The sequence below is a fragment of the Saccoglossus kowalevskii genome, chromosome 20, assembly GCF_978046115.1.
Source record: "Saccoglossus kowalevskii chromosome 20, keSacKowa6.1, whole genome shotgun sequence".
Lineage (NCBI taxonomy): Eukaryota > Metazoa > Hemichordata > Enteropneusta > Harrimaniidae > Saccoglossus > Saccoglossus kowalevskii.
Genome location: NC_140660.1, coordinates 26,173,089 through 26,317,267, shown reverse-complemented (window position 1 = coordinate 26,317,267; position 144,179 = coordinate 26,173,089). Strand labels below are relative to the sequence as shown.

The 144,179-nt window shown below is 35.7% G+C and overlaps 2 protein-coding genes and 1 pseudogene across 4 annotated transcripts; 2 read left to right on the top strand and 1 right to left on the bottom strand.

Moving 5' to 3' along the window:
* The first annotated feature begins 3,213 nt into the window (after positions 1 to 3,213).
* Positions 3,214 to 22,981, top strand: LOC102807225 (bifunctional purine biosynthesis protein ATIC-like). 2 transcript variants are annotated; one of them, XM_085494617.1, is made up of 8 exons: positions 3,214 to 3,254; positions 5,515 to 5,581; positions 12,304 to 12,432; positions 13,363 to 13,529; positions 13,986 to 14,094; positions 15,738 to 15,797; positions 16,254 to 16,349; positions 21,618 to 22,981. In XM_085494617.1, exons 3-8 carry the CDS (start codon positions 12,304 to 12,306, stop codon positions 21,735 to 21,737), a joined length of 681 nt encoding a protein of 226 aa, XP_085350743.1. In that variant the 5' UTR covers positions 3,214 to 3,254; positions 5,515 to 5,581; the 3' UTR covers positions 21,738 to 22,981. The 2 variants fall into 2 exon arrangements, with proteins under 2 accessions (XP_085350743.1, XP_085350744.1); XM_085494618.1 differs by lacking the exons at positions 3,214 to 3,254; positions 5,515 to 5,581 and having other exon boundaries at positions 12,218 to 12,432.
* Positions 22,982 to 28,051: 5,070 nt separating this feature from the next.
* Positions 28,052 to 51,135, bottom strand: LOC146730177 (fas apoptotic inhibitory molecule 1-like; annotated as a pseudogene).
* A 13,247-nt stretch (positions 51,136 to 64,382) lies between these two features.
* Positions 64,383 to 104,706, top strand: LOC144353770 (bifunctional purine biosynthesis protein ATIC-like). 2 transcript variants are annotated; one of them, XM_085494180.1, is made up of 17 exons: positions 64,383 to 64,435; positions 65,650 to 65,776; positions 68,773 to 68,849; positions 71,331 to 71,397; positions 72,109 to 72,197; positions 80,494 to 80,572; positions 81,150 to 81,222; positions 81,596 to 81,878; positions 83,457 to 83,564; positions 87,296 to 87,381; positions 87,545 to 87,634; positions 91,658 to 91,786; positions 92,713 to 92,879; positions 93,098 to 93,206; positions 94,848 to 94,907; positions 95,327 to 95,422; positions 103,314 to 104,706. In XM_085494180.1, the coding sequence occupies exons 1-17, from the start codon at positions 64,417 to 64,419 to the stop codon at positions 103,431 to 103,433; spliced, it is 1,779 nt and encodes a 592-aa protein (XP_085350306.1). In that variant the 5' UTR covers positions 64,383 to 64,416; the 3' UTR covers positions 103,434 to 104,706. The 2 variants fall into 2 exon arrangements, with proteins under 2 accessions (XP_085350306.1, XP_085350307.1); XM_085494181.1 differs by lacking the exon at positions 83,457 to 83,564.
* Positions 104,707 to 144,179: the final 39,473 nt, after the last annotated feature.

Here is a 144,179-nt window from a genome sequence, read left to right as displayed (position 1 = left end):
TCGGTTTTTCCACTGATATCTCAAGTACTAATCATCACATTTCAATGAAACTTGGTACATAGATGTCATATGACACTGTACAGACCTGATAGTTTTTATGGTAATATCAATACATATTAATTACCTAATTTGCATAATTAATTAATTTTCAGCATTTGATATAAGTAGTGAGCATTACATTTCAATGAAACTTGGTACTTACATACTCAAGGACTATGCAGAGATTGATTGTTTCCGATAAATATTTGTGCATATTAATCACCTAATTTGCATAATTAGTTAATTTTCAGCTTTTCCACGGGTATCTCAAGTACTAGTCATTGCATTTCAATGAAACTTGGTACATAGATCCTTTAGGACTATGCAGAGACCTGATTAGTTTTAGGGCAAATAATTGTGCATATTAATTAACTAATTTGCATAATTAATTTTCAGCTTTTCTACTGATATCTAAAGTACTAATCATCACATTTCAATGAATCTAGAATTATACAGACCCAATTAATTTCCGGTAAATATTTGTGCATATTAATCACCTAATTTGCATAATTAACCAACTTTCACACTGATATCTCAGGTACTAAACATCACATATCAATGAATGTACATGGATGCTGTAGGACAATAGACAGACCTGGATAATTGTGGGTTAAAATCTGTACATATTAATTACCTAAATGCGTTGTACCCTGGCTTCGAGGTCACTTTCGCACAACATATAATTTATGCAAGTACCGCCCCCTGTTTGTTCATGCATTGATTATGTCAATATAACGGGTACATTCAGAGTGCCGCTAAATGATACTTCTCGGAACGCACTTTCAAGTGCGATTATTCTCATATTATCCGTACATTTATCTAATTTGTCAGTTATCCTTCATAATGTCATAGTTATCATGTGAGCTGGTAAATATTGTAACAGCGACTGTGAAAGTGACCGCAATTTGGCATGTTCCCACAACGACGTGCCGATTATGCAAACCGGCCATTATCTCAGTTTCATTTGAAGCACTTTTTTGAAACTTCAATTTGAAATAGCGTCTGAACCGCATGTGGGATAGTTCTAAAATTTCACACAGTGTTGTTAGTACTTTGAACATCAAAACGGGGTCGGTTCGTTCAGACACCGCTATGTATTAAACGAAACCAAGATGAAATTAGGCATACTACTGGGTTTTACATTGATTATATCCGCAAATGTGTATGAAAATAATTTATTATGAATATTTCCCAATGAAATTCGTACGGGAAGTTAGTTAACGAGTTCACAATGAAAGTAAATGCCCGATATTGGGTGAATTCGTGTATCATTGGCGTCATAGGAACATTCCGGGGTCTTCGTTTTCCAGGGTCTTCGTTTTCCAGGGTCTAAGGTCTTCGTTTTCCAGGGTCTTCGGTCTTCGTTTTCCATACACCCTGCAGAACCTGCCATTCTCAATTTTCAGTTAAAATGTCAACTGCGCATGCTTCGTCATTGTCATGTGATCAGGTCACATGACAGAGGTCATCTTGAAATCGGTCGTTCAATCGATTAAATTACGTTCCGTCTAATTATACACAGAAATATATACTTTTCAAGAAGAAATAGTCCTTCATTTTCGGTCAGTAGATACCTAAGATGTTTGTGTTTGCAAGGATAACTTTTATTTGTTTTAAATTTCATTGAAATCGTTCGATAAATAGCGTGTGCCCCGGGATCCCGGGGCGGCGAACTGTGCGGTTCTCAATGGACGCGATCTGCAGCTCTATGGCTGCAACGTAATATCAAAATAACTTAAGCGGCCAATAAGAGCTGCTAAACTGCTGCAACGTGCATACAATTACCTGTGGGCTGTGGCTAGCTTAGTGTATATCAGGATTCCCATCACGTTGTAGAGTAGGCATTGATTACATTCAATCATCGACTGCCCAATCAAACACTGTCATGGATTAAAAGTATTTGTAATCATACTGGTAAATATTTAAAATGATTTTCAACAATGTTTCAATTTTAAACCATTACAAAACCAATTCCTTTCACTAATTCCTAATTTTTACTTTATTAGATGATCATCTATACATGTTCCAAATGCCAAAAAATTGTATTTTATGCTGTAATTGTTAAAATCTGACTGATTCATTCCTAGTGATTGACCATGGTAGACACACATCTACACATGTGGTATTAATAGAGTAAAAACAGTATTGTATGTTGTAATCATAATCTTTATTGTTGTCATATCCTCTATGGGACTTTGATTATAAATTACAATAAAGGTAAAGCAATGAAAAAAATTAAATGAAATTAAAAGAGTAGAAAACAAAGTTATTAATAAAATATAATAAATTAAAATAGATAGTTTTTATTGATTTTGAGGCAGCTGGTAGTACTATTTTCAAGTACTTCTCTCAGATTTTAAAACAATCACATATGTACTTTGCAATTTGAGGAATCAATTTTATAATACCATTGTTTAGTATTGCAACTATTTTTTATTTGTCAGAAAATTTTGAGAAGCTCATTTCGTTCTTTTTTTATAAAGACCGCTTTTAAGAAGGAAGTGCTCTTCATTTTCTATTTCGTTGTATGTGTTCAGTTATGGTGCTGTTGGTGTAGGGGGTGTCATTATTGTTTAACTAGATCATTACATTATGAGGTACATGTACTGTTGCCATGGACACCTCTGCACATTTCTACTAATCAATATCATGTTATAATAATATGACACAAATACTTTCTATTTATAGCTTTACTGAGTGTGTCTGACAAGACAGGATTGGTGTCGTTTGCTGAGAAGCTGCACAACCTGGGACTAAAGTTGATTGGATCCGGTGGTACAGCGAAAGCCATCAGAGATGCTGGTATTCCAATCAGGTGATGTCTTATTTTTTGACAAAATAATATCTTGTCACATTCTATTAATACTGACAAGCATTATAAATTGAGACTTTAGGGAATTTAGTTTTAACTTTCACAATCAACAGAACGAAAATTGTAATGAGAATCTCCTTAAAAAATGTTTACAGCGGATCCAAGATATTTAAATACTCCCGCACCCAGTAGGCAATTACTGAGGGACTTAGCAACATTCTCAGACACTTTCCTAGACACTCCAATTACCGTTGTAGACGCAATAAAGTTACATACCCGCTCAATAATAATAACTTTTCATTATATTTCTTGTTCTTGTATTGTAGTGATGTGTCTGATGTAACTGGTGCACCTGAAATGTTGGGAGGTAGAGTTAAGACGTTACATCCAGCTGTACATGGAGGTATGACAGTAAATGATAATTTCATTAGATTTTGTGATAACAGAAAACAGCAGCTGTCATTGTGATGTCTGTGTGTTGTACTCAAATGTCAGGTGATTATGGGGTAAACCACATCACCAATATTAAATTCATTATGTCACATTAGTTGCGTTCACGCACAGCTCCTTAGCACGGGCTAAGAGGTCAAATTCCTTAGCCCGTGCTAAGAAAACGTGCGTGAACGCTTAGCACGGGCTAAGAAATGCTAAGTACGGGTTAAATCTGATCTGAATTTAAGACATGGTCTAGACCCTTAGCACGGGCTAATGAAGTATGCGCGAACGCTTAGCCCAGGGCTAAGCGTCCTCTGCGGCAACCTTTGGGTGTGAAAATTGTCCCATGTTCGTATAACGACTCTATTCCATTCCATTCCATTCTATTCCATTGGTTCCCGGCGTGCTTTGCGAATGGCTTGGTACGCAATGACACTTGAGGCGGGAACCAGCCAACTCTATTCCACTGCACTAGTCATTACTCCGCGCTCGCTTCCACATTGATCGGGTCGCTGTAGTAGAGCGTACAACAGCTCCAATTATAGACAACATAAATTTGGTTCGCTGTCTATGACGTGCATTAATAAAACTCTGTATTCTGTTATGCTCGTTGTATACTGTTTCTGTGCATCTAAATAAGTTGGGTTCGTCTTCTCCTCACGTTCCTGTGCACGTCGCTTCAAAATTAGAATGAAACATGCCAGCAGCAGAAATAGAACTTTGCGCGTGTCATCCATTTTTCGTTCGTAAATAGCGGCTTACCAAAGGTCACCAACTAATGGCACACCTTAGCCCGTGCTAACGACTGGCCCTCCCTGTGTGTGGACGCAATTGGGTCTAGCCGAAATGCAAATATGCTAGATAAGCCTAAATCAGCTTAAATCTTAGCCCATACACAACTATAAGAAAACTTTCCTGTGTTTACATTGGACACAGAAATGTATACATGTAAACCACATCACCAATATTAAATATGTTATGTCTCATTAGAACACTTTCCTGTGTTTACATTGGACACAGAAATGTATACATGTAAACCACATCACCAATATTAAATATGTTATGTCTCATTAGAACACTTTCCTGTGTTTACATTGGACACAGAAATGTATACATGTAAACCACATCACCAATATTAAATATGTTATGTCTCATTAGAACACTTTCCTGTGTTTACATTGGACACAGAAATGTATACATGTAAACCACATCACCAATATTAAATATGTTACGTCACATTAGAACACTTTCCTGTGTTTACATTGGACACAGAAATGTATACATGTAAACCACATCACCAATATTAAATATGTTATGTCACATTAGAACACTTTCCTGTGTTTACATTGGACATAGAAATGTATACATGTAAACCACATCACCAATATTAAATACGTTATGTCACATTAGAACACTTTCCTGTGTTTACATTGGACACAGAAATGTATACATGTAAACCACATCACCAATATTAAATATGTTATGTCACATTAGAACACTTTCCTGTGTTTACATTGGACACAGAAATGTATACATGTAAACCACATCACCAATATTAAATATGTTATGTCACATTAGAACACTTTCCTGTGTTTACATTGAACACAGAAATGTATACATGTAAACCACATCACCAATATTAAATATGTTATGTCACATTAGAACACTTTCCTGTGTTTACATTGGACACAGAAATGTATACATGTAAATCACATCACCAATATTAAATATGTTATGTCACATTAGAACACTTTCCTGTGTTTACATTGGACACAGAAATGTATACATGTAAACCACATCACCAATATTAAATATGTTATGTCACATTAGAACACTTTCCTGTGTTTACATTGGACACAGAAATGTATACATGTAAACCACATCACCAATATTAAATATGTTATGTCACATTAGAACACTTTCCTGTGTTTACATTGGACACAGAAATGTATACATGTAACTCGTAATAAAACCATAATCCTGTCACTGATCACAAATGTTCGCAAAGTATGGACTGGAGCAGTACTGACTCGCAACGATCTCTGCTGTGTGTTGGTCGATAAACGTGCTTTGTTGTATTCACATAACCTCATGAATATTCATAGTTTATATTTTTATGGCATAACATATGTAGGAATCAGAGAACACTATCGGCTTTAGTTAACATGGAATGTAAAATTTCTCATAATTTATGTTTTGTTCTACAATTATGTGTTATGTTTTTGCAGGCATTTTGGCACGTAATTCAGAAAGTGACCGTGCTGACATGGAAAAACAAGATTTTAAATACATCAAGTAAGTTATGACAGAATGCCAAACGCTTATACAAAAATGCATCTCATTGGTCATTCAATCCTTCACACCTACCAGCTAACCAATTACAGAACACCTTTCTGTTTGCTCTCATTGGTCATTCAATCCTTCATACCTACCAGCTAACCAATTACAGAACACCTTTCTATTTGCTCTCATTGGTCATTCAATTTTTCATACCTACCAGCTAACCAATTATAGCTATCCATTGATACATATTTTAGGTAGGTTGGCTATAGCTATCCAGTGATACATACTTTAGGTATGTTGGCTATAGCTATCCAGTGATACATACTTTAGGTATGTTGGCTATAGCTATCCAGTGATACATTCTTTAGGTAGGTTGGCTATAGCTATCCATTGATACATATTTTAGGTAGGTTGGCTATAGCTATCCAGTGATACATACTTTAGGTATGTTGGCTATAGCTATCCAGTGATACATACTTTAGGTAGGTTGGCTATAGCTATCCAGTGATACATACATTAGGTAGGTTGGCTATAGCTATCCAGTGATACATTCTTTAGGTAGGTTGGCTATAGCTATCCAGTGATACATACTTTAGGTGGGTTGGCTATAGCTATCCATTGATACATACTTTAGGTAGGTTGGCTATATCTATCCAGTGATACATTCTTTAGGTAGGTTGGCTATAGCTATCCAGTGATACATACTTTAGGTAGGTTGGCTATAGCTATCCAGTGATACATACTTTAGGTAGGTTGGCTATAGCTATCCAGTGATACATACATTAGGTAGGTTGGCTATAGCTATCCAGTGATACATACTTTAGGTAGGTTGGCTATAGCTATCCAGTGATACATACTTTAGGTAGGTTGGCTATAGCTATCCAGTGATACATACTTTAGGTAGGTTGGCTATAGCTATCCAGTGATACATACTTTAGGTATGTTGGCTATAGCTATCCAGTGATACATACTTTAGGTAGGTTGGCTATAGCTATCCAGTGATACATACATTAGGTAGGTTGGCTATAGCTATCCAGTGATACATTCTTTAGGTAGGTTGGCTATAGCTATCCAGTGATACATACTTTAGGTAGGTTGGCTATAGCTATCCAGTGATACATACTTTAAGTATGTTGGCTATAGCTATCCAGTGATACATACTTTAGGTATGTTGGCTATAGCTATCCAGTGATACATACTTTAGGTATGTTGGCTATAGCTATCCAGTGATACATACTTTAGGTAGGTTGGCTATAGCTATCCAATGTTGCATACTTTAGGTAGGTTGGCTATAGCTATCCAGTGATACATACTTTAGGTAGGTTGGCTATAGCTATCCAGTGATACATACTTTAGGCATGTTGGCTATAGCTATCCAGTGATACATACTTTAGGTAGGTTGGCTATAGCTATCCAGTGATACATACATTAGGTAGGTTGGCTATAGCTATCCAGTGATACATTCTTTAGGTAGGTTGGCTATAGCTATCCAGTGATACATACATTAGGTAGGTTAGCTATAGCTATCCAGTGATACATTCTTTAGGTAGGTTGGCTATAGCTATCCAATGATACATACTTTAGGTATGTTGGCTACAGTTATCCAGTGATACATACTTTAGGTATGTTGGCTATAGCTATCCAGTGATACATACTTTAGGTAGGTTGGCTATAGCTATCCAGTGATACATACATTAGGTAGGTTGGCTATAGCTATCCAGTGATACATTCTTTAGGTAGGTTGGCTATAGCTATCCAGTGATACATACATTAGGTAGGTTGGCTATAGCTATCCAGTGATACATTCTTTAGGTAGGTTGGCTATAGCTATCCAGTGATACATACATTTGGTAGGTTGGCTATAGCTATCCAGTGATACATACTTTAGGTAGGTTGGCTATAGCTATCCAGTGATACATTCTTTAGGTAGGTTGGCTATAGCTATCCAGTGATACATACATTAGGTAGGTTGGCTATAGCTATCCAGTGATACATACTTTAGGTAGGTTGGCTATAGCTATCCAGTAATACATACTTTAGGTAGGTTGGCTATAGCTATCCAATGATACATACTTTAGGTAGGTTGGCTATAGCTATCCAGTGATACATACTTTAGGTAGGTTGGCTATAGCTATCCAGTAATACATACTTTAGGTAGGTTGGCTATAGCTATCCAGTGATACATACTTTAGGTAGGTTGGCTATAGCCATCCATTGATACATACTTTAGGTAGGTTGGCTATAGCTATCCAGTGATACATACTTTAGGTAGGTTGGCTATAGCTATCCAGTGATACATACTTTAGGTAGGTTGGCTATAGCTATCCAGTAATACATACTTTAGGTAGGTTGGCTATAGCTATCCAGTGATACATACTTTAGGTAGGTTGGCTATAGCTATCCAGTGATACATACTTTAGGTAGGTTGGCTATAGCTATCCAGTAATACATACTTTAGGTAGGTTGGCTATAGCTATCCAGTGATACATACTTTAGGTATGTTGGCTATAGCTATCCAGTGATACATACTTTAGGTATGTTGGCTATAGCTATCCAGTGATACATACTTTAGGTAGGTTGGCTATAGCTATCCAGTGATACATACTTTATGTATGTTGGCTATAGCTGTCCAGTGATACATACTTTAGGTATGTTGGCTATAACTATCCAGTGATACATACTTTAGGTAGGTTGGCTATAGCTATCCAGTGATACATACTTTAGGTAGGTTGGCTATAGCTATCCAGTGATACATACTTTAGGTAGGTTGGCTATAGCTATCCAGTGATACATACTTTAGGTAGGTTGGCTATAGCTATCCAGTGATACATACTTTAGGTATGTTGGCTATAGCTATCCAGTGATACATACTTTAGGTAGGTTGGCTATAGCTATCCAGTGATACATACTTTAGGTAGGTTGGCTATAGCTATCCAGTGATACATATTTTAGGTAGGTTGGCTATAGCTATCCAGTGATACATACTTTAGGTAGGTTGGTCATAGCTATCCAGTGATACATACTTTAGGTATGTTGGCTATAGCTATCCAATGATACATACTTTAGGTATGTTGGCTATAGCTATCCAGTGATACATACTTTAGGTAGGTTGGCTATAGCTATCCAGTGATACATATTTTAGGTAGGTTGGCTATAGCTATCCAGTGATACATACTTTAGGTAGGTTGGTTATAGCTATCCAGTGATACATACTTTAGGTAGGTTGGCTATAGCTATCCAGTGATACATACTTTAGGTATGTTGGCTATAGCTATCCAGTGATACATACTTTATGTATGTTGGCTATAGCTATCCAGTGATACATACTTTAGGTATGTTGGCTATAGCTATCCAGTGATACATACTTTAGGTATGTTGGCTATAGCTATCCAGTGATACATACTTTATGTATGTTGGCTATAGCTATCCAGTGATACATACTTTAGGTAGGTTGGCTATAGCTATCCAGTGATACATACTTTAGGTATGTTGGCTATAGCTATCCAGTGATACATACTTTATGTATGTTGGCTATAGCTATCCAGTGATACATACTTTATGTATGTTGGCTATAGCTATCCAGTGATACATACTTTAGGTAGGTTGGCTATAGCTATCCAGTGATACATACTTTAGGTAGATTGGCTATAGCTATCCAGTGATACATACTTTAGGTATGTTGGCTATAGCTATCCAGTGATACATACTTTAGGTATGTTGGCTATAGCTATCCAGTGATACATACTTAAGGTAGGTTGGCTATAGCTATCCAGTGATACATACTTTAGGTAGGTTGGCTATAGCTATCCAGTGATACATACTTTAGATAGATTGTCTATAGCTATCCAGTGATACATACTTTAGGTATGTTGGCTATAGCTATCCAGTGATACATACTTTAGGTATGTTGGCTATAGCTATCCAGTGATACATACTTTAGGTATGTTGGCTATAGCTATCCAGTGATACAGACTTTAGGTATGTTGGCTATAGCTATCCAGTGATACATACTTTAGGTATGTTGGCTATAGCTATCCAGTGATACATACTTTAGGTATGTTGGCTATAGCTATCCAGTGATACATACTTTAGGTATGTTGGCTATAGCTATCCAGTGATACATACTTTAGGTATGTTGGCTATAGCTATCCAGTGATACATACTTTAGGTAGGTTGGCTATAGCTATCCAGTGATACATACTTTAGGTAGGTTGGCTATAGCTATCCAGTGATACATACTTTAGGTAGGTTGGCTATAGCTATCCAGTAATACATACTTTAGGTAGGTTGGCTATAGCTATCCAGTGATACATACTTTAGGTAGGTTGGCTATAGCTATCCAGTGATACATACTTTAGGTAGGTTGGCTATAGCTATCCAGTGATACATACTTTAGGTAGGTTGGCTATAGCTATCCAGTAATACATACTTTAGGTAGGTTGGCTATAGCTATCCAGTGATACATACTTTAGGTAGGTTGGCTATAGCTATCGAGTGATACATACTTTAGGTATGTTGGCTATAGCTATCCAGTGATACATACTATAGGTAGGTTGGCTATAGCTATCCAGTAATACATACTTTAGGTAGGTTGGCTATAGCTATCCAGTGATACATACTTTAGGTAGGTTGGCTATAGCTATCCAGTGATACATACTTTAGGTAGGTTGGCTATAGCTATCCAGTAATACATACTTTAGGTAGGTTGGCTATAGCTATCCAATGATACATACTTTAGGTAGGTTGGCTATAGCCATCCATTGATACATACTTTAGGTAGGTTGGCTATAGCTATCCAGTGATACATACTTTAGGTAGGTTGGCTATAGCTATCCAGTGATACATACATTAGGTTGGTTGGCTATAGCTATCCAGTGATACATACTTTAGGTATGTTGGCTATAGCTATCCAGTGATACATACTTTAGGTATGTTGGCTATATCTATCCAGTGATACATACTTTAGGTATGTTGGCTATAGCTATCCAGTGATACATACTTTAGGTATGTTGGCTATAGCTATCCAGTGATACATACTTTAGGTAGGTTGGCTATAGCTATCCAGTGATACATTCTTTAGGTGTGTTGGTTATAGCTATCCAGTGATACATATTTTAGGTAGGTTGGCTATAGCTATCCAGTGATACATACTTTAGGTAGGTTGGCTATAGCTATCCAGTGATACATACTTTAGGTATGTTGGCTATAGCTATCCAGTGATACATACATTAGGTAGGTTGGCTATAGCTATCCAGTGATACATACTTTAGGTAGGTTGGCTATAGCTATCCAGTGATACATACTTTAGGTATGTTGGCTATAGCTATCCAGTGATACATACTTTAGGTATGTTGGCTATAGCTATCCAGTGATACATACTTTAGGTATGTTGGCTATAGCTATCCAGTGATACATACTTTAGGTATGTTGGCTATAGCTATCCAGTGATACATACTTTAGATATGTTGGCTATAGCTATCCAGTGATACATACTTTAGGTATGTTGGCTATAGCTATCCAGTGATACATACTTTAGGTATGTTGGCTATAGCTATCCAGTGATACATACTGTAGGTAGGTTGGCTATAGCTATCCAGTGATACATACTTTAGGTATGTTGGCTATAGCCATCCAGTGATACATACTTTAGGTAGGTTGGCTATAACAATCCAGTGATACATACTTTAGGTAGGTTGGCTATAGCTATCCAGTGATACATACATTAGGTTGGTTGGCTATAGCTATCCAGTGATACATACTTTAGGTATGTTGGCTATAGCTATCCAGTAATACATACTTTAGGTATGTTGGCTATATCTATCCAGTGATACATACTTTAGGTATGTTGGCTATAGCTATCCAGTGATACATACTTTAGGTATGTTGGCTATAGCTATCCAGTGATACATACTTTAGATATGTTGGATATAGCTATCCAGTGATACATACATTAGGTAGGTTGGCTATAGCTATCCAGTGATACATACTTTAGGTATGTTGGCTATAGCCATCCAGTGATACATACTTTAGGTAGGTTGGCTATAACAATCCAGTGATACATACTTTAGGTAGGTTGGCTATAGCTATCCAGTGATACATACTTTAGGTATGTTGGCTATAGCTATCCAGTGATACATACTTTAGGTATGTTGGCTATAGCTATCCAGTGATACATACTTTAGATAGGTTGGCTATAGCTATCCAGTGATACATACTTTAGGTATGTTGGCTATAGCTATCCATTGATACATACTTTAGGTAGGTTGGCTATAGGTATCCAGTGATACATACTTTAGGTAGGTTGGCTATAGCTATCCAGTGATACATACTTTAGGTAGGTTGGCTATAGCTATCCAGTGATACATACTTTAGGTAGGTTGGCTATAGCTATCCAGTGATACATACTTTAGGTATGTTGGCTATAGGTATCCAGTGATACATACTTTAGATATGTTGGCTATAGCTATCCAGTGATACATATTTTAGGTAGGTTGGCTATAGCTATCCAGTGATACATACTTTAGGTAGGTTGGCTATAGCTATCCAGTGATACATACTTTAGGTAGGTTGGCTATAGCTATCCAGTGATACATACTTTAGGTAGGTTGGCTATAGCTATCCAGTGATACATGCTTTAAATAGGTTGGCTATAGCTATCCATAACAAATAATCCAACCTCCATCTACTCTAAAAATAGTATTCTTATGTGCAGATTTGATTTTGTGTAATTGTAGATGGATCCTGATTACAACCCAGTAACCATGGAAACTAGAACATTGTTTGGATTACAAATGGAACAGAAAAGAAATGATGCTGTTATTGATAAAAATATGTTCACAAATATTGTGAGCAAGAACAAAGATGTAAGTATAGATGTGTACCTTCTAACAAAACTGATTTTGTAGAAATCTTAAATCAAAAAAGAATAAATTCAGTTGGGTCAGCTTGTTGACTGCATGGTAACAAAGTACTTTGAAAAAATGAATGGTTGTTGGTGACTTCTGAAGGCAAAAACTAAAATGTTATGTGTTCCCTGCTTTGCTATGATTTTTACACTTATTTTGTTCATAAAATATAAATTTCATTTTACCAAATTTGTTTTTTTGATTCAGTGACATGTTAGCACGTCATCAGAAAAAATCCTTCTGCATCAATGACTTGTCATATCAGATAAGAGGATGTACTGATGAAAATATTGTGAAATCTAAACAAAACAGTATGATTATTGAATGTCTGCCGTGTTTTCACATGAAGTGTTGACATCGCTTGACCTTTGTTAGCGGAGCTCATCATATGCGTGATTGTCCGTCGTCGTCCGTGTCAACTTTTTACTTGTTTGACTTCTTCTTGAAAACTACACTTCTTATTGCTTAGATACTTGGTGTATCTGTACCTTGGGCAGGCCCCTCTTAGATTTGTTCATTTCGTGATGATATCTTTAATTCTCCAATTTTGATGAATATTTTTGTCATTTTTGGTAAAAAGTGATATTTGCATCTTGTTAAAACCCACAAGTCAGATTTCTTTGATACTACAATGTGTACATACCTTTGATGAACCTCTCTCAGATTTGCTCATTTTCATGTCTTCAGTTCTTTAATTGAAATGTGCATTGCTAACAGCGGAGCTCTCTCAGCCAAGAGGCTGCTTGTTTGTCCTGTGTTTATGGTTGATTTCACACATAACAGGTAACTTCAGAGAAAATTAGTCTATTGGAATCAATTTTGAGTCTGTCCTGCGATGTGTTAGTTGATACAATTGCTGAAATTCATTTTTATCATATTTTTTTCAAGCTTCCTGAGGCAGCTGTACGTGATCTGATAGTTGCTAGCATTGCATTGAAGTATACACAGTCAAACTCGGTATGTTATGCTAGAGATGGTCAAGTTATTGGTATGGGTGCTGGACAACAGTCACGTATTCATTGTACTAGACTAGCTGGTGATAAAACTAATAACTGGTAAGTTAACTTTAGTTATCAACTACCTACTGTAAAAAAACTTTCTATATTATGTTGCTAGGTGGTTACGTCAACATCCCAAAATACTTGGAATGCATTGACTTGAACAAAGCTTTGATAATTTCTTCTATATTCTGTTGCTAGGTGGTTACGTCAACATCCCAAAGTACTTGGAATGCATTGACTTGAAGAAAGCTTTGATAATTTTTTCTATATTCTGTTGCTAGGTGGTTACATCAACATGCCAAAATACTTGGAATGCATTGACTTGAAGAAAGTTTTTCTATATTCTGTTGCTAGGTGGTTACGTCAACATCCCAAAGTACTTGGAATGCATTGACTTGAAGAAAGCTTTGATAATTTTTTCTATATTCTGTTGCTAGGTGGTTACATCAACATGCCAAAATACTTGGAATGCATTGACTTGAAGAAAGTTTTTCTATATTCTGTTGCTAGGTGGTTACGTCAACATCCCAAAGTACTTGGAATGCATTTTAAGAAAGGAGTAAAGAGAGCTGAGAAATCTAATGCAATTGACAATTATGTAAATGGAACAGTTGGACAGGTGAGACTGGATTCTATTGAGTGCTCCTGTGTGGCTGGCTGGCTATTATTGTGCATTATTGTCAGACCCATGTACTTTAAATTGACTTGATCAAATATAAACCACACTGTAATGTAATTTAGAAATTAACATAAATATAATTGTTACACTCCAGACTGTGCACACAAAAAAGATTTAAATAAACAATAAGCTTTATCGTCGTACTTCCTTGATTCGGTATAATTCTGTTGTCTGGACTTGAGAACAGTTGCGACCATATAGGGCGCTGTAATCCTAATGATAATAATTATAAAAATATAACATGCAAGGACACATCAAATACATTGACCAAAAGCCCCGAGAAGTCAGGACGTGTCGTTTATTCGTTATTTGACACTGTCATCAATGAGCACATAGTAAATCACACAATGAAATAATAATTCCTATAGCAGCTGATACGTCTCAGATATTCAATGCTATTCGTCTCTATAGCAACAGTCAAATGGAGTATATATCCACTGAACAATATAGGTACAATGGAGAACATAAAATGAAATAGTTCAGGACTAGTTCCGTCACTAACAACTCGTAATAACGTGGACACACGGTAAAACTGACTTCACCTATTTTGCTTAGTTACCGTATCCAAGGTCACTCAGTGTCACTGACCTCTCCAGGACTAAATGATCTACTGCATAAAAATACAACACAGTTCAACAGTATTCATGTAAATCGTATAAAAGCAAAATACTGAATAAATCTGAGTAAAACATATCACTGAAAGGATGACTATATATCGGTATACTTGGTCAATCGAACGCAAATACTCCAATTATAACGGCGCGGGGAATTGTCCGTTTTGTGGAATTCAAAAATAGCCAACAACTAAATTGCAATACAATTCCTGATGCAACGTTATAAATCCATACTCATGCTAAACTCATCCAATGTGATAGTGTAACACAGGGGGAAAATCATATGATATAATATACTAAATAACCCACGCTCGTCGGTTGTGATTGTTTACAGTTATCGTTGAATTCAAACTACATGGAGCGGGAACACACGATGGTTAGCAGTTCGTCTCGGCAAATGTCTGTGAAACTTGAAGCTGGGCGACAATTTCCATGGAAGGGGGTAGAAAGTTCATCAGCGACTCTCATCTCCGGGTGTGCTTCAGCTGTTCAATCAGGTTTCTTGCAGTTGCTCTGGTGTTCGGCGCTTCCTGCAATACGGTCTTGCACTGATTGGATAGTTAATTCAGGCAGAAATTGAAATGTTTCTTGAACGCCCGGGTAAGAAAGTTTCTACCAATGGCGGTCTCGTGGCATCCAACTGCGTGTGCGCAGTACAAAGTCTCAACAATTTGAATTCCCGCAGTTTATCGTGATGACGCGTTGGGTACAACTATGTGATTATGAAATATGAAATAAAATACACAATCATCCAAACCTCGCATACTTATCGAGTGACCTAGTAAACTCTGTACTAAAACCCTGTAAACATGGGACAAAATACAATGTTCCAGGATAAAACAAAAGGAACAAATCTCCTAATCTGTAAAATATTAGCTAATTAAATTGGGCGTGAAAACAAGGTGTGACATAATTAAAACTTCTCGTTATGATTTCTGTGAATATTTTAATAATTATTTTTTTTTGTAGGATATGGAGACATCTGCATGGGAGAGTATGCTAGAGAAACCACCTGAACAGTTAACACAGGTACTAACTGTATTTATGCCACTCTTGGTCATGTGACACAATGTCCTGATTGAGTGTCACTCTATACTTTGTCTCTTTGTTAATTTTCTGTGTCAAGCACTTCTGAACTTTAGTGATTGACCAATTGTCAAGGTTTGGAATTTTAGAAGTAAATGAGAGTTCTTCTGCAACAATTGGAAAGTTGGCCAAGCAAGGTTTGAACCATGACTTTTGGTATTGGTTGGAATGGTGATACAAATAACGAAAATGTTTGAAATTACATGTACTTTGATTCCCATGCATGTTACCTTCAATTTACTCTAGGAGAGTTCACTCATCTTCTTCAGAATACATTGTAGTTATTTACAAATTATTTATTTATTTATTTTAAATTATTTATTTATTATTTATTTATTTATTTGTAGTTATTTATAAATGACAGGTATATCAATTATTGCTTTGTTATTCTTTCTGCAGTCTGAGCGTGAGCAGTGGTTATCAAAACTGAAAGGTGTAGCACTGAGTTCTGATGCATTCTTTCCATTCCGTGATAATATTGACAGAGCGTTTCAGGTGAGTCTTTGATATGTCTACCAATACTGTGCAGAAATGTTTTTTTTTTTTCGAGGGTTAGACCAATTCATATCAGCTTAGACATGTTGCTAGTTTATATAGGGTTAGACTGGTTTAGACTGGTTGCTAGTGTATACAGGGTTATACTGGTTTAGACAGATTGAAAGTTTATACAGGGTTAGATCAGTTGCTAGTGTATACAGGGTTAGACCGGTTTAGACAGATTGAAAGTTTATACAGGGTTAGATTAGTTGCTAGTGTATACAGGGTTAGACCGGTTTAGACAGATTGAAAGTTTATACAGGGTTAGATCAGTTGCTAGTGTATACAGGGTTAAACTGGTTTAGACAGATTGAAAGTTTATACAGGGTTCGATCAGTTGCTAGTGTATACAGGGTTAGACTGGTTTAGACAGATTGAAAGTTTATACAGGGTTAGATCAGTTGCTAGTGTAATCAGGGTTAGAGTGGTTTAGACAGATTGAAAGTTTATACAGGTTTAGAATGGTTGCGAGTGTATACAGGGTTAGACTGGTTTAGACAGATTGAAAGTTTATACAGGGTTAGATCAGTTGCTAGTGTAATCAGGGTTAGAGTGGTTTAGACAGATTGAAAGTTTATACAGGTTTAGAATGGTTGCGAGTGTATACAGGGTTAGACTGGTTTAGACAGATTGAAAGTTTATACAGGGTTAGATTAGTTGCTTGTGTATACAGGGTTAGACTGGTTTAGACAGATTGAAAGTTTATACAGGGTTAGATCAGTTGCTAGTGTATACAGGGTTAGAGTGGTTTAGACAGATTGAAAGTTTATACAGGTTTAGAATGGTTGCGAGTGTATACAGGGTTAGACTGGTTTAGACAGATTGAAAGTTTATACAGGGTTAGATTAGTTGCTAGTGTATACAGGGTTAGAGTGGTTTAGACAGATTGAAAGTTTATACAGGTTTAGAATGGTTGCGAGTGTATACAGGGTTAGACTGGTTTAGACAGATTGAAAGTTTATACAGGGTTAGATCAGTTGCTAGTGTATACAGGGTTAGAGTGGTTTAGACAGATTGAAAGTTTATACAGGTTTAGAATGGTTGCGAGTGTATACAGGGTTAGACTGGTTTAGACAGATTGAAAGTTTATACAGGGTTAGATTAGTTGCTAGTGTATACAGGGTTAGAGTGGTTTAGACAGATTGAAAGTTTATACAGGTTTAGAATGGTTGCGAGTGTATACAGGGTTAGACTGGTTTAGACAGATTGAAAGTTTATACAGGGTTAGATCAGTTGCTAGTGTATACAGGGTTAGACTGGTTTAGACAGATTGAAAGTTTATACAGGGTTAGACTGGTTTAGACAGATTAAAAGTTTATACAGGGTTAGATCAGTTGCAAGTGTATACAGGGTTAGACTGGTTTAGACAGATTGAAAGTTTATACAGGGTTAGATCAGTTGCTTGTGTATACAGGGTTAGACTGGTTTAGACAGATTGAAAGTTTATACAGGGTTAGACTGGTTTAGACAGATTAAAAGTTTATACAGGGTTAGATCAGTTGCAAGTGTATACAGGGTTAGACTGGTTTAGACAGATTGAAAGTTTATACAGGGTTAGATCAGTTGCTTGTGTATACAGGGTTAGACTGGTTTAGACAGATTGAAAGTTTATACAGGGTTAGACTGGTTTAGACAGATTAAAAGTTTATACAGGGTTAGATCAGTTGCAAGTGTATACAGGGTTAGACTGGTTTAGACAGATTGAAAGTTTATACAGGGTTAGATCAGTTGCTTGTGTATACAGGGTTAGACTGGTTTAGACAGATTGAAAGTTTATACAGGGTTAGACTGGTTTAGACAGATTAAAAGTTTATACAGGGTTAGATCAGTTGCTTGTGTATACAGGGTTAGACTGGTTTAGACAGATTGAAAGTTTATACAGGGTTAGACTGGTTTAGACAGATTAAAAGTTTATACAGGGTTAGATCAGTTGCAAGTGTATACAGGGTTAGACTGGTTTAGACAGATTGAAAGTTTATACAGGGTTAGATCAGTTGCTTGTGTATACAGGGTTAGACTGGTTTAGACAGATTGAAAGTTTATACAGGGTTAGACTGGTTTAGACAGATTAAAAGTTTATACAGGGTTAGATCAGTTGCAAGTGTATACAGGGTTAGACTGGTTTAGACAGATTGAAAGTTTATACAGGGTTAGACAGGTTTAGACAGTTTGAAAGTTTATACAGGGTTAGATCAGTTGCTAGTGTATACAGGGTTAGACTGGTTTAGACAGATTGAAAGTTTATATAGGGTTAGATCAGTTGCTAGTGTATACAGGGTTAGACTGGTTTAGACAGTTTGAAAGTTTAGACAGGGTTAGACAGGTTTAGACAGTTTGAAAGTTTATACAGGGTTAGATCAGTTGCTAGTGTATACAGGGTTAGAGTGGTTTAGACAGATTGAAAGTTTATACAGGTTTAGAATGGTTGCGAGTGTATACAGGGTTAGACTGGTTTAGACAGATTGAAAGTTTATACAGGGTTAGATCAGTTGCTAGTGTATACAGGGTTAGACTGGTTTAGACAGATTGAAAGTTTATACAGGGTTAGACTGGTTTAGACAGATTAAAAGTTTATACAGGGTTAGATCAGTTGCAAGTGTATACAGGGTTAGACTGGTTTAGACAGATTGAAAGTTTATACAGGGTTAGATCAGTTGCTTGTGTATACAGGGTTAGACTGGTTTAGACAGATTGAAAGTTTATACAGGGTTAGACTGGTTTAGACAGATTAAAAGTTTATACAGGGTTAGATCAGTTGCAAGTGTATACAGGGTTAGACTGGTTTAGACAGATTGAAAGTTTATACAGGGTTAGATCAGTTGCTTGTGTATACAGGGTTAGACTGGTTTAGACAGATTGAAAGTTTATACAGGGTTAGACTGGTTTAGACAGATTAAAAGTTTATACAGGGTTAGATCAGTTGCTTGTGTATACAGGGTTAGACTGGTTTAGACAGATTGAAAGTTTATACAGGGTTAGACTGGTTTAGACAGATTAAAAGTTTATACAGGGTTAGATCAGTTGCAAGTGTATACAGGGTTAGACTGGTTTAGACAGATTGAAAGTTTATACAGGGTTAGATCAGTTGCTTGTGTATACAGGGTTAGACTGGTTTAGACAGATTGAAAGTTTATACAGGGTTAGACTGGTTTAGACAGATTAAAAGTTTATACAGGGTTAGATCAGTTGCAAGTGTATACAGGGTTAGACTGGTTTAGACAGATTGAAAGTTTATACAGGGTTAGACAGGTTTAGACAGTTTGAAAGTTTATACAGGGTTAGATCAGTTGCTAGTGTATACAGGGTTAGACTGGTTTAGACAGATTGAAAGTTTATATAGGGTTAGATCAGTTGCTAGTGTATACAGGGTTAGACTGGTTTAGACAGTTTGAAAGTTTAGACAGGGTTAGACAGGTTTAGACAGTTTGAAAGTTTATACAGGGTTAGATCAGTTGCTAGTGTATACAGGGTTAGACTGGTTTAGACAGATTAAAAGTTTATACAGGGTTAGATCAGTTGCAAGTGTATACAGGGTTAGACTGGTTTAGACAGATTGAAAGTTTATACAGGGTTAGATCAGTTGCTAGCGTATACAGGGTTAGACTGGTTTAGACAGATTGAAAGTTTATACAGGGTTAGACTGGTTTAGACAGATTAAAAGTTTATACAGGGTTAGATCAGTTGCAAGTGTATACAGGGTTAGACTGGTTTAGACAGATTGAAAGTTTATACAGGGTTAGATCAGTTGCTTGTGTATACAGGGTTAGACTGGTTTAGACAGATTGAAAGTTTATACAGGGTTAGACTGGTTTAGACAGATTAAAAGTTTATACAGGGTTAGATCAGTTGCAAGTGTATACAGGGTTAGACTGGTTTAGACAGATTGAAAGTTTATACAGGGTTAGATCAGTTGCTTGTGTATACAGGGTTAGACTGGTTTAGACAGATTGAAAGTTTATACAGGGTTAGACTGGTTTAGACAGATTAAAAGTTTATACAGGGTTAGATCAGTTGCTTGTGTATACAGGGTTAGACTGGTTTAGACAGATTGAAAGTTTATACAGGGTTAGACTGGTTTAGACAGATTAAAAGTTTATACAGGGTTAGATCAGTTGCAAGTGTATACAGGGTTAGACTGGTTTAGACAGATTGAAAGTTTATACAGGGTTAGATCAGTTGCTTGTGTATACAGGGTTAGACTGGTTTAGACAGATTGAAAGTTTATACAGGGTTAGACTGGTTTAGACAGATTAAAAGTTTATACAGGGTTAGATCAGTTGCAAGTGTATACAGGGTTAGACTGGTTTAGACAGATTGAAAGTTTATACAGGGTTAGACAGGTTTAGACAGTTTGAAAGTTTATACAGGGTTAGATCAGTTGCTAGTGTATACAGGGTTAGACTGGTTTAGACAGATTGAAAGTTTATATAGGGTTAGATCAGTTGCTAGTGTATACAGGGTTAGACTGGTTTAGACAGTTTGAAAGTTTAGACAGGGTTAGACAGGTTTAGACAGTTTGAAAGTTTATACAGGGTTAGATCAGTTGCTAGTGTATACAGGGTTAGACTGGTTTAGACAGATTGAAAGTTTATACAAGGTTAGAATGGTTGCTAGTGTATACAGGGTTAGACTGGTTTAGACAGATTGAAAGTTTATACAGGGTTAGAATGGTTACTAGTATATACAGGGTTAGACTGGTTTAGACAGATTGAAAGTTTATACAGGGTTAAACCGAGACAGTTTGCTAGTTGATATAGGTTTAGACAGGTTGTTAGTTTATACAGGGCTAGACTGGTTTAGACACTAGACAGGCTGCTAATTTCTATGGGGTTAGACAGGTTGCTAGTTCATACAAGGTTCGACTGGTTTAAACAGGTTGCTAGTTTATTCAGTTTTAGACTGGTTCAGACAGGTTACCAGTTAATACAGGGTTAGACCGGTTTTGACTGGTTGCTAGTTTATACAGGGCTATACCGGTTTAGTCATTGCCAGTTTATACATGGTTAGACTGGTTTAGACATTGCCATTTTATTATACAGGGTGAGACTGGTTTAGACTAGTTGCTGGTTTAGACAAGATTATACCAATTTCTAGTTTATACAGGGTTATATTGGTTCAGACAAATTGCTAGTTTACACAGGACTAGACTAGTTTAGGCAAATTTCAAACAGAATTAGACTGATCTAGAACTGGTTTAACTGAGTGGAATTTTTTTTATATTTTCAGAGTGGTGTTCAATACATTGCTTCACCATCGGGATCAACTCAAGACCAGGTTATAACTGAAGCCTGTGACGACCATTCCATTGCATTAGTATTCACAAATACCAGACTATTCCATCACTAGATATGACATCATGTGATGTCATACAACACTGGATTGAGATAAATGCATGCAACTGAATGAAATAGACCCTGTGAATCCAACAACTACTGTAGAATACTTTATTTTCACTGGGAATTAATTTTCGCTATTTTTGCTGAAAAAATGGTTCAGTGAAAATAAAATTCAGCAAATATACTGTTGTTCCTGTATTTTACATTCAACTCGTCAAAAATCAGTGAAAGTAAATTCCACACAAAACACCCAACAAGCTTATTCAGCGAAAATTAGTTCCTGCTAAAATAAAGTATTTTACAGTAAGATACAACAAAACCATGATACACTGATCTACAAGTGACAACTGTTGTTAACACATGTTGATCTATATATCACGCGATGGTTCAAGTTTACTGCCTTCAACAATCTGCAACATTTTTGTTTCAAGGAATAGAATGAGTCAACAATTTGATTAAAGTATGTCAATATTGCAGATAAACATTAGTTGTCAACAAAATCTGACCATAACATTTGTAATCACTTCTGTAACGTAGAATGTTTTAACGCTGCTTTTCAAACAAAAAGCTATATGATGCACATGTTGTCATTCTCTTTTTATTTGGACTTGAATCACAATCCTTGATTTAAAAAAATGTTATCAGTTAGATTTTTAGTATATTTCTTCTTAGTCAATCATTGTGTCACTATGACAAGATATGTATACAGAAGAATGTATTCAATTTGAAGACACAATGAGATCTCACTGCATTTCAACCTTGTAAGTTGCATGCCCTTATTTTTATCCACCCTTGAATCACATTATACATTGTATTTTGTGAGTCTTATATCTGAGGCTGTCCTGACTATGGTTTCAATGCAAAGCTATGACGAGTAAAATACAGTAGTAATAAATAGATGCTGAGGACGATAAATATGATATAGAGTGGGCATTATTTGGTAATCATTGTTCTCAATAACTACTTGGAATACCTTGATGTTTCAGGCAGTAGCCCTTCTGTAGCATACTTGCAATAATAGTTATAATTAGATTAAAACATGTGGAGATTTATACCAATCCATATTACAGGAATAGAAATTCCACTTGATATGTGCTGACAATAATATCAATGCATTGTAACCATGGTTACTGGTTGAGAAACCAAAAATGTAATTTAGTGAACTTTAATTGCTTTATGTCACTGCCAACCTGCTTCTGTTATTTAACTTTGTTAAATTTTGATCTGAATTCTCATTAAATACTAAAAAGCACAGACTGCTGTATGGTTGTTATTGTTACCCACAATGCATCACTGATGAGACTTGGCCTAGTTTTCATTGCACTACTATACTCACCAATGTGCAATGAATCCTGTGTCAAGATGAATGTTGTATATGTGACTATGTGAAGTGAAGTTTTGATCTGGATAGGGTACGATGTGCACTGGATAACAACTTTATCCCTTGGAATATTCTTCAGTAACTAATTAATAATTAATACTTTATATTGTCTTTTTTTTAAATGTGTAAAACTAAAGTCGCCATATATAGACACCCGAGATGACATTCTTACACGTGGGGGACAATACGTTGCGATTTTTATGGAATATAACGAAAATTAGTATGCAAAATTATCTGTTACACAAAGGGGGGGGGGGTAATACAAATCTTGTTTATTCAAAATTGAGTGACTTCATCGGCAAGTGAGAGGTCCCGGGAAAGGCACAGTGTTTGTATTGTAACAATTTGATCAACTACGGTTCTCGGACCCCGGCTACTTTGCTTTCAGTTGAAAATTAAAATTCTCATTCTCATCCCTTGATATACATCGATAAATTCTTGGCCGTGTGATCTTGTCCAAATATGACTAATTATCCACCAGTTTGTTATAAAGCAACTGAGATAATCTTGCTCGTATCCACTGAACTTTTGGTGCTCATGAAAATGTGCAGTAACTTTGCACTGATGTAAGGCCCCAAAAAAAAATATATATGTTGCCGTCAAGTAGGAAAATTGGGTCGGTCGGATTTTTTTTTTTAAACTCTTGAAAACTAAGGGTATCGTAAATAGCCGAAGTATATGGGAATCAATCAAACACATGTTAGATATTAAACACAAAAATCAAAGTGTTTCTTTCAGTCTTCTGTATTTAAATACAGATCAACCCGAGGTTCAAAGTCACCACTTATCCCCCAGGGACCCTGGGGATCAAACAACGGTCCGGAATCGTTATTCTTTAGAGGAAAAATTTTTTTACTGCTTAAAATGGTGAGTTTTTAATAATTGTGCCTATTAAAAAAAAAAAAAACGCGACCCAATATTTAATATTTTTCGATCGGTCGCTGAGGGCAACAAAACAATTTTTTTTTTTGACCTAATCAAGGAACATATATTGTGTACTTGAAAACCACAAATCTTGTATTTGTAGGTGTGTAATCATTTTTAGAGTCTGCCTTACTAAAACATGAAATGTTGGTTTAGAAAGCAGTGTGATGATTGGTTGCTGATCCTCCAAAAGGTTTTTCCATACAAGCTATGTCCACAGGCAGCAATAAACAGATAACCGTATACAAGAATCTAATTGGTGCTTTCATACTGAGATAATTTGCATTAAACAAGCAGCCTGTCGGCTGAGATAGCTCCGCTGTTAGCAATGCACATTGCAATTAAAGAACAGAAGATATCATTAGAAAATGAACAATATGTTGCCTTGCTGTTTTCAACAAGAATTCAAAAATATGACTTTTCACCAAAAATATTCATCAAAATTAGATAATTGAAGATATCACCACGAAATAAACAAATCTGAGAGGTCTACATATAGTACCTATAGATTTAATATCAAAGCAATTGGACTTGCGGTTTTTAACAAGAAGTCGAAAATATCACTTTTTCCCAAAAATGTTCACCAAAATTAGAGAATTGAAGATATGAAATGAACAAATCTGAGAGAAGACCACAAGTAGTACTTGTATATGTAATATCAAAGCAATTGGACTTGCGGTTTTTAACAAGAAGTCGAAAATATCACTTTTTACCATAAATGACAAAAATATTCATCAAAATTAGAGAATTAAAGATATCATTACGAAATGTACAAATTTAGGAGAGGTCTACCTAAGGTACATATACACCTAGTATCAAAGTATTCAGGCTTGTAGTTTTCAAAAAGTCGAAAAAGTAAAACATTGACATGCACGCCGATGCACAATCACTCGTATGATAAGCTCCGCTCGACAAAGTCGACAGCGGAGCTAAAAAGATGAACTCAAATACAATGTAATCAATGGCAACCTGTGTTTATTTAAAAAATAATATATTTTACACAGCCACAATTAATTAGAAAACTATATTCACTGCAATCAGTATAGAAACAAACATATACAAAGTAACAATCTCACTCAATGCATATATGGTATTGCAGAAATTAATCTGAATTGACCAATCAACACTAAGTAGATCAATCTAATTTGAATATCCAAGAAACATAAAAATTAAATACCAAATAAGTCATGCTTATTTAAATATGCAATACCAAATATGGATATATACAGTCTGTCTCATTAGCATAAAATCTTTTCTGTCCAATCACAACTACTGCTGTAACCCATATTTGAAGACTTCCATATTCTAATTAATGGTTCATCACATCCAGTTATGGTTTATAAAATATCCTAAAACAAACATAAACAACACCAAATGATGTTGATGCTAAATGGACAGCTTTAAAAACAAATCTTCTCAAATAAAATATCCTAAAACAAACATAAACAACACCAAATGATGTTGATGCTAAATGGACAGCTTTAAAAACAAATCTTCTCAAATAAAATATCCTAAAACAAACATAAACAACACCAAATGATGTTGATGCTAAATGGACAGCTTTAAAAACAAATCTTCTCCAAGAATGTATCACTAAGTACATGTAACTTGTGAAATTAGGAAAAATAAAATTGAGATACTATTACTGTAAAGGGGGTAATTATTTACTGGGTTTTAATTTAGCTTATTTCGCTGACTGGAAAAATGCGCTAAATTAAAACACAGTGAATATGTACAATTTAGCATAGAACACATTATCTAAATGCCAAAACCCTGAATTTAAAACCCACTGAATATGCCTGAAATGGTAAATCAGTGAAATTTAAACCCAGTGAAAATTAGTCATTTTACAGTATTATTTTCAAGATGGGCATATGCATACTAATTTGTTATCTTTGGGGGATGGAAGGAAACCTGTCCTCAACCCACATAAAATTTATACATTTATTATTTAAGATGCAAATTTTAGTTTCTATTTGACGATGCAAACATTTTGTAGGTTTATTAATTTCTCAAATGAGGGCGCTGTCTACTAGCGAAATAAGTGAAAAAAAAATAGAACTCGCACTTTTCAGGTGATGCACGTACAGATCAGCAATTGCTATGACAACGTTTTAGTAAACAGAACACATGCATGTATATTTAATAACTGCAACAAGCAATGTCATAATTTTATCTTTGGGTGAGAATTACTGATTTTTGTCAACAAGTTACTGCGTACTTGAAACATGAACAAATGCACACGCCTATAAAAGCCCTAATAAAAGTAAAGCAGTTTGAAAGTAAATGGTATTTGTGATAGGACATGTCATCTTTAAATCTGTACAGAAGAGAAACCCCCCCCCCCCCACCAAAAAAAAAAACACAATCGGCTTGGGTTTGACCAGTTGTACATATTATTCCACTACATTGCAATGGATCTTATCGAAAGAAATTACACTTTTAAAATGTGAAGAATAATTTACAGATATAGATAATAAATAATTTCATTTCATAATTTTAATTGAATGTTGTGTGGACTAGCTATAATAACCATAGTGGTTGAATTGAAACAAATTAACGCTATTATACTATAATCAAATAAAGCTTAAAAAAGAATGAATTCTTTAAGAAATCACATTATCATTGTATAACAACAAATGAAATATTCAGAGCTAGACATGTGTTCATTCTATTATTCTTTAATTGGTCTACACGTGTCATGCAAGCTGTGCTATTAACAGTTCATTTAAATGTAACATGGCTGGAATATGACCAAATTGTAGACTATGATGTAAATAGGGGTTGTCAGACTGATTCTTCAGAGCTAGACATGTGTTCATTCTATTATTCTTTAATTGGTCTACACGTGTCATGCAAGCTGTGCTATTAACAGTTCATTTAAATGTAACATGGCTGGAATATGACCAAATTGTAGACTATGATGTAAATAGGGGTGGTCAGACTGATTCTTCAGAGCTAGACATGTGTTCATTCTATTATTCTTTAATTGGTCTACACGTGTCATGCAAGCTGTGCTATTAACAGTTCATTTAAATGTAACATGGCTGGAATACGACCAAATTGTAGACTATGATGTAAATAGGGGTGGTCAGACTGATTCTTCAGAGCTAGACATGTGTTCATTCTATTATTCTTTAATTGGTCTACACGTGTCATGCAAGCTGTGCTATTAACAGTTCATTTAAATGTAACATGGCTGGAATATGACCAAATTGTAGACTATGATGTAAATAGGGGTGGTCAGACTGATTCTTCAGAGCTAGACATGTGTTCATTCTATTATTCTTTAATTGGTCTACACGTGTCATGCAAGCTGTGCTATTAACAGTTCATTTAAATGTAACATGGCTGGAATACGACCAAACAAAAATGGCAATTTTGGTTTTCAGACTAGACAAAAACAAATCTTGTGTAACAGACCTGTTCATACCTTCCAGATAACATTTTTAGATTTTTTTTTTTTTTGTGCCAAATAATCACAGGAATAAATCACATTCATAGCAGTTGTTGACTACTGATTAAAAACTGTCTGAAATATGTTTGCAATATTGTTTTTTTTTACATTTGAAAGACATTTATGATGAGTATAAACATTTAAACATTTAAAAATAAAGTATTTCACAGTACACTAGTTGTCCCAAGCTTTTCACAAGAAAAATCAGATGAACAAGATAATTTTTTAGTGTGGCCTTGCAAGCTTTCCCCCAAATACACACCAGGCTTTTAGCAACTCTCTAAAAATATGTTTTGCTAATCACCATGACAATGTGGCAAGTCATGAAGATGAATTCACATTTCACACTGCTAAGGGGTGAACCATTAGAAATTCTGGGAGGGGGAAACTGCAATTTGTTTTTCCCTCATTTTTTTCCAATGATGAACATGCAGTATTTTTTACACAATGTGGAATATTCTTTCTTTAAGATTTAGGTTTTTTTATTCTTTTATTGATCTTGGCAGATTTTTTCATATGCAAATTATTCCAATTCTCCCCCTAAATTCTAATGGTCAACCCCTTAACAACTCTTGGTTATAACCTATTTAAATATGCAAGTCACAAAATGCCAGGATGTTGGAGGTTAAAGGTCATGCATCTCATCAATTCAGGTATAAGGATATGTATTATAATCAACAGGAAATAGAATTCTTGGACTAGACTATGATGTAAATAGGGGTGGTCAGCCTGATTCTTCCCTTGTTTCATCTATTTCGTTGCCATCTACAAAGAGTGCGTGTACGATCCGATCCCATCACGTCTTTTACCGCTACTAACCGCTTTTATATAACACGCGTGATCACGTACTTCGAAATGAGTTTCTGTTCCGTCGTCCACAAATTCACCCTAAAAATAAAGAAATGAGAGATTAATTTCCCCTTTGTTTCATGGAGAATATGAGCCTATGATGTTACTCGTATCAGCCTATGATGTCACTTGTATCAACCTATGATGTCACTTGTATCAACCTATGATATCACTCATATCAACCTATGATGTCATTCGTATCAACCTATGATGTCACTCATATCAACCTATGATGTCATTCGTATCAACCTATGATGTCACTCGTATCAGCCTATGATGTCACTCGTATCAGCCTATGATGTCACTCGTATCAATGACAGGCAACTGTCTAAAATGACAGGCAGACGGGTGGCTGGCTAAAATGACACGTCGACAGGTGGCGGGCTAAAATGACAAGTCGACAGGTGGCTGGCTAAAATGGCAGGCAGACAGCTGGCTGGCTAAAATAACACGTCAACAGGTGGCTGGCTAAAATGACAAGTCGACAGGTGGCTGGCTAAAATGACAGGCAGACAGGTGGATGGCTAAAATGACAGGCAGACAGGTGGTTGGCTAAAATGACAGGTAGACAGGTGGCTGGCTAAAATGACAGACAGACAGGTGGCTGGCTAAAATGACAGACAGACAGGTGGTTGGCTAAAATGATAGGCAGACAGGTGGTTGTCTAAAATGACAGGCAGACAGGTGGCTGGCTAAAATGAAAGGCAGACAGATGAGGTGGTTGGCTAAAATGACAGGTAGACAGGTAGTTGGCTAAAATGACAGACAGGTGGCTGGCTAAGATGACAGGTAGACAGGTGGCTGGCTAAAATGACAGACAGACAGGTGGTTGGCTAAAATGATAGGCAGACAGGTGGTTGGCTAAAATGATAGGCAGACAGGTGGCTGGCTAAAATGACAAGTCGACAGGCGGCTGGCTAAAATGACAGACAGACAGGTGGTTGGCTAAAATGATAGGCAGACAGGTGGTTGTCTAAAATGACAGGCAGACAGGTGGCTGGCTAAAATGAAAGGCAGACAGATGGGGTGGTTGGCTAAAATGACAGGTAGACAGGTAGTTGGCTAAAATGACAGACAGGTGGCTGGCTAAGATGACAGACAGACAGGTGGTTGGCTAAAATGACAGGTAGACAGGTGGTTGGCTAAAATGACAGGTAGACAGGTGGTTGGCTAAAATGACAGACAGACAGGTGGTTGGCTAAAATGATAGGCAGACAGGTGGCTGGCTAAAATGACAAGTCGACAGGTGGCTGGCTAAAATGACAGGTAGACAGGTGGCTGGCTAAAATGACAGGTAGACAGGTGGCTGGCTAAAATGACAGGTAGACAGGTGGCTGGCTAAAATGACAGACAGACAGGTGGCTGGCTAAAATGACAGACAGACAGGTGACTGGCTAAAATGACAGACAGACAGGTGGCTGGCTAAAATGACAGACAGACAGGTGGCTGGCTAAAATGACAGACAGACAGGTGGTTGGCTAAAATGATAGGCAGACAGGTGGCTGGCTAAAATGACAAGTCGACAGGTGGCTGGCTAAAATGACAGACAGACAGGTGGTTGGCTAAAATGACAGGCAGACAGGTGGCTGGCTAAAATGAAAAGCAGACAGATGAGGTGGTTGGCTAAAATGACAGGTAGACAGGTAGTTGGCTAAAATGACAGACAGGTGGCTGGCTAAGATGACAGACAGACAGGTGGTTGGCTAAAATGACAGGCAGACAGGTGGCTGGCTAAAATGAAAAGCAGACAGATGAGGTGGTTGGCTAAAATGACAGGTAGACAGGTAGTTGGCTAAAATGACAGACAGGTGGCTGGCTAAGATGACAGACAGACAGGTGGTTGGCTAAAATGACAGGTAGACAGGTGGCTGGCTAAAATGACAGACAGACAGGTGGTTGGCTAAAATGATAGGCAGACAGGTGGCTGGCTAAAATGACAAGTCGACAGGTGGCTTGCTAAAATGACAGGTAGACAGGTGGCTGGCTAAAATGACAGACAGACAGGTGGCTGGCTAAAATGACAGACAGACAGGTGGCTGGCTAAAATGACAGACAGACAGGTGGTTGGCTAAAATGGTAGGCAGACAGGTGGCTGGCTAAAATGACAAGTCGACAGGTGGCTGGCTAAAATGGCAGACAGACAGGTGGTTGGCTAAAATGACAGTCAGACAGGTGGCTGGCTAAAATAACAGGTATACAGGGGCTGGCTAAAATGAGAGGCAGACAGGTGGCTGGCTAAAATGAGAGGCAGACAGGTGGCTGGCTAAAATGAGAGGCAGACAGGTGGCTGGCTAAAATGAGAGGCAGACAGGTGGCTGGCCAAAATGACAGGCAGACATGTGGCTGGTTAAAATGGCAGGCAGACAGGTGGCTGGCTAAAATGACAGGTATACAGGGGGCTGGCTAAAATGACAGGTATACAGGGGGCTGGCTAAAATGACAGGTATACAGGGGCTGGCTGAAATGACAAGCAGACAGAGGGCTGTCTAAAATGACAGGCAGACAGGGGCTGGCAAAAATGATGAGCAGATAGATGGTTGGTTAAAATGACAGGCAGACAGGTGGCTGGCTAAAATGACAGGCAGACAGGTGGCTGGCTAAAATGATAGGCAGACAGGTTGCTGGCTAAAATGAAATACCTGTGGATAAGGCCTTGTAAAATAAAAAAACTTTTTGGTCTAATTATTTTTTCAAAAGTAAGGCAAACAGTAGCTAGTTGTACAGTTTAACTATTAGAACTGACTTGATTATTGAATACAAGTTAATTAAATTATTGAACAGCCATAAAATAAAATTGATTCAGTCCACTTTAAATGACTATTGAACCAAGGAAGTAAACTGTGCAAACATTAGGAGATGGGGATGGGGGGTTATTGGTTGACTAGTAACATATTAATTACACTACTATACTACCCACATGCTAGAACAGTATGACTGGGTACCAGAGAAATTCAATTTTTGTAATGGGAATATTGTACACACTGTTTCACTGAAACTTTTAAAAGCAAAAACAAAATATAATTATCTATTTTCACTGACAGACAGACAGGTGGTTGGCTAAAATGACAGGTAGACAGGTGGCTGGCTAAAATGACAGGTGGACAGGTGGCTGGCTAAAATGACAGGCAAACAGGTGGCTGGCTAAAATGACAGGCAAACAGGTGGCTGGCTAAAATGACAGGCAGACAGACGGATGGCTAAAATGACAGACAGACAGGTGGTTGGCTAAAATGACAGGTAGACAGGTGGCTGGCTAAAATGACAGGTGGACAGGTGGCAGGCTAAAATGACAGGTGGTCAGGTGGCTGGCTAAAATGACAGGCAAACAGGTGGCTGGCTAAAATGACAGGTAGACAGGTGGCTGGCTAAAATGACAGGTGGACAGGTGGCTGGCTAAAATGATAGGTAGACAGGTGGCTGGCTAAAATGACAGGTGGATGGCTAAAATGATAGGCAGACAGGTGGATGGCTAAAATGATAGGCAGACAGGTGGCTGGCTAAAATGACAGGTCGACAGGTGGTTGGCTAAAATGACAGGCAAACAGGTGGCTGGCTAAAATGACAGGTAGACAGGTGGCTGGCTAAAATGACAGGTGGACAGGTGGCTGGCTAAAATGATAGGTAAACAGGTGGCTGGCTAAAATGACAGGTGGATGGCTAAAATGATAGGCAGACAGGTAAATGGCTAAAATGATAGGCAGACAGGTGGCTGGCTAAAATGACAGGTAGACAGGTGGTTGGCTAAAATGACAGGTAGACAGGTGGCTGGCTAAAATGACAGGTAGACAGGTGGCTGGCTAAAATGACAGGTGGACAGGTGGCTGGCTAAAATGATAGGTAGACAGGTGGCTGGCTAAAATGACAGGTGGATGGCTAAAATGATAGGCAGACAGGTGGATGGCTAAAATGATAGGCAGACAGGTGGCTGGCTAAAATGACAGGCAGACAGGTGACAGGCTGGCTAAAATGACAGGCAGGTGGCAAAAATGACAGGCAGACAGGTTGGCTAAAAATTTTTAAAACTTTTAAAAGCAAAAAACAAAATATAATTATCTATTTTCACTGATTCAAGTTTTCATTGAAAGTAAATCAAAGTGAGTATTTTCATGGAGGTATATGTTTATACCTCCATGGTATTTTACAGTATTAGTGTAATTAATTTGACCTTTGACCTTGATTGTCTAAATAGATCACATGATCACTCAAATTAATATAACATATCAAATTAATCAGCTAATGGGATACACATAATTATATCTTAATATTTATTAAATCTTTATGGAATGTAAATGGTTTCCATAGTTACAATTATAATGGCTTTCATTAATATAATAGAAATTTGTGACCAATGAATGAATTCAAACAATAAAAAGACCTTGTATATGCTGCAGAATATTTAGCTTAATAATTTTTAGAACTGACACATATGTAAATTGTGTGTAATAATCTGCCTAAACATATCTCATATCAATAACATAGGCAAATACTACAAAGAATAATTTGAACTTATTGATTACAATAATACTGACTGAATTATAGCCAGCCAGCTTAGAAGTTACACCTGCATTGTGATATTAGTACGTTGAAGCAGACGGTCACCTGTGCACACGCAGGAATTGAGGCCCAATCGACGGAAACAACACACGGTAAAAAGGCTCGTGACACACTATGGCCATCTGACGCATGCGCAGGTGACGTCTCCCCGCTTTAAAAATTAAAATTGTTTCGCTGCTTCTGGTAATTTTTGTTTCATTTCATTTCACCTGACTGTCAAAACTGCAAAATAGTTTGTTTTGTTTTTAATTCTTTGTTAATGGTCTAAGTTGTAGAGTTTATTATTAAACAAGTCATTGAAAATGACACAGTCCCCGTTAAGTTCTCTTTGTGCTCGCCATATTAAAGCGGAGGGGTTGTCGCGAGTGTGTCCTTGAAACTCGAGTTCCAAATACTGTATACAACAGATTGTTTATTTACATCAAAACACATGTTCCATGTAGTAGTAATATGGCCAAAATAAAAACAGCCATTATTCGGCCATCTTTGATCTGATTATGAAACACACTGATATGTATGATGTATGAGCCAAATATGAGTGAAAATGGTACATAAATTGTGGAAATATAGTAGTAAGGCCAAAAAGTCAGATGGCTGTCAATCTGCCATCCTTGACCAGATTTTGAAACAAATTGTCATGGACATGCATCCTAACATGTATAAAGTACATGTATGTGCCAAATTTGAATGAAAACTGACAGAGCACATCCAAGATACCGCATAAAAAAACAAAAACAAGATTCCTGCCAGTCGACCATCTTTGATCGAATTGCGAAATAAATCGTCATAGACATGTATCCTAACATGTATAATCTATGTACCAAGTTTGAATGACAACTGACAAAGCATGTCCAAAATACAACATTTTCAAACAACTAGATGGCTGCCAGTCTGCCATTTTGAATCGAATCGCTAAACCACTACATGTGCATATGTCCCACATAAGGTACTAGGCACATGCAAAGAATGAACGGAATCGGTCCACAGGATTCTGAAATATGACGTTGGACAGACTGACGCACGGACACACGAACGGTCGGACAGACTCAGAAACTCACGGACGGTCGGGGACATGTATCCTAATATGTATGATCTATGTACTAAATTTGAATGAAAACTGACAAAGCATGTCCAAAATACGACATTTTCAAAAAACAAGATGGCTGCCAGTCGGCCATCTTTGATCCAATTGTGAAATAAATCATCATGGACATGTATCCTAACATGTATAATCTATGTACCAAGTTTGAATGAAAACTGACAAAGCATGTCCAAAATACAACATTTTCAAAAAACAAGATGGCTGCCAGTCGGCCATTTTGAATCGAATCGCTAAACCACTGCATGTGCATATGTCCCACATAAAGTACTAGGCACATGCAAAGAATGAACAGAATCGATCCAAGGGATTCTGAGATATGACTCCGGACGGACGGATGCACGGACGCACAGACGCACGGACGCACAGACGGACGGAGACGGAATTATAAGTCCCCGTTTTCGGACTTTGTCCGAACGGGGACTAATAAAAAATACCATTATATGTTTGTATAGTATAGTATATTTTATTTGACACATAATAATGCATGGAAAATACATCATTTATGGCCAATTATGTATGTTTTTTGTATTTCTTTGTATTTATGTTCCTTACCATACAAGTAGTGTAATAAAGTTATTATTATTATTATACTTCCCCGGTCATAGGCACAGGGGCTTCAACATAAAAATCATGGAAATTAAAGCCCCATACCCAAGGACCATCCAAGAAAAGATGAAGAATCTTTTTTTTAACATTGTAACTATGTTAACCTCTCTAAAATTATCCAAATGACAATTTTTACCAATCGTGTGAGGAAATTAAGGGGATGTTGCATGATTGTGAAAAGAATAAAATTGCAAAATGAGTTAAATTGAGTTATTGATTTCTAAATAAAACAAAACAACCAAAAAGAATCCATTTTTTCCACAAACTCACTTTAACATTAACATTTAGTATTCCTAGAAATGCATGTTTGTTTGGTAATTTGGTAATCATCTCACAATTCACATGACTTCATACTGGATGAATGCCCTTATCTTATAAACCCTTGAATGTAACAGAGACTTGGAATTCAAATTAATGCCTTCTTTCAAGATTTCTAGTTTGCTATTCACATCTTGCAAGTACCGGGGTAATGTAAATATCACATATTTTCACATGTACTTGGAATTCTGATATTTGATGAGGTTGATCTTGCCTATTAAAAGTATGTCTCTAGTAAAAACGCATATAAATTGAAAATTACATTTAATATTGTACATTTTATTTAGAACAAGTCATTGTCAATGACACGTCCCCGTTCCGTTCATATTTGAGTGGCATATACATTCAAAGCAGATCATGACCGAAATGCACCTGCATATGTACAACACATTGTACTAAATCTGAACAAAATCCATGCATGCATGACTGAGATCCGGTTCTGGAATTGTGAAAATACGTGATTTTAATGCATTTTCGGCCTTAAAATGGCCATCATTCAGCTATTGCTAAGCGGATCATGAAACAAATGCACATATCTATTTGTGACATGATGCACCATGTGTGTGTGAAGTTTGAACTTGATAAATCCAGACATGTCTTGGATACGGATCCAGAACTGAATTCTTTAAGAAAATGGCCGCCAGTCGGCCATTTCGAACTTGATCCGAAAAAAAAAATGACGTGCATCAAGGTCCTATTATGTTTAATGTAAGTACCGAATTTGAACAAAATCCGTCCATGCATAACTGAGATCCGGGTTCGGAATGGTGAAAATGTGCGATTTCAATGCATTTTCGGCCTTAAAGCGGCCGCCATTTGGCTATCGTTAATGGGACCATGAAACAAATGCACATACATATTTGTGACATGATGTACCTTGTGTGTGTGAAGTTTGAACTTGATCAATCCAGACATGTCTCGGATACGGATCCAGAACTGAATTCCTTAAAACAAAATGGCCGCCAGTCGGCCATTTCGAACTTGATCTGAAAAAAAAAATGACGTGCATCAAGGTCCTATTATGTTTAATGTATGTACCAAATTTGAATGAAATCCGTCCATGCATAACTGAGATCTGGGTCCGGAATGGTGAAAATGTGTGATTTCAATGCATTTTCGGCCTTAAAGCGGCCACCATTTGGCTATCGTTAATGGGATCATGAAACAAATGCACATACATATTTGTGACATGATGTACCTTGTGTGTGTGAAGTTTGAACTTGATCAATCCAGACATGTCTCAGATACGGATCCAGAACTGAATTCTTTAAAACAAAATGGCCGCCAGTCGGCCATTTCGAACTTGATCTGAAAAAAAAAATGACGTGCATCAAGGTCCTATTATGTTTAATGTATGTACCAAATTTGAATGAAATCCGTCCATGCATAACTGAGATCTGGGTCCGGAATGGTGAAAATGTGCGATTTCAATGCATTTTCGGCCTTAAAGCAGCCGCCATTTGGCTATCGTTAATGGGATCATGAAACAAATGCACATACATATTTGTGACATGATGTACCTTGTGTGTGTGAAGTTTGAACTTGATCAATCCAGACATGTCTCTGATACGGATCCAGAACTGAATTCTTTAAAACAAAATGGCCGCCAGTCGGCCATTTCGAACTTGATCCGAAAAAAAAAATGACGTGCATCAAGGTCCTATTATGTTCAATGTATGTACCAAATTTGAACGAAATCCGTCCATGCATAACTGAGATCCGGGTCCGGAATGGTGAAAATGTGCCATTTTGATGCATTTTCGGCCTATAAATGGCCGCTATTCGGCTATCGTTAATCGGATCATGAAAAAAATGCATGTGCATATGTCCCATATAATGTGTGATGTATGAGTGAAGTTTGAACATAATCGGTCCATGCATGTTCGAGATACAGGTGATCACGGACGCACGGACGCACACAGGGCAAAACATAAGTCCCCGTTTTCGGACTCCGTCCGAACGGGGACTAATAATTAAAATATGACTTATTATGACCATAGAAACACCTCTGTTATTTATATGAACATATGTACTACTAATAGAGTGACCAATGTATAATTGTATTCTGGATTATTAAAATATGACTTATTATAACCATAGAAACACCTCTGTTATTTATACGAGTATGTGTATTACTAAAAGAGAACATACTGTGTGGGTAAATAACATACAGATAACTCAATTTAAATCTCACTGGTTTGGGTGATACACAATGAATGAAGGTGACATAATGGAAACAAGATGAAAAAGCCTTGGGCATATTACTATGGTAACCACACCTGTGTATTGACAACAGAGCAAGTTACCATGGTAACAGCAGGTTTGTGATTACAAAATGACAGACAGATTCTGTAAGCTTTAGTAGATTATTACATAAATGTAATCTACAAATTCACAGACGCTTGATTAAACATTTTCTAATTCCACTTTTGCAGAATAAATCTGAATATTTGTGTGTGGTAACTAGGTTACTATGTCAGTCAAAATAATGGTAGAATCTTGCTTTTTGAGCTACTGCTTGAAAGTGTACTGTTAGAATTGTTTTCACTTATAATATGATGTTACAGCACAGGGAGTTGGACAAACTTATGTAAATAATAAAATGTTATATAACTTTTCTTTTACCCCCCCCCTTCATGATATCGATTTCAAGTACTGTGGAATACTTTATTTTTGCTGGAATTAATTTTCGCTGAAAATGCTTTTTGGACTTTTTGTGTGCAATATATTTTCACTGATTTTTTTAAGTTTAATGTAAAATATAGAAAAAAAAAGTATATTCGCTAGATTTTATTTTCACGGAATCATCCTTTCAGCAAAAATTGCGAAAATAAATTCCAAGTGAATATAAAGTATTCTACAGTAATCACTGATTTTTGTTTATACCACAGTCCTGGCGCATTTCAACCCTTGGGATATTTTGCTATAATAGGATGTGTCTACATCGTGCGTTAAAATTTGCATATAAAATTAGCACGATTGTGATAAAGGAAAGAGTGGTATAAACAAAGATCAGAGAGTACTTGAAATCAATAAACTTCCAAGCTGGCTGACTTTTCCTTATGATAAAAACCTGCAATTTTTAATACAGGAGCGTTGTCATCAATAATTATAACTTATTTGTTGTGGTTTTTACCAATGTTTTGTATGTTACCGGTACATACATACTCTGCACAATTTCCGTGTGTCATTTTTAAAATCAAGGTACAGTCTGAATGTAACTTAACATTTAGCTAGCTTTAAGTAGAAACAAGCAGCCTCTCGGCTGAGATAGCTCCGCTGTTAGCAATGCACATTTCAATTAAAGAACTGAAGATATCATTAGAAAATGAACAATATGTATAGTATCAAAGCAATCGGAATTGCTGTTTTCAACAAGAATTCAAAAATATCACTTTTCACCAAAAATGGCAAAAATAATCATCAAAATTAGATAATTGAAGATATCACGAGGAAATTAAGAAATCTGAAAGAGGTCCACATGTAGTACCTATATATGTAATATAAAAGCAATCAGACTTGTGGTTTTTAACAAGAAGTCGAAAATATCACTTTTTACCAAAAATGTCAAAAATATTCACCAAAATTAGAGAATTAAAGATATCATTACAAAATGACCAAATCTGAGAGAAGCCCACATGTTGTCCTATATATGTAATATAAAAGCAATCGGACTTGTGGTTTTTAACAAGAAGTCAAAAATATCACATTTTACCAAAAATCACAAAAATATTCATCAAAATTAGAGAATTGAAGATATCATCATGAAATGAACACATCTGAGAGAGGTCCACATGTAGTACCTATATATGTAATATCAAAGCAATTGAACTTGAGGTTTTCAACAAGAAGTCGAAAATATCATTTTTTACCAAAAATTACAAAAACATTCAACAAAATTAGAGAATTGAAGATATCATTACAAAATAAACATGAGAGAGATCCACATGTAGTACCTGTATATGTAATATCAAGCAATTGGACTTGCGGTTTTTAACAAGAAGTCGCAAAATATCACTTTTTACCAAAAATGACAAAAATATTCACCAAAATTAGAGAATTGAAGATATCATCACAAAATGAACAAATCTGAGAGAGGTCTACCCAAGGTACATATACACCAAGTATCAAAGCATTCATTTTTAACAAGAAGTCGAAAATATCACTTTTTACCAAAAATGTCAAAAATATTCACCAAAATTAGAGAATTAAAGATATCATTACAAAATGACCAAATCTGAGAGAGGTCCACATGTAGTACCTATATATGTAATATAAAAGCAATCAGACTTGTGGTTTTTAACAAGAAGTCAAAAATATCACATTTTACCAAAAATCACAAAAATATTCATCAAAATTAGAGAATTGAAGATATCATCACAAAATGAACACATCTGAGAGAGGTCCACATGTAGTAACTGTATATGTAATATCAAGCAATTGGACTTGCGGTTTTTAACAAGAAGTCGCAAAATATCACTTTTTACCAAAAATGACAAAAATATTCACCAAAATTAGAGAATTGAAGATATCATCACAAAATGAACAAATCTGAGAGAGGTCTACCCAAGGTACATATACACCAAGTATCAAAGCATTCATTTTTAACAAGAAGTCGAAAATATCACTTTTTACCAAAAATGTCAAAAATATTCACCAAAATTAGAGAATTAAAGATATCATTACAAAATGACCAAATCTGAGAGAGGTCCACATGTAGTACCTATATATGTAATATAAAAGCAATCAGACTTGTGGTTTTTAACAAGAAGTCAAAAATATCACATTTTACCAAAAATCACAAAAATATTCATCAAAATTAGAGAATTGAAGATATCATCACAAAATGAACACATCTGAGAGAGGTCCACATGTAGTAACTGTATATGTAATATCAAGCAATTGGACTTGCGGTTTTTAACAAGAAGTCAAAAATATCACATTTTACCAAAAATCACAAAAATATTCATCAAAATTAGAGAATTGAAGATATCATCACGAAATGAACACATCTGAGAGAGGTCCACATGTAGTACCTGTATATGTAATATCAAGCAATTGGACTTGCAGTTTTCAACAAGGAGTCGAAAATATCACTTTTTACCAAAAATCACAAAAATATTCATCAAAATTAGAGAATTGAAGATATCATTACAAAATGAACAAATCTAAGAGAGGTCCACCTAAGGTACATATACACCAAGTATAAAAGCATTCAGGCTGTCATTGCAGTACTTAACATTTTGATTTGAGAAATGTTTCACCCATATGTAATATCAAAGCAATATCAAAACAATCAGACTTGTGGTTTTCAAGAAGAAGTCGAAAAAGTAAAACACTGACACGGACAACGACGGACAATCACTCATATGATTAGCTACGCTTGACAAAGTCACCAGCGAAGCTAAAAATTAATTTATATAAATCTGAGTGCATCAGAAAAGATCAGTTAATATTGTATTTCTAAGGGCGATGAAGTTGTGAGATTCAGTCAGCATTTTTCAAAATTCGAGCCGCAGACATAATTTATTTAAATGGTCACTGGTAGTACAGTAGTTGTTGCATCTGACTTATGACCGGTAGATCAGAGTTCAAATCCTGTCTGGAGTTGAACATTATAAAGGGTCAACTCCTACCCTGGGTGAGTGTGTCACAGACTGAGAGGAAAGACTAAATCAACTGGCTTAGTTTCATTCACTGAAAGATGTGACTTTGGGGAAATCTTAGCTCAGGTATGCAGGTGATTGTGTTTGACCAGGCCTGGTTGACACCAGGATAGCACATTAAACTACCCGGTACGACAGACGACGGACACCGGACGCCGCCGGACAATCACTCATATGATAAGCTCCGCTTGACAAAGTCGACAGCTGAGCTAAAAATGTCACGAAAGACTACAGTGCCATGTCCGAAACTTTGTCCTGATACAAAAATATTAAAAAAAAAAAAGTTTCAGTTTAGTTTTTGATCAAACAATTTGTCAAATTTGTATCAAAATTTCATGTGGGGGAGGGGGGGCAGACTAGTGCCAAAAATTGACAATAGCACTCAAAGGGTTGAAGCAATTTTTACCAGAAATATTTATAAATTAAATGAATTATTTAAAAATGACAAAAATGAATAATGATAACATTCATGTCTTATAATTATTGACTTTCATCAAAGCCATGTTATAAAAGATTTTAATTATCTTAGACCTATTGAACTCAGATAGACTAATTGACACTACATGTCTTGTATAGGACAGTATTAAATAATAATCATTATATGTGTATAAAATTAGCATTTGGTGATTGCTATGACAACCAATTCCCAAATTAAAGATGAGAGGGATAGATAGCTTTAAACCTCTACAATTGTGTTTTAAATGTATAGTATACTTACAGCTGTCTGTAATGTATGTAAATACACTGTCTAGTTATATTCACAGCTATATGTAATATATGTAAATTACACTACTTATACTTACAGCTGTCTGTAATGTATGTAAATACACCAGTTATATTCACAGCTATATATATATATGTAAATTACACTACTTATACTTACAGCTGTCTGTAATGTATGTAAATACACTAGTTATATTCACAGCTATATGTAATATATGTAAATTACACTACTTATACTTGCAGCTGACCATAGTATATGAAAATTGCACTAGTTTTATTTACAGTTGTCTGTAGTGTATGTGAATTATACTAGTTATATTCACAGCTATATGTAATATATGTAAATTACACTACTTATACTTACATCTGTCTGTAATGTATGTAAATACACTAGTTATATTCACAGCTATATGTAATATATGTAAATTACACTACTTATACTTGCAGCTGACCATAGTATATGAAAATTGCACTAGTTTTATTTACAGTTGTCTGTAGTGTATGTGAATTATACTAGTTATATTCACAGCTATATGTAATATATGTAAATTACACTACTTATACTTGCAACTGTCTGTAGTGTATGTAAATTACACTAGTTATATTCACAGCTATATGTAATATATGTAAATTACACTACTTATACTTGCAACTGTCTGTAGTGTATGTAAATTACACTAGTTATATTCACAGCTATATGTAGTATATGTAAATTACACTATTTATACTTGCAGCTGACCATAGTATATGAAAATTGCACTAGTTTTATTTACAGTTGTCTGTAGTGTATGTGAATTATACTACCGTAGTTATGCGTACAACAGTCTGTAGTGTATGTAAATTACACTAGTTATATTCACAGCTATATGTAATATATGTAAATTACACTACTTATACTTACAGCTGTCTGTAATGTATGTAAATACACCAGTTATATTCACAGCTATATGTAATATATGTAAATTACACTACTTATACTTACAGCTGTCTGTAATGTATGTAAATACACCAGTTATATTCACAGCTATATGTAGTATATGTAAATTACACTACTTATACTTACAGCTGTCTGTAATGTATGTAAATACACCAGTTATATTCACAGCTATATGTAGTATATGTAAATTACACTACTTATACTTACAGCTGTCTGTAATGTATGTAAATTACACCAGTTATATTCACAGCTATATGTAATATATGTAAATTACACTACTTATACTTGCAGCTGTCTGTAGTGTATGTAAATACGCCAGTTATATTCACAGCTATATATATATATATATGTAAATTACACTACTTATACTTACAGCTGTCTGTAATGTATGTAAATACACCAGTTATATTCACAGCTATATGTAATATATGTAAATTACACTACTTATACTTGCAGCTAGCCATAGTATATGAAAATTGCACTAGTTTTATTTACAGTTGTCTGTAATGTATGTGAATTATACTACCGTAGTTATACTTACAACAGTCTGTAGTGTATGTAAATACACTAGTTATATTCACAGCTATATGTAATATATGTAAATTACACTACTTATACTTGCAGCTGGCCATAGTATATGAAAATTGCACTAGTTTTATTTACAGTTGTCTGTAGTGTATGTGAATTATACTACCGTAGTTATGCGTACAACAGTCTGTAGTGTATGTAAATTACACTAGTTATATTCACAGCTGGCCATAGTATATGAAAATTGCACTAGTTTCACTTACAGTTATATGTAGTGTATTTAAGGTAAACTAGTTTGTCTGTAGTGTATGTGAATTATACTAGTTATATTTATGGCTGCCTGAAGTGCATGTGACTTACACTACAAATATAGCTGTCTTTAATGTATGTAAATTACACTAGTATCACATATAACTGACTGTAGTGTATGTGAATTAAACTTGTCTGTAGTGTACATAAATTACACTACAGTTATATTTACTGGTGTCATAAAAACACTAGGTATACTTACAGCTGTCTGTAGTGTACATAAATTACACCACAGTTATATTTACTGGTGTCATAAAAACACTAGGTATACTTACAGCTGTCTGTAGTGTACATAAATTACACAACAGTTATATTTACTGGTGTCATAAAAACACTCGGTATACTTACAGCTGTTTGTAGTGTACATAAATTACACCACAGTTGATTTACTGGTGTCATAAAAACACTAGGTATACTTACAGCTGTTTGTAGTGTATGTGAATTACAGTTTGTAGTGTATGTGAATTACACTACAGTTATATTTACTGGTGTCATAAAAACACTAGGTATACTTACAGCTGTTTGTAGTGTGCATAAATTACACCACAGTTGATTTACTGGTGTCATAAAAACACTAGGTATACTTACAGCTGTTTGTAGTGTATGTGAATTACAGTTTGTAGTGTATGCGAATTACACTACCGTTATATTTACTGGTGTCATAAAAACACTAGGTATACTTACAGCTGTTTGTAGTGTATGTGAATTACACTACAGTTATATTTACTGGTGTCATAAAAACACTAGGTATACTTACAGCTGTTTGTAATGTATGTGAATTACAGTTTGTAGTGTATGTAAATTACACTACTGTTATATTTACTGGTGTCATAAAAACACTAGGTATACTTACAGCTGTTTGTAGTGTATGTGAATTACAGTTTGTAGTGTATGCGAATTACACTACCGTTATATTTACTGGTGTCATAAAAACACTAGGTATACTTACAGCTGTTTGTAGTGTATGTGAATTACAGTTTGTAGTGTATGTAAATTACACTACAGTTAAATTTACTGGTGTCATAAAAACACGAGGAATACTTACAGCTGTTTGTAGTGTACATAAATTACACCACAGTTGTATTTACTGGTGTCATAAAAACACTAGGTATACTTACAGCTGTTTGTAGTGTATGTGAATTACAGTTTGTAGTGTATGTAAATTACACTACAGTTATATTTACTGGTGTCATAAAAACACTAGGTATACTTACAGCTGTTTGTAGTGTACATAAATTACACCACAGTTATATTTACTGGCGTCATAAAAACACGAGGTATACTTACAGCTGTCTGTAGTGTACATAAATTACACCACAGTTGTATTTACTGGTGTCATAAAAACACTAAGTATACTTACAGCTGTTTGTAGTGTATGTGAATTACAGTTTGTAGTGTATGTAAATTACACTACAGTTAAATTTACTGGTGTCATAAAAACACGTAGTATACTTACAGCTGTTTGTAGTGTACATAAATTGCACCACAGTTGTATTTACTGGTGTCATAAAAACACTAGGTATACTTACAGCTGTTTGTAGTGTATATGAATTACAGTTTGTAGTGTATGTAAATTACACTACAGTTGTATTTACTGGTGTCATAAAAACACTAGGTATACTTACAGCTATTTGTAGTGTACATAAATTACACCACAGTTGTAAGTACTGGTGTCATAAAAACAATAGGTATACTTACAGCTGTCTGTAGTGTATGCAAATTACAGTTTGTAGTGTATGTGAATTATACTACAGTTATATTTACTGGTGTCATAAAAACACTAGGTATACTTACAGCTATTTGTAGTGTACATAAATTACACCACAGTTGTATTTACTGGTGTCATAAAAACACTAGGTATACTTACAGCTGTTTGTAGTGTATGTGAATTACAGTTTTTAGTGTATGTGAATTACACTACAGTTATATTTACTGGTGTCATAAAAACACTAGGTATACTTACAGCTGTTTGTAGTGTACATAAATTACACCACAGTTGATTTACTGGTGTCATAAAAACACTTATACTTACAGCTGTTTGTAGTGTATGTGAATTACAGTTTGTAGTGTATGCGAATTACACTACCGTTATATTTACTGGTGTCATAAAAACACTAGGTATACTTACAGCTGTTTGTAGTGTATGTGAATTACAGTTTGTAGTGTATGTAAATTACACTACAGTTGTATTTACTGGTGTCATAAAAACACTAGGTATACTTACAGCTATTTGTAGTGTACATAAATTACACCACAGTTGTAAGTACTGGTGTCATAAAAACAATAGGTATACTTACAGCTGTCTAGTGTATGAGAATTACAGTTTGTAGTGTATGTGAATTATACTACAGTTATATTTACTGGTGTCATAAAAACACTAGGTATACTTACAGCTATTTGTAGTGTACATAAATTACATCACAGTTGTATTTACTGGTGTCATAAAAACACTAGGTATACTTACAGCTGTTTGTAGTGTATGTGAATTACAGTTTGTAGTGTATGTAAATTACACTACAGTTAAATTTACTGGTGTCATAAAAACACGAGGAATACTTACAGCTGTTTGTAGTGTACATAAATTACACCACAGTTGTATTTACTGCTGTCATAAAAACACTAGGTATACTTACAGCTGTTTGTAGTGTATGTGAATTACAGTTTGTAGTGTTGTGTAAATTACACTACAGTTATATTTACTGGTGTCATAAAAACACTAGGTATACTTACAGCTGTTTGTAGTGTACATAAATTACACCACAGTTATATTTACTGGTGTCATAAAAACACGTAGTATACTTACAGCTGTTTGTAGTGTACATAAATTGCACCACAGTTGTATTTACTGGTGTCATAAAAACACTAGGTATACTTACAGCTGTTTGTAGTGTATGTGAATTACAGTTTGTAGTGTATGTAAATTACACTACAGTTGTATTTACTGGTGTCATAAAAACACTAGGTATACTTACAGCTATTTGTAGTGTACATAAATTACACCACAGTTGTAAGTACTGGTGTCATAAAAACAATAGGTATACTTACAGCTGTCTGTAGTGTATGAAAATTACAGTTTGTAGTGTATGTGAATTATACTACAGTTATATTTACTGGTGTCATAAAAACACTAGGTATACTTACAGCTATTTGTAGTGTACATAAATTACACCACAGTTGTATTTACTGGTGTCATAAAAACACTAGGTATACTTACAGCTGTTTGTAGTGTATGTGAATTACAGTTTTTAGTGTATGTGAATTACACAACAGTTATATTTACTGGTGTCATAAAAACACTAGGTATACTTACAGCTGTTTGTAGTGTACATAAATTACACCACAGTTGATTTACTGGTGTCATAAAAACACTTATACTTACAGCTGTTTGTAGTGTATGCGAATTACAGTTTGTAGTGTATGTGAATTACACTACCGTTATATTTACTGGTGTCATAAAAACACTAGGTATACTTACAGCTGTTTGTAGTGTATGTGAATTACAGTTTGTAGTGTATGTAAATTACACTACAGTTGTATTTACTGGTGTCATAAAAACACTAGGTATACTTACAGCTATTTGTAGTGTACATAAATTACACCACAGTTGTAAGTACTGGTGTCATAAAAACAATAGGTATACTTACAGCTGTCTGTAGTGTATGAGAATTACAGTTTGTAGTGTATGTGAATTATACTACAGTTATATTTACTGGTGTCATAAAAACACTAGGTATACTTACAGCTATTTGTAGTGTACATAAATTACATCAGTTGTATTTACTGGTGTCATAAAAACACTAGGTATACTTACAGCTGTTTGTAGTGTATGTGAATTACAGTTTTTAGTGTATGTGAATTACACAACAGTTATATTTACTGGTGTCATAAAAACACTAGGTATACTTACAGCTGTTTGTAGTGTACATAAATTACACCACAGTTGATTTACTGGTGTCATAAAAACACTTATACTTACAGCTGTTTGTAGTGTATGTGAATTACAGTTTGTAGTGTATGCGAATTACACTACCGTTATATTTACTGGTGTCATAAAAACACTAGGTATACTTACAGCTGTTTGTAGTGTATGTGAATTACAGTTTGTAGTGTATGTAAATTACACTACAGTTGTATTTACTGGTGTCATAAAAACACTAGGTATACTTACAGCTATTTGTAGTGTACATAAATTACACCACAGTTGTAAGTACTGGTGTCATAAAAACAATAGGTATACTTACAGCTGTCTAGTGTATGAGAATTACAGTTTGTAGTGTATGTGAATTATACTACAGTTATATTTACTGGTGTCATAAAAACACTAGGTATACTTACAGCTATTTGTAGTGTACATAAATTACATCACAGTTGTATTTACTGGTGTCATAAAAACACTAGGTATACTTACAGCTGTTTGTAGTGTATGTGAATTACAGTTTGTAGTGTATGTAAATTACACTACAGTTAAATTTACTGGTGTCATAAAAACACTAGGTATACTTACAGCTGTTTGTAGTGTACATAAATTACACCACAGTTGATTTACTGGTGTCATAAAAACACTTATACTTACAGCTGTTTGTAGTGTATGCGAATTACAGTTTGTAGTGTATGCGAATTACACTACCGTTATATTTACTGGTGTCATAAAAACACTAGGTATACTTACAGCTGTTTGTAGTGTACATAAATTACACCACAGTTATATTTACTGGTGTCATAAAAACACGTAGTATACTTACAGCTGTTTGTAGTGTACATAAATTGCACCACAGTTGTATTTACTGGTGTCATAAAAACACTAGGTATACTTACAGCTGTTTGTAGTGTATGTGAATTACAGTTTGTAGTGTATGTAAATTACACTACAGTTGTATTTACTGGTGTCATAAAAACACTAGGTATACTTACAGCTATTTGTAGTGTACATAAATTACACCACAGTTGTAAGTACTGGTGTCATAAAAACAATAGGTATACTTACAGCTGTCTGTAGTGTATGAAAATTACAGTTTGTAGTGTATGTGAATTATACTACAGTTATATTTACTGGTGTCATAAAAACACTAGGTATACTTACAGCTATTTGTAGTGTACATAAATTACACCACAGTTGTATTTACTGGTGTCATAAAAACACTAGGTATACTTACAGCTGTTTGTAGTGTATGTGAATTACAGTTTTTAGTGTATGTGAATTACACAACAGTTATATTTACTGGTGTCATAAAAACACTAGGTATACTTACAGCTGTTTGTAGTGTACATAAATTACACCACAGTTGATTTACTGGTGTCATAAAAACACTTATACTTACAGCTGTTTGTAGTGTATGCGAATTACAGTTTGTAGTGTATGCGAATTACACTACCGTTATATTTACTGGTGTCATAAAAACACTAGGTATACTTACAGCTGTTTGTAGTGTATGTGAATTACAGTTTGTAGTGTATGTAAATTACACTACAGTTGTATTTACTGGTGTCATAAAAACACTAGGTATACTTACAGCTATTTGTAGTGTACATAAATTACACCACAGTTGTAAGTACTGGTGTCATAAAAACAATAGGTATACTTACAGCTGTCTGTAGTGTATGAGAATTACAGTTTGTAGTGTATGTGAATTATACTACAGTTATATTTACTGGTGTCATAAAAACACTAGGTATACTTACAGCTATTTGTAGTGTACATAAATTACATCACAGTTGTATTTACTGGTGTCATAAAAACACTAGATATACTTACAGCTGTTTGTAGTGTATGTGAATTACAGTTTGTAGTGTATGTGAATTACACTACAGTTATATTTACTGGTGTCATAAAAACACTGGGTATACTTACAGCTGTTTGTAGTGTACATAAATTACACCACAGTTGATTTACTGGTGTCATAAAAACACTTATACTTACAGCTGTTTGTAGTGTATGTGAATTACAGTTTGTAGTGTATGCGAATTACACTACCGTTATATTTACTGGTGTCATAAAAACACTAGGTATACTTACAGCTGTTTGTAGTGTACATAAATTGCACTACAGTTATATTTACTGGTGTCATAAAAACACTAGGTATACATACAGCTGTTTGTAGTGTACATAAATTACACCACAGTTATATTTACTGGCATCATAAAAACACGAGGTATACTTACAGCTGTCTGTAGTGTATGTGAATTACAGTTTGTAGTGTATGTAAATTACACTACAGTTAAATTTACTGGTTTCATAAAAACACGAGGTATACTTACAGCTGTTTGTAGTGTACATAAATTGCACCACAGTTGTATTTACTGGTGTCATAAAAACACTAGGTATACTTACAGCTATTTGTAGTGTACATAAATTACACCACAATTGTATTTACTGGTGTCATAAAAACACTAGGTATACTTACAGCTATTTGTAGTGTATATAAATTGCACCACAGTTGTATTTACTGGTGTCATAAAAACACTAGGAATACTTACAGCTGTTTGTAGTGTACATAAATTACACCACAGTTGTATTTACTGGTGTCATAAAAACACTAGGTATACTTACAGCTGTCTGTAGTGTATGAGAATTACAGTTTGTAGTGTATGTGAATTACACTACAGTTATATTTACTGGTGTCATAAAAACACTAGGTATACTTACAGCTGTCTGTAGTGTTTCACCATTACACCATACATCCATTGTGTCTTTTTCTAGAAGTACAAAAAACACATGTTTTAAAATACTACAATGTAATAAAGTATATTGGTAATTTAATGGATTTGTAATTATGAAAATAAGAAGGAAAAAAATCAAAGTAACATCAACTGATCTAAGGATGTTTTACCCACATGGAGTTGTTGCGAATGACCTTCATACAAGCGTTGTTTTTTTACTAGATGGTACGAATTATAGAACAAAAGAAAAACAAAAAAAAATAAAATCTGAGTATCTCATTACCTAATACAATCCTCGTGTCTATGCCGTCTAATAGTAATGACCACGTCTTCGCCGTCTTTGATCTTTGTTCTGTAAATTTTTTAAGACTTTTACCTTTGACCTCTAATGTGTATTCGTATGCAAATCCACTGACAGCATCAATGTTAATCGCAGCCTTGACTTTTGCTTTACCAATGTTAAAAATCTCACGACCCACTAGCTTAAACATCCAGTTTTTCCTGATTATTTCCTGTGAACAACATTGCATCATGGGAAGTCAGCAAACGACATGAATCACAGTATATTAAACCAAACCGATGACTTTCAATATTACATTGCATCATGGGAAGTCAGCACACAACAAGAATCACAGTATAATAACCTTTTCACCACCAGACTTCTCTTGCCCAAATTTTTCTGCATTTTTTTCTTATATTCTTCAATATTTCTGGAAATGAACCCTATTTTTTGAGCCAACAGACAAAATTTTAGTCAATTTTCAGTTTTCACTCAAAATTTTTTTGCTATTTTTTCCCAATCTTCTGAAGGAAAGTGCAATGGTAAAGTCGTTAGTTGATATGGTTGCATTGCATCATGGGAAATCAACAGGAGTAGAGTGGTAATCAAAATGCAGCAAGTTTAATATGCTACAGTGACTTTGCAATGTGTGTGTACAGCTATGCATAAAAGGTGGACAGGGATACTTTAATTCAACTAATTCAAATAAACAAATAAATAAACAAATACTCAAACAAAATATTCAAATAAATAAATATTTAAACAAATATTCAAACAAACATTCAAACAAATATTAAAATAAATATTAAAATAAATAAATAAATATTAAAATAAACATTCAAATAAATATTCAAATAAACATTCAAATAAATAAATAAATAAATAAATAAATAAATAAATAAATAAATAAATAAATAAATAAATAAATAAATAAATAAATAAATAAATAAATAAATAAAATTATTTTTAATCTTTGGCATGAACTGATGTGATATTACAATACCTTGCCATCTACATGTATAACTCGTTTTCCTGACGTGGTCCCGTGTTCAAATTCTACTTTATGTACGCCATCACTTAACGCCACGTCCCATATAGCTACAATGTCATTCATCATCTAGCACACCTGTTGTGAAACAATAAATAATTATTAGTATAAATAAGGCAAGGAAAAACAAATTCTCTGTTTCTCGTTTCATGGAAATTTAAAAATTTTTTTGAATACTGAGCTAAAATGGGGGAAATTTGAGACAAGTGCGAGTACAAGCGCAGTCTGTCGTCATTGCGAACAACAAAATCAAAATCAGTAGTAGCCCTTCAGGTAACAGACCAGTGTTTACCACTAATATCAAAAGGTTAATGGCCTACAGAGCATGCAAGTTGAATAAGTTGCTGGCCCTGCTTAAATGTTGTTTAAAAACAAAATATTTGAACATAAAATAAATAAGGAAAAATGCATGCTGAGGTAATGACCCACAGGGAAATTTGTTGCCAAAAATGTTTGTCATATTTAATAGTTTTAGCTTTTATCATTTTAAACAGTCATCACAAAAATTCAGAAGAAGGGTTCCTGAGCCAGCATGCTCTTGAACTTGTCAGCCCTACTGTAAAGTTCTAAATCTTGGGCCCAGAGGTCTGCCTTAATTTCCAAAACTGGCACAGACTAACAACTGACGTAGGGCTAACATTATTTTAAATTTAGAAACCCAACTTGACTACTAAAAATTTACAAAATAATGACACACTTGCTTTTAAAAATGATATTTAGCTTGCTTTTAAAACTGACATTTAGCTCACTTAACTTGCTTTCAAAAATGACATTTAGCTCATTTAACTTGCTTTCAAAAATGACACTTAGCTCACTTAACTTGCTTTTAAAAATGATATTTAGCTCGCTTAGCTTCCTTTAAAAAATGATATTTAGCTAACTTAGCTTGCTTTTAAAACTGCCATTTAGCTCACTTAACTTGCTTTCAAAAATGACACTTAGCTCACTTAACTTGCTTTTAAAAATGATATTTAGCTCGCTTAGCTTCCTTTAAAAAATGATATTTAGCTAACTTAGCTTGCTTTTAAAACTGACATTTAGCTCACTTAGCTTGCTTTTAAAACTGACATTTAGCTCACTTAACTTGCTTTAAAAAATGACATTTATAATTGAGGCTTGGTAAACGAACTGCATGCCTAAATATGTCTCCTAATTGTAAATTTAGTAAATACTACAAAGAATAAGTTACAATTAATCATTACAATGATTCACACTTCAAAAATTTAAAGTTTTTTATGGAAAGGCAAAGCCAACATAGAGCCAGTTTGGAAGTTAGCTGTTTAGTTGTACTGTATTTATTTGTGTTTACACAAGTTTGCAAGCCTTCATATGCCTCCCAAACCTGATAACCAATAAAGCCAGAAGACTACCGTCTATAAAAACTGGTAGATCAGCAGGCTTGTAATAAGTGTTGTTAACACGTGGTGGTCATCGCACAGCGCGTGTTCGAATTTCATGTAAATAAACAATGTATTTTACACGCGTTGTATACGTCGCTATGAGTCCCATATCGAACAGGACCCGGCACGACGACTGCCACCCTTTAATTTTTAACCCTGAACAATATTCTATGAGGGGGATAGTGATATACAATGACAATTTAATTTGAAGTCACATGACCTGCATACAAGATATGATAACTTTTATTACAGCTGAATAGAAAAGAGCAAGAAATGTAAATAATGCAACAAAACAGAGTCAATGAAGTCTTTAAAAATGAATAAGTTCACTGGCTATTTTTGTCTTTAATAAAAAAATGCTTTTTTTATGAAATGAATGACTTGCAATTTGCATTCATTATTTAAATAAGTTCTTTTGTTTTGTAACAATTCAAAATTCTTAATTATCTGTGAATAGATTGAGTAAAGCCTCTTTTTAATTTCTATGTATGATGTACAACACCACAAAATTTGCAAACATGCAAACTTCCAAACTGGCTTTCAGCTAAATTTCCTTTACTGGTGAGTATCATTGTCATCAAAAATTTAAACTTAAAACTTTAAATGTACAAATGTACATGTGAATGTTACTAAGATAAGACAGCACAATGTAGATATCTGGTGAATTTAAAAACAAGCTAAGTTACCGTAATTTTAACCAAGCTAACAGACATATTTAGGCAGATTACTCATTTTAGACGTTTGGCAGTTTTGATTTAGCAAGCAGATTAGCTTTAAGACAGCAAGTAAAAATGTTAAAGGGTGGTAGTCGTCGACCCACAACATATATGGGTCTCATATAAACAAAAATGGCGACTTTGACGGTTGCGCAGATCAATGAGTACAAACTGAGACGTTACCAAGCTTTAATTAGTTATTTTCAGGTGATTGGATGGTATCGAAGGAGTCAATGACGACAATTAGTGCAAGCTGCGCCAAGGCCAACCTCATACTTGTGATTTCAATTAGAAGAGCGCATTGGATTGTGGGAAAATCAATGCTTATCAACACAAATGTCGCATATGCGCAGCTTGACAACCATCGCGCTTTAATTTATGCTGGAACTGTACAATATACATGTATAGAAAGATTGAACTTGTTACAAACCCTACTATAACTATTGATATTTTGAACTAATTCTTGCAACATAAACTACAGTTGATAATAGGATTTTGATGGTAGATTATAGGTCTATGTCTAATATATGAATACATCAGAACACGTTTTTTTTAACGAGTTAATTCAAATTCATGTGCATTATTATTCTAAATCGTTGCATCCTGGATACATACAGTACAATCTAGGCATTACGTAACTTCCAAATTAGACACCACCAAGGTTTGCCTTTTCATAGAAACCTAGCATAATTAATTTCAACTTATTTTTTGTGGTATTTTGTTATGTTTATATGTATTTGCCAATGTTACTACCTAATACATGCATGAAAAATAGGCACTTTAGTTACCCTTATATATAACAAGCAGCCTGTCGGCTGAGATAGCTCCGCTGTTAGCAATGCACATGGCAATTAAAGAACAGAAGATATCATTAGAAAATGAACAAATCTGAGAGAGGTCCACATGTAGTACCTATATGTATAATATATCAAAGCAATTGGACTTGCGGTTTTCAACAAGAAGTCGAAAATATCACTTTTTACCAAAAATTACAAAAATATTCATCAAAATTAGAGAATTAAAGATATCATCATGAAATGAACAAATCTGAGAGAGGTCCACATGTAGTACCTATATATGTAATATCAAAGCAATTGGACTTGCGGTTTTCAACAAGAAGTCGAAAATATCACTTTTTACCAAAAATTACAAAAATATTCACCAAAATTAGAGAATTGAAGATATCATTACAAAATGAACAAATCTGAGAGAGGTCGACATGTAGTACCTATATATGTAAATATCAAAGCAATTGGACTTGCGGTTTTCAACAAGAAGTCGAAAATATCACTTTTTACCAAAAATTACAAAAATATTCACCAAAATTAGAGAATTAAAGATATCATTACAAAATGAACAAATCTGAGAGAGGTCCACATGTAGTACCTATATATGTAAATATCAAAGCAATTGGACTTGCGGTTTTCAACAAGAAGTCGAAAATATCACTTTTTACCAAAAATTACAAAAATATTCACCAAAATTAGAGAATTAAAGATATCATTACAAAATGAACAAATCTGAGAGAGGTCCACATGTAGTACCTATATATGTAATATCAAAGCAATTGCACTTGCGGTTTTCAACAAGAAGTCGAAAATATCACTTTTTACCAAAAATTACAAAAATATTCACCGAAATTAGAGAATTAAAGATATCATTACAAAATGAACAAATCTGAGAGAGGTCGACATGTAGTACCTATATATGTAAATATCAAAGCAATTGGACTTGCGGTTTTCAACAAGAAGTCGAAAATATCACTTTTTACCAAAAATTACAAAAATATTCACCAAAATTAGAGAATTAAAGATATCATTACAAAATGAACAAATCTGAGAGAGGTCCACATGTAGTACCTATATATGTAATATCAAAGCAATTGCACTTGCGGTTTTCAACAAGAAGTCGAAAATATCACTTTTTACTAAAAATGACAAAAATATTCACCAAAATTAGAGAATTGAAGATATCATCATAAAATGAACAAATCTGAGAGAGGTCTACCAAAGGTACATATACACCAAGTATCAAAGCATTCAGGCTTGTAGTTTTCAAGAAGAAGTCGAAAAAGTAAAACATTGACACGGACGACGACGACGACGACGGACAATCACTTATATGATAAGCTCCGCTCGACAAAGTCGACAGCGGAGCTAAAAATTGTAAAATGTTGTCAGTCAGTAAACCTGTGGAAGAACCTAGATGTAACGGACATATTCAATATTGCATTGCATCATGGGAAGTCAGCACACAACGTGAATCACAGTATATTAAACCCAAACTGATGACTTTCAATATTGCATTGCATCATGGGAAGTCAGCACACAACATGAATCACAGTATGTGTACATATGTGTATATTAACAAGATTTGTGTTCGAGATCAATTTATTTCATACGTACATGCTCAATTTGAAGTAAAATATAGATTTGATCTGAGAATCCATGAATTCATTTCACACTGACATTTTTGAGGAAAAGATGATTCTTACTTTTTTAACGAAGCTAGAAATTTTTTCAGTTATCCAGCATTGTCTGGTGATACTGGGGACCAGAGTGTTTGGTTCAGGGCCGGAATAAGACATGGCAATGCATATACACAGGCCTTGTTTTTCCAGTTACTGTAAAAAGATTAATTATTCACTGGGTTTTAATTTTGCTTATTTTGCTGACTGGAAAATGCGCTAAATTAAAACCCAGTCAATATGTAAAATTTAGCATAGAACACATTATCTAAATGATAAAACCGTGAATTTAAAACCCACTGAATATGCCTGAAATGGTAAATCAGCGAAATTTAAACCCAGTGAAAATTAGTCATTTTACAGTATCCCCTAAAGGCCTTATTGTCTGATCTTCCTGGGGACCCGAGTGTCTGGTTCAGGGTTGACATAAGACATGGCAATGCATATACACAGGCCTTCTTTTTCCAGTTATCCAGCATTGTCTGGTCATACTGGGGACCAGAGTGTTTGGTTCAGGGCCAGTATAAGACATGGCAATGCATATACACAGGCCATGTTTTTCCAGTTATCCAGCATTGTCTGGTCTTCTGGGGACCAGAGTGTTTGGTTCAGGGCCAGCATAAGACATGGCAATGCATATACACAGGCCTTCTTTTTCCAGTTATCCAGCATTGTCTGGTCATACTGGGGACCAGAGTGTTTGGTTCAGGGCCATTATAAGACATGGCAATGCATATACACAGGCTTTGTTTTTCCAGTTATCCCCTCATTGTCTGGTCTTGCTGGCGATCTGAGATACCCATAATTTATTGCAATGCATCTATTTACTGTAGTTCCCAGATATGACACATGGTGAGAAATGGCACTACCCATAATTCATTGCAGTGCACCAATTTATTGTAGTTCCCAGATATGACACATTGTGAGAAATGTCACTACCCAACCCATAATTCATTGCAATGCACTACACTGTAGTCTCCAGATATTTTCCAAGATACATGTACTCAATATCAAGTTTCATCACCCACAATGCATTGCATTGAGCCCAGCATCACTGTTGTATCCTGATATATCACAAGGTATATTGCTATTATCATTTCATTTTATGATGTTTTATCAGACTCTCTTACATGATGGTTGGCCATTCCCTGTCACTTTCATACCTAAACATACCTAAATTATCCCTATATTACTGTGTCAAACTCAAATACATTATATTTTATGTGGCTAATTTGCCCATCACAATGTGACCTATTTTATGCAGTCACCTGCACTCTACAAATCTGTTTCAAGGACACCATGTAGGTTTCTTTATACAAGAGTGGACCAAACAATACATTTACTTATTCCATAGTTCAGAGCAACACCCATTTTACAATCTTGTTTTTCTGTAGTTGTATTGTGTTCTTATCTATATGATCAGTAGTGCTGAATTCCATAACATAAATCCATCAATAAATGTCTCCTTCTCAAAGATAATAAATACCTGAGTGGAGGCTTACACAGAATTTGCAAATTAATTAAAGTTGACATTAAATGAATGAAAATAAAAAGTATTTAATGTGTACATAAAGTGGTACACTAGTAGTTGTGTTCACGTTACACGATTATAAGATTTAAGCTGATTTAGGCTTATCTAGCATACATGTATTTGCATTTCGGCTAGACCCAATTGCGTCCACGCACAGGGAAGACCAGTCGTTAGCACGGGCTAAAGGGTGCCATTAGTTGGTGACCTTTGGTAATCCGCTATTTACAAACGAAAAACGATGACACACGCGAGGTTCCATTTCTGCTGCTGGCATGTTTCGTTCTAATTTTGAAGCGACGTGCACAGGAACGCGAGAGAAGACAGACCCAACTTATTTGGATGCACATAAACAGTATACAACGGTCGAAACAGAATACAGAGTTTTATTAATGCATGTCGTAGACAGCGATCCAAATTTATTTTGTCTCTGATTGGAGCTGCTGTACGCTCTACTACAGTGACCCGGTTAGTGTGGAAGCGAGCGCGGAGTAATGACTGGTGGAATATTGTCGTTATACGAACATGGGACAATTTTCACACCCAAAGGTCGCCGCAGAGGGCGATTAGCCCTGGGCTAAGCGTTCGCGCATACTTCGTTAGCCCGTGCTAAGGTCTAGACCGCGTCTTAAATTCGGATCAGATTTAACCCGTACTTAGCATTCCTTAGCCATTTTCTAAGGAGCTGTGCGTGAACGCAACTAATAATACTTTAATATAGAATATGTTTACTAGGGATAAAACACTGACTAATTGTTATCAATTCTCCTGTATATATTAAGTGTCACATTAAACAGACTGTTATAAAATAATAAGTTGATTGTAAATTACCCACTATGAGTAGTATAGCACAGATAAGCCGATAGTGGGGGAGGGGGTGAATTTGTATTCAAGCACAACTGATTGTCAGCTAAAAAAGATAAAAACACGCACAGATTTCTGAGAGCATATTTCATAAATAGTACACAATCACGTATATTACTACAGGGTAAAATTACAGAATCTAGACTGAGTATATTATTACCAAACGCTTCAGTGTGGTATTAAGAGTTTGTTTTCAGGGTTGGGTGATACCAATGGATGCACATATGGGGTTAATTCTTGGTTCAGGCTGAAATACAATATATAGTATTTTCATGTTTCGTCTGATATTTCTGTGGTATTCTGCTGCTGTAACTAATGCACGATTTGTTCCGAAATTCAGTGGGTTGTGTGCACTACAGGGTTATTCGTTTTTTACTGAAAACACCCTTATGTTTTAATAGAAGAGTCGAATAGTTTCACTCCCACTGGGAAATCTGCATTGTTGCTTGAATGAGAGCTAATTAAACCCATTTTCCAGACCGGAGAAAGAGTATGCAACAGCCAATTTTAACAGCCTGTCACGTGATTATACTCAGAATGTCAATATGAAAAGTGGCTAGTCAATTTTACGCAGGAGTAATTGGGAGTAGAATATGTGAGGGATAGTATCAACAGAGATACTGAAAAGTAATATCTATCCCTTTTTGGCATCGCCGAGCATTTCTGTTTTAGTATACTGGTTTTGCAATGGTTTTTTTTTACTGAAACTCCCCTATTGATCGAATCCTGGGGTTGAAGGAGAAGGGCACACCACGTGATTCATTTGAATACAATGGTGAAGGCAAACATGTCGTGCTACTGCGGTACTCCACTGACGTGATGACTTGCTTCGACAGCGGTCGTCACTGAGCTGCACGCTACAACTTCGCTTGTGATGTTGCTTACTGGTCGTGGATTGAATGAGCCTTGGTTACCGGTTAAAATGTTGCTCTTTTGGCGTTGGTAATCTTTATTTGGAACTGGGTAACGTCGCAACGTCGCCGAAACCTCATTATACTTTGATGTTGATGGTCGCGCCTCAATGGTAATCGCTAATTTTACTGCGGGTGGATCTTCGAAGAGCCCTTCAGGGTTTATAAAACTCAGTCAACAAAATTAGCAGACGAAAATTTGTTTACAAAATAAAAATAGTCCGATTGCCATTATAACTAAAACCGAGCACCTTATACGAAGTTTGCAAAAAAACATTCAGTCTTTAGAAGTCACTTTATTTTATTGCTAGGACGTATTCTGCCGTTAAATTATTATTTCCAACCACTTTGCGATAGTATTCTCTAGATTGAAGACAGCATTTACATTTCATTTAAAGTTTGAAGTTGCGTTGAGATTACTTTGATACAGTGTAACATTATCAGCGCCGGTGATCTCTCACCGGTGCAACGTAGCCAAAATAAAAGGCATGATCATTTGAACACTGCTATTACAAGACTGGTAGGAGGTAATACATTTGGGGCGAAAGTATTCAAAAAACAGTTTTTGACTGTTGCCATGGTAGCTGTGGGCCAGGTTTGTTTTTCCAATTAGTGACTGTACGACCTGCCTGTCAAATATGAACAAAATTAGCCAAGCCAAAAAAAATCTCTAAGCCGTTGCTGGTGAAAAGTTACCCCAACGTTCGGGTCAATTTTCTCGGTAATGAAAATAGACATAAAAAACAGTAAATTGTTGCCCACACTCAAGCTGAGTAGAATGACCTCCGTTCATGCTTTTTAATCATAGAAATGTAGGGTGTGATACATTTGGCGTAAAGGTATTCAAAAAAATCAGTTTTTGGCTATTGCCATGGAAACTGTGGTCAGAATTTGTTTTCAGATGTTACAAATAGTTACTTTGTGCCCACACTCAAGCTGAGTAGAATGAACTATTTATGAGGTGTTTTATCTTAAATTTGTAGCAGGAGATACATTTAGCGCGAAGCTATCCAAAAATCAGTTTTTTGGCTGTTGCTATGGCAACGGTGGGCGAATTTTTTTCAGGTTTTTCATAATAATTAGATTGAAGGTGTGACCTACCTGCTAAGTTTGAGCGAAATCGACCGAGCCGAAAAAAACACAGAAGAATTTATACGTGACAAGTCATTGTCAATGACACGTCCCCGTTCCGTTCATATTTGAGTGACATATACATTCAAAGCAGATCATGACCGAAATGCACCTGCATATGTACAACACATTGTACTAAATCTGAACAAAATCCATCCATGCATGACTGAGATCCGGTTCCGGAATTGTGAAAATACGTGATTTTGATGCATTTTCGGCCTTAAAATGGCCATCATTCCACTATTGTTAAGCAGATCATGAAACAAATGCACATATCTATTTGTGACATGATGTACCATGTGTGTGTGAAGTTTGAACTTGATCCATCCAGACATGTCTTGGATACGGATCCAGAACTGAATTCTTTAACAAAATGGCCGCCAGTCGGCCATTTCGAACTTGATGCGAAAAAAAAAAAAGACGTGCATCAAGGTCCTATTATATTTAATGTATGTACCAAATTTGAACAAAATCCATCCATGCATAACTGAGATACGGGTCCGGAATGGTGAAAATGTGCGATTTCAATGCATTTTCGGCCTTAAAGCGGCCCCCATTTGGCTATCGTTAATGAGATCATGAAACAAATGCACATACATATTTGTGACATGATGTACCTTGTGTGTGTGAAGTTTGAACTTGATCAATCCAGACATGTCTCGGATACGGATCCAGAACTGAATTCTTTAAAACAAAATGACCGCCAGTCGGCCATTTCGAACTTGATCCGAAAAACAAAATGACGTGCATCAAGGTCCTATTATGTTTAATGTATGTACCAAATTTGAATGAAATCCGTCCATGCATAACTGAGATCCGGGTCCGGAATGGTGAAAATGTGCGATTTCAATGCATTTTCGGCCTTAAAGCGGCCGCCATTTGGCTATCGTTAATGAGATCATGAAACAAATGCACATACATATTTGTGACATGATGTACCTTGTGTGTGTGAAGTTTGAACTCGATCAATCCAAGCATGTCTCAGATACGGATCCAGAACTGAATTCTTTAAAACAAAATGGCCGCCAGTCGGCCATTTCGAATCCGATCCAAAAAAAAAAATGACGTGCATCAAGGTCCTATTATGTTTAATGTATGTACCAAATTTGAACAAAATCCGTCCATGCATAACTGAGATCCGGGTCCGGAATGGTGAAAATGTGCGATTTTGATGCATTTTCGGCCTTAAAATGGCCGCTATTCGGCTATCGTTAATCAGATCATGAAAAAAATGTATGTGCATATGTCCCATATAATGTGTGATCTATGCCTGAAGTTTGAACTTAATCGGTCCATACATGTTCGAGATACAGGTGATCACGGACGCACGGACGCACGGACGCACGGACGCACACAGGGCAATACATAAGGGGGATGTTGATCTAGTTTGCAGTGCATTAGAAAAACAATATATTAAAAAGTGAAAGCAGAATTTGTTACTTGTACTGAAAACCTGGATTTATTGATTTACACGATTTAGAATCTAGCAATACCGTGACGATGGGGGTTGTGTGAATAAAACCATGGATACAAAATAATAAAAGATATTAACAAGAAAATTACTTATTACAAACATATTTTGAAAGAGAAAAAACATTACGAAAAACTTTATGGTGGCCTAATGAATATTCATAACATGGTTCTGGGTGTCATGACATCAGCACAGAGCAAACAATCAACGAGGAACGATTAACTTAGAAATTCTACTGACGGTTGTAGAAGCCGAAAATGTGCTTACAGTTATGCCAAACTAAAAAAGTCCAGGTGCGTTCTGGCTTTACCACGGAATTTTATAAAGCATTTTAGGGCCGGTTTAGCATCGGGGTTCAACGACGTATACGTGGCTGTAGAAATAAAATAATAATAGTAGCGGTAATGTATAGTGACGTGTATAGTGCCCCGCCCCTACTCTACAACACGTACGTCTATGGGAGATCGTGAAAGTTATGCGGCACAAACATTTTACTATTAACTTGAATTATAGATTCCGTAAACGGGTGAACATTTTAAACACTAGAGTTGAGGGTTTTCTGTTGTTTTCCCAATTGCAGCTTGGGCTTGAAAAAGAGGAAACTCTCTTACGCCATACCTTTCATAAGCAGTTAAATATGCGATCTGCCAAAACCTCAGGCTAAACAGAATACCGTACAGCGCTGATCGATATTCTGATTTTCATTTACCGGTACTATCAGTGTCTAGCGCCCCAAGTGTTCACTTATTGAATAAAGCAAGAACAGTCGTATAATACTGCGTTATTGTTATTTGTTATTATTGCCATAATTTTATTTTTTTCCCGCACATCCATTCCCACCTCTGGTGCTGTAGAGAATCAAGAACACGCTCCCAAAAAAGTGTATTATTAAATCTGCAGTGAAAAATAAGCTCACACGTACCACACTCTCCCTATCCCAAGTCTGGAAACAATGGGAGTGTGAGATGCTTACGTTCAGTAAGGAAAATGTATGGAAATGATTCACAAGATCAAAATCACCATCAGCACTTTTCATGTTGAAATTGACAACCCCGGTACCCTGGATCGAAATCTACAACGCCGGTATTTTTTCATGTTAAAATCGACAGCACTGGAATTTTTATGTAGAAATAGACAACACCGATACCCTAGATTGAAATCGACAATACCGGTAATTTTGTTTATGTTGAAATGGACAACACCGATACCCTAGATCGAAATCGACAACACCGGTATTTTTTTACGTTGAATACTAAATCGAGTTGGTATTCGGGTGAGTTGGTTTAGGTGCCCCTATCCTGTCACAAAGTATTGAAAAAAAAAGCCCATAGTTCCACAGGGAGAAAAAACACATAGAATAATTCTGCCAGAAACATTATAATCTCGACCAAATCACTGTGACCGTGCATGGAGGTAAAAAGAGAAGGAATCACAGCCAAAATAATCCTCCTAAAATGTGTTTACTGATTACGTACAGTACCCCCTAGGCAAACTACAACGAATCCCTCAAATGCGAGATGCTCAAATTCAGTGATCCCATGTAGGAATGGAAATGGTCGCATGTAGGAATGGAAATCATCGCATTTAGGGATAAAAATGGTCGCATGTAGGAATGGAAATCATCGCACTTAGGGATAAAAATGGTCACATGTAGGAATGGAAATCATCGCACTTAGGAATAAAAATATAGGACGTTAATTTTGGCATGGATACCGCGCCATATTATGGACGTTAATTTAGGTATGGATACCGCGCCATATTATGGACGTTAATTTAGGTATGGATACCGCACCATATTATGGACGTTAATTTTGGCATCGATACCGCGCCATACTATGGACGTTAATTTAGGTATGGATACCGCACCATATTATGGACGTTAATTTAGGTATGGATACCGCACCATATTATGGACGTTAATTTTGGCATGGATACCACGCCATATTATGGACGTTAATTTTGGCATGGATACCGCGCCATAATATGGACGTTAATTTTGGCATGGATACCGCGCCATATTATGGACGTTAATTTTGGCATGGATACCGCGCCATATTATGGACGTTAATTTTGGCATGGATACCGCGCCATATTATGGACGTTAATTTTGGCATGGATACCGCGCCATATTATGGACGTTAATTTTGGCATGAATACCGCGCCATATTATGGACGTTAATTTTGGCATGGGTACCGCGCCATATTATGGACGTTAATTTAGGTATGGATACCGCACCATATTATGGACGTTAATTTTGGCATGGATACCGCGCCATATTATGGACGTTAATTTTGGCATGGATACCGCGCCATATTATGGACGTTAATTTTGGCATGGATACCGCGCCATATTATGGACGTTAATTTAGGTATGGATATCGCACCATATTATGGACGTTAATTTTTGCATGGATACCGCGCCATATTATGGACGTTAATTTTCGTATGGATACCGCGCCATAATATGGACGTTAATTTTGGCATGGATACCGCGCCATGTTATGGACGTTAATTTTGGCATGGATACCGCGCCATGTTATGGACGTTAATTTTGGCATGGATACCGCGCCATATTATGGACGTTAATTGTGGCATGGATACCGCGCCATAGGAAGGGTTGGAGGAATTTGGTATTTACAATATTTTCACATATGATTAACAACATTTTCAGAATTTTCATTCGTTGTTCATTATGTTGTTGTCATGAAAATTGCTATTTGTTTATTTTCTCCCTCCGAAATTTATTTATTAACAAAAATCCCAGCCCACCCCGGTTTTAAAATGGAGAACCCCTCACATCTCATGACCTCAGGCATGACCTCAATTCACCCACGTGTTTCCGGTCAGTCACCAGACGAGAAAATGGCGGCGGTTGAAATGGGTGAGTTTTGTATTGGCCGTGTTTCTCACGTTTATTTCGTATCGTTTCTAATTCCTTCGAGGCTACACGACTTTTAAATGTAAAATGACGATTCTTTTGGTGGCGTGTTCGCCGCAAATGTCATGTGTGTTGTGTTTCTGAATAGTGGATTGCCAAAGTAACCGTGGCTGTATGTCTAGCGTCGCCGTGGCTATTGTCCAGTATTTGGACATCAGTCAGAGAATGAATGAATAATACAAGACATTATTGTTGAATAGTACGATGTAGAATGGGGTGAATATTTATATATATTTCCAAAATTGTGAATATCTACTGGTACATGTATTGAAACAGTAGCTTTTAGCAGCGTGCATAGAATTACCTGTGGCTAGCTTAGTGTATATCAGGATTCCCATCACGTTGTAGAATAGGCATTGATTACATTCAATCATCGACTGCCCAATCAAACACTGTCATGGATTAAAAGTATTTGTAATCATACTGGTAAATATTTAAAATGATTTTCAACAATGTTTCAATTTTAAACCATTACAAAACCAATCCCTTTCACTAATTCCTAATTTTTACTTTATTAGATGATCATCGATACATGTTCCAAAAGCCAAAAAAATTGTATTTATTGTATTTTATGCAGGATTGTTAAAATCTGACTTTGATTCATTCCTAGTGATTGACCATGGTAGACACACCTCTACACATGTGGTATTAATAGAGTAAAAACAGTATTGTATGTTGTAATAATAATCTTTATTGTTGTCATATCCTCTATGGGACTTTGATTATAAATTACAATAAAGGTAAAGCAATGAAAAAAATTAAATGAAATTAAAAGAGTAGAAAACAAAGTTATTAATAAAATATAATAAATTAAAGTAAATGTTTTTATTGATTTTGAAGCATGTACTTTTTTCAAGTTGTATACTACCATTGTTTAGTATTGCAACTACATTGTATTTTTCATTTGTCAAAAAGTTTTTGAGAAGCTCATTTCTTTTTTTTTTATAAAGACCGCTTTTAAGAAGGAAGTTCTCTTCATTTCCAATTAGTTGTACATGTTCAGTTATGGTGCTGTTGGTGGAGGGAGGGGTGTCATTATTGTTTAACGAGATCATTACATTATGAGGTACATGTACTGTTGCCATGGACACCTCTGCACATTTCTACTAATCAATATCGTGTTATAATAATATGACACAAATACTTTCTATTTATAGCTTTACTGAGTGTGTCTGACAAGACAGGATTGGTGTCGTTTGCTGAGAAGCTGCACAACCTGGGACTAAAGTTGATTGGATCCGGTGGGACAGCGAAAGCCATCAGAGATGCTGGTATTCCAATCAGGTGATGTCTTATTTTTTGACAAAATAGTATCTTGTCACATTCTAAAATACTGACAGTGTTCTCCACAATCCAAAATAGCTGGTAGGTGGTCTAATTAGCATAAATTAGCATATTGATTTGCATATCATTTACATACAACATTCTAGCATTTATGTCAGGAACTGCAATGCACACTAAATTATTTACTATTCTTTTTTTAATTTAATTGAAACATGTTACAATCTTTTGAAATACAAACAGATTTGTCATTATCAATATATACGAAATGCAAAAAGTTTGAAATCAGTGATTTATACATTTTCAAATTATTCTGCGTTCATGAAATGCGATTCGAGTAACGAAGAGCAAGTACAAAACATAATTGAGTTATAATGTAGAAAATATACGAGGTGATTTGTCCCCAAAGCCAAAACGGATGATTTTTCGAAACAAAACCCATAACATTTTTAATTGTGGCATCAGTACCATACGATACGGTACGATAGATTTTCGCATGTACGGTCACAATACGTTGCGTTTTCACATGTTGTTTTGGAATTCAAGAAAAAATGCTAGCTCAGGGTTCTCCACGGTTTGAAAATTAAACAGGGCGCACCAATGTGAAGTGGGCGTGGCACATTTGTAACGTGCATCATTGGCAAGGATGTTGAAAAATGGAAACTAAAAAATCTATTAATCTACATATATTATTACATATGCATAATATATATTTATTATTACAAAATGAATAGGAATTTTGAAGAGCTATTATTAAGTAAACGTCAGCACGTACAATCAGCTGATTTTAGCTGCACGATTCCTCAAGCGGCGACATCAGTTGTTTACAAGTAATGATCGCGTCCAGAAAAAGACGTAACAAGTTTGTTAATTTATTTTCCCAAATAGATACATACATGCTTTATTTAATTTTTAGCAAAAATTTATATTTATGATTTATATTTACGAAGCAAAATAAAATGTATGTCGCACAAACGTTTGTAATTGGTTCATTAAAAAACTTGCATGAATGCCACCAAAAACCAACGAAATAAAATGTACACAATAGAAGATTTTCGATCTGCAGTTAACAGTTGCTATCAAAGATAATAGAATTAGGTATAAAAAAAAAATACATACTTAAAAGAATAATTTTCATTCGAATCGAAAGTTTGATGTCTGCTTCGTTGAAAACAGCTATGACCCGGAAACAGTTCATTTTACTGTGTGCACCTGATACTATGTAACGATGCTTTTGATTGGCCAAAGCCACGCATTGACGCGGAAAGCAACCAATCAGAATATTTGTTCCAAAAGAACACAAGTAAATTTATTTCCTCCACTTATGATGCGAGTTGAAAGCATGGCCGTTTTGCTGGGGTTTTTAAATCGTGATTTAAAGAAAATTCAACTTTAAATAGTGACATTTAAATATAAACATTTACATGTTCAAGCAAGCATTCGTGTGGACTTCTTGGTGATCAGCAATGTCCGTGATGGTACGTCGGCTGCGTTGGTCGTTTGTTCCACTCGGCGGTGACGATGTTGCCGCTACCGAGTCACGGCGTGAACTTGGTTTTAACCATAGACCTTACGTCTAACGAATGGTTTTACCGATAACGATTTTATATATTTGACGTCACCCTGGCAGTAAAAATATGGGTACGGTAATGTACTTTTCTAGGCCACATGTTCAGTTTTAATCGTGTTGAAAAAAATTGTAACTTTTTGTTTGGTGGTGTTATCACCTCACGGTGACCTGCTACGATAACAAACCGGAATTTTCACAGTTGCACCTTAAAACAATGAACCAGTTACCCTGAGCACGATGAATCATCTTCGGAAGACAATGAGTGTTGGCCTGTTTTGTAAACAATTCTTTGTCTGGGACCATGCAGGGCGCACAGGAAATATAACAGGGCGCTGACAATTTAAACAGGGCGCCAATTTCAGATAACAGGGCGCGGCGCCCTGTAAAAACCCCTCGTGGAGAACCCTGAGCTATCGGCAAAATAAAAGAATCTGCGATGTTCTCGAAAGATTCGACATAAAAAATCGTTAAATTGAAAAAAGTATGTGGAATAGATAACTAAAATATGCATTAAATTACAAATACTCGTGGTAAACTAATCCGGCAGTCATGTTTGATGTTTTTTACCGCTTTTCGAATTCAGTACACCCAGAATGCGCTGTTCCCCTATGCAACTTAGATACCAAATCGTTACAGCGCCAACAGCGGTGGGTGGCCGACGGTTGCTGAATGGGGTAGGTCAAAAGGTCATCAGTTTGAATGAAAAATTTAAATTTTTGTTCGAGTTTACATGCAGTCTGCTAGTATATTTGTTTATTTCCGTGTATATACATTTCGTTCGTATTTACTTCCTTCTTTCATGATCGGAAGACGATTATTATAAATACAGCTGTAAATTGAAACCACTGTAGTTGCGTATTTATTGTGAGCAATAAGTGGCAACAGTGTCGGGCGACAATGAATTCAGGCGATTGACACATTGTCATGAATACACTTGATAACTGCTTGCAGACTTCCAGTGGTCATTGTTTATGTTTGGACTCTTGAAACAATAGCAAAATAAAGGGTTGGGCAACTACTCTTTTGTTTAGGCTTGGGAAGAACAATGCAAGCTTTTTACAAATAATTTCAGCTGGATGTACGTTGGTGGACGAGTGATGAGAGTAACTAGGCGGCCGTAAAAATTGAAACCCCTTGTGGAGAACACTGACTGACATGCATTATAAGTTGAGACTTTAGGGAATTTAGTTTTAACTTTCACAATCAACAGAACAAAAATTGTAATGAGAATCTCATAAAAAAATGTTTACAGCGGATGCGAGATATTAAATACCCCAAACTTTCGCACCTGGTAGACAATCAATGAGGGACTTCGCAACATCCCCAGACACTTTCCTAGATACTCTAATGACTGTTGTACACGCAATAAAGTTACATACCCGCTCAATAATAATAATTTTTAATTTTATTTCTTGTTCTTGTATTACAGTGATGTGTCTGATGTAACTGGTGCACCTGAAATGTTGGGAGGTAGAGTTAAGACATTGCATCCAGCTGTACATGGAGGTATGACAGTAAATGATAATTTCATTAGATTTTGTGATAACGGAAAACAGCAGCTGTTGTTGTGATGTCTGTGTGTTGTACTCAAATGTCAGGTGATTATGGGGTAAACCACATCACCAATATTAAATATGTTATGTCACATTAGAACACTTTCCTGTGTTTACATTGGACACAGAAATGTATACATGTAAACCACATCACCAATATTAAATATGTTATGTCACATTAGAACACTTTCCTGTGTTTACATTGGACACAGAAATGTATACATGTAAACCACATCACCAATATTAAATATGTTATGTCACATTAGAACACTTTCCTGTGTTTACATTGGACACAGAAATGTATACATGTAAACCACATCACCAATATTAAATAGGTTATGTCACATTAGAACACTTTCCTGTGTTTACATTGGACACAGAAATGTATACATGTAAACCACATCACCAATATTAAATATGTTATGTCACATTAGAACACTTTCCTGTGTTTACATTGGACACAGAAATGTATACATGTAAACCACATCACCAATATTAAATACGTTATGTCACATTAGAACACTTTCCTGTGTTTACATTGGACACAGAAATGTATACATGTAAACCACATCACCAATATTAAATACGTTATGTCACATTAGAACACTTTCCTGTGTTTACATTGGACACAGAAATGTATACATGTAAACCACATCACCAATATTAAATAGGTTATGTCACATTAGAACACTTTCCTGTGTTTACATTGGACACAGAAATGTATACATGTAAACCACATCACCAATATTAAATATGTTATGTCACATTAGAACACTTTCCTGTGTTTACATTGGACACAGAAATGTATACATGTAAACCACATCACCAATATTAAATAGGTTATGTCACATTAGAACACTTTCCGGTGTTTACATTGGACACAGAAATGTATACATGTAAACCACATCACCAATATTAAATACGTTATGTCACATTAGAACACTTTCCTGTGTTTACATTGGACACAGAAATGTATACATGTAAACCACATCACCAATATTAAATATGTTATGTCACATTAGAACACTTTCCTGTGTTTACATTGGACACAGAAATGTATACATGTAAACCACATCACCAATATTAAATATGTTATGTCACATTAGAACACTTTCCTGTGTTTACATTGGACACAGAAATGTATACATGTAAACCACATCACCAATATTAAATAGGTTATGTCACATTAGAACACTTTCCGGTGTTTACATTGGACACAGAAATGTATACATGTAAACCACATCACCAATATTAAATACGTTATGTCACATTAGAACACTTTCCTGTGTTTACATTGGACACAGAAATGTATACATGTAAACCACATCACCAATATTAAATATGTTATGTCACATTAGAACACTTTCCTGTGTTTACATTGGACACAGAAATGTATACATGTAAACCACATCACCAATATTAAATAGGTTATGTCACATTAGAACACTTTCCTGTGTTTACATTGGACACAGAAATGTATACATGTAAACCACATCACCAATATTAAATATGTTATGTCACATTAGAACACTTTCCTGTGTTTACATTGGACACAGAAATGTATACATGTAAACCACATCACCAATATTAAATATGTTATGTCACATTAGAACACTTTCCTGTGTTTACATTGGACACAGAAATGTATACATGTAAACCACATCACCAATATTAAATAGGTTATGTCACATTAGAACACTTTCCTGTGTTTACATTGGACACAGAAATGTATACATGTAAACCACATCACCAATATTAAATAGGTTATGTCACATTAGAACACTTTCCTGTGTTTACATTGGACACAGAAATGTATACATGTAAACCACATCACCAATATTAAATAGGTTATGTCACATTAGAACACTTTCCTGTGTTTACATTGGACACAGAAATGTATACATGTAAACCACATCACCAATATTAAATATGTTATGTCACATTAGAACACTTTCCTGTGTTTACATTGGACACAGAAATGTATACATGTAAACCACATCACCAATATTAAATATGTTATGTCACATTAGAACACTTTCCTGTGTTTACAGTGGACACAGAAATGTATACATGTAACTCGTAATAAAACCATAATCCTGTCACTGATCACAAATGTTCACACAGAGAAAAACAATTTTCATCAGCATTTTTTGCTATCATCTTTTAGTAAATTACATTTATTAGTACAAACAGAAAAATCATTCCGCAAAGTATGGACTGGAGCAGTACTGACTCTCAACGATCTCTGCTGTGTGTTGGTCGATAAACGTGCTTTGTTGTATTCAAATAACCTCATGAATATTCATAGTTTATATTTTTATGGCATAACACCTGTAGGAATCAGAGAACACTATTGGCTTTAGTTAACATGTAATGTAAAATTTCTCATAATTTATATTCTGTTCTTAGATTATTATGTGTTATGTTTTTGCAGGCATTTTGGCACGTAATTCAGAAAGTGACCGTGCTGACATGGAAAAACAAGATTTTAAATACATCAAGTAAGTTATGACAGAATGCTAAACGCTTATACAAAATGCATCTCATTGGTCATTCAATCCTTCATACCTACCAGCTAACCAATTACAGAACACCTTTCTATTTGCTCTCATTGGTCATTGAATCCTTCATACCTACCAGCTAACCAATTACAGAACACCTTTCTAATTGCTCTCATTGGTCATTCAATCCTTCATACCTACCAGCTAACCAATTAAAGAACACCTTTCTATTTGCTCTCATTGGTCATTGAATCCTTCATACCTACCAGCTAACCAATTACAGAACACCTTTCTAATTGCTCTCATTGGTCATTCAATCCTTCATACCTACCAGCTAACCAATTAAAGAACACCTTTCTATTTGCTCTCATTGGTCATTGAATCCTTCATACCTACCAGCTAACCAATTACAGAACACCTTTCTATTTGATCTCATTGGTCATTCAATGCTTCATACCTACCAGCTAACCAATTACAGAACACCTTTCTATTTGCTCTCATTGGTCATTGAATCCTTCATACCTACCAGCTAACCAATTACAGAACACCTTTGTATTTGCTCTCATTGGTCATTCAATCCTTCATACCTACCAGCTATACAATTACAGAACACCTTTGTATTTGCTCTCATTCACAATTTGATTTGGGCGTTGACTGTTAAATATTATAAATATCTATTTGTCTCATTACCATTATGCTGTTTACCTGTAGGTTGGTTGCTTGTAATTTGTATCCATTTGTAAACACTGTATCAAAAGAAGATGTGACTGTAGCAGAAGCTGTGGAACAAATTGATATTGGTAAGTAAAAAGGTGATGCTAATATGACTCTATATACTAGCAATGTAAATGTATATAAATATGGGTATATAAATGGCATGTGTGGGTATACTTAACATGGGTGGGTATACTAGGCAATGTAAATGTATATAAATATGGGTATATAAATGGCACGTGTGGATATACTTCACATGGGTGGATATATTAGGCAATGTAAATGTATATAAATATGGGTATATAAATGGCACATGTTTGTGGGTATACTTCACATGGGTGGGTATACTAGGCAATGTAAATGTATATAAATATGGGTATATAAATGGCATGTGTGGGTATACTTCACATGGGTGGGTATACTAGGCAATGTAAATGTATATAAATATGGGTATATAAATGGCATGTGTGGGTATACTTAACATGGGTGGGTATACTATGCAATGTAAATGTATATAAATATGGGTATCGAAATGGCATGTGTGGGTATACTTCACATGGGTGGGTATACAAGGCAGTGTAAATGTATATAAATATGGGTATAATAATAATAATCTTTATTGAAACCGTATCCCGGAGTGGGATCTTAGTTGAAAATACAATAAAGTAATACAAAAAAGATAGCAAACAAAAAAAAAAAAAAACACAAGACATTCAAAGACAATAGAAAATAAAAAAATAAAATTAAATTATTTGGCGGTTGGTTGAGGCAACTGGCATTTTAAGATTTTTTCTTGTCGTAATTTGAAACAAGTGTGGATGAATTTTCCTAGTTCAATGATTGTTTTGTCATTTTTAATTTTTAGTATATTTGTAAGTTTTTCGTCATCTGTCCCCAAGTTGCTTATATTGTATTTAATATTCTTGATCATGATTTCTCGTTCCTTCTTGTATAAATCACAATTGAGAAGAAAATGTTTTTCGTTTTCAATTTCCTGTTTGTCACAAACTGGGCAAATTCGGTCCTCCGCTAAAATGTTATTATATCTGCCCCTTTATATAAATGGCATGTGTGGGTATACTTCACATGGGTGGGTATACTAGGCAGTGTAAATGTATATAAATATGGGTATATAAATGGCATGTGTGGGTATACTTCACATGGGTGGATATATTAGGCAATGTAAATGTATATAAATATGGGTATATAAATGGCATGTGTGGGTATACCCCACATGGGTGGGGATACTAGGCAATGTAAATGTATATAAATATAGGTATATAAATGGCACATGTTTGTGGGTATACTTCACATGGGTGGGTATACTAGGCAGTGTAAATGTATATAAATATGGGTATAAAATGGCATGTGTGGGTATACTTCACATGGGTGGGTATACTAGGCAGTGTAAATATATATAAATATGGGTATATAAATGGCATGTATGAGTATACTTCACATGGGTGGGTATACTAGGCAGTGTAAATGTATATAAATATGGGTATATAAATGGCATGTGTGGGTATACCCCACATGGGTGTGTATACTAGGCAATGTAAATGTATATAAATATGGGTATATAAATGGCATGTGTGGGTATACTTCACATGGGTGTGTATACTAGGCAATGTAAATGTATATAAATATGGGTATATAAATGGCATGTGTGGGTATACTAGGCAATGTAAATGTATATAAATATGGGTATATAAATGGCATGTGTGGGTATACCCCACATGGGTGTGTATACTAGGCAATGTAAATGTATATAAATATGGGTATATAAATGGCATGTGTGGGTATACTTCACAGGGGTGTGTATACTAGGCAATGTAAATGTTTATAAATATGGGTATATAAATGGCACATGTTTGTGGGTATACTTCACATGGGTGGGTATACTAGGCGTGGTGTAAATGTATATAAATATGGGTATATAAATGGCATATGTGGGTATACTTCACATGGGTGGGTATACTAGGCAATGTAAATGTATATAAATATGGGTATATAAATGGCATGTATGGGTATACCCCACATGGGTGGGTATACTAGGCAATGTAAATGTATATAAATATGGGTATATAAATGGCATGTGTGGGTATACCCCACATGGGTGTGTATACTAGGCAATGTAAATGTATATAAATATGGGTATATAAATGGCACATGTTTGTGGGTATACTTCACATGGGTGGGTATACTAGGCGCAGTGTAAATGTATATAAATATGGGTATATAAATGGCATGTGTGGGTATACCCCACATGGGTGGGTATACTAGGCAATGTAAATGTATATAAATATGGGTATATAAATGGCATGTGTGGGTATACCCCACATGGGTGGGTATACTAGGCAATGTAAATGTATATAAATATGGGTATATAAATGGCATGTGTGGGTATACCCCACATGGGTGTGTATACTAGGCAATGTAAATGTATATAAATATGGGTATATAAATGGCACATGTTTGTGGGTGTACTTCACATGGGTGGGTATACTAGGCGCAGTGTAAATGTATATAAATATGGGTATATAAATGGCATATGTGGGTATACTTCACATGGGTGGGTATACTAGGCAATGTAAATGTATATAAATATGGGTATATAAATGGCATGTGTGGGTATACCCCACATGGGTGTGTATACTAGGCAATGTAAATGTATATAAATATGGGTATATAAATGGCATGTGTGGGTATACCCCACATGGGTGGGTATACTAGGCAATGTAAATGTATATAAATATGGGTATATAAATGGCATGTGTGGGTATACCCCACATGGGTGGGTATACTAGGCAATGTAAATGTATATAAATATGGGTATATAAATGGCACATGTTTGTGGGTATACTTCACATGGGTGGGTATACTAGGCGCAGTGTAAATGTATATAAATATGGGTATATAAATGGCATGTGTGGGTATACCCCACATGGGTGGGTATACTAGGCAATGTAAATGTATATAAATATGGGTATATAAATGGCATGTGTGGGTATACCCCACATGGGTGGGTATACTAGGCAATGTAAATGTATATAAATATGGGTATATAAATGGCATGTGTGGGTATACCCCACATGGGTGTGTATACTAGGCAATGTAAATGTATATAAATATGGGTATATAAATGGCACATGTTTGTGGGTGTACTTCACATGGGTGGGTATACTAGGCGCAGTGTAAATGTATATAAATATGGGTATATAAATGGCATATGTGGGTATACTTCACATGGGTGGGTATACTAGGCAATGTAAATGTATATAAATATGGGTATATAAATGGCATGTGTGGGTATACCCCACATGGGTGTGTATACTAGGCAATGTAAATGTATATAAATATGGGTATATAAATGGCATGTGTGGGTATACCCCACATGGGTGGGTATACTAGGCAATGTAAATGTATATAAATATGGGTATATAAATGGCATGTGTGGGTATACCCCACATGGGTGGGTATACTAGGCAATGTAAATGTATATAAATATGGGTATATAAATGGCATGTGTGGGTATACCCCACATGGGTGGGTATACTAGGCAATGTAAATGTATATAAATATGGGTATATAAATGGCACATGTTTGTGGGTATACTTCACATGGGTGGGTATACTAGGCGCAGTGTTAATGTATATAAATATGGGTATATAAATGGCATATGTGGGTATACTTCACATGGGTGGGTATACTAGGCAATGTAAATGTATATAAATATGGGTATATAAATGGCATGTGTGGGTATACCCCACATGGGTGGGTATACTAGGCAATGTAAATGTATATAAATATGGGTATATAAATGGCACATGTTTGTGGGTATACTTCACATGGGTGGGTATACTAGGCGCAGTGTAAATGTATATAAATATGGGTATATAAATGGCATATGTGGGTATACTTCACATGGGTGGGTATACTAGGCAATGTAAATGTATATAAATATGGGTATATGAATGGAATGTGTGGGTATACTTCACATGGGTGGGTATACTAGGCAATGTAAATGTATATAAATATGGGTATATAAATGGCATATGTGGGTATACTTTGCATGGGTGTGGGTATACTAGGCAGTCAGGGTTTTTTCTAAGGAAAAACTGCAGGAGCCCTGCAATTTAACGGCGCCACCAAGTGAATTTTATGGTTGCCAGAGGATCTGCTCCCCAGGGTGAGGGACCGCATGGCCATGGCATGAGGGTGCTGCGCCCCTGTTCCTTTGTTTAAAACATCTCTGGGCAGTAGTTGGTATACTAGGTGGTAGTTGGTATACTAGGTGGTAGTTGGTATACTAGGTGGTAGTTGGTATACTAGGTGGTAGTTGGTATACAAGTCATAGGTGGGTATATTAGGCAATCGGTTGATGTAACATTGGTGCAATAGTTGGGTATATGTAAGTCATGGTGGCAATAGATGGGTATACTAGGCATACCTTACCTGGGTAGGTACATGTACACTAGGCAATATATGGGAATATACATGTCATGGTGGCAATAGGTAGGTATACTAGGCATAGATGGGTATACTAGGCATACCTTACCTGGGTAGGTACATGTACACTAGGCAATATATGGGAATATATAAGTCATGGTGGCAATAGATGGGTATACTAGGCATACCTTACCTGGGTAGGTACATGTACACTAGGCAATATATGGTAATATACATGTCATGATGGCAATAGGTGGGTATACTAGGCATAGATGGGTATACTAGGCATACCTTACTTGGGTAGGTACATGTACACTAGGCAATATATGGGAATATATAAGTCATGGTGGCAATAGGTGGGTATACTAGGCATACCTTACCTGGGTAGGTACATGTACACTAGGCAATATATGGGAATATACATGTCATGGTGGCAATAGATGGGTATACTAGGCATAGATGGGTATACTAGGCATACCTTACCTGGGTAGGTACATGTACACTAGGCAATATATGGTAATATACATGTCATGGTGGCAATAGGTGGGTATACTAGGCATACCTTACTTGGGTAGGTACATGTACACTAGGCAATATATGGTAATATACATGTCATGGTGGCGATAGGTGGGTATACTAGGCATAGATGGGTATACTAGGCATAGATGGGTATACTAGGCATACCTTATTTGGGTAGGTACATGTACACTAGGCAATATATGGGAATATACATGTCATGGTGGCAATAGATGGGTATACTAGGCATAGATGGGTATACTAGGCATACCTTACCTGGGTAGGTACATGTACACCAGGCAATATATGGGAATATACATGTCATGGTGGCAATAGATGGGTATACTAGGCATACCTTACCTGGGTAGGTACATGTACACTAGGCAATATATGGTAATATACATGTCATGGTGGCGATAGGTGGGTATACTAGGCATAGATGGGTATACTAGGCATACCTTATTTGGGTAGGTACATGTACACTAGGCAATATATGGGAATATACATGTCATGGTGGCAATAGATGGGTATACTAGGCATAGATGGGTATACTAGGCATACCTTACCTGGGTAGGTACATGTACACGAGGCAATATATGGGAATATACATGTCATGGTGGCAATAGATGGGTATACTAGGCATACCTTACCTGGATAGGTACATGTACACTAGGCAATATATGGTAATATACATGTCATGGTGGCAATAGGTGGGTATACTTGGCATAGATGGGTATACTAGGCATACCTTACCTGGGTAGGTACATGTACACTAGGAAATATATGGTAATATACATGTCATGGTGGCGATAGGTGGGTATACTAGGCATAGATGGGTATACTAGGCATAGATGGGTATACTAGGCATACCTTATTTGGGTAGGTACATGTACACTAGGCAATATATGGGAATATACATGTCATGGTGGTAATAGGTGGGTATACTAGGCATAGATGGGTATACTAGGCATACCTTACTTGGGTAGGTACATGTACACTAGGCAATATATGGGAATATACATGTCATACAATTCATAGTTAGGCTGTACAATTCATAGTTAGATATACCTTACTTTTGTTGGCAACTTGTGGATATATACTACCTTGATGAGTGTGTTAGTCAATGCATGGGTGAAGATGGGTGGGTGTAATTGAAATGGGTGGATATAAAGTGGTATTACAGGTAAATTCTACAACATCATAAAATCCATTTATCTGAACTCAACAGGATGTGTTAAACTTAAACAGTGTGTAACAGACAGCTTCACAATTAATAGAGGAATTAGACAAGGGGATGGACTCAGCCCACTCCTTTTCAATATCTATGTAAATGACATTAAAACATCATTAGACTTGGCTCATAATGACCCACCAAGTCTCCTAAACACAAGTCTCCCATGTCTGCTATATGCAGACGACCTTGTAGTATTATCCCAATCACATACTGGCTTACAAAATGCCATAAATTCTCTTGAAACTTACTGTCAGAAATGGAAACTCAATATTAATATCTCTAAGTCAAAAATCATCATGTTTAGTAGGTCAAAAAAATCACAGGACAAACTAAAATTCTATGTTGATGGAAAGGAACTTGAAAATACAAAAACCTACACATACCTCGGCATTAAACTACACAAATCAGGTAAATTCATCGGAGCACAAGAAGACCTCAGAGCTAGAGCAATGAAGGCATGTTTCAAAATGAAACAAATGCTATTCTCAGAAAAACTAACTCCAATCAAAACATACTTAAAAATGTTCGATGCAATTGTAAAACCAATTATGCTTTACTGCAGTGAAATTTGGACGAGCGAGAACATCAATAAATCGCATCTAATGGCAAATCTGTCAACACCAATGGAAAAAGTACAAATACATTTCTGCAAATACCTTCTAAAAGTAAATAGCAAAGCAAGTAATTTGGCAAGCCTACTAGAGTTGGGAAGATATCCTCTCCTAGCATCAAGCTTAAAATATATGATCAAATATTGGATCAAAATTAATAATTCTAACCCAAATTCGCTAGTACATGAAGCTTACAATCTTGGGATACATCTTGATAAAAAAGGAAAAGACAACTGGGTAACAGACATAAAACAAATTTTAGAAAATTTAAATATGGGAAATATTTGGGAAAACCATAAATCTCTTGATGAAAAACAAATCACTGAAACAGTAACGCGCAAACTAGAACAATCCTTTGAAATACATAGTACAGAAACATTACACGATGACAATAAAGGTAAAAACCATAAAAACAAGTTACGAACCTATAGGAAAATTAAAACAGAATTTGCATATGAAAAATATCTCACCACAATCAAAAATCCAAATCATAGAGCAGCTATGACAAAACTCAGAATAAGTGCTCATACCCTTCAAATCGAAAGGGGCAGATATAATAACATTTTAGCGGAGGACCGAATTTGCCCAGTTTGTGACAAACAGGAAATTGAAAACGAAAAACATTTTCTTCTCAATTGTGATTTATACAAGAAGGAACGAGAAATCATGATCAAGAATATTAAATACAATATAAGCAACTTGGGGACGGATGACGAAAAACTTACAAATATACTAAAAATTAAAAATGACAAAACAATCATTGAACTAGGAAAATTCATCCACACTTGTTTCAAATTACGACAAGAAAAAATCTTAAAATGCCAGTTGCCTCAACCAACCGCCAAATAATTTAATTTTATTTTTTATTTTCTATTGTCTTTGAATGTCTTGTGTTATTTTTTATCTTTTTTGTATTACTTTATTGTATTTTCAACTAAGATCCCACTCCGGGATACGGTTTCAATAAAGATTATTATTATTATTATTATTATTACTTGAAATGGGCGAGTGTACTTGAAATGGGTAGGTGTACTTGAAATGGGCGGGTGTACATGAAATGGACGGGTGTACATGAAATGGGCGGGTGTACATGAAATGGGCGGGTGTACATGAAATGGGCGGGTGTACATGAAATGGGCGGGTGTACATGAAATGGGCGGGTGTACATGAAATGGGCGGGTGTACTTGAAATGGGTGGGTGTACTTGAAATGGGTGGGTGTACTTGGGTTGGGCGGGTGTACTTGGGTTGGGCGGGTGTACTTGGGTTGGGCGGGTGTACTTGGGATGGGCGGGTGTACTTGGGATGGGCGGGTGTACTTGGGATGGGCGGGTGTACTTGAAATGAGCGAGTGTACTTGAAATGGGCGAGTGTACTTGAAATTGATGGGTGTACTTGAAATGGGCGGGTGTGCTTGAAATGGGCGGGTGTACTTGAAATGGGCGGGTGTACTTGAAATGGGCGGGTGTACTTGAAATGGGTGGTTGTGCTTGAAATGAGTGGTTGTGCTTGAAAAGGGTGGGTAAAGGTCACCTGTATCGTCTTTCTGTAATATTTGTAATGTTTATTGTAGGTGGAGTTACATTACTCAGAGCTGCAGCCAAGAATCATGGCAGAGTGACAGTAGTATGTGATCCAAATGACTACAACAGGTAATAATACACACTATAAAATAAATAGATGCAAAAATAAAATAGCAAAAATTACATGAATAAAAAGACAGGCTGCTGTTTATTTGAAAGAAAAGTACCAGCAGACAACATTTCAACAATTCCAAAAATGGCGGCCATGTACAGAACAGCTTTATTTGCATAATCTATAAATAGCATAGTTACCAAGCAACATAGAGGGTGATATTGTTGAATCCACTTGCATAGTGAAATACATACATAGGCATTTGTAAAGAACCAAAAAGCTAAGACTACCGACAAAAAACAAAATAAAGAAAAAAGAACAAAATTAATTTTCGCTATTGTTGCTAAAAGGATGAATCAATGAAAATAAAATCCAGCAAGAACATTTTTTTCGATATTTTACATTCATTACATCATTGAACAGTGAAAATAAATATTAAACAAAATAGCCAAAATCTATTTCAACAAAAATAAGGTATTTTACATTATGCCAAATACCAGGAGGAATTTTTACTGATGTGCCATACGACCTTAGACCTATAAAACATGACTTGTATTAATAAGTTTATTTATTCTGATTAAACATTTTTTCTAGAATTGCAGATGAAATGTCAAGTTCAGAAACTCATGACACAACAGCAGATACAAGGAAAATGCTTGCTGTCAAGGTTGGTATCAACTCAGTCAATAATATGGGATATGTATGTATGATGGCAATAAAGTGGTTGTGTTCACTGACAGATACCGTAGATTGTTCCCATCACAATAATTTCAGTGACCAGAGTTCAATCATCTGATATGTTGTAGTTTTTGATGTAAACTGTGATAGAATGTCACATGAAATAATCTTAAAGGACGCTGGTCGCTGTGCTACGCATGCACTAAATATGGGTCTCAGATGAACAAAGATGGTGACTTTGACTGTTACATAGACCAATGACTAAAAACTGAGATGTTACAAAACTTTAACTAAGTAATGCCATTTTAATTTTTATTGTAAGTGCATTTATTCTTTTACTGCATTCTATCATTCATTTCTAGGCATTCAACCACACAGCAGAGTATGATGGCGCTATTTCAAATTATTTTCGAAAGGAATACAGTCAGGGTGTGTCTCAGTTACCGCTACGATATGGAATGAATCCTCATCAAAAGCCAGCACAGTTGTACACGACACTACCACAACTGCCGGTCAAAGTCCTCAATGGTTCTCCTGGATTTATTAATCTGTGTGACGCTTTCAATTCATGGCAGTTAGTACGAGAGCTGAAGACTGCCCTCAACCTACCAGCTGCTGCATCTTTTAAACATGTCAGCCCAGCAGGTAAGTACTTGAATTGAAGACCGCCCTCAACCTACTGGCGCTGCATCATTCAGTGCCACATCATTGATATTGGATCACTTGGTGTCACATCAACTGGTGTCGCATCAACTGGTGTCGCATCAACTGGTGTCACATCAACTGGTGTCGCATCAACTGGTGTCGCATCAACTGGTGTCGCATCAACTGGTGTCACATCAACTGGTGTCGCATCAACTGGTGTCGCATCAACTGGTGTCCAATCAACTGGTGTCGCATCACTTGGTGTCGCATCAACTGGTGTCACATCAACTGGTGTCGCATCAACTGGTGTCGCATCAACTGGTGTCACATCAACTGGTGTCTCATCAACTGGTGTCGCATCAACTGGTGTCGCATCAACTGGTGTCGCATCAACTGGTGTCGCATCAACTGGTGTCGCATCAACTGGTGTCACATCAACTGGTGTCGCATCAACTGGTGTCGCATCAACTGGTGTCACATCAACTGGTGTCACATCAACTGGTGTCGCATCAACTGGTGTCGCATCAACTGGTGTCTCATCAACTGGTGTCGCATCAACTGGTGTCGCATCAACTGGTGTCGCATCAACTGGTGTCGCATCAACTGGTGTCTCATCAACTGGTGTCGCATCAACTGGTGTCGCATCAACTGGTGTCGCATCAACTGGTGTCGCATCAACTGGTGTCACATCAACTGGTGTCGCATCAACTGGTGTCGCATCAACTGGTGTCGCATCAACTGGTGTCGCATCAACTGGTGTCACATCAACTGGTGTCGCATCAACTGGTGTCGCATCAACTGGTGTCACATCAACTGGTGTCACATCAACTGGTGTCGCATCAACTGGTGTCACATCAACTGGTGTCGCATCAACTGGTGTCGCATCAACTGGTGTCGCATCAACTGGTGTCACATCAACTGGTGTCGCATCAACTGGTGTCTCATCAACTTGTGTCGCATCAACTGGTGTCTCATCAACTGGTGTCGCATCAACTGGTGTCGCATCAACTGGTGTCGCATCAACTGGTGTCGCATCAACTGGTGTCGCATAAACTGGTGTCGCATCAACTGGTGTCGCATCAACTGGTGTCACATCAACTGGTGTCGCATCAACTGGTGTCGCATCAACTGGTGTCGCATCAACTGGTGTCGCATCAACTGGTGTCACATCAACTGGTGTCACATCAACTGGTGTCGCATCAACTGGTGTCGCATCAACTGGTGTCGCATCAACTTGGTGTCGCATCAACTGGTGTCACATCAACTGGTGTCGCATCAACTGGTGTCGCATCAACTGGTGTCGCATCAACTGGTGTCGCATCAACTTGGTGTCGCATCACTTGGTATCGTGTCAACTGGTGTCGCGTCAACTGGTGGTCGCGTTAACTGGTGTCGCATCATATGGTGCTACATTGCATGATGACTTATCACGTTTGCAGCATCACTTGGTGTCACATCATTCGATATTGAATCACTTGGTGTCGCATCACTTGGTGCCTCATGCAGTAAAAGAATTAAAGCCATTGCTTCAATACTACATTATTGTAATTCATCATATCTTTGCTGCACTTTTGATAGGTGCTGCCGTGGGTGTTGATCTAAATGAAGACCAGGCCAAACTATGTATGGTAAATGACATGTTACCACAACTAACACCATTAGCTTCTGCATATGCTAGGGCTAGAGGTAAACATACAATTCTTTATTTATACTGACCATTACAACTCTACTGGTGATATCTGAAATCAGCTTGACAAAATCATGTGCATTTATGTGGAGATGGTTTAAGAAATAGTTCCACCACAGGTCAACTACAGAAATGAATTGTAGTTTTCTATGAATTGTGGCAGCTACAGTACTCATTTCGCCGAACCTCCCGCCCGCTTCCGGATTTTGATCGCTTTTTTTTCGCTCGCTTTGTTCAATTCGACCGCGCAATTTCCGCTTTTTTTTCGACCGCGCAAATCCGGAAGTATCTACTCGCGCAATCGCTCGCTCGCTCGCTCGCCTGACAGCGCAACCGCCCGCATTTACAGTTCATTACCTACTGTTTCATGTACAAGTGTATCATTTTTGTTTTTATGATGTTAAAATAAGAATAAATACAATCAGAAATTTATAGAACGACCGGTGGATCACACGGCCATATAAAATTGGTAATAATACATACGCGTAGTAATAATGTCTATCATAAACAAGATCGAACCAAACATGTGAAATCAAATACAACACTGACACAGACACAACTAATAAGAAATAAAACCATTCTATTTTTGGTGGAGAGTGAAAAATGTCTACTGTAGAGTACGGTATTCGTTGAGTAACCGTGTGTAGGGTGACTGTTGTCATGCACGCATGGTTTGGGTTTAACACGGGTCAAGTTGTAGTTATGTTAAAATCCGTGGCACCTATAACAATTGAAGAATATCTGCAGGAATAGTAAGACTGTGAAAAAAACGACTGATCGATTGTTATAGAATGATCGTAGTGTACAATTTGTCAAACAAATACAATACTTGCAAATGTAATGTCGGCCAGCGCCCATCTTACTTGTCCGAAGTTGTCGAAGCCGACATCACTGGAGATCGCGTTTTTTAACTAGGCGGCTGGCAAGCGGACTAACACGTTACATAAAAATGTTGAATTACAATTATGGTTTTTATGTTTGCGCCCAATGTCTCGTTATAAAATAAAGGATTCAAATTTTGCAGGGTATTCCGTTTTTTGCGAACTCTGGGCGAAATACTTTCATGAGCTGTACGTAGTTCACTTACAGCCAAAACAAAGTCAGCTTGGACATTAAGTTGTGAGACGCGACAAAACAAACGCTGCCAGTGATAGCTTACGTGAATAAAAGAACAAAATAAACGCAATCAAAGGCGCCGACCACACGCTTTGGAAATAAATAGAACGCGTTGCTAAGAGGAATCGCACCTGCATCTCGACGACGTCTCCAGTCATGAGCAGGGTTTGCCGCGTCTTAGAAAAATTGAAAGTTAAAAAGAAATCAGTGTCGGGGAACCATTCACAATGTTTGCATGAAAAATCCCACGCGAAAGCGTTTTTTTCCTGTTACAAACACTATGATACCTGAATCCCGATTAATTCATAAATATGAATCGGTAAGGGTCAATTTCCTGCAATCCTTCAAGATTAAATGTGCCTCCGAAAATCTTTCTAACGATGATTGCCATGATTGAGTGCCACCATTTCTGTTCTAAGATTTATTCAGTATAATAATACAAATGTTCACCCCAATAGAGGTGGACATACAGTTTTAGCGACCCGAAGAGCTCATTGTCAACCGAGGCGAAGCACTACGATAAAGACTTCCCGTTCCCAATAAATAATAATAATAATAAAAAAAAAAACTTCTCGTTCCCGACATTATGAAATTCTTTCGTTTTGGGGGAAAAACCCTGAAAAAAAACTGATTTTGACAAGATAATTTAGAAATTGATATTAAGAATAATTCATAACGAAATGTATTCCATATGTACCCATATTTTTTTTTCATAATTACTGATTACACACGAATATTACAGAAAAAAATAGTTTTCTATATTATCTATATTTGTGCCTTTTATTTGTCTTGAATCGTGACTGAAAGGAGCTGGATAAAATTACAAACTATGTAGTGTGTTCGACAACTCATGTATGATCAACAATTTTAATAAATATGATTTTACTTATTAAAATTACTGTATTTTTCTACATAAAAACAAAATAATTTCACAATGTCTTTATTATCATAGCGTTGTTGGTAAAAGTTGAAAATGATACATCCACGTGAACCTGCTTATATGAGATCGAAGGAGTCTCTGTTTTCAACAGCCGTATACATCTAAAACTGCGTCATCGCTAAGTTTCCTTGGTGGACCACGAGCTCTGTTCCTTGTTTGCACGTTATCATGTTCACACAATCGCAGACATTATTTGTAAGGGTGCTCTTTGAAATGGCACATTTTCTCGATGTTTTAGCGAGTGCTCCGCGGGTATATGCTTGTTCTCACATCAGCATAATTTTTCTCGAATTCACTCATCGCTTTCCCACGTGCACTTCTCGTTCTTTGCTGCTAACTTTTTTGCACTCTAATATGTTGTTGTTTTTGTCTTTCTAAACATCGAGTTTATTTTTGACATTCAACGAGATCGCTTGAATTTTGAATTTGATGACGGTTCGAATTTATCCACTTTTACAGTGATCAACATTGCGTTCGAGTAGAGTTACTAGTAATTATAAGCCTGATTTACATTTTTCTTGCGGTGTTTCGTCAATGTATTAAATATAAGTGCTTTGGGAAATAACATAATTATATTGCGCGAGTAAAAGAGTTTGGTGAGACTGTCACAACATACTAAAACAGATGTTTTATTTATTTCCAACGCGCGTGGTCGGCGCCTCTGATTGCGTTTATTTTGTATTTTTGTTTTCAAAATGTATCACTGGCTGCGTTTGTTTTGTTTTCCTCAACAAATTAACTGTTCCGATATCTCTTTCATTTTTCGTCCGGCTGCTGCCAATCCAATAATTCGTCGTCGCATGTAATCAGACAAGCGATTAATCGTCACAGTCATTATACTAGTAGTTTAAGTCCAATTGATTTGTAGAAATTCAGCTATGCGTTAATTATATGTGCAGTTTTGTTTTGCGCACCCAGACACGATCAAAAGTTAACCAATAGATTTTCTGAACTACAGCATTCGTATTACTTGTGCAAATTGAGTAAGAGTCATAGTGTGAGTTGCGTTCGCAAATAACAAAGTGTCAAATTATTTTGAGCGCCGTTCGGAATAAATTTAGTCAAAATCACACAGAAACACACACACACAACACACAAATACTAGTACTCAATAATATCGCGATTGACCAGTCATATAGCTGCTTGAACTACACACACAAGGACGTAAATATGTAAATACAGGTCACAGTTCGACTTGCGTAGCAAACGTTACAATGTGTCAAGTGATTTGAAGGCGTCTTTTTTCCAAAACAGAGAAGCAATAGGCGTTGTATTTTGAATCGTCATTAAAACCTAAATTTATTACGAATAAAAACTTAAGTTTATACATACAATGTACGATCATTGTTACTCCAGCGGTCGGTTAGCAAGCGGACGGTGTTTCTGAAGCCAGTCATAGCAGGAGCGAGCGAGCGAACAAAAGCGAGCGAGCGAGCGAACAAAAGCGAACGCGAGCGAGCGGAAAAAAAGCGGTCGGTTTCCGGTCAGAAAGCAGCGAGCGGTCGGAAATTAAGCGATAAGCGGTCGGAAAAAAAGCGATAAAAGCGGGAGGTTGGGCGGAATGAGTACTGTAGGAATCAACCTCCAATTTTAAAGGAACCAGCTGATGACGTTATAACTCAGAAATTATAGATACCCATTTATATTTATTTATTGAACAAAATCTATTTTTAGGAGCTGATCGTATGTCATCATTTGGTGATTTTGTTGCATTGTCTGACCAATGTGATGTCCCTACTGCCAAGATTATATCCAGAGAGGTAAGGTGATTGGTTACTTAGATATGTATCGGGTGATATGATTGGTTACTCACCCATGTATCGGGCGAGATGATTGGTGTGTTCAAGGAGCAAGTCTGTCATTACATATTATGTGCACACAATATTGGCAATACTACTACGGTTTCATTATATTTGTATACAGGTATCTGATGGTGTCATTGCACCTGGATATGATGATGAAGCATTACAAATACTATCAAAGAAGAAAGGTGGCAACTATTGTGTACTCAAGGTAGGTGGCTATGGCTATCCAGTAATACATACTTTAGGTAGGTTGGCTATAGCTATCCAGTGATACATACTTTAGGTAGGTTGGCTATAGCTATCCAGGTAGGTTGGCTATAGCTATCCAGTGATACATACTTTAGGTAGGTTGGCTATAGCTATCCAATGATACATACTTTAGGTAGGTTGGCTATAGCTATCCAGTGATACATACTTTAGGTATGTTGGCTATAGCTATCCAGTGATACATACTTTAGGTATGTTGGCTATAGCTATCCAGTGATACATACTTTAGGTATGTTGGCTATAGCTACAGTACAGTTCTCGCGGAAGCTTTGGCTTCACTTCAGCGTCAGCTTCGCTTCAGCATCGCATCATGATGGCATTGCTATAGCTTCAGCGTCGCTTCATTGTCGCGACATAAAAGGTTGAGGCGGTTATCGCATCGCTTCATTGTAGCCTCATTATGGCGACAATGTGGCATCAGCTTCGCTTCATCGAACAAAGAAGTAATTTACATATGTAAACAATGCTGAGAAGTATCGTAGTTAGCCGTATGTTCACACCGATACTCTTTGCTGTCTTACACGCAAGCTGTATTATCTAAATGCTCGGTTCAAGCACGGTTACTTCTTCTAGTAACCGTGGTTCAAGCTAAATCATGCATGACCCCGTCCAATTATCAAGATTGACTGTTTATGTTCGGCGACGAATTCTTTCCTTGGCGGCCATTGGAATCAAGCAGGTAGACATCAGGAAGAGATTGGAGGAGGAAGATCGAGTGTTGGTTTCTAAAAATTCGATCGGCAAATTTTTACAACGTTATAGAAAAACAGGACGAATCAAAGACTACAGAAACATTCAGACAAGAACCAAACTCGGAGTGGAGCACTGGGATTTTATTGACAAAGAAATGGAAAAGGACGGCGAGTTGTCAGCAAGAGAGCTTTCTTATAAAATAACCGACGAATTTGGTCTACCGGTGTCAGTGTCCACCGTCAAAAAAGTACGTCGAAAATTAGGATGGCGAAGAACCAAGACACGGTATTGCTAAATGATCAGACAGGTGAACAAACCTAAACGCATGGCATGGGCCGTAAAAATGATGAGAGATGCTGAAACTTTCGATAACGTGATTTTCTCTGACGAAAGTAAGGTCCAGATTCAAAATAGCACCAAGTCACGAATGACGAAGGATGGTCAACAATATATGCACACGATTGATTGTGACATTACAAAACAAAGGTTGGTTTGCTCATGGTTTGTGAACATCAAAAAATAAATAATTAAAATAATGGAAGTCCAAGTTTTGTTGAGACTTTTTTTTCTTCAAACTTGACACTTCTATTCACACAGAGAAAAAGAATAAAGTACATAACTAGGACAATTAAAAATTGGAAAGATTATCGCTTTGAACAAACAAAAAAAAAACGTTGCTAACATGACGTTTTGTTTTATAATACAGCCAAAACAAAGTCAGCTTGGACGTCCAGTTGCGAGACATGACAAAATAAACGCAGCCACTACACGCGCGCTGGAAATGATAGAACACGTTGCAACAAGGAGTCTCACCTGCCTCTTTTCATGCTTTTACTCGGGGAAACTCACACACACACACGTGCTATTTCGGCAACGAAAAAAACACCTGAAGGGACAAGTTTAAATCATGTTTGTATTAACGTAACATGAACGCAACGGTGAATATATGTTTATCAATCATCAAACTAAACATTCGATGTTACATGAAGCAGTCTGCGGCGGTTATGTGGCTAAGACGAAGGACATGTGACATTATTATTATGCTCGTCTACTACACGTTCGAGTAACTTTCCGATAAAAACGTGATTAGTATCAGCAAAAATTTATAGTACTGCATGGAGAATTGCGTATTATTCGTTGTCATCAGACATATACCTGTACAGGATTTTTTGAACAATGTCTAAAATTTCCGAAAGAATATTCGAATACTACTTGGGGCATAGACCTTAGAATATGTATTTTAAGGTATATGGTTTGGGTAAATATGAATTGAATACTTAGTATCCATATGATATTTTGAAAAATCAGCTAAACAGTTCACAACCACGATTATGGTGAATTGCCGAACTCTTAACGAAGACAACGGTTCCGGTCATGAGCAGCTGTGTCATGAAGTTTACAATGTTGAACACTACTTTTCGTTCTCGACATTGTGAAATCATTTCGTTGTTTGGGAGAAAAAAACAAAAAAAAATTATTTTGACAAGAGAAATTTATATTAGGAATAATTCATGACGAAATATATTCCATACGCACCCATAAATTATTTTCATAATTACACACGAATATTACAGAAAAATAGATAATTTGCTATATTCTTGTTAGCACGTCATGTTCACAAAATCGCAGACATTTGAAATGAAAAACTTTCTCGATGTTTTAACGAGTACTCCGTGGGGTATATAGCGTGTTCTCACACTAGCATAATTTTTCTCGAGTTCACTCATCGCTTTCCCACATACACAGTGCATTTTAAAATAACATAATTATATTGCGTGAGTGGGTGGTGGTGAGACTGTGTCACAACGCGTTCTATTTATTTCCAACGCGCCTGGCCGGCGCATTCGATTGCGTTTATTTTGTATTTTTATTTTCGAAATGTAGCACTCGATGCGTTTATTTTTTCATGTCTCGCAACTGAACGTCCAAGCTGACTTTGTTAATTATAACTACATGACGCGGCATGCTACAGCGTGTCGTCATGTATAAATCTAGTGACAAATCGCAAGGTTGTCAAGGTACCGCAGCCATCGAGTCTTAGTTGGAAATGTACGCACTTGTTTTGGAACTTTGTACCAAGACGACGCCGACGCACCTGGCGGCGTACGTGTGTTTTGCAGGTATTAGTGCGGGCATGGGATCGGATTCGGCTAAAACTGTAAACGAAACACGGAAAAATACCACCGAAATGACGAATCTGAACATGTTCTCTTGCCAACTAATAAAAATAACGAAAATAAGATAATCTTATAACAAGAACAGTTTCATTTCGTATATAGTAGTAAGTTGTGTTGTGTCCGAACAAAGATTGCATCGCGTGAATTTCAAATTAATTACATATCGATCTTCTGTACATTTTTTTTCTCTACTGCCTTTCTATATGCAAATAATGAGGTACGTCATACTGATGCCACAATACTTTGAAGCTGATGCCATGTTGATGCCATGAGACCGCGAAGCTGAGGCCACGATGATGCCACACGAAAGCGAGGCTAACACCGCTTCAATTTTCAATGACGCGAAGCTGATGCCACAATGATGCGATGCTGAGGCGACAGTGAAGCCATGCGTATGCGACAATGATGCCACAAAAGCCAAAGCTTCCGCGAGAACTGTACTATATCCAATGATACATACTTTAGGTAGGTTGGCTATAGCTATCCAGTGATACATACTTTAGGTATGTTGGCTATAGCTATCCAGTGATACATACTTTAGGTAGGTTGGCTATAGCTATCCAGTGATACATACTTTAGGTATGTTGGCTATAGCTATCCAGTGATACATACTTTAGGTATGTTGGCTATAGCTATCCAGTGATACATACTTTAGGTAGGTTGGCTATAGCTATCCAGTGATACATACTTTAGGTATGTTGGCTATAGCAATCCAGTGATACATACTTTAGGTATGTTGGCTATAGCAATCCAGTGATACATACTTTAGGTAGGATGGCTATAGCTATCCAGTGATACATAGTTTAGGTAGGTTGGCTATAGCTATCCAGTGATACATACTTTAGGTATGTTGGCTATAGCTATCCAGTGATACATACATTAGGTACGTTGGCTATAGCTATCCAGTGATACATACTTTAGGTATGTTGGCTATAGCTATCCAGTGATACATACTTTAGGTATGTTGGCTATAGCTATCCAGTGATACATACTTTAGATAGGTTGGCTATAGCTATCCATAAAAAATAATCCAACCTCCATCTACTCTAAAAAATAGTATTCTTATGTGCAGATTTGATTTTGTGTAATTGTAGATGGATCCTGATTACAACCCAGTAACCATGGAAACTAGAACATTGTTTGGATTACAAATGGAACAGAAAAGAAATGATGCTATTATTGATAAAAATATGTTCACAAATATTGTGAGCAAGAAGAAAGATGTAAGTATAGATGTGTACCTTCTAACAAAACTGATTTTGTAGAAATTTTAAATCAAAAAAGAATAAATTCAGTTGGGTCAGCTTGACTGCATGGTAACAAGTACTGTGAAAAAATGAATGGCTGTTGGTGACTTCTGAAGGCAAAAACTAAAATGTTATGTGTTCCCTGCTTTGCTTATGATTTTTACACTTATTTTGTTCATAAAATGTAATTTTCATTTTACCAAATTTGTTTTTTGATTCAGTGACATGTTAGCACGTCATCAGAAAAAATCCTTCTGCATCAATGACTTGTCATATCAGATAAGAGGATGTACTGATGAAAATATTGTGAAATCTAAACAAAACAGTATGATTATTGAATGTCTGCCATGTTCTCACATGAAGTGTTGACATCGCTTGACCTTTGTTAGCGGAGCTCATCATATGCGTGATTGTACGTCGTCGTCCGTGTCAACTTTTTACTTATTTGACTTCTTCTTGAAAACTACACTTCTTATTGCTTAGATACTTGGTGTATCTGTACCTTGGGCAGGCCCCTCTTAGATTTGTTCATTTTGTGATGATATCTTTAATTCTCAAATTTTGATGAATATTTTTGTCATTTTTGGTAAAAAGTGATATTTTTGTCTTGTTAAAACCCACAAGTCAGATTTCTTTGATACTACAATGTGTACATACCTTTGATGAACCTCTCTCAGATTTGCTCATTTTCATGTCTTCAGTTCTTTAATTGAAATGTGCATTGCTAACAGCGGAGCTCTCTCAGCCAAGAGGCTGCTTGTTTGCCCTGTGTTTATGGTTGATTTCACACATAACAGGTAACCTCAGAGAAAAATAGTCTATTGGAATCAATTTTGAGTCTGTCCTGCTATGTTTTATTTGATACGATTGCTGTAATTCATTTTTATCATATTTTTTTCAAGCTTCCTGAGGCAGCTGTACGTGATCTGATAGTTGCTAGCATTGCATTGAAGTATACACAGTCAAACTCAGTATGTTATGCTAGAGATGGTCAAGTTATTGGTATGGGTGCTGGACAACAATCACGTATCCATTGTACTAGACTAGCTGGTGATAAAGCTAATAACTGGTAAGTTAAGTTTAGTTATCAACTACCTACTGTAAAAAAAACTTTTTATATTTTGTTGCTAGTTGGTTACGTCAACATCCCAAAATACTTGGAATGCATTGACTTGAACAAAGCTTTGATAATTTTTTCTATATTCTGTTGCTAGGTGGTAACATCAACATGCCAAAATACTTGGAATGCATTGACTTGAAGAAAGTTTTTCTATATTCTGTTGCTAGGTGGTTACGTCAACATCCCAAAGTACTTGGAATGCATTTTAAGAAAGGAGTAAAGAGAGCTGAGAAATCTAATGCAATTGACAATTATGTAAATGGAACAGTTGGACAGGTGAGACTGGATTCTATTGAGTGCTCCTGTGTGGCTGACTGGCTATTATTGTGCATTATTGTCAGACCCATGTACTTTAAATTGACTTGATCAAATATAAACCACACTGTAATGTAATTTAGAAATTAACATAAATATAATTGTTACACTCCAGACTGTGCACACAAAAAAGATTTAAATAAACAATAAGCTTTATCGTCGTACTTCCTTGATTCGGTATAATTCTGTTGTCTGAACTTGAGAACAGTTGCGACCATAGAGGGCGCTGTAATCCTAATGATAATAATTATAAAAATATAACATGCAAGGACACATCAAATACATTGACCAAAAGCCCCGAGAAGTCAGGACGTGTCATTTATTCGTTATTTGACACTGTCATCAATGAGCACATAGTAAATCACACAATGTCATAATAATTCCTATAGCAGCTGATATGTCTCAGATATTCAATGCTATTCGTCTCTATAGCAACAGTCAAATGGAGTATATATCCACTGAACAATATAGGAACAATGGAGAACATAAAATGAAATAGTTCAGGACTAGTTCCGTCACTAACAACTCGTAATAACGTGGACACACGGTAAAACTGACTTCACCTAGTTTTCTTAGTTACCGTATCCAAGGTCACTCAGTGTCACTGACCTCTACAGGACTAAATGATCTACTGCATAAAAATACAACACAGTTCAACAGTATTCATGTAAATCGTATAAAAGCAAAATACTGAATAAATCTGAGTAAAACATATCACTGAAAGGATGACTATATATCGGTATACTTGGTCAATCGAACGCAAATACTCCAATTATAACGGCGCGGGGAATTGTCCGTTTTGTGGAATTCAAAAATAGCCAACAACTAAATTGCAATACAATTCCTGATGCAACGTTATAAATCCATACTTGTGCTAAACTCATCCAATGTGATAGTGTAACACAGGGGGAAAATTATATGATATAATATACTAAATAACCCACGCTCTTCGGTTGCGATTGTTTACAGTTATCGTTGAATTCAAACTACATGGAGCGGGAACACACGATGGTCAGCAGTTCGTCTCGGCAAATGTCGGTGAAACTTGAAGCTGGGCGACAATTTCCATGGAAGGGGGTAGAAAGTTCATCAGCGACTCTCATCTCCGGGTGTGCTTCAGCTGTTCAATCAGGTTTCTTGCAGTTGCTCTGGTGTTCGGCGCTTCCTGCAATACGGTCTTGCACTGATTTGATAGTTAATTCAGGCAGAAATTGAAATGTTTCTTGAACGCCCGGGTAAGAAAGTTTCTACCAATGGAGGTCTCGTGGCATCCAACTGCGTGCGCGCAGTACAAAGTCTCAACAATTTGAATTCCTGCGGTTTATCGTGATGACGCGTTGGGTACAACTATGTGATTATGAAATATGAAATAAAATACACAATCATCCAAACCTCGCATACATATCGAGTGACCTAGTAAACTCTGTACTAAAACCCTGTAAACATGGGACAAAATACAATGTTCCAGGATAAAACAAAAGGAACAAATCTCCTAATCTGTAAAATATTAGCTAATTAAATTGGGCGTGAAAACAAGGTGTGACATAATTATAACTTCTTGTTATGATTTCTGTGAATATTTTAATAATTATTTTTTTGTAGGATATGGAGACATCTTCATGGGAGAGTATGCTAGAGAAACCATCTGAACAGTTAACACAGGTACTAACTGTATTTATACCACTCTTGGTCATGTGACACAATGTCCTGATTGAGTGTCACTCTATACTTTGTCTCTTTGTTAATTTTCTGTGTCAAGCACTTCTGAACTTTAGTGATTGACCAATTGTCAAGGTTTGGAATTTTAGAAGTAAATGAGAGTTCTTCTGCAACAATTGGAAAGTTGGCCAAGCAAGGTTTGAACCATGACTTTTGTTATTGGATGGAATGGTGATACAAATAACGAAAACGTTTGAAATTACATGTACTTCAATTCCCATGCATGTTACCTTCATTTTACTCTAGGAGAGTTCACTCATCTTCTTCAGAATACATTATAGTTATTTATATATTCTGAATTCATTGTTTGTATTGAATACAGTATTTTGAAATCAGTTATTGCTTTGTTATTCTTACTGCAGTCTGAGCGTGAGCAGTGGTTATCAAAACTGAAAGGTGTAGCACTAAGTTCTGATGCATTCTTTCCATTCCGTGATAATATTGACAGAGCGTATCAGGTGAGTCTTTGATATGTCTACCAATACTGTGCAGAAAATGTTTGGAAATGTGCCGGAAATTTTTTTTTTTTCGAGGGTTAGACCAATTCATATCAGCTTAGACATGTTGCTAGTTTATATAGGGTTAGACTGGTTTAGACAGGTTGCTAGTTTATACAGAGCTAGACTGGGTTATACAGTTTGCCAGTTTGTACAGAGGTAGACCGGTTTAGACAGATTGAAAGTTTATACAGGGTTAGATCAGTTGCTAGTGTATACAGGGTTAAACTGGTTTAGACAGTTTGAAAGTTTATACAGGATTAGATCAGTTGCTAGTGTATACAGGGTTAGACTGGTTTAGACAGTTTGAAAGTTTATACAGGGTTAGATCAGTTGCTAGTGTATACAGGGTTAGACTGGTTTAGACAGATTGAAAGTTTATACAGGTTTAGAATGGTTGCGAGTGTATACAGAGTTAGACTGGTTTAGACAGATTGAAAGTTTATACAGGATTAGATCAGTTGCTAGTGTATACAGGGTTAGACTGGTTTAGACAGATTGAAAGTTTATACAGGGTTAGAATGGTTGCTAGTGTATACAGGGTTAGACTGGTTTAGACAGATTGAAAGTTTATACAGGGTTAGAATGGTTGCTAGTGTATACAGGGTTAGACTGGTTTAGACAGATTGAAAGTTAAACAGGGTGGGGACTGTTGTTAGTGTATACAGGGTTAGACTGGTTTAGACAGATTGAAAGTTTATACAGGGTTAGATCAGTTGCTAGTGTATACAGGGTTAGACTGGTTTAAACAGATTGAAAGTTTATACAGGGTTAGAACGGTTGCTAGTGTATACAGGGTTAGACTGGTTTAGACAGATTGAAAGTTTATACAGGGTTAGAATGGTTGCTAGTGTATACAGGGTTAGACTGGTTTAGAAAGATTGAAAGTTTATACAGGGTTAGAATGGTTGCTAGTGTATACAGGGTTAGACTGGTTGCTAGTGTATACAGGGTTAGACTGGTTTAGACAGATTGAAAGTTTATACAGGGTTAGAACAGTTGCTAATGTATACAGGGTTAGACTGGTTTAGACAGTTTGAAAGTGTATACAGGGTTAGACTGGTTGCTAGTGTATACAGGGTTAGACTGGTTTAGACAGATTGAAAGTTTATACAGGGTTCGAACTGTTGCTAATGTATACAGGGTTAGACTGGTTGCTAGTGTATACAGGGTTAGACTGGTTTAGACAAATTAAAAGTTTATACAGGATTAGATCAGTTGCTACTGTATACAGGGTTAGACTGGTTTAGACAGATTGAAAGTTTATACAGGGTTAGAATGGTTGCTAGTGTATACAGGGTTAGACTGGTTTAGACAGATTGAAAGTGTATACAGGGTTAGAATGGTTGCTAGTGTATACAGGGTTAGACTGGTTTAGACAGATTGAAAGTTTATACAGGGTTAGAACATTGCTAGTTTATACAGAGTTAGACTGGTTTAGACAATTTGAAAGTTTATACAGGGTTATAATGGTTGCTAGTGTATACAGGGTTAGACTGGTTTAGAAAGATTGAAAGTTTATACAGGGTTAGAATGGTTGCTAGTGTATACAGGGTTAGATTGGTTTAGACAGATTAAAAGTTTATACAGGGTTAGAACAGTTGCTAGTTTATACAGGGTTAGACTGGTTGCTAGTGTATACAGGGTTAGACTGGTTGCTAGTGTATACAGGGTTATACTGGTTTAGACAGATTGAAAGTTTATACAGGGTTAGAACAGTTGCTAATGTATACAGGGTTAGACTGGTTTAGACAGTTTGAAAGTGTATACAGGGTTAGACTGGTTGCTAGTGTATACAGGGTTAGACTGGTTTAGACAGATTGAAAGTTTATACAGGGTTAGAACAGTTGCTAATGTATACAGGGTTAGAGTGGTTTAGACAGATTGAAAGTTTATACAGGGTTAGAATGGTTGCTAGTGTGTACAGGGTTAGACTGGTTTAGACAGATTGAAAGTTTATACAGGGTTAGAACTGTTGCTAGTGTATACAGGGTTAGACTGGTTGCTAGTGTATACATGGTTAGACTGGTTTAGACAGATTGAAAGTTTATACAGGGTTAGAATGGTTGCTAGTTTATACAGGATTAGACTGGTTTAGACAGATTGAAAGTTTATACAGGGTTAGATTGGTTGCTAGTGTATACAGGGTTAGACTGGTTTAGACAGATTGAAAGTGTATACAGGGTTAGAATGGTTGCTAGTGTATACAGGGTTAGACTGGTTTAGACAGATTGAAAGTTTATACAGGGTTAGAACATTGCTAGTTTATACAGAGTTAGACTGGTTTAGACAATTTGAAAGTTTATACAGGGTTAGAATGGTTGCTAGTGTATACAGGGTTAGACTGGTTTAGACAGATTGAAAGTAAAACAGGGTTAGAACTGTTAGTGTATACAGGGTTAGACGGGTTTAGACAGATTGAAAGTTTATACAGGGTTAGATCAGTTGCTAGTGTATACAGGGTTAGACTGGTTGCTAGTGTATACAGGGTTAGACTGGTTTTGACAGATTGAAAGTTTATACAGGGTTAGAACTGTTGCTAGTGTATACAGGATTAGACTGGTTGCTAGTGTATACAGGGTTAGACTGGTTTAGACAGATTGAAAGTTTATACAGGGTTAGAATGGTTGCTAGTTTATACAGGGTTAGACTGGTTTAGACAGATTGAAAGTTTATACAGGGTTAGAATGGTTGCTAGTGTGTACAGGGTTAGACTGGTTTAGACAGATTGAAAGTTTATACAGGGTTAGAATGGTTGCTAGTTTATACAGGGTTAGACTGGTTTAGACAGATTGAAAGTTTATACAGGGTTAGAATGGTTGCTAGTGTATACAGGGTTAGACTGGTTTAGACAGATTGAAAGTTTATACAGGGTTAGAATGGTTGCTAGTTTATACAGGGTTAGACTGGTTGAGACAGATTGAAAGTTTATACAGGGTTAGACTGGTTGCTAGTGTATACAGGGTTAGACTGGTTGAGACAGATTGAAAGTTTATACAGGGTTAGAATGGTTGCTGGTATATGCAGGGTTAGACTGGTTTAGACAGATTGATAGTTTATACAGGGTTAGAACTGTTGCTAGTGTATACAGGGTTAGACTGGTTTAGACAGTTTGAAAGTTTATACAGGGTTAGAATGGTTGCTGGTATATGCAGGGTTAGACTGGTTTAGACAGATTGAAAGTTTATACAGGGTTAGAACTGTTGCTAGTGTATACAGGGTTGGACTGGTTTAGACAGTTTGAAAGTTTATACAGGGTTAGAACATTGCTAGTTTATACAGAGTTAGACTGGTTTAGACAATTTGAAAGTTTATACAGGGTTAGAATGGTTGCTAGTGTATACAGGGTTAGACTGGTTTAGACAGATTGAAAGTAAAACAGGGTTAGAACTGTTAGTGTATACAGGGTTAGACGGGTTTAGACAGATTGAAAGTTTATACAGGGTTAGATCAGTTGCTAGTGTATACAGGGTTAGACTGGTTGCTAGTGTATACAGGGTTAGACTGGTTTTGACAGATTGAAAGTTTATACAGGGTTAGAACTGTTGCTAGTGTATACAGGATTAGACTGGTTGCTAGTGTATACAGGGTTAGACTGGTTTAGACAGATTGAAAGTTTATACAGGGTTAGAATGGTTGCTAGTTTATACAGGGTTAGACTGGTTTAGACAGATTGAAAGTTTATACAGGGTTAGATCAGTTGCTAGTGTATACAGGGTTAGACTGGTTTAGACAGATTGAAAGTTTATACAGGGTTAGAATGGTTGCTAGTGTGTACAGGGTTAGACTGGTTTAGACAGATTGAAAGTTTATACAGGGTTAGAATGGTTGCTAGTTTATACAGGGTTAGACTGGTTTAGACAGATTGAAAGTTTATACAGGGTTAGAATGGTTGCTAGTGTATACAGGGTTAGACTGGTTGCTAGTGTATACAGGGTTAGACTGGTTGCTAGTGTATACAGGGTTATACTGGTTTAGACAGATTGAAAGTTTATACAGGGTTAGAACAGTTGCTAATGTATACAGGGTTAGACTGGTTTAGACAGTTTGAAAGTGTATACAGGGTTAGACTGGTTGCTAGTGTATACAGGGTTAGACTGGTTTAGACAGATTGAAAGTTTATACAGGGTTAGATCAGTTGCTAGTGTATACAGGGTTAGACTGGTTTAGACGGATTGAAAGTTTATACAGGGTTAGATTAGTTGCTAGTGTATACAGGGTTAGAGTGGTTTAGACAGATTGAAAGTTTATACAGGGTTAGAACGGCTGCTAGTGTATACAGGGTTAGGCTGGTTTAGACAGATTGAAAGTTTATACAGGGTTAGAACTGTTGCTAGTGTATACAGGGTTAGACTGGTTGCTAGTGTATACATGGTTAGACTGGTTTAGACAGATTGAAAGTTTATACAGGGTTAGAATGGTTGCTAGTTTATACAGGATTAGACTGGTTTAGACAGATTGAAAGTTTATACAGGGTTAGATTGGTTGCTAGTGTATACAGGGTTAGACTGGTTTAGACAGATTGAAAGTGTATACAGGGTTAGAATGGTTGCTAGTGTATACAGGGTTAGATTGGTTTAGACAGATTGAAAGTTTATACAGGGTTAGAACATTGCTAGTTTATACAGAGTTAGACTGGTTTAGACAATTTGAAAGTTTATACAGGGTTAGAATGGTTGCTAGTGTATACAGGGTTAGACTGGTTTAGACAGATTGAAAGTAAAACAGGGTTAGAACTGTTAGTGTATACAGGGTTAGACGGGTTTAGACAGATTGAAAGTTTATACAGGGTTAGATCAGTTGCTAGTGTATACAGGGTTAGACTGGTTGCTAGTGTATACAGGGTTAGACTGGTTTTGACAGATTGAAAGTTTATACAGGGTTAGAACTGTTGCTAGTGTATACAGGATTAGACTGGTTGCTAGTGTATACAGGGTTAGACTGGTTTAGACAGATTGAAAGTTTATACAGGGTTAGAATGGTTGCTAGTTTATACAGGGTTAGACTGGTTTAGACAGATTGAAAGTTTATACAGGGTTAGAATGGTTGCTAGTTTATACAGGGTTAGACTGGTTTAGACAGATTGAAAGTTTATACAGGGTTAGAATGGTTGCTAGTGTATACAGGGTTAGACTGGTTTAGACAGATTGAAAGTTTATACAGGGTTAGAATGGTTGCTAGTTTATACAGGGTTAGACTGGTTGAGACAGATTGAAAGTTTATACAGGGTTAGACTGGTTGCTAGTGTATACAGGGTTAGACTGGTTGAGACAGATTGAAAGTTTATACAGGGTTAGAATGGTTGCTGGTATATGCAGGGTTAGACTGGTTTAGACAGATTGATAGTTTATACAGGGTTAGAACTGTTGCTAGTGTATACAGGGTTAGACTGGTTTAGACAGTTTGAAAGTTTATACAGGGTTAGAATGGTTGCTGGTATATGCAGGGTTAGACTGGTTTAGACAGATTGAAAGTTTATACAGGGTTAGAACTGTTGCTAGTGTATACAGGGTTGGACTGGTTTAGACAGTTTGAAAGTTTATACAGGGTTAGAACATTGCTAGTTTATACAGAGTTAGACTGGTTTAGACAATTTGAAAGTTTATACAGGGTTAGAATGGTTGCTAGTGTATACAGGGTTAGACTGGTTTAGACAGATTGAAAGTAAAACAGGGTTAGAACTGTTAGTGTATACAGGGTTAGACGGGTTTAGACAGATTGAAAGTTTATACAGGGTTAGATCAGTTGCTAGTGTATACAGGGTTAGACTGGTTGCTAGTGTATACAGGGTTAGACTGGTTTTGACAGATTGAAAGTTTATACAGGGTTAGAACTGTTGCTAGTGTATACAGGATTAGACTGGTTGCTAGTGTATACAGGGTTAGACTGGTTTAGACAGATTGAAAGTTTATACAGGGTTAGAATGGTTGCTAGTTTATACAGGGTTAGACTGGTTTAGACAGATTGAAAGTTTATACAGGGTTAGAATGGTTGCTAGTGTGTACAGGGTTAGACTGGTTTAGACAGATTGAAAGTTTATACAGGGTTAGAATGGTTGCTAGTTTATACAGGGTTAGACTGGTTTAGACAGATTGAAAGTTTATACAGGGTTAGAATGGTTGCTAGTGTATACAGGGTTAGACTGGTTTAGACAGATTGAAAGTTTATACAGGGTTAGAATGGTTGCTAGTTTATACAGGGTTAGACTGGTTTAGACAGATTGAAAGTTTATACAGGGTTAGACTGGTTGCTAGTGTATACAGGGTTAGACTGGTTGAGACAGATTGAAAGTTTATACAGGGTTAGAATGGTTGCTGGTATATGCAGGGTTAGACTGGTTTAGACAGATTGAAAGTTTATACAGGGTTAGAACTGTTGCTAGTGTATACAGGGTTAGACTGGTTTAGACAGTTTGAAAGTTTATACAGGGTTAGAATGGTTGCTAGTGTAAACAGGGTTAGACTGGTTTAGACAGATTGAAAGTTAAACAGGGTTAGTACTGTTGTTAGTGTATACAGGGTTAGACGGGTTTAGACAGATTGAAAGTTTATACAGGGTTAGAATGGTTGCTAGTGTATACAGGGTTAGACTGGTTTAGACAGATTGAAAGTTAAACAGGGTTAGAACTGTTGCTAGTGTATACAGGGTTAGACGGGTTTAGACAGATTGAAAGTTTATACAGGGTTAGAACTGTTAGTGTATACAGGGTTAAACTGGTTTAGACAGATTGAAAGTTTATACAGGGTTAGATCAGTTGCTAGTGTATACAGAGTTAGACTGGTTTAGACAGATTGAAAGTTTATACAGGGTTAGAACGTTGCTAGTTTATACAGAGTTAGACTGGTTTAGACAGTTTGAAAGTTTATACAGGGTTGGAATGGTTGCTAGTGTATACAGGGTTAGACTGGTTTTGACAGATTGAAAGTTTATACAGGGTTAGAATGGTTGCTAGTGTATACAGGGTTAGACTGGTTTAGACAGATTGCTAGTTTATACAGGGTTAGACTGGTTTAGACAGATTGCTAGTTTATACAGGGTTAGACTGGTTTAGACAGATTAAAAGTTTATACAGGATTAGATCAGTTGCTACTGTATACAGGGTTAGACTGGTTTAGACAGATTGAAAGTTTATACAGGGTTAGATTAGTTGCTAGTGTATACAGGGTTAGACTGGTTTAGACAGATTGAAAGTTTATACAGGGTTAGAACAGTTGCTAGTGTATACAGGGTTGATATGTCTACCAATACTGTGCTAGAAATGTTTTTGTTTTTTTCGAGGGTTAGACCAATTTATATCAGCTTAGACAAGCTGCTAGTTTATATAAGGTTAGACTGGTTTAGACAGGTTGCTGGTTTATACAGGTTGCTAGTTTATACAGAGCTAAACTGGGTTATACAGTTTGCAAGTTTGTATAGGGTTAGACCGGTTTAGACAGATTGAAAGTTTATACAGGGTTAAACCGAGACAGGCTGCTAATTTATATGGGGTTAGACAGGTTCCTAGTTCATACAAGGTTAGACTGGTTTAAACAGGTTGCTAGTTTATTCAGTTTTAGACTGGTTCAGACAGGTTACCAGTTAATACAGGGTTAAACCGGTTTTGACTGGTTGCTAGTTTATACAGGGCTATACCGGTTTAAAGTCATTGCCAGTTTATACATGGTTAGACTGGTTTAGACATTGCCATTTTATTATACAGGGTGAGACTGGTTTAGACAGGATTATACCAATTTCTAGTTTATACAGGGTTATATTGGTTTACACAGGGCTACACTAGTTTAGGCAAATTTCAAACAAAATTAGACTGGTCTAGAACTGGTTTAACTGAGTGAAATTTTTTTTATATTTTCAGAGTGGTGTTCAATACATTGCTTCACCATCGGGATCAACTCAAGACCAGGTTATAACTGAAGCCTGTGACGACCATTCCATTGCATTAGTATTCACAAATACCAGACTATTCCATCACTAGATATGACATCATGTGATGTTATACAACACTGGATGGAGATAAATGTATGCAACTGAATGAAATAGACCCTGTGAATCCAACAACTACTGTAGAATACTTCATTTCGCTGGTAATTAATTTTCGCTATTTTTGCTGAAAGGACTGGTTCAGTGAAAATAAAATCCAGCAAATATACTGTTGTTCCTATATTTTACATTCAACTCATCAAAAATCAGTGAAAGTAAATTCCACACAAAACACCCAACAAGCTTATTCAGCGAAAATTAGTTCCCACTAAAATAAAGTATTTTACGGTAAGATACAACAAAACCATGATACACAGATCTACAAGTGACAACTTTTGTTAACACATGTTGATCAAGTTTACTGCCTTCAATCTGCAACATTTTTCTTGCAAGAAATATAATGAGTCAACAATTTGATTAAAGTATGTCAACATTGCAGATAAACATTTGTTGTCAACAAAATCTGATCTATATATCATGCTGTGGTTCAAGTTTACTGCCTTCAACAATCTGCAACATTTTTGTTGCAAGGAATAGAATGAGTCAACAATTTGATTAAAGTATGTCAACATTGCAGATAAACATTTGTCAACAAAATCTGATCTGTAGATCACGCGATTGTTCAAGTTGACTGCCTTCAACAACCTTCAACATTTTTGTTGCTAGGAATAGAATGAGTCAACAATTTGATTAAAGTATGTCAACATTGCAGATAAACATTTGTTGTCAACAAAATCTGACCATAACATTTGTAATCACTTCTGTAACGTGGAATGTATTAACGCTGCTTTCCAAACTAGAGCTATATGATGCACATGTTGTCAATTTATTTTTATTTGGACTTGAATCACAATCCTTGATCAGAAAAATGTTATCAGTTAGATTTTTAGTATATTTCTTCTTAGTCTATCATTGTGTCACTATGGCAACATATGTATACAGAAGAATGTATTCAATTTAAAGGCACAATGATAAACAATGAGATCTCACTGCATTTCAACCTTGTATGAAAAAAAGTTGCATGCCCTTATTTTCATCCACCCTTGAATCACATGATACATTTTATTTTGTGAGTCTTGTATCTGAGGCTGTCCTGACTATTGTTTCAATGCAAAGCTATGACGAGTAAAATACAGTAGTAATAAATAGATGCTAAGGATGATAATTTAGTAAACTTTAATTGCTTAATGTCACTGCCAACCTGCTTCTGTTATTTACCTTTGTTGTTAAATTTTGATCTGAATTCTCATTAAATACTAAAAAGCACAGACTGCTGTATGGTTGTTATTATTACCCACGATGCATCACTGATGATACTTGTAACTTGGCCTAGTTTTCATTACACTACTATACTCACCCATGTGCAATGAATCCTGTTTCAAGGTACATGTTGTATATGTGACTATTTGAAGTGAAGTTTTGATCTGGATAGGGTACGATATGATGTGCACTGGATAACAACTTTATCTCTTGGAATATTCTTCAGTAACCAATTAATACTTTATCGTGTCTTTTTTTTAAACATGTAACACCAAGGTCGCCATATAAAGACACCTGAGATGATATTCTTACACGTGGGGGACAATACATTGCGATTATGGAATATAACGAAAATTAGTATGCAAAATTATCTGTTACACAACCAGCACCAATCACCACAGCAGAACGACTTGTAATAAACTCAGGATTTATTTACCTAACGGAAATCCGGAGACTTAAAATACAATATTAAAATTATAACAGAACCTGCAGTATGCAGGGATGAGAATTTCCGTGGATCTGCGAAATTCTACACCCCAGGGATTGATTTTCTAAAACATCTAAATCCGAAGAGAAAATGTTAGGGGGGTAAGAATACAAATCTTGTTCATTCAAAATTGACTATCGGCAAGTGTGAGGTCCTGGGAAAGGCGCAGTGTCTGTATTGTAACGATTTGATTAATTATGGTTCTCTAACCCCAGCTACTTTACTTTCAGCTGAAAATTAAAATTCTCATCTCTGAATATGCCCTTGATATACATCGATATATTCTTGGCAGTGTGATCTTATTGTCCAAGTATGACGTAATTATCTGCCATTTTGTCATCCTAGTTTGTGGCCTGATGTTATTGCGAGTATCCACTGATGTAAGGAGTCCCTCAAGTTGTAAAATTGGGTCAGATTTTTGTTTTTTTTGTTTTCAAACTCTTGAAAACTAAGGGTATCGTAAATAGCCGAGGTATATGGGAATCAATCAAACGCATGCTAGATATTAAACACAAAAATCAGTGTTTCTTTCAGTCTTTTGTATTTAAATACAGATCAACCCGAGGTTCAAAGTCACAACTATCCCCTCAGGGACCCTGGGGATCAAACAACAGTCCGGAATCATTATTCTTTAGAGGAAAAATTTTTTTAACTGCTTAAAATGGTGGGTTTTTAATATTTGGGCCTAATACGCGACCCAATATTTCATATTTTTCGATCGATCGGTTGCTGAGGGCAACAAAACAATTTGGTTTTTTTTACCTAATCAAGGAACATATACAGTACTCATTTCGCCGAACCTCCCGCCCGCTTCCGGATTTCGATCGCTTTTTTTTCGCTCGCTTTGTTCAATCCGACCGCGCAATTTCCGCTTTTTTTTCGACCGCGCAAATCTGGAAGTATCCGCTCGCGCAATCGCTCGCTCGCTCGCTCGCCTGACAGCACAACCGCCCGCATTTACAGTTCATTACCTACTGTTTCATGTACAAGTGTATCATTTTTGTTTTTATGATGTTAAAATAAGAATAAATACAATTAGAAATTTATAGAACGACCGTTGAAAAAAATACGGTGGATCACACGGCCATATAAAATTGGTGATAATAATGTACACCATAAACAAGATCGAACCAAACATGTGAAATCAAATACGACACTGACACAGACACAACTAATATGAAATAAAACCATTCTATTTTTGGTGGAGAGCGAAAAATGTCTACTGTAGAGTACGGTATTCGTTGAGTTAAACCGTGTGTACCCTACACACCCTGTGTAGGGTGACGGTTGTCATGCACGCATGGTTTGGGTTTAACACGGGTCAAGTTGTAGTTATGTTAAAATCCGTGGCACCTATAACAATTGAAGAATATCTGCAGGAATAGTAAGACTGTGAAAAAAACGACTGATCGATTGTTATAGAATGACCGTAGTGTACAATTTGTCAAACAAATACAATACTTGCAAATGTAATGTCGGCCAGCGCCCATCTTACTTGTCCGAAGTTGTCGACACCGACTTCACTGGAGATCGCGTTTTCTAACTAGGCGGCTGGCAAGCAGACTAACACGTTACATAAATCTGTTGAATTACAATTATGGTTTTTATGTTTGCGCCCAATGTCTCGTTATAAAATAAAGGATTCAAATTTTGCAGGGTATTCCGTTTTTTGCGAACTCTGGGCGAAATACTTTCATGAGCTGTACGTAGTTCACTTACAGCCAAAACAAAGTCAGCTTGGACATTAAGTTGTGAGACGCGAAAAAACAAACGCTGCCAGTGATAGATTACGTTCACTGAATAAAAGAACAAAATAAACGCAATCAAAGGCGCCGACCACACGCTTTGAAAATAAATAGAACGCGTTGCTAAGAGGAATCGCATCTGCATCTCGACGACGTCTCCGGTCATGAGCAGGGTTTGCCGCGTCTTAGAAAAATTTAAAGTTAAAAAGGAATCAGTGTCGGGGAACCATTCACAATGTTTGCATGAAAAATCCCACGCGAAAGCGTTTTTTTTCTTCCTGTTACAAACACTATGATACCTGAATCCCGATTAATTCATAAATATGAATCGGTAAGGGTCAATTTCCTGCAATCCTTCAAGATTAAATTTGCCTCCTAAAATCTTTCTAACGATGAGCTGGAAGATTGCCATAATTGAGTGCCACCATTTCTGTTCTAAGATTTATTCAGTATAATAATACAAATGTTCACCCCAACAGAAGTGGACATACAGTTTTAGCGACCCGAAGAGCTCATTGTCAACCGAGGCGAAGCTCTACGATAAAGACTTTCCGTTCCCAAAAAATAATAAGAAGAAAAAAACTTCTCGTTCCCGACATTACGAAATTCTTTCGTTTTGGGGAAAAAACCTGGAAAAAAAACTGATTTTGACAAAATAATTTAGAAATTGATATTAAGAATATCTCATAACGAAATCTATTTCATGTGTACCCATAATTTTTTTTCATAATTACTGATTACACACGAATATTACAGAAAAAAATAATTTGCTATATTATCTATATTTGTGCCTTTTATTTGTTTTGAATCGTGACTGAAAGGAGCTAGATGAAATTACAAACTATGTAGTGTGTTCGACAACTCGTGTATGAACAACAATTTTAATAAATATGATTTTACTTGGTAAAATTACTGTATTTTTCTACATAAAAACAAAAGAATTTCACAATGTCTTTGTTATCATAGCGTTGTTGGTAATAGTTGAAAATGATACATCCACGTGAACCTGCTTATATGAGATCGAAGGAGTCTGTTTTCAACAGCCGTATACATCTAACTGCGTCATCGCTAAGTTTCCTTGTGTACCACGAGTTCTGTTCCTTGTTTGCACGTTTTCATGTTCACACAATCGCAGACATTATTTGTAAGGGTGCCCTTTGAAATGGCACATTTTCTCGATGTTTTAGCGAGTACTCCGCGAGTATATGGCTTGTTCTCACATCAGCATAATTTTCCTCGAGTTCACTCATCGCTTTCCCACATGCACTTCTCGTTCTTTGCTGCTAACTTTTTTTGCACTCTAATATGGTGTTGTTTTTGTCTTTCTAAACATCGAGTTTATTTTTGACATTCAACGAGATCGCTTGAATTTTGAATTTGATGACGGTTCGAATTTATCCACTTTTACAGTGATCAACATTGCGTTCGAGTAGTAATTACAAGCCTGATTTACATTTTTCTTGCGGTGTTTTTCGTCAATGTATTAAATATAAGTGCTTTGGGAAATAACATAATTATATTGCGCGAGTGAAAGAGTTTGGTGAGACTGTCACAACACGTTTTATTTATTTCCAACGCGCGTGGTCGGCGCCTCTGATTGCGATTATTTTGTATTTTTGTTTTCAAAATGTATCACTGGCTGCGTTTGTTTTGTTTTCCTCAACAAATTAACTGTTCCGAGATCTCTTTCATTTTTCGTCCGGCTGCTGCCAATCCAATAATTCGTCGCCGCATGTACTCAGACAAGCGATTAATCGTCACAATCATTATACTAGTAGTTTAAGTCCAATTGATTTGTAGAAATTCAGCTATGCGATAATTATATGTGCAGTTTTGTTTTGCCCACCCAGACACGAGCAAAAGTTAACCAATAGATTTTCTGAACTACAGCATTCGTATTACTTATGCAAATTGAGTAAGGGTCATAGTGCGAGTTGCGTTCAAAAATAACAAAGTGTCAAATTATTTTGAGCGCCGTTCGGAATAAATTTAGTCAAAATCACACACAGAAACACACACACAACACACAAATACTAGTACTCAATACATATCGCGATTGACCAGTTATATAGCTGCTTGAACTACACACACAAGGACGTAAATATGTAAATACAGGTCACAGTTCGACTTGCGTAGCAAACGTTACAATGTGTCAAGTGATTTGAAGGCGTCTTTGTTCCAAAACAGAGAAGCAATAGGCGTTGTGTTTTGAATCGTCATTAAAACCTAAATTTATTACGAATAAAAACTTAAGTTTATACATACAATGTACGATCATTGTTACTCCAGCGGTCGGCTGGCAAGCGGACGATGTTTCTGAAGCCAGCCATAGCAGGAGTGAGCGAGCGAACAAAAGCGAGCGAGCGAGCGAACGAGCGAACAAAAGCGAGCGAGCGAGCGAACGAGCGAACAAAAGCGAGCGAGCGAGCGAACAAAAGCGAACGCGAGCGAGCGGAAAAAAAGCGGTCGGTTTCCGGTCGGAAAGCAGCGAGCGGTCGGAAATTAAGCGATAAGCGGTCGGAAAAAAAGCGATAAAAGCGGGAGGTTGGGCGGAATGAGTACTGTATCATGTGTACTTGAAAACCACAAATCTTGTATTTGTAAGTGTGTAATCATTTTTTAGAGTCTGCCTTACTAAAACTAAATTATGAAATGTTGGTTTAGAAAGCAGTGTGATGATTGGTTGCTGTTCCTCCAAAAGGTTTTCCATACAAGCTATGTCCACAGGCAGCAATAAACAGATAACCGTATACAAGAATCTAATTGGTGCTTTCATACTGAGATAATTTGCATTAAACAAGCAGCCTGTCGGCTGAGATAGCTCCACTGTTAGCAATGCACATTGCAATTAAAGAAGAGAAGATATCATTAGAAAATGAATATGTATAGTATCAAAGCAATCGGACTTGCTGTTTTCAACAAGAATTCAAAAATATCACTTTTCACCAAAAATGACAAAAATAATCATCAAAATTAGATAATTGAAGATATCACGAGGAAATTAAGAAATCTGAATGAGGTCCACATGTAGTACCTATATATGTAATATAAAAGCAATCAGACTTGTGGTTTTTAACAAGAAGTCGAAAATATCACTTTTTACCAAAAATGTCAAAAATATTCACCAAAATTAGAGAATTAAAGATATCATTACAAAATGACCAAATCTGAGAGAAGTCCACATGTTGTCCTATATATGTAATATAAAAGCAATCGGACTTGTGGTTTTTAACAAGAAGTCAAAAATATCACATTTTACCAAAAATCACAAAAATATTCATCAAAATTAGAGAATTGAAGATATCATCATGAAATGAACACATCTGAGAGAGGTCCACATGTAGTACCTATATATGTAATATCAAAGCAATTGAACTTGCGATTTTCAACAAGAAGTCGAAAATATCATTTTTTACCAAAAATTACAAAAACATTCAACAAAATTAGAGAATTGAAGATATCATTACAAAATAAACATGAGAGAGATCCACATGTAGTACCTGTATATGTAATATCAAGCAATTGGACTTGCGGTTTTTAACAAGAAGTCGCAAAATATCACTTTTTACCAAAAATGACAAAAATATTCACCAAAATTAGAGAATTGAAGATATCATCACAAAATGAACAAATCTGAGAGAGGTCTACCCAAGGTACATATACCCCAAGTATCAAAGCATTCATTTTTAACAAGAAGTCAAAAATATCACTTTTTACCAAAAATGTCAAAAATATTCACCAATATTAGAGAATTAAAGATATCATTACAAAATGACCAAATCTGAGAGAAGCCCACATGTTGTCCTATATATGTAATATAAAAGCAATCAGACTTGTGGTTTTTAACAAGAAGTCAAAAATATCACATTTTACCAAAAATCACAAAAATATTCATCAAAATTAGAGAATTGAAGATATCATCACAAAATGAACACATCTGAGAGAGGTCCACATGTAGTACCTGTATATGTAATATCAAGCAATTGGACTTGCAGTTTTCAACAAGGAGTCGAAAATATCACTTTTTACCAAAAATCACAAAAATATTCATCAAAATTAGAGAATTGAAGATATCATTACAAAATGAACAAATCTGAGAGAGGTCCACCTAAGGTACATATACACCAAGTATAAAAGCATTCAGGCTGTCATTGCAGTACTTAACATTTTGATTTGAGAAATGTTTCACCCATATGTAATATCAAAGCAATATCAAAACAATCAGACTTGTGGTTTTCAAGAAGAAGTCGAAAAAGTAAAACATTGACACGGACAACGACGGACAATCACTCATATGATTAGCTACGCTTGACAAAGTCAACAGCGAAGCTAAAAATTAATTTATATAAATCTGAGTGCATCAGAAAAGATCAGTTAATATTGTATTTCTAAGGGCGATGAAGTTGTGAGATTCAGTCAGCATTTTTCAAAATTCGAGCCGCAGACATAATTTATTTAAATGGTCACTGGTAGTACAGTAGTTGTTGCATCTGACTTATGACCGGTAGATCAGAGTTCAAATCCTGTCTGGAGTTGAACATTATAAGGGGTCAACTCCTACCCTGGGTGAGTGTGTCACAGACTGAGAGGAAAGACTAAATCAACTGGCTTAGTTTCATTCACTGAAAGATGTGACTTTGGGGAAATCTTAGCTCAGGTATGCAGGTGATTGTGTTTGACCAGGCCTGGTTGACACCAGGATAGCACATTAAACTACCCGGTACGACAGACGCCGGACACCGGACGCCGCCGGACAATCACTCATATGATATGCTCCGCTCGACAAAGTCGACAGCTGAGCTAAAAATGTCACGAAAGACTACAGTGCCATGTCCGAAACTTTGTCCTGATACAAAAATATTAAAAAAAAAAAGTTTCAGTTTAGTTTTTGATCAAACAATTTGTCGAATTTGTATCAAAATTTCATGTGGGGGAGGGGGGGGGGCAGACTAGTGCCAAAAATTGACAATAGCACTCAAAGGGTTGAAGCAATTTTTACCAGAAATATTTATAAATTAAATGAATTATTTAAAAATGACAAAAATGAATAATGATAACATTCATGTCTTATAATTATTGACTTTCATCAAAGCCATGTTATAAAAGATTTCAATTATCTTAGACCTATTGAAACCAGACAGACGAATAAACACTACATGTCTTGTATAGGACAGTATTAAATAATAATCATTATATGTGTATAAAATTAGCATTTGGTGATTGCTATGACAACCAATTCCCAAATTAAAGATGAGAGGGATAGATAGCTTTAAACCTTTACAATTGTGTTTTAAATGTATAGTATACTTACAGCTGTCTGTAATGTATGTAAATACACTAGTTATATTCACAGCTATATATATATATGTAAATTACACTACTTATACTTACAGCTGTCTGTAATGTATGTAAATACACTAGTTATATTCACAGCTAGATGTAATATATGTAAATTACACTACTTATACTTACAGCTGTCTGTAATGTATGTAAATACACCAGTTATATTCACAGCTATATGTAATATATGTAAATTACACTACTTATACTTATAGCTGTCTGTAATGTATGTAAATACACCAGTTATATTCACAGCTATATGTAGTATATGTCAATTACACTACTTATACTTGCAGCTGTCTGTAATGTATGTAAATACACCAGTTATATTCACAGCTATATGTAATATATGTAAATTACACTACTTATACTTACAGCTGTCTGTAATGTATGTAAATACACCAGTTATATTCACAGCTATATGTAGTATATGTAAATTACACTACTTATACTTACAGCTGTCTGTAATGTATGTAAATACACTAGTTATATTCACAGCTATATATATATGTAAATTACACTACTTATACTTACAGCTGTCTGTAGTGTATGTAAATACACCAGTTATATTCACAGCTATATATATATATGTAAATTACACTACTTATACTTACAGCTGTCTGTAATGTATGTAAATACACCAGTTATATTCACAGCTATATGTAATATATGTAAATTACACTACTTATACTTACAGCTGTCTGTAATGTATGTAAATACACCAGTTATATTCACAGCTATATGTAATATATGTAAATTACACTACTTATACTTACAGCTGTCTGTAATGTATGTAAATACACCAGTTATATTCACAGCTATATGTAGTATATGTAAATTACACTACTTATACTTACAGCTGTCTGTAATGTATGTAAATACACTTGTTATATTCACAGCTATATATATATATGTAAATTACACTACTTATACTTACAGCTGTCTGTAGTGTATGTAAATACACCAGTTATATTCACAGCTATATATATATATGTAAATTACACTACTTATACTTACAGCTGTCTGTAATGTATGTAAATACACTAGTTATATTCACAGCTATATATATATATAGGTAAATTACACTACTTATACTTACAGCTGTCTGTAATGTATGTAAATACACTAGTTATATTCACAGCTATATGTAATATATGTAAATTACACTACTTATACTTACAGCTGTCTGTAATGTATGTAAATACACTAGTTATATTCACAGCTATATGTAATATATGTAAATTACACTACTTATACTTACAGCTGTCTGTAATGTATGTAAATACACTAGTTATATTCACAGCTATATATATATATGTAAATTACACTACTTATACTTACAGCTGTATGTAATGTATGTAAATACACTAGTTATATTCACAGCTATATGTAATATATGTAAATTACACTACTTATACTTACAGCTGTCTGTAATGTATGTAAATACACTAGTTATATTCACAGCTATATGTAATATATGTAAATTACACTACTTATACTTACAGCTGTCTGTAATGTATGTAAATACACTAGTTATATTCACAGCTATATATATATATATGTAAATTACACTACTTATACTTGCAGCTGTCTGTAATGTATGTAAATACACCAGTTATATTCACAGCTATATGTAATATATGTAAATTACACTACTTATACTTACAGCTGTCTGTAATGTATGTAAATACACCAGTTATATTCACAGCTATATGTAGTATATGTAAATTACACTACTTATACTTACAGCTATCTGTAATGTATGTAAATACACTAGTTATATTCACAGCTATATATATATATATGTAAATTACACTACTTATACTTACAGCTGTCTGTAGTGTATGTAAATACACCAGTTATATTCACAGCTATATATATATATGTAAATTACACTACTTATACTTACAGCTGTCTGTAATGTATGTAAATACACCAGTTATATTCACAGCTATATGTAATATATGTAAATTACACTACTTATACTTACAGTTGTCTGTAATGTATGTAAATACACCAGTTATATTCACAGCTATATGTAATATATGTAAATTACACTACTTATCCTTACAGCTGTCTGTAATGTATGTAAATACACCAGTTATATTCACAGCTATATATATATATGTAAATTACACTACTTATACTTACAGCTGTCTGTAGTGTATGTAAATACACCAGTTATATTCACAGCTATATATATATATATGTAAATTACACTACTTATACTTACAGCTGTCTGTAATGTATGTAAATACACTAGTTATATTCACAGCTATATGTAATATATGTAAATTACACTACTTATACTTACAGCTGTCTGTAATGTATGTAAATACACTAGTTATATTCACAGCTATATATATATATGTAAATTACACTACTTATACTTACAGCTGTCTGTAGTGTATGTAAATACACTAGTTATATTCACAGCTATATATATATATGTAAATTACACTACTTATACTTACAGCTGTCTGTAATGTATGTAAATACACTAGTTATATTCACAGCTATATGTAATATATGTAAATTACACTACTTATACTTACAGCTGTCTGTAATGTATGTAAATACACTAGTTATATTCACAGCTATATATATATATATGTAAATTACACTACTTATACTTACAGCTGTCTGTAATGTATGTAAATACACTAGTTATATTCACAGCTATATGTAATATATGTAAATTACACTACTTATACTTACAGCTGTCTGTAATGTATGTAAATACACTAGTTATATTCACAGCTATATGTAATATATGTAAATTACACTACTTATACTTACAGCTGTCTGTAATGTATGTAAATACACTAGTTATATTCACAGCTATATATATATATGTAAATTACACTACTTATACTTGCAGCTGTCTGTAATGTATGTAAATACACCAGTTATATTCACAGCTATATGTAATATATGTAAATTACACTACTTATACTTACAGCTGTCTGTAATGTATGTAAATACACCAGTTATATTCACAGCTATATGTAGTATATGTAAATTACACTACTTATACTTACAGCTGTCTGTAATGTATGTAAATACACTAGTTATATTCACAGCTATATATATATATGTAAATTACACTACTTATACTTACAGCTGTCTGTAGTGTATGTAAATACACCAGTTATATTCACAGCTATATATATATATGTAAATTACACTACTTATACTTACAGCTGTCTGTAATGTATGTAAATACACCAGTTATATTCACAGCTATATGTAATATATGTAAATTACACTACTTATACTTGCAGTTGGCCATAGTATATGAAAATTGCACTAGTTTTATTTACAGTTGTCTGTAGTGTATGTGAATTATACTACCGCAGTTATACTTACAACTGTCTGTAGTGTATGTAAATACACCAGTTATATTCACAGCTATATGTAGTATATGTAAATTACACTACTTATACTTGCAGCTGGCCATAGTATATGAAAATTGCACTAGTTTTATTTACAGTTGTCTGTAGTGTATGTGAATTATACTACCGCAGTTATACTTACAACTGTCTGTAGTGTATGTAAATACACCAGTTATATTCACAGCTATATGTGGTATATGTAAATTACACTACTTATACTTGCAGCTGGCCATAGTATATGAAAATTGCACTAGTTTTATTTACAGTTGTCTGTAGTGTATGTGAATTATACTACCGCAGTTATACTTACAACTGTCTGTAGTGTATGTAAATACACTAGTTATATTCACAGCTCTATGTAGTATATGTAAATTACACTACTTATACTTGCAGCTGGCCATAGTATATGAAAATTGCACTAGTTTTACTTACAGTTATATGTAGTGTATGTGAATTATACTACCGTAGTTATGCGTACAACAGTCTGTAGTGTATGTAAATTACACTAGTTATATTCACAGCTGGCCATAGTATATGAAAATTGCACTAGTTTTACTTACAGTTATATGTAGTGTATTTAAGGTAAACTAGTTTGTTTGTAGTGTACATAAATTACACCACAGTTGTAAGTACTGGTGTCATAAAAACAATAGGTATACTTACAGCTGTCTGTAGTGTATGAGAATTACAGTTTGTAGTGTATGTGAATTATACTACAGTTATATTTACTGGTGTCATAAAAACACTAGGTATACTTACAGCTATTTGTAGTGTACATAAATTACACCACAGTTGTATTTACTGGTGTCATAAAAACACTAGGTATACTTACAGCTATTTGTAGTGTACATAAATTACACCACAGTTGTATTTACTGGTGTCATAAAAACACTAGGTATACTTACAGCTATTTGTAGTGTATGTGAATTACAGTTTGTAGTGTATGTGAATTACACTACAGTTATATTTACTGGTGTCATAAAAACACTAGGTATACTTACAGCTGTTTGTAGTGTACATAAATTACACCACAGTTGATTTACTGGTGTCATAAAAACACTTATACTTACAGCTGTTTGTAGTGTATGTGAATTACAGTTTGTAGTGTATGCGAATTACACTACCGTTATATTTACTGGTGTCATAAAAACACTAGGTATACTTACAGCTGTTTGTAGTGTACATAAATTGCACTACAGTTATATTTACTGGTGTCATAAAAACACTAGGTATACTTACAGCTGTTTGTAGTGTACATAAATTACACCACAGTTATATTTACTGGCATCATAAAAACATGAGGTATACTTACAGCTGTCTGTAGTGTATGTGAATTACAGTTTGTAGTGTATGTAAATTACACTACAGTTGTATTTACTGGTGTCATAAAAACACTAGGTATACTTACAGCTATTTGTAGTGTACATAAATTACACCACAGTTGTATTTACTGGTGTCATAAAAACACTAGGTATATTTACTGCTTTTTGTAGTGTATGTGAATTACAGTTTGTAGTGTATGTAAATTACACTACAGTTAAATTTACTGGTGTCATAAAAACACGAGGTATACTTACAGCTGTTTGTAGTGTACATAAATTGCACCACAGTTGTATTTACTGGTGTCATAAAAACACTAGGTATACTTACAGCTGTTTGTAGTGTATGTGAATTACAGTTTGTAGTGTATGTAAATTACACTACAGTTGTATTTACTGGTGTCATAAAAACACTAGGTATACTTACAGCTATTTGTAGTGTACATAAATTACACCACAGTTGTATTTACTGGTGTCATAAAAACACTAGGTATACTTACAGCTGTCTGTAGTGTTTCACCATTACACCATACATCCATTGTGTCTTTTTCTAGAAGTAAAAAAAACACATGTTTTAAAATACTACAATGTAATAAAGTATATTGGTAATTTAATGGATTTGTAATTATGAAAATAAGAAGGAAAAAAATCAAAGTAACATCAACTGATCTAAGGATGTTTTACCCACATGGAGTTGTTGCGAATGACCTTCATACAAGCAATGTTTTTTTACTAGATGGTACGAATTATAGAACAAAAGAAAAACAAAAAAAAATAAAATCTGAGTATCTCATTACCTAATACAATCCTCGTGTCTATGCCGTCTAATAGTAATGACCACGTCTTCGCCGTCTTTGATCTTTGTTCTGTAAATTTTTTAAGACTTTTACCTTTGACCTCTAATGTGTATTCGTATGCAAATCCACTGACAGCATCAATGTTAATCGCAGCCTTGACTTTTGCTTTACCAATGTTAAAAATCTCACGACCCACTAGCTTAAACATCCAGTTTTTCCTGATTATTTCCTGTGAACAACATTGCATCATGGGAAGTCAGCAAACGACATGAATCACAGTATATTAAACCAAACCGATGACTTTCAATATTACATTGCATCATGGGAAGTCAGCACACAACAAGAATCACAGTATAATAACCTTTTCACCACCAGACTTCTCTTGCATTTTTTTCTTATATTCTTCAATATTTCTGGAAATGAACCCTATTTTTTGAGCCAACAGACAAAATTTTAGTCAATTTTCAGTTTTCACTCAAATTTTTTTTGCTATTTTTGTCCCAATCTTCTGAAGGAAAGTGCCGTGGTAAAGTGGTTAGTTGATATGGTTGCATTGCATCATGGGAAATCAACAGGAGTAGAGTGGTAATCAAAATGCAGCAAGTTTAATATGCTACAGTGACCTTGCAATGAGATATGTGTGTGTACAGCTATGCATAAAAGGTGGGCAAGCACACTTTAATTCAACTAATTCAAATAAACAAATAAATAAACAAATATTCAAATAAATAAATAAATAAATATTAAAATAAATAAATATTTAAACAAATATTCAAACAAACATTCAAACAAATATTAAAATAAATATTAAAATAAATAAATAAATATTCAAAAATAAATAATAAATATTCAAATAAACATTCAAATAAATAAATAAATAAATAAATAAATAAATAAATAAATAAATAAATAAATAAATAAATAAATAAAATTATTTTTAATCTTTGGCATGAACTGATGTGATATTACAATACCTTGCCATCTACATGTATAACTCGTTTTCCTGACGTGGTGCCATGTTCAAATTCTACTTTATGTACGCCATCACTCAACGCCACGTCCCATATAGCTACAATGTCATTCATCATCTAGCACACCTGTTGTGAAACAATTAATAAATATTAGTATAAATAAGGCAAGCAAAAACAAATTCTCTGTTTCTCGTTTCATAGAAATTTAAAAAAATTTTTTGAATACTGAGCTAAAATGGGGGAAATTTGAGACAAGTGCGAGTACAAGCGCAGTCTGTCGTCATTGCGAACAACAAAATCAAAATCAGTAGTAGCCCTTCAGGTAACAGACCAGTGTTTACCACTAATATCAAAAGGTTGATGGCCTACAGAGCATGCAAGTTGAATAAGTTGCTGGCCCTGCTTAAATGTTGTTGGATTGAAAACAAAATATTTGAACATAAAATAAATAAGAAAAATGCATGCTGAGGTAATGACCCAGTGGAAAATTTGTCACCAAAAATGTTTGTCATATTTAATAGTTTTTAGCTTTTATTATTTTAAACAGTCATCACAAAAATTCACAAGAAGGGTTCCTGAGCCAGCATGCTCTTGAACTTGTCAGCCCTACTGTAAAGTTCTAGGTCTTGGGCCCAGAGGTCTGCCTTAGTTTCCAAAAGTGGGAGGGTTCCTGAGCCAGCATGCTCTTGAACTTGTCAGCCCCACTGTAAAGTTCTAAATCTTGGGCCCAGAGGTCTGCCTTAGTTTTCAAAACTGACACAGACTAACAACTGACCTAAATTTAAATTTAGAAACCCAACTTGACTACTAAAAATTTACAAAATAATGACACTATTTTTACCAGTTCTCCCACTGTGACATTTACAGTACAGTCCAAGTGTGACATTTAGCCCACTTAGCTTGCTTTTAAAAATGATATTTAGCTCACTTAGCTTGCTTTTAAAACTGACATTTAGCCCACTTAGCTTGCTTTTAAAAATGATATTTAGCTCACTTAGCTTGCTTTTAAAACTGACATTTAGCTCACTTAGCTTGCTTTTAAAACTGACATTTAGCTCACTTAGCTTGCTTTTAAAAATGATATTTAGCTCACTTAGCTTGCTTTTAAAACTGACATTTAACTCACTTAACTTACTTTCAAAAATGACATTTAGCTCTCTTAGCTTGCTTTTAAAACTGACATTTAGCTCACTTAGCTTGCTTTTAAAACTGACATTTAGCTCACTTAGCTTGCTTTTAAAACTGACATTTAGCTCACTTAACTTGCTTTTAAAACTGACCTTTAGCTCACTTAACTTGCTTTCAAAAATGACATTTAGCTCACTTAACTTGCTTTTAAAACTGACATTTAGCTCACTTAGCTTGCTTTTAAAACTGACATTTAGCTCACTTAACTTGCTTTCAAAATTGACATTTAGCTCACTTAGCTTGCTTTTAAAACTGACATTTAGCTCACTTAACTTGCTTTCAAAAATGACATTTAGCTCACTTAACTTGCTTTCAAAAATGACATTTAGCTCACTTAACTTGCTTTCAAAATTGACATTTAGCTCACCTAACTTGCTTTCAAAAATGACATTTAGCTCACTTAACTTGCTTTCAAAAATGACATTTAGCTCACTTAACTTGCTTTCAAAAATGACATTTAGCTCACTTAACTTGCTTTCAAAAATGACATTTAGCTCACTTAACTTGCTTTCAAAATTGACATTTAGCTCACTTAGCTTGCTTTCAAAATTGACATTTAGCTCACTTAACTTGCTTTCAAAAATGACATTTAGCTCACTTAGGGGTGATCTCATATTCAAACATGAGGGTCAAACCTACGAAAACCCAAACCGCCCTAAACCGCCCGTACAAAACCCAGTTTTGCGGTTCGTAAGTTTAAACAATAGACAGTGCGGTTCAGGACGACCGCACGAATTTGCATAAAAACTGCGGTTCGAACCGATCTCATTCACACCTCATTCAAGCTGTTGTTTATTTTTAAGATTGACAAAGTTTATATTGCTTTTTGAAGACTAGATAGTTGTCTCTAAAATGTGTCGATTTATTGGTGTACAGTAGTCATTTTACCGTGTGCCTTGCCTAAAAAAACACTCTTGTATATCGGTGAACAGCGTGCTGAATAAATTGTTTTGTTTTGATAAACTGTTACGCCCGAGTCGCAAGTTGAGCAGAGGACGTGAATCAGACTTTTCATTGGGCTGGACAATTGATATGTGTCTCTGACAGCTAATAAGTATCAAAAGACGAACATTTGTTGATACAAAGTTGCACTTGAGACTTACGCTACTGCGTTTAAACCTTTACTACTGTTGCGCGTTCAATTTTCAAACAGTTCATTCAGGAGTGCGGCATCGCAAAATCCGGAAAAACAAATGCAGCGTACGCCATGAAAATTTATTAGGGGCCCAAGCCTGTAGGGCGTGGCCCCTATTCTTATTGTTCGGTTTTTTTAGGGGCCCAAGCCTGAAGGGCGAGGCCCCTATTCTTATTGTCCGGTTTTTTCTTCTTTCTTCTTTCTTTCTTTCTTCCGTAACTTTTTTCGTCAAGCCGTTTGAGAAAACCGCTGAACGGAATGGTCTGATAATGTTCTATACTGATAGTCCCTAATGTGAACTGGTGCAACATGCTTTCAGAATTTTGATTGGTCAATTAGTTTGGCAGCCATATTGGATTGAAATAAAACCGGAAGTGGCTGTTTGACCACTTTCTGAGGGTCTAGGCGTCTAGATTTTTTTATGGTATATAGTACAACTCATGTGTAATAAATATCAGCAATAAAAACTTTAGCGGTCATGTGACTTTTCCCGCCATTTTGTTTTTCCTAAAAACGGCAAAAAACACTTAAAAATCTTCTTCTTCAGAACCACCAAGTAGAATGCTCTCATATGTAGTATTTAGCTTCTATATATGAATCCCATTTACGTTTGAACATTTTTTTACGATTGGTCACGTGGTTTGGCCACCATTTTGGATTTCTTCTAAACAGGAAGTAGTTTTTTACTCTGGCAACACTTGAAGGATTATTTTCAATTTTGCTTCATGGCATCAGTGTATCAAACCCTTTCAAAAATCTAAAAAAAAATTCAGATCAGTCACATGGTTTGGCCGCCATTTTGGATTTTGAGGAAAATTGACCAAAAGTTTGGGTATTTGTTTCTCAGAGACGATTCAACCAATCTACTAGATGTTTTTATATATACCATACCTGCCCTTAGCTCCATATGAGAAAAATAATATTATTTTGATCAGTCACGTGGTTTGGCCGCCATCTTGGATTTTGTGAAAATAGAAATTATGCAACTACATGTTTTGTATTAGTCTGATTTCTTTCAAATTTTGTATGTGCATTTGTGTCATCAGATGCATCATTTTGCCCCAATAGCACACTGTTAGGCCACGTGGCTGGGCACCCATGGGGTGGGGGCTTCTAACCTCATTAATATGCATAACTGTTATAACTCAAGCACTGTTGTAGTTAGGATGATGAATCCTGTGTTATTATGACAACCTTGAACAAGAGATTCGATTAAAATAACAAATGACCATATATGGTCATGTGAGCTCATTAATATGCATAACTGTCATATCTCAAACACTGTTGCAGTTAGGAAGTGGAATCCTGTGTTATTATGACAACAGTGAACAAGAGATTTGATTAAAATAACAGATAACCATATATGGTCATGTGAACTCTTTAATATGCATAACAATTATATCTTAAATCCTGTGTCATTATGACAACAGTGAACAAGAGATTTGATTAAAATAACAGATGACCATATATTGTCATGTGAACTCATTATTATGCATAACCATTATATCTTAAACACTGTTGCAGTTAGGAAGATGAATCCTGTGTTATTATGACAACAGTGAACAAGAGATTTGATTAAAATAACAGATAACCATATATGGTCATGTGAACTCATTAATATGCATAACCATTATATCTTAAACACTGTTGCAGTTAGGAAGATGAATCCTGTGTTATTATGACAACAGTGAACAAGAGATTTGATTAAAAATAACAGATGACCATATATGGTCATGTGAACTCATTAATATGCAAAGCAGTCATATCTAAAACACTGTCGCAGAGCAGGACATGTAACAAGTGTCATTATGAAGACATTGAATGAAAGATGTAACTGACATTAGAAATGGCTATATATGATTATGTAATCTCATTATTAAGAACATGGCTCATTATATATCCTGAAAACCATATTTCGATAACCAAACCAGGTAAATACATGGTACCAACTTCATTTTGACCTCATGTTACTGATAATTCAAGCTACCTGATTGTCTAACATGTGACCACATTAATTATGAAACAGAATCTTGTCAGCTTGGGCCCCAGTGACGCCGCTTGCGGCTTTAATCTTCTTTCTTCTTTCTTCTTTCTTCCGTAACTTTTTTCGTCAAGCCGTTTGAGAAAACCGCTGAACGGAATAGTCTGATAATGCTCTATACTGATAGTCCCTAATGTGAACTGGTGCAACATGCTTTCAGAATTTTGATTGGCCAATTAGTTTGGCAGCCATATTGAATTGAAATAAAACCGGAAGTGGCTGTTTGACCACTTTCTGAGGGTCTAGGCGTCTAGATTTTTTTATGGTATATAGTACAACTCATGTGTAATAAATATCAGAAATAAAAACTTTAGCGGTCATGTGACTTTTCCCGCCATTTTGTTTTTCCTAAAAACGGCAAAAAACACTTTAAAATCTTCTTCTTCAGAACCGCCAAGTAAAATGTTCTCATATTCAGTACTTAGCTTCTACATATGGAGCAGATTTAGATTTGAGAAATTCATTATGATTGGTCACGTGGTTCGGCCGCCATTTTGGATTTGTTCTCAACAGGAAGTAGTTTTTTACTCATGCCGCACTTGAGCGATTATCTCAAATATTGCGTCATGGCATGTCTCTAACTAACCCTTTCAGAAACCTAAAAAAAATTTCAGATCAGTCACATGGTTTGGCCGCCATCTTGGATTTTAAGCAAAATTGATTAAAAGTTTGGGCATTTGTTTCTCAGAGGTGAGTCAACGAATCTACTAGATGTTTTTATATTTACCATGCCTGGCCTCAACTGCATATGAAAAAAATAATATATTTTCGATAAGTCACGTGGTTTGGCCGCCATCTTGCATTTTGTGAAAATTGAAATTATGCAACTACATGTTTTGTATTAGTCCGATTGGAATAAAATTTTGTATGTGTATTCTACTCTTTAGATACATTCTTTCCCCTGAATGGCATATGGCTAGGTCATGTGGCTACACGCCCATGGGGTGGGGGCTTCTAACCTCATTAATATGCATAGCTGCTATATCTCAAGCACTGTTGCAGTTAGGAAGATGATTCCTGTGTTATCATGACAATAGTGAACCTTAGATTTGATTAAAATAACATATGACCATATATGGTCATGTGAACTCATTAATATGCATATATGTTATATCTCAAGCACTGTTGCAGGTAGGAAGATGAAACCTGTGTTATTATGATGATGTTAAACAAGAGATTTGAATAAAATAACAGATGACCATATATGGTCATGTGAGCTCATTAATATGCATAATCGTTGTATTTCAAACACTGTTGCAGTTAGGAAGATGAATCATGACTATGTTGAACAAGAGATTTGATTAAAATAACAGATGACCATATATTAATAACCTTTATATCTCAAATAAATATATGGAACCAACTGCATTTCGACCTCATGGTACTAATCATTCAAACTAATTGTGTATCATTTGACATTATTTATGGCATATACTTGGGCCCCTGTGATGCTGCTTGCAGCTTTATTAGGGGCCCAAGCCTGTAGGGCGTGGCCCCTATTCTTATTGTTCGGTTTTTTCTTCTTTCTTCTTTCTTTCTTCTTTCTTTCTTCCGTAACTTTTTTCGTCAAGCCGTTTGAGAAAACCGCTGAACGGAATGGTCTGATAATGCTCTATACTGATAGTCCCTAATGTGAACTGGTGCAACATGCTTTCAGAATTTTGATTGGTCAATTAGTTTGGCAGCCATATTGGATTGAAATAAAACCGGAATAGGTTGTTTGACCACTTTCTGAGGGTCTAGGCCTCTAGATTTTTTTATGGTATATAGTACAACTCATGTGTAATAGATATCAGCAATAAAAACTTTAGCGGTCATGTGACTTTTTCCGCCATTTTGTTTTTCCTAAAAACGGCAAAAAACACTTAAAAATCTTCTTCTTCAGAACCATCAAGCAGAATGCTCTCATATATAGTATTTGGCTTCTATATATGAAGCCCGTTTATGTTTGAAACAAATTATTACGATTGGTCACATGGTTTGGCCACCATTTTGGATTTCTTCTAAACAGGAAGTAGTTTTTTTACTCATGCCACACTTGAGGGATTATTTTCAATATTGTTGTATGGCATCCTTATATCAATCTCTTTCAGAAACCTAAAAAAGATTTCAGATCAGTCACATGGTTTGGCCGCCATCTTGGATTTTAAGCAAAATTAACCAAAAGTTTGGGCATTTGTTTCTCAGAGGTGATTCAACCAATCTACTAGATGTTTTTATATTTACCATGCCTGGCCTTAGCTCCATATGAGAAAAATAATATTATTTTGATCAGTCACATGGTTTGGCCGCCATCTTGGATTTTATGAAAACAGATCTTGTGCAATTACATGTGTTGTATTGGTCCGATTTGACTAAAATTGTATATGTGCATTCTACTTTTGAGATGCATTTTTTCAACCGAATGGCACGTGGCTGGGTTTTGTCGCTGGGCGCCTAAGGGGTGGGGGCTTCTAACCTCATTAATATGCATAACTGATATATCTCAAGCACTGTTGGAGTTAGGAAGATGAAACCTGTGTTATTATGACAACATTAAACAATTGATTTCATTAAAATAACAGATTACCATATATGGTCATGTGAACTCATTAATATGCATAACCATTATATCTCAAACACTGTTGTAGTTAGGAAGATGATTCCTGTGTTATCATGACAACAGTGAACAAGAGATTTGATTAAAATAACAGATTACCATATATGGTCATGTGAACTCATTAATATGCATAACCATTATATCTCAAACACTGTTGCAGTTAGGAAGATGAATCCTGTGTTATTATGACAACAGTGAACAAGAAATTTTATTAAAAGAACAGATGACCATATATGGTCATGTGAACTCATTAATATGCATAATTGTCATATCTGAAACACTGTGGCAGAACAAGGCATGCAACCAGTGCCATAACGAAGACATCTAGCAAAATAATTAACACATATAAGAGAATATCATTTATGATTATGTAACCTCATTAATATGCATGAGCACATGGCTCCTTGTATATTCTAAAAACCGTATCTCAATAACTGAACCAGGTAAATAGAAGGAAGCATCAGCATGTCAACCTCATTGTACAAATCATTCAAAGTACTTTAATGGCAATTCGTTGAATTATGATGATATTAAACAAGAGATTTGAATAAAATAACAGATGAACATATATGGTCAGGTGAACTAATTAATATATGCATAAGCACATGGCTCCTTGCATATTCTAAAAACAATATCTCAATAACCAAACCAGGTAAAAAGAAGGAACCATCGGCACGTCAACCTCATTGTACAAATCATTCAAAGTACTTTAATGGCAATTCATTGACCACTTTAATTACATAATTCGTCTGAGAGCTTGGGCCCCGGTGACGCCGCTTGCGGCTTTAATTAGGGGCCCAAGCCCGAAGGGCTAGGCCCCTATTGTTATTGTTCAGTTTTTTCTTCTTTCTTTCTTTCTTCCGTAACTTTTTTCGTCAAGCCGTTTGAGAAAACCGCTGAAGAGAATGGTCTGATAATGCTGTATACTGATAGTCCCTAATGTGAACTGGTGCAACATGCTTTTAGAATTTTGATTGGTCAATTAGTTTGGCAGCCATATTGGATTGAAGTTAAACAGGAAGTGGGTATTTGACCACTTTCTGAGGGTCTAGGCGATCAGGGTTTTTTATGGCATATAGTAAAACTCATGTGTAGTAGATATATGAAAAAAAATTCTAAACGTAAACCTCACCTTTTTCCGCCATGTTTTTTCTCCCAAAAACGGGAAAAAACGCTTGAAAATCTTCTTCTTCAGAACCACCAAGCGAAATGCCCCCATATATAGTATTTAGCTTCAATATACAAAGCACATTTAAGTTTGAAAAAATTGTTATGATTGGTCACATGGTTTGGCCGCCATTTTGGATTTCTTCTAGACAGGAAGTATTTTTTTTTTATCAAGCTACAATTATGTGACCATTTTCTAATCAGCTAAATTGCAGCTTTATAATGACCTCTTTCAGATATAGAAGACAAAATTCAGATAAGTCACATGGTTTGGCCGCCATCTTGGATTTTAGGCAAAATTGACCAAAATTTTGGACATTTGTTTCTCAGAGGTGCTTCAACCGATCAACTAGATACGTTGTATATCAGATGTATGGCCATAGGTCCATTTGAAAAAAATAATATATTTTCGATCAGTCGCGTGGTTTGGCCGCCATCTTGGATTTTAGATAAAAATGACCAAAAGTTTGGCCATTTGTTTCTCAAAGGTGCTTCAACCTATCAACTAGATATGTTGTATATATTATGTTTGGCCATTGCCCCATTTGAAACAAATGATATAGTTTTGATCAGTCACATGGTTTGGCCGCCATCTTGGATTTCAAATAAAAATGACCAAAAGTTTGGGCATTTGTTTCTTTAAGCTGCTTCAACCGATCTACTAGATGTTTTCATTAATAATATGTCTGGCCATAGCTCCATATGAGAAAAATAATATAATTTTGATCAGTCACATGATTTAGCCGCCATCTTGGATATTGTGCAAACAGAAATTGTTCAATTACATGTGTTGTATTGGTCCGATTGGAATAAAATTTTGTACGTGTATTCTACTCTTTAGATACATTCTTTCCCCTGAATGGCATATGGCTAGGTCATGTGGCTACGCGCCCATGGGGTAGGGGGCTTCTAACCTCATTAGTATGCATAACTGCTATATCTCAAGCACTGTTGTAGTTAGGAAGATGTAACCTGCGCTATTATGATGACGTTAAACAAGAGATTTGACTAAAATAACAGAAGACCATATATGATCATGTGAACTCATTAATATGCATAATCATTATATCTCAAACACTGTTGCAGTTAGGAAGATGAATCCTGTGTTATTATCACAACAGTGAACAAGAGATTTGATTAAAAGAACAGATGACCATATATGGTCATGTGAACTCATTAATATGCATAACCATTATATCTTAAACACTGTTGCAATTAGGAAGATGAATCCTGTGTTATTATGACAACAGTGAACAAGAGATTTGATTAAAATAACAGATGACCATATATGGTCATGTGAACTCATTAATATGTATAGCAGTCATATCTGAAACACTGTCGGAGAGCAGGACATGTAACTAGTGTCATTATGAAGACATTGAATGAAAGATGTAACTGACATTAGAAATGGCTATATATGATTATGTAATCTCATTATTGTGCATAAGAACATGGCTCATTATATATCCTGAAAACCCTATTTCGATAACCAAACCAGGTAAATACATGGTACCAAGTTAATTTTGACCTCATGTTACTGATAATTCAAGCTACCTGATTGTCTAACATGTGACCACATTAATTATGAAACAGAATCTTGTCAGCTTGGGCCCCGGTGACGCCGCTTGCGGCTTTAATTAGGGGCCCAAGCCCGAAGGGCGAGGCCCCTATTCTTATTGTCTGGTTTTTTCTTTCTTCTTTCTTTCTTCCGTAACTTTTTTCGTCAAGCCGTTTGAGAAAACCGCTGAACGGAATGGTCTGATAATGCTCTATACTGATAGTCCCTAATGTGAACTGGTGCAACATGCTTTCAGAATTTCGATTGGTCAATTAGTTTGGCAGCCATATTGGATTGAAATAAAACCGGAAGTGGCTGTTTGACCACTTTCTGAGGGTCTAGGCGTCTAGATTTTTTTATGGTATATAGTACAACTCATGTGTAATAGATATCAGCAATAAAAACTTTAGCGGTCATGTGACTTTTCCCGCCATTTTGTTTTTCCTAAAAACGGCAAAAAACGCTTTAAAATCTTCTTCTTCAGAACCACCAAGCAGAATGCTCTCATATGTAGTATTTAGCTTCTATATATGAATCCCATTTATGTTTGAAAAAATGTTTATGATTGGTCACGTGGTTTGGCCACCATTTTGGATTTCTTCTAAACAGGAAGTAGTTTTTTACTCTGGCAACACTTGAGGGAATATTTTCAATTTTGCTTCATGGCATCTGTGTATCAAGCCCTTTCAGAAACCTAAAAAAAATTTCAGATCAGTCACATGGTTTGGCCGCCATTTTGGATTTTAAGCAAAATTGACCAAAAGTTTGGGTATTTGTTTCTCAGAGACGATTCAACCAATCTACCAGATGTTTTTATATTTACCATGCCTGGCCTTAGCTGCATACGAGAAAAATAATATTATTTTGATCGGTCACGTGGTTTGGCCGCCATCTTGGATTTTGTGAAAATAGAAATTATGCAACTACATGTTTTGTATTAGTCTGATTTCTTTCAAATTTTGTATGTGCATTTGTGTCATCAGATGCATCATTTTGCCCCAATAGCACACTGCTAGGCCACGTGGCTGGGCACCCATGGGGTGGGGGCTTCTAACCTCATTAATATGCATAACTGTTATAACTCAAGCACTGTTGTAGTGAAGATGATGAATCCTGTGTTATTATCACAACGTTGAACAAGAGATTCGATTAAAATAACAAATGACCATATATGGTCATGTGAGCTCATTAATATGCATAACTGTCATATCTCAAATACTGTTGCAGTTAGGAAGTGGAATCCTGTGTTATTATGACAACATTGAACAAAAGATTTGATTAAAATAACAGATGACCATACATGGTCATGTGAGCTCATTAATATGCGTAATCGTTATATCTCAAACACTGTTGCAGTTAGGAAGATGAATCCTGTGTCATTATGACAACAGTGAACAAGAGATTTGATTAAAATAACAGATAACCATATATGGTCATGTGAACTCATTAATATGCATAACTGTTATATCTCAAGCACTGTTGCAGTTAGGAAGATGAATCCTGTGTTATTATGACAACAGTTAACAAGAGATTTGATTAAAATAACAGATGACCATATATGGTCATGTGAACTCATTAATATGCATAACCATTATATCTTAAACACTGTTGCAGTTAGGAAGATGAATCCTGTGTTATTATGACAACAGTGAACAAGAGATTTGATTAAAATAACAGATAACCATATATGGTCATGTGAACTCATTAATATGCATAACCATTATATCTTAAACACTGTTGCAGTTAGGAAGATGAATCCTGTGTTATTATGACAACAGTGAACAAGAGATTTGATTAAAAATAAAGATGACCATATATGGTCATGTGAACTCATTAATATGCAAAGCAGTCATATCTAAAACACTGTCGCAGAGCAGGACATGTAACAAGTGTCATTATGAAGACATTGAATGAAAGATGTAACTGACATTAGAAATGGCTATATATGATTATGTAATCTCATTATTAAGAACATGGCTCATTATATATCCTGAAAACCATATTTCGATAACCAAACCAGGTAAATACATGGTACCAACTTCATTTTGACCTCATGTTACTGATAATTCAAGCTACCTGATTGTCTAACATGTGACCACATTAATTATGAAACAGAATCTTGTCAGCTTGGGCCCCGGTGACGCCGCTTGCGGCTTTAATTAGGGGCCCAAGCCTGTAGGGCGTGGCCCCTATTCTTATTGTTCGGATTTTTCTTCTTCATCATCTTCTTCTTTCTTCCGTAACTTTTTTCGTCAAGCCGTTTGAGAAAACCGCTGAACAGAATGGTCTGATAATGCTCTATACTGATAGTCCCTAATGTGAACTAGTGCAACATGCTTTCAGAATTTCGATTGGTCAATTAGTTTGGCAGCCATATTGGATTGAAATAAAACCGGAAGTGGCTGTTTGACCACTTTCTGAGGGTCTAGGCGTCTAGATTTTTTTATGGCATATAGTACAACTCATGTGTAATAAATATCAGCAATAAAAACTTTAGCGGTCATGTGACTTTTCCCGCCATTTTGTTTTTCCTAAAAACGGCAAAAAACACTTTAAAATCTTCTTCTTCAGAACCACCAAGCAGAATGCTCTCATATGTAGTATTTAGCTTCTATATATGAATCCCATTTATGTTTGAAAAAATGTTTACGATTGGTCACGTGGTTTGGCCACCATTTTGGATTTCTTCTAAACAGGAAGTAGTTTTTTACTCTGGCAACACTTGAGGGAATATTTTCAATTTTGCTTCATGGCATCTGTGTATCAAGCCCTTTCAGAAACCTAAAAAAAATTTCAGATCAGTCACATGGTTTGGCCGCCATCTTGGATTTTAAGCAAAATTGACCAAAAGTTTGGGTATTTGTTTCTCAGAGACGATTCAACCAATCTACTAGATGTTTTTATATTTACCATGCCTGGCCTTAGCTGCATACGAGAAAAATAATATTAGTTTGATCAGTCACGTGGTTTTGCCGCCATCTTGGATTTTGTGAAAATAGAAATTATGCAACTACATGTTTTGTATTAGTCTGATTTCTTTCAACTTTTGTATGTGCATTTGTGTCATCAGATGCATCATTTTGCCCCAATAGCACACTGTTAGGCCACGTGGCTGGGCACCCATGGGGTGGGGTCTTCTAACCTCATTAATATGCATAACTGTTATAACTCAAGCACTGTTGTAGTTAGGATGATGAATCCTGTGTTATTATGACAACCTTGAACAAGAGATTCGATTAAAATAACAAATGACCATATATGGTCATGTGAGCTCATTAATATGCATAACTGTCATATCTTAAACACTGTTGCAGTTAAGAAGTGGAATCCTGTGTTATTATGACAACATTGAACAAAAGATTTGATTAAAATAACAGATGACCATATATAGTCACGTGAGCTAATTAATATGCGTAATCGTTATATCTCAAACACTGTTGCAGTTAGGAAGATGAATCCTGTGTCATTATGACAACAATGAACAAGAGATTTGATTAAAATAACAGATAACCATATATGGTCATGTGAACTCATTAATATGCATAGCAGTCATATCTAAAACACTGTCGCAGTTAGGAAGATGAATCCTGTGTTATTATGACAACAGTGAACAAGAGATTTGATTAAAATAACAGATGACCATATATGGTCATGTGAACTCATTAATATGCATAACCATTATATCTTAAACACTGTTGCAGTTAGGAAGATGAATCCTGTGTTCTTATGACAACAGTGAACAAGAGATTTGATTAAAATAACAGATGACCATATATGGTCATGTGAACTCATTAATATGCATAGCAGTCATATCTAAAACACTGTCGCAGAGCAGGACATGTAACTAGTGTCATTATGAAGACATTGAATGAAAGATGTAACTGACATTAGAAATGGCTATATATGATTATGTAATCTCATTATTGTGCATAAGAACATGGCTCATTATATATCCTGAAAACCATATTTCGATAACCAAACCAGGTAAATACATAGTACCAACTTCATTTTGACCCCATGTTACTGATAATTCAAGCTACCTGATTGTCTAACATGTGACCACATTAATTACGAAACAGAATCTTGTCAGCTTGGGCCCCGGTGACGCCGCTTGCGGCTTTAATTCTTCTTCTTTCTTCTTCTTTCTTCCACAACTTCTTTCGTCAAGCCGTTTGAGAAAACTGCTGAACTGAATAGTCTGAAAATGCACTATACTCATAGTCCCTAATGTGAACTAGTGCAACATGCTTTCAGAATTTTGATTGGTCGATTAGTTTGGCAGCCATATTGGATTGAAATAAAACCGGAAGTGGCTATTTGACCACTTTCTGAGGGTCTAGGCGTCTAGATTTTTTTATGGTATATAGAACAACTCATGTGTAATAAATATCAGCAATAAAAACTTTAGCGGTCATGTGACTTTTCCCGCCATTTTGTGTTTCCTAAAAACGGCAAAAAACACTTAAAAATCTTCTTCTTCAGAACCACCAAGCAGAATGCTCTCATATGTAGTATTTAGCTTCTATATATGAATCCCATTTATGTTTGAAAAAATGTTTACGATTGGTCACGTGGTTTGGCCACCATTTTGGATTTCTTCTAAACAGGAAGTAGTTTTTTACTCTGGCAACACTTGAGGGAATATTTTCAATTTTGCTTCATGGCATCTGTGTATCAAGCCCTTTCAGAAACCTAAAAAAAATTTCAGATCAGTCACATGGTTTGGCCGCCATTTTGGATTTTAAGCAAAATTGACCAAAAGTTTGGGTATTTGTTTCTCAGAGACGATTCAACCAATCTACTAGATGTTTTTATATTTACCATGCCTGGCCTTAGCTGCATACGAGAAAAATAATATTATTTTGATCAGTCAGGTGGTTTGGCCGCCATCTTGGATTTTGTGAAAATAGAAATTATGCAACTACATGTTTTGTATTAGTCTGATTTCTTTCAAATTTTGTATGTGCATTTGTGTCATCAGATGCATCATTTTGCCCCAATAGCACACTGTTAGGCCACGTGGCTGGGCACCCATGGGGTGGGGGGCTTCTAACCTCATTAATATGCATAACTGTTATAACTCAAGCACTGTTGTAGTTAGGATGATGAATCCTGTGTTATTATGACAACCTTGAACAAGAGATTCGATTAAAATAACAAATGACCATATATGGTCATGTGAGCTCATTAATATGCATAACTGTCATATCTCAAACACTGTTGCAGTTAGGAAGTGGAATCCTGTGTTATTATGACAACATTGAACAAAAGATTTGATTAAAATAACAGATGACCATATGTAGTCACGTGAGCTCATTAATATGCGTAATCGTTATATCTCAAACACTGTTGCAGTTAGGAAGATGAATCCTGTGTCATTATGACAACAGTGAACAAGAGATTTGATTAAAAAAACAGATAACCATATATGGTCATGTGAACTCATTAATATGCATAACCATTATATCTTAAACACTGTCGCAGTTAGGAAGATAAATCCTGTGTCATTATGACAACAGTGAACAAGAGATTTGATTAAAATAACAGATAACCATATATGGTCAAGTGAACTCATTAATATGCATAGCAGTCATATCTAAAACACTGTCGCAGTTAGGAAGATGAATCCTGTGTTATTATGACAACAGTGAACAAGAGATTTGATTAAAATAACAGATAACCATATATGGTCATGTGAACTCATTAATATGCATATCAGTCATATCTAAAACACTGTTGCAGTTAGGAAGATGAATCTTGTGTTATTATGACAACAGTGAACAAGAAATTTGATTAAAATAACAGATGACCATATATGGTCATGTGAACTCATTAATATGCAAAGCAGTCATATCTAAAACACAGTCGCAGAGCAGGACATGTAACTCGTGTCATTATGAAGACATTGAATGAAAGATGTAATTGACATTAGAAATGGCTATATATGATTATGTAATCTCATTATTGTGCATAAGAACATGGCTCATTATATATCCTGAAAACCATATTTCAATAACCAAACCAGGTAAATACATGGTACCAACTTCATTTCGACCTCATGTTACTGATAATACAATCTACCTGCAGCTGATTGTCTAACATGTGACCTCATTAATCATGAAACAGAATCTTATCAGCTTGGGCCCCGGTGACGCCGCTTGCGGCTTTAATTAGGGGCCCAAGCCCGAAGGGCGAGGCCCCTATTCTTATTGTCCGGTTTTTTAGGGGCCCAAGCCCAAAGGGCGAGGCCCCTATTCTTATTGTCCGGTTTTTTCTTCTTCTTTCTTCTTCTTCTTCTTCTTCTTCTTCTTTCTTCCGTAACTTTTTTCGTCAAGCCGTTTGAGAAAACCCCTGAACGGAATGGTCTGATAATGCTCTATACTGATAGTCCATAATGTGAACTGGTGCAACATGCTTTCAGAATTTCGATTGGACAATTAGTTTGGCAGCCATATTGGATTGAAATAAAACCGGAAGTGACTGTTTGACCACTTTCTGAGGGTCTAGGCGTCTAGATTTTTTTATGGTATATAGTACAACTCATGTGTAATAGATATCAGCAATAAAAACTTTAGCGGTCATGTGACTTTTCCCGCCATTTTGTTTTTCCTAAAAACGGCAAAAAACACTTGAAAATCTTCTTCTTCAGAACCACCAAGCAGAATGCTCTCATATGTAGTATTTAGCTTCTATATATGAATCCCATTTATGTTTGAAAAAATGTTTACGATTGGTCACGTGGTTTGGCCACCATTTTGGATTTCTTCTAAACAGGAAGTAGTTTTTTACTCTGGCAACACTTGAGGGAATATTTTCAATTTTGCTTCATGGCATCTGTGTATCAAGCCCTTTCAGAAACCTAAACAAAATTTCAGATCAGTCACATGGTTTGGCCGCCATTTTGGATTTTAAGCAAAATTGACCAAAAGTTTGGGTATTTGTTTCTCAGAGACGATTCAACCAATCTACTAGATGTTTTTATATTTACCATGCCTGGCCTTAGCTGCATACGAGAAAAATAATATTATTTTGATCAGTCACGTGGTTTGGCCGCCATCTTGGATTTTGTGAAAATAGAAATTATGCAACTACATGTTTTGTATTAGTCTGATTTCTTTCAAATTTTGTATGTGCATTTGTGTCATCAGATGCATCATTTTGCCCCAATAGCACACTGTTAGGCCACGTGGCTGGGCACCCATGGGGTGGGGGCTTCTAACCTCGTTAATATGCATAACTGTTATAACTCAAGCACTGTTGTAGTTAGGATGATGAATCCTGTGTTATTATGACAACCTTGAACAAGAGATTCGATTAAAATAACAAATGACCATATATGGTCATGTGAGCTCATTAATATGCATAACTGTCATATCGCAAACACTGTTGCAGTTAGGAAGTGGAATCCTGTGTTATTATGACAACAGTGAACAAGAGATTTGATTAAAATAACAGATGACCATATATAGTCACGTGAGCTCATTAATATGCGTAATCGTTATATCTCAAACACTGTTGCAGTTAGGAAGATGAATCCTGTGTCATTATGACAACAGTGAACAAGAGATTTGATTAAATAATAGATAACCATATATGGTCATGAGAACTCATTAATATGCATAGCAGTCATATCTAAAACACTGTCGCAGTTAGGAAAATGAATTCTGTGTTATTATGACAACAGTGAACAAGAGATTTGATTAAAATAACAGATGACCATATATAGTCATGTGAACTCATTAATATGCATAACCATTATATCTTAAACACTGTCGCAGTTAGGAAGATAAATCCTGTGTCATTATGACAACAGTGAACGAGAGATTTGATTAAAATAACAGATGACCATAAATGGTCATGTGAACTCATTAATATGCATAACCATTATATCTTAAACACTGTTGCAGTTAGGAAGATGAATCCTGTGTTATTATGACAACAGTGAACAAGAGATTTGATTAAAATAACTGATGACCATATATAGTCATGTAAACTCATTAATATGCATAGCAGTCATATCTGAAACACTGTCGCAGAGCAGGACATGTAACTAGTGTCATTATGAAGACATTGAATGAAAGATGTAACTGACATTAGAAATGGCTATATATGATTATGTAATCTCATTATTGTGCCTAAGAACATGGCTCATTATATATCCTGAAAACCATATTTCGATAACCAAACCAGGTAAATACATGGTACCAACTTCATTTTGACCCCATGTTACTGATAATTCAAGCTACCTGATTGTCTAACATGTGACCACATTAATTACGAAACAGAATCTTGTCAGCTTGGGCCCCGGTGACGCCGCTTGCGGCTTTAATTTCTTCTTCTTTCTTCTTCTTTCTTCCACAACTTCTTTCGTCAAGCCGTTTGAGAAAACCGCTGAACTGAATAGTCTGAAAATGCACTATACTCATAGTCCCTAATGTGAACTAGTGCAACATGCTTTCAGAATTTTGATTGGTCGATTAGTTTGGCAGCCATATTGGATTGAAATAAAACCGGAAGTGGCTATTTGACCACTTTCTGAGGGTCTAGGCGTCTAGATTTTTTTATGGTATATAGAACAACTCATGTGTAATAAATATGAGCAATAAAAACTTTAGCGGTCATGTGACTTTTCCCGCCATTTTGTTTTTCCTAAAAACGGCAAAAAACACTTAAAAATCTTCTTCTTCAGAACCACCAAGCAGAATGCTCTCATATGTAGCATTTAGCTTCTATATATGAATCCAATTTACGTTTGAAAAAATTGTTATGATTGGTCACATGGTTTGGCCGCCATTTTGGGTTTCTTCTAAACAGGAAGTAGTTTTTTACTCTGGCAAAACTTGAGGGATTATTTTCAATTTTGCTTCATGGCATCTGTATATCATTCCCTTTCAGTAACCTAAAAAAGATTTCAGATCAGTCACATGGTTTGGCCGCCATCTTGGATTTTAAGCAAAATTGATCAAAAGTTTGGGCATTTGTTTCTCAGAGGTGATTCAACCAATCTACAAGATGTTTTTATATTTACCATGCCTGGCCTGATCTCCATATGAGAAAAATAATATTGTTTTGATCAGTCACATGGTTTGGCCGCCATCTTGGATTTTATGAAAACAAACCTTGTGCATTTACATGTGTTGTATTGGTCCGATTTGGCTAAAATTGTACATGTGCATTCTACTCATGAGATGCATTCTTTCAACCGAATGGCACGTGGCTGGGTTTTGTCGCCAAGCGCCTAAGGGGTGGGGGCTTCTAACCTCATTAATATGCATAACTGATATATCTCAAGCACTGTTCGAGTTAGGAAGATAAAACCTGTGTTATTATGACAACATTAAACAACTGATTTCATTAAAATAACAGATTACCATATATGGTCATGTGAACTCATTAATATGCATAACCATTATATCTTAAACACTGTTGCAGTTAGGAAAATGAATCCTGTGTTATTATGACAACAGTGAACAAGAGATTTGATTAAAATAACAGATGACCATATATGGTCATGTGAACTCATTAATGTGCATAACCATTATATCTTAAACACTGTTGCAGTTAGGAAGATGAATTCTGTGTTATTATGACAACAGTGAACAAGAGATTTGATTAAAATAACTGATAACCATATATGGTCATGTGAACTCATTAATATGCATAACCATTATATCTTAAACACTGTTGCAGTTAGGAAGATGAATCCTGTGTTCTTATGACAACACTGAACAAGAGATTTGATTAAAATAACAGATGACCATATATGGTCATGTGAACTCATTAATATGCAAAGCAGTCATATCTAAGCACTGTCGCAGAGCAGGACATGTAACTAGTGTCATTATGAAGACATTGAATGAAAGATGTAACTGACATTAGAAATGGCTATATATGATTATGTAATCTCATTATTGTGCATAAGAACATGGCTCATTATATATCCTGAAAACCATATTTCGATAACCAAACCAGGTAAATACATGGTACCAACTTCATTTTGACCTCATGTTACTAATAATTCAAGCTACCTGATTGTCTAACATGTGACCACATTAATTATGAAACAGAATCTTGTCAGCTTGGGCCCCGGTGACGCCGCTTGCGGCTTTAATTAGGGGCCCAAGCCTGTAGGGCGTGGCCCCTATTCTTATTGTCCGGTTTTTTCTTTCTTCTTTCTTTCTTTCTTCCGTAACTTTTTTCGTCAAGCCGTTTGAGAAAACCGCTGAACAGAATGATCTGATAATGCTCTATACTGTTAGTCCCTAATGTGAACTGGTGCAACATGCTTTCAGAATTTCGATTGGTCAATTAGTTTGGCAGCCATATTGGATTGAAATAAAACCGGAAGTGGCAGTTTGACCACTTTCTGAGGGTCTAGGCCTCTAGATTTTTTTATGGTATATAGTACAACTCATGTGTAATAAATATCAGCAATAAAAACTTTAGCGGTCATGTGACTTTTCCCGCCATTTTGTTTTTCCTAAAAACGGCAAAAAGCACTTAAAAATCTTCTTCTTCAGAACCACCAAGTAGAATGCTCTCATATGTAGTATTTAGCTTCTATATATGAATCCCATTTATGTTTGAACATTTTTTTACGATTGATCACGTGGTTTGGCCACCATTTTGGATTTCTTCTAAACAGGAAGTTGTTTTTTACTCTGGCAACACTTGAGGGATTATTTTCAATTTTGCTTCATGGCATCAGTGTATCAAACCCTTTCAGAAATCTAAAAAAAAATTCAGATCAGTCACATGGTTTGGCCGCCATTTTGGATTTTAAGCAAAATTGACAAAAAGTTTGGGTATTTGTTTCTCAGAGACGATTCAACCAATCTACTAGATGTTTTTATATTTACCATGCCTGCCCTTAGCTCCATATGAGAAAAATAATATTATTTTGATCAGTCACATGGTTTGGCCGCCATCTTGGATTTTGTGAAAATAGACATTATGCAACTACATGTTTTGTATTAGTCTGATTTCTTTCAAATTTTTGTATGTGCATTTGTGTCATCAGATGCATCATTTTGCCCCAATAGCACACTGCTAGGCCACGTGGCTGGGCACCCATGGGGTGGGGGCTTCTAACCTCATTAATATGCATAACTGTTATAACTCAAACACTGTCGCAGTTAGGGTGATGAATCCTGTGTTATTATGACAACGTTGAACAAGAGATTTGATTAAAATAACAGATGACCATATATGGTCATGTAAACTCATTAATATGCATAGCAGTCATATCTGAAACACTGTCGCAGAGCAGGACATGTAACTAGTGTCATTATGAAGACATTGAATGAAAGATGTAACTGACATTAGAAATGGCTATATATGATTATGTAATCTCATTATTGTGCATAAGAACATGGCTCATGTATTTAGCTTCTATATATGAATCCCATTTATGTTTGAAAAAATTATTATGAGTGGTCACGTGGTTTGGCCACCATTTTGGATTTCTTCTAAACAGGAAGTAGTTTTTTTACTCATGCCACACTTGAGGGATTATTTTCAATATTGCTGTATGGCATCTCTATATCAATCTCTTTCAGAAACCTAAAAAAGATTTCGGATCAGTCACATGGTTTGGCCGCCATCTTGGATTTTAAGCAAAATTGACCAAAAGTTTGGGCATTTGTTTCTCAGAAGTGATTCAACCAATCTACTAGATGTTTTTATATTTACCATGCCTAGCCTTAGCTCCATATGAGAAAAATAATATTATTTTGATCAGTCACATGGTTTGGCCGCCATCTTGGATTTTATGAAAACAAATCTTGTGCATTTACATGTGTTGTATTGGTCCGATTTGGCTAAAATTGTATATGTGCATTCTACTCTTGAGATGCATTTTTTTTAACCGAATGGCACGTGGCTGGGTTTTGTTGCTAGGCGCCTAAGGGGTGGGGGCTTCTAACCTCATTAATATGCATACCTGATATATCTCAAGCACTGTTGGAGTTAGGAAGATGAAACCTGTGTTATTATGACAACATTTAACAATTGATTTCATTAAAATAACAGATTACCATATATGGTCATGTGAACTCATTAATATGCATAACCATTATATCTCAAACACTGTTGTAGTTAGGAAGATGATTCCTGTGTTATCATGACAACAGTGAACCTGAGATTTGATTAAAATAACAGATGACCATATATGGTCATGTGAACTCATTAATATGCATAACCATTATATCTTAAACACTGTTGCAGTTAGGAAGATGAATCCTGTGTTATTATGACTACAGTGAACAAGAGATTTGATTAAAATAACAGATGACCATATATGGTCATGTGAACTCATTAATATGCAAAGCACTCATATCTAAAACACTGTCGCAGAGCAGGATATGTAACCAGTGTCATTATGAAGACATTGAATGAAAGATGTAACTGACATTAGAAATGGCTATATATGATTATGTAATCTCACTATTGTGCATAAGAACAAGGCTCATTATATATCCTGAAAACCATTATTCGATAACCAAACCAGGTAAATACATGGTACCAACTTCATTTTGACCTTATGTTACTGATAATTCAAGCTACCTGATTGTCTAACATGTGACCACATTAATTATGAAACAGAATCTTGTCAGCTTGGGCCCCGGTGACGCCGCTTGCGGCTTTAATTAGGGGCCCAAGCCTGAAGGGCGAGGCCCCTATTCTTATTGTCCGGTTTTTTCTTCTTTCTTCTTTCTTTCTTTCTTCCGTAACTTTTTTCGTCAAGCCGTTTGAGAAAACCGCTGAACGGAATGGTCTGGTAATGTTCTATACTGATAGTCCCTAATGCGAACTGTTGCAACATGCTTTCAGAATTTTGATTGGTCAATTAGTTTGGCAGCCATATTGGATTGAATTAAAACCGGAAGTGGCTGTTTGACCACTTTCTGAGGGTCTAGGCGTCTAGATTTTTTTATGGTATATAGTACAACTCATGTGTAATAAATATCAGCAATAAAAACTTTAGCGGTCATGTGACTTTTCCCGCCATTTTGTTTTTCCTAAAAACGGCAAAAAACACTTAAAAATCTTCTTCTTCAGAACCACCAAGTAGAATGCTCTCATATGTAGTATTTAGCTTCTATATATGAATCCCATTTATGTTTGAACATTTTTTTACGATTGGTCACGTGGTTTGGCCACCATTTTGGATTTCTTCTAAACAGGAAGTAGTTTTTTACTCTGGCAACACTTGAGGGATTATTTTCAATTTTGCTTCATGGCATCTGTGTATCAAACCCTTTCAGAAATCTAAAACAAAAAATCAGATCAGTCACATGGTTTGGCCGCCATTTTGGATTTTAAGCAAAATTGACAAAAAGTTTGGGTATTTGTTTCTCAGAGACGATTCAACCAATCTACGAGATGTTTTTATATTTACCATGCCTGGCCTTAGCTGCATACGAGAAAAATAATATTATTTTGATCAGTCACGTGGTTTGGCCGCCATCTTGGATTTTGTGAAAATAGAAATTATGCAACTACATGTTTTGTATTAGTCTGATTTCTTTCAAATTTTGTATGTGCATTTGTGTCATCAGATGCATCATTTTGCCCCAATAGCACACTGTTAGGCCACGTGGCTGGGCACCCATGGGGTGGGGGCTTCTAACCTCATTAATATGCATAACTGTTATAACTCAAGCACTGTTGTAGTTAGGATGATGAATCCTGTGTTATTATGACAACCTTGAACAAGAGATTCGATTGAAATAACAAATGACCATATATGGTCATGTGAGCTCATTAATATGCATAACTGTCATATCTCAAACACTGTTGCAGTTAGGAAGTGGAATCCTGTGTTATTATGAATACATTGAACAAAAGATTTGATTAAAATAACAGATGACCATATATAGTCACGTGAGCTAATTAATATGCGTAATCGTTATATCTCAAACACTGTTGCAGTTAGGAAGATGAATCCTGTGTCATTATGACAACAGTGAACAAGAGATTTGATTAAAATAACAGATAACCATATATGGTCATGTGAACTCATTAATATGCATAACCATTATATCTTAAACACTGTCGCAGTTAGGAAGATAAATCCTGTGTCATTATGACAACAGTGAACAAGAGATTTGATTAAAATAACAGATAACCATATATGGTCATGTGAACTCATTAATATGCATAGCAGTCATATCTAAAACACTGTCGCAGTTAGGAAGACGAATCCTGTGTTATTATGACAACAGTGAACAAGAGATTTGATTAAAATAACAGATGACCATATATGGTCATGTGAACTCATTAATATGCATAACCATTATATCTTAAACACTGTTGCAGTTAGGAAGATGAATCCTGTGTTATTATGACAACAGTGAACAAGAGATTTGATTAAAATAACAGATAACCATATATGGTCATGTGAACTCATTAATATGCATAACCATTATATCTTAAACACTGTTGCAGTTAGGAAGATGAATCCTGTGTTATTATGACAACAGTGAACAAGAGATTTGATTAAAATAACAGATGACCATATATGGTCATGTAAACTCATTAATATGCATAGCAGTCATATCTGAAACACAGTCGCAGAGCAGGACATGTAACTAGTGTCATTATGAAGACATTGAATGAAAGATGTAACTGACATTAGAAATGGCTATATATGATTATGTAATCTCATTATTGTGCATAAGAACATGGCTCATTATATATCCTGAAAACCATATTTCGATAACCAAACCAGGTAAATACATGGTACCAACTTCATTATGACCTCATGTTACTGATAATTCAAGCTACCTGATTGTCTAACATGTGACCTCATTAATTATGAAACAGAATCTTATCAGCTTGGGCCCCGGTGACGCCGCTTGCGGCTTTAATTAGGGGCCCAAGCCCAAAGGGCGAGGCCCCTATTCTTATTGTCCGGTTTTTTAGGGGCCCAAGCCCGAAGGGCGAGGCCCCTATTCTTATTGTCCGGTTTTTTCTTCTTCATCATCTTCTTCTTTCTTCCGTAACTTTTTTCGTCAAGCCGTTTGAGAAAACCGCTGAACGGAATGGTCTGATAATGCTCTATACTGATAGTCCATAATGTGAACTGGTGCAACATGCTTTCAGAATTTCGATTGGATAATTAGTTTGGCAGCCATATTGGATTGAAATAAAACCGGAAGTGGCTGTTTGACCACTTTCTGAGGGTCTAGGCGTCTAGATTTTTTTATGGTATATAGTACAACTCATGTGTAATAAATATCAGCAATAAAAACTTTAGCGGTCATGTGACTTTTCCCGCCATTTTGTTTTTCCTAAAAACGGCAAAAAACACTTGAAAATCTTCTTCTTCAGAACCACCAAGCAGAATGCTCTCATATGTAGTATTTAGCTTCTATATATGAATCCCATTTATGTTTGAAAAAATGTTTACGATTGGTCACGTGGTTTGGCCACCATTTTGGATTTCTTCTAAACAGGAAGTAGTTTTTTTACTCTGGCAACACTTGAGGGAATATTTTCAATTTTGCTTTATGGCATCTGTGTATCAAGCCCTTTCAGAAACCTAACAAAAAATTCAGATCAGTCACATGGTTTGGCCGCCATTTTGGATTTTAAGCAAAATTGACCAAAAGTTTGGGTATTTGTTTCTCAGAGACGATTCAACCAATCTACTAGATGTTTTTATATTTACCATGCCTGGCCTTAGCTGCATACGAGAAAAATAATATTATTTTGATCAGTCACGTGGTTTGGCCGC

Coding starts and splice junctions, on each gene's coding strand:
- LOC102807225 (XM_085494617.1), top strand. CDS start 12,304: ATGGATCCTGATTACAACCCAGTAACCATGGAAACTAGAACATTGTTT. Junction 14,095..15,737: donor TAAATGGAACAGTTGGACAG/GTGAGACTGGAT, acceptor TTTTTTTTGTAG/GATATGGAGACATCTGCATG. Junction 15,798..16,253: donor CACCTGAACAGTTAACACAG/GTACTAACTGTA, acceptor TTCTTTCTGCAG/TCTGAGCGTGAGCAGTGGTT.
- LOC144353770 (XM_085494180.1), top strand. Junction 81,223..81,595: donor GGAAAATGCTTGCTGTCAAG/GTTGGTATCAAC, acceptor ATTCATTTCTAG/GCATTCAACCACACAGCAGA. Junction 93,207..94,847: donor TAAATGGAACAGTTGGACAG/GTGAGACTGGAT, acceptor ATTTTTTTGTAG/GATATGGAGACATCTTCATG.